Source organism: Lucilia sericata, unplaced genomic scaffold (assembly GCF_015586225.1).
Source record: "Lucilia sericata isolate MDLA Ls3-8-SP2 unplaced genomic scaffold, ASM1558622v1 Contig000252F_arrow, whole genome shotgun sequence".
Classification (NCBI taxonomy): Eukaryota; Metazoa; Arthropoda; class Insecta; order Diptera; family Calliphoridae; genus Lucilia; species Lucilia sericata.
Window position 1 is genome coordinate 273,670 of NW_023994278.1, and position 144,179 is coordinate 417,848.

The 144,179-nt window shown below is 30.7% G+C and overlaps 3 protein-coding genes across 5 annotated transcripts; all 3 read right to left on the minus strand.

Moving 5' to 3' along the window:
- Positions 1 to 30,899: 30,899 nt before the first annotated feature.
- LOC119602778 lies at positions 30,900 to 33,212 on the minus strand. Its single transcript, XM_037954478.1, has 3 exons — positions 32,955 to 33,212; positions 31,332 to 31,727; positions 30,900 to 31,081 (listed from the first exon to the last, which is right to left on the minus strand). The coding sequence occupies exons 1-3, from the start codon at positions 33,085 to 33,087 to the stop codon at positions 31,002 to 31,004; spliced, it is 609 nt and encodes a 202-aa protein (XP_037810406.1). The 5' UTR covers positions 33,088 to 33,212; the 3' UTR covers positions 30,900 to 31,001.
- A 20,005-nt stretch (positions 33,213 to 53,217) lies between these two features.
- Positions 53,218 to 94,328, minus strand: LOC119602773 (protein unc-13 homolog 4B). Of its 3 annotated transcripts, none has more exons than XR_005231366.1 (14): positions 93,909 to 94,328; positions 78,169 to 78,457; positions 66,966 to 67,306; positions 66,686 to 66,893; positions 65,806 to 66,623; positions 64,860 to 65,074; positions 57,109 to 57,389; positions 56,862 to 57,020; positions 56,317 to 56,682; positions 55,984 to 56,244; positions 55,723 to 55,892; positions 54,226 to 54,404; positions 53,721 to 53,989; positions 53,218 to 53,560 (listed from the first exon to the last, which is right to left on the minus strand). XR_005231366.1 is itself a non-coding variant. In XM_037954467.1 (14 exons), the coding sequence occupies exons 2-14, from the start codon at positions 93,989 to 93,991 to the stop codon at positions 53,898 to 53,900; spliced, it is 3,462 nt and encodes a 1,153-aa protein (XP_037810395.1). In that variant the 5' UTR covers positions 93,992 to 94,012; positions 94,101 to 94,327; the 3' UTR covers positions 53,218 to 53,897. The 3 variants fall into 3 exon arrangements, 2 of the variants coding, with proteins under 2 accessions (XP_037810395.1, XP_037810396.1); XM_037954467.1 differs by having other exon boundaries at positions 53,218 to 53,989; positions 93,909 to 94,012; positions 94,101 to 94,327; XM_037954468.1 differs by lacking the exons at positions 78,169 to 78,457; positions 93,909 to 94,328 and adding an exon at positions 74,586 to 75,370 and having other exon boundaries at positions 53,218 to 53,989.
- Positions 94,329 to 103,521: 9,193 nt separating this feature from the next.
- Positions 103,522 to 118,598, minus strand: LOC119602774 (YTH domain-containing family protein). Its single transcript, XM_037954469.1, has 10 exons — positions 118,393 to 118,598; positions 118,277 to 118,325; positions 118,102 to 118,123; positions 117,663 to 117,764; positions 117,428 to 117,562; positions 108,106 to 108,230; positions 107,862 to 108,038; positions 107,094 to 107,806; positions 106,061 to 107,021; positions 103,522 to 104,504 (listed from the first exon to the last, which is right to left on the minus strand). The coding sequence occupies exons 2-10, from the start codon at positions 118,298 to 118,300 to the stop codon at positions 104,457 to 104,459; spliced, it is 2,307 nt and encodes a 768-aa protein (XP_037810397.1). The 5' UTR covers positions 118,301 to 118,325; positions 118,393 to 118,598; the 3' UTR covers positions 103,522 to 104,456.
- Between the last annotated feature and the right edge of the window lie 25,581 nt (positions 118,599 to 144,179).

Here is a 144,179-nt window from a genome sequence, read left to right on the forward strand (position 1 = left end):
ATATATACGGCCATAGTAACATTTTTTGTAAAAAAAAAGTTTGTTGTTGTAGTACACACCCTAGAACGATGAAATCCGGAAAAAAATGTATGCCATCCGATTTCTACACTTCCAACTTAAAGTTCTATATAGGTTTTTATCGTGCACAAGATCGTCCGATAGCAGTTATATATCATTTTATATATACGGCCATAGTAACATTTTTTGTAAAAAAAAAGTTTGTTGTTGTAGTACACACCCTAGAACGATGAAATCCGGAAAAAAATGTATGCCATCCGATTTCTACACTTCCAACTTAAAGTTCTATATAGGTTTTTATCGTGCACAAGATCGTCCGATAGCAGTTATATATCATTTTATATATACGGCTATAGTAACATTTTTTGTAAAAAAAAAGTTTGTTGTTGTAGTACACACCCTAGAACGATGAAATCCGGAAAAAAATGTATGCCATCCGATTTCTACACTTCCAACTTAAAGTTCTATATAGGTTTTTATCGTGCACAAGATCGTCCGATAGCAGTTATATATCATTTTATATATACGGCTATAGTAACATTTTTTGTAAAAAAAAAGTTTGTTGTTGTAGTACACACCCTAGAACGATGAAATCCGGAAAAAAATGTATGCCATCCGATTTCTACACTTCCAACTTAAAGTTCTATATAGGTTTTTATCGTGCACAAGATCGTCCGATAGCAGTTATATATCATTTTATATATACGGCTATAGTAACATTTTTTGTAAAAAAAAAGTTTGTTGTTGTAGTACACACCCTAGAACGATGAAATCCGGAAAAAAATGTATGCCATCCGATTTCTACACTTCCAACTTAAAGTTCTATATAGGTTTTTATCGTGCACAAGATCGTCCGATAGCACTTATATATCATTTTATATATACTGACCATAGTAACATTTTTTGTAAAAAAAAGTTTGTTGTTGTAGTACACACCCTAGAACGATGAAATCCGGAAAAAAATGTATGCCATCCGATTTCTACACTTCCAACTTAAAGTTCTATATAGGTTTTTATCGTGCACAAGATCGTCCGATAGCAGTTATATATCATTTTATATATACGGCCATAGTTACATTTTTTGTAAAAAAAAAGTTTGTTGTTGTAGTACACACCCTAGAACGATGAAATCCGGAAAAAAATGTATGCCATCCGATTTCTACACTTCCAACTTAAAGTTCTATATAGGTTTTTATCGTGCACAAGATCGTCCGATAGCAGTTATATATCATTTTATATATACGGCTATAGTAACATTTTTTGTAAAAAAAAAGTTTGTTGTTGTAGTACACACCCTAGAACGATGAAATCCGGAAAAAAATGTATGCCATCCGATTTCTACACTTCCAACTTAAAGTTCTATATAGGTTTTTATCGTGCACAAGATCGTCCGATAGCAGTTATATATCATTTTATATATACGGCTATAGTAACATTTTTTGTAAAAAAAAAGTTTGTTGTTGTAGTACACACCCTAGAACGATGAAATCCGGAAAAAAATGTATGCCATCCGATTTCTACACTTCCAACTTAAAGTTCTATATAGGTTTTTATCGTGCACAAGATCGTCCGATAGCAGTTATATATCATTTTATATATACGGCTATAGTAACATTTTTTGTAAAAAAAAAGTTTGTTGTTGTAGTACACACCCTAGAACGATGAAATCCGGAAAAAAATGTATGTCATCCGATTTCTACACTTCCAACTTAAAGTTCTATATAGGTTTTTATCGTGCACAAGATCGTCCGATAGCAGTTATATATCATTTTATATATACGGCCATAGTACATTTTTTGTAAAAAAAAAGTTTGTTGTTGTAGTACACACCCTAGAACGATGAAATCCGGAAAAAAATGTATGCCATCCGATTTCTACACTTCCAACTTAAAGTTCTATATAGGTTTTTATCGTGCACAAGATCGTCCGATAGCAGTTATATATCATTTTATATATACGGCTATAGTAACATTTTTTGTAAAAAAAAAGTTTGTTGTTGTAGTACACACCCTAGAACGATGAAATCCGGAAAAAAATGTATGCCATCCGATTTCTACACTTCCAACTTAAAGTTCTATATAGGTTTTTATCGTGCACAAGATCGTCCGATAGCAGTTATATATCATTTTATATATACGGCTATAGTAACATTTTTTGTAAAAAAAAAGTTTGTTGTTGTAGTACACACCCTAGAACGATGAAATCCGGAAAAAAATGTATGCCATCCGATTTCTACACTTCCAACTTAAAGTTCTATATAGGTTTTTATCGTGCACAAGATCGTCCGATAGCACTTATATATCATTTTATATATACTGACCATAGTAACATTTTTTGTAAAAAAAAAGTTTGTTGTTGTAGTACACACCCTAGAACGATGAAATCCGGAAAAAAATGTATGCCATCCGATTTCTACACTTCCAACTTAAAGTTCTATATAGGTTTTTATCGTGCACAAGATCGTCCGATAGCAGTTATATATCATTTTATATATACGGCCATAGTTACATTTTTTGTAAAAAAAAAGTTTGTTGTTGTAGTACACACCCTAGAACGATGAAATCCGGAAAAAAATGTATGCCATCCGATTTCTACACTTCCAACTTAAAGTTCTATATAGGTTTTTATCGTGCACAAGATCGTCCGATAGCAGTTATATATCATTTTATATATACGGCTATAGTAACATTTTTTGTAAAAAAAAAGTTTGTTGTTGTAGTACACACCCTAGAACGATGAAATCCGGAAAAAAATGTATGTCATCCGATTTCTACACTTCCAACTTAAAGTTCTATATAGGTTTTTATCGTGCACAAGATCGTCCGATAGCAGTTATATATCATTTTATATATACGGCCATAGTTACATTTTTTGTAAAAAAAAAGTTTGTTGTTGTAGTACACACCCTAGAACGATGAAATCCGGAAAAAAATGTATGCCATCCGATTTCTACACTTCCAACTTAAAGTTCTATATAGGTTTTTATCGTGCACAAGATCGTCCGATAGCAGTTATATATCATTTTATATATACGGCTATAGTAACATTTTTTGTAAAAAAAAAGTTTGTTGTTGTAGTACACACCCTAGAACGATGAAATCCGGAAAAAAATGTATGCCATCCGATTTCTACACTTCCAACTTAAAGTTCTATATAGGTTTTTATCGTGCACAAGATCGTCCGATAGCAGTTATATATCATTTTATATATACGGCTATAGTAACTTTTTTGTAAAAAAAAAGTTTGTTGTTGTAGTACACACCCTAGAACGATGAAATCCGGAAAAAAATGTATGCCATCCGATTTCTACACTTCCAACTTAAAGTTCTATATAGGTTTTTATCGTGCACAAGATCGTCCGATAGCACTTATATATCATTTTATATATACTGACCATAGTAACATTTTTTGTAAAAAAAAAGTTTGTTGTTGTAGTACACACCCTAGAACGATGAAATCCGGAAAAAAATGTATGCCATCCGATTTCTACACCTCCAACTTAAAGTTCTATATAGGTTTTTATCGTGCACAAGATCGTCCGATAGCAGTTATATATCATTTTATATATACGGCCATAGTTACATTTTTTGTAAAAAAAAAGTTTGTTGTTGTAGTACACACCCTAGAACGATGAAATCCGGAAAAAAATGTATGCCATCCGATTTCTACACTTCCAACTTAAAGTTCTATATAGGTTTTTATCGTGCACAAGATCGTCCGATAGCAGTTATATATCATTTTATATATACGGCTATAGTAACATTTTTTGTAAAAAAAAAGTTTGTTGTTGTAGTACACACCCTAGAACGATGAAATCCGGAAAAAAATGTATGCCATCCGGTTTCTACACTTCCAACTTAAAGTTCTATATAGGTTTTTATCGTGCACAAGATCGTCCGATAGCAGTTATATATCATTTTATATATACGGCTATAGTAACATTTTTTGTAAAAAAAAAGTTTGTTGTTGTAGTACACACCCTAGAACGATGAAATCCGGAAAAAAATGTATGCCATCCGATTTCTACACTTCCAACTTAAAGTTCTATATAGGTTTTTATCGTGCACAAGATCGTCCGATAGCAGTTATATATCATTTTATATATACGGCTATAGTAACATTTTTTGTAAAAAAAAAGTTTGTTGTTGTAGTACACACCCTAGAACGATGAAATCCGGAAAAAAATGTATGCCATCCGATTTCTACACTTCCAACTTAAAGTTCTATATAGGTTTTTATCGTGCACAAGATCGTCCGATAGCACTTATATATCATTTTATATATATGACCATAGTAACATTTTTTGTAAAAAAAAAGTTTGTTGTTGTAGTACACACCCTAGAACGATGAAATCCGGAAAAAAATGTATGTCATCCGATTTCTACACTTCCAACTTAAAGTTCTATATAGGTTTTTATCGTGCACAAGATCGTCCGATAGCAGTTATATATCATTTTATATATACGGCCATAGTTACATTTTTTGTAAAAAAAAAGTTTGTTGTTGTAGTACACACCCTAGAACGATGAAATCCGGAAAAAAATGTATGCCATCCGATTTCTACACTTCCAACTTAAAGTTCTATATAGGTTTTTATCGTGCACAAGATCGTCCGATAGCAGTTATATATCATTTTATATATACGGCTATAGTAACATTTTTTGTAAAAAAAAGTTTGTTGTTGTAGTACACACCCTAGAACGATGAAATCCGGAAAAAAATGTATGCCATCCGATTTCTACACTTCCAACTTAAAGTTCTATATAGGTTTTTATCGTGCACAAGATCGTCCGATAGCAGTTATATATCATTTTATATATACGGCTATAGTAACATTTTTTGTAAAAAAAAAGTTTGTTGTTGTAGTACACACCCTAGAACGATGAAATCCGGAAAAAAATGTATGCCATCCGATTTCTACACTTCCAACTTAAAGTTCTATATAGGTTTTTATCGTGCACAAGATCGTCCGATAGCAGTTATATATCATTTTATATATACGGCTATAGTAACTTTTTTGTAAAAAAAAAGTTTGTTGTTGTAGTACACACCCTAGAACGATGAAATCCGGAAAAAAATGTATGCCATCCGATTTCTACACTTCCAACTTAAAGTTCTATATAGGTTTTTATCGTGCACAAGATCGTCCGATAGCAGTTATATATCATTTTATATATACGGCTATAGTAACTTTTTTGTAAAAAAAAAGTTTGTTGTTGTAGTACACACCCTAGAACGATGAAATCCGGAAAAAAATGTATGTCATCCGATTTCTACACTTCCAACTTAAAGTTCTATATAGGTTTTTATCGTGCACAAGATCGTCCGATAGCACTTATATATCATTTTATATATATGACCATAGTAACATTTTTTGAATGTTTTTTATTAAAAGGCATTCTGTAACGATATAATCCCAATTATATTTATATTTTATCAGATTTGTTCCTTTCCACATTTATACACATATTTTAATTGATCAAAAATATTTTTTTAATGTAAATCATGAAAATCAATTTTTTTGAATTTTTTCCACGTGCTTAAACACATATTGAAAATGTAAATAATGAAAACGAGTTTTTGCGTCTTTTCCACGTGCAGAAACACATATTTGTAAACAAAAATAACTCACCACACCAAAAAAAATGTTTATTTTGATAAAACAGCTGTTACGGTTTGTTTTATTTTTCGTCGGGTTGTTTTCTTTATGTGCGTGATTTTTCGACCTTTTTCATTTAATTAAAAGTCGACTTTTAGACTTTTCGACTTTAAGTATTTTATAAATAGTCGACTTTTTTTCGATTTTTTCCGACTTTTTGACTTTTTCCAACTTTTCGATTTTTTTCGACGTTTTGACTATTTTCGACTTTGGACTTTTTTTCGAGTTTTTACGACTATTTTAGAGTTTTTGACTTTTTTTCCACTTTTTTAAATTTTCGACTATTTTTAACTTTTTTCTACTATTTTCGAGTTTTTCGACTTTTTCCGACTTATTTCGACTTTTTACGACATTTCCACTTCTTTCGACTTTTCGACACATTTTACAAAGTCGACTTTTGACCTTTTTCACAGACGATAGTCGAGTTATCGACTTTTTTGGAACAAAATAGTCGACTTCGACAAAAGGTCGATTATTCGAAATTCGATTTAAAGAACCCTAACTCTCAGTTGATAACTTACAGAGCCATCCTTTATAAACAAGAGTCACAAGACTTTGGACATTCAAAAATCCTTATTATAATTTCATTAATACTTTTTGGTGCAGATATATACGGTTGTAAATAAATGTAACCAAAATATTGCTTTTTTTATTTTTTTAATAGTCCATGTGCCCGCATTATTCAAATTAAATTTTAGCTGTGGTATTTAATAGATGTAGTAATTTCACGCAATGTAAGGTATATCTTGTTGATGTCATAGGTCTAAGGCCTTTACAATCTTGCCAAGAATATGCTTAAATTTTTTAAAAATGTGAAATTTTTGAATGTGACATTTATAGCTATTTACGAATAAAGCACAGGGTATACAGAGGCGTCACGAGCAAAAAACTATTTCCCTCTCTTTCGCACAAAACGAATTCAATAATTTTTTTTAGCTGTATTTTATATACCTCTTCTCACCAAACAATTTCAAAATCAAACAAAAGCTGATTTTAGACTTTTTTAAATGTCAAAAGTGACACCTCTGTATACTTTGTGGAATAAAGTTGTAATACTACGTAAATTGAATCTCATTATAATTAATATCTCCGAGTCAAATGCGCATTAAAAATTTGTAAATGCGAACTTTTTATGATAATTTTAACATTTTTGCAAAATTTAAATTTCGTTTTCTTTGCATTTTTAACGTGATGCAAACATTTTGTAAATTTTATGCAGAAAATTATATTGATGAATTAAATAGATATTGCGAAAAAAAAATAAAATTTCTTCTTCTATAGCGGTCTTAGCAGCGTTTATCTGAAAAAACATTTTGCTTTCAGACAACTATAGTACCATATGATTTGCGTAAATATTAATGTCAAATAAAAGCTTTCTTTTTGTATTATGCCAAAATCCGCTGCGCATTAAAATATTTTAAGGATATACAATTTTACGACCTAAATACAGATTTCATAACCTCAAAAATAAATTACATTATTTAGCAAAATTTTTAGCAATTTAAACACATTCACTATGAATTCATACATAATAATGACATATAATTAAGAATATGTTTTCAAATGCGGCGAAAATTTTTTTTGCCAAAAAAAAAAAAAATATAATATTCTACTTTGACTCGATACAAAAATATACGAGAAAGCTACTTCAAATGCCCATATTTTTCAAACCGACTGAAATATTAACTCTTTTCATTTTCATTTCATTTTTCATTTTGCAATGCATTGAAAATCGTCTCTAATTTTAGGAAATTTTTTCGAATTTTTTTATATGCAAAATTTTGAGTTTGGAAAGAAATTAATAATTAAATAATTATCAGTGTATTTTCTAAAATATGAAATTTGCGATAACTATTTTAACATGCGCTGATAATCCTTATAAATGTTTACTAATGGGTACTTATTTTATTTGATGAACAATTTATATTCAAATATTGTACTTTAGTTTTAACAACTTTAATTTACAAATTTATTTTTAAACTTAGAATCATTTTTATAAAATGTCTGTAAAATGAAAAATAATTTTCATTACTTTGAAAAACTTAAATACAGTTGTACGATTTTATAAAACCACCGCGTGATTTATTTAATAACATTTCTAATAGGTTATGGGCCTGCGTTTACATGGTTTTTAATTCGTGGTAATTAATTTGTAATGTTTTAAAATAGTTATCGGTCGTTAAAACATAGTAAAAATGAGTGGTACTCAAATTACCATATTTGAAAATTTAATATGGAGTTGTTGTTGCCGGAAAGTTAACTATGGGATATTATCAGTGCGGTCACTCCAGAAGCCCCAGATGATAAATGGTATTTGCGTGATGGGAAGGCAAGAGCTACGATTGGTTTAGCTATTAAAGAATCTCAGAAGGCCCACATCAAGAAATTGAAAACTGCTAAGGATTATTGGAATGCCTTGAAACCATATTTGGAAATTTAATATGGAGTTGTTGTTGCCGGAAAGGGAACTATGGGATATTATCAGTGCGGCCACCCCAGAAGCCCCAGATGATAAATGGTGTGATGGGAAGGCAAGAGCTACGATTGATTTAGCTATTGAAGAATTTCAGAAGGTCCACATCAAGAAATTGAAAACTGCTATGGATTATTGGAATGGCTTGAAACAACATCATGAAAAATCTAATTTTACAAATAAAGTAAGTCTACTTCTACAATTATCTACAAAGAAAATGAGTCAACCTATGGAAAGACACATCACTGAATTTCTGAATATTGTGGATCGATTGCATGATTTGTGTGAGGAGATGGAAGAGCATAAAGTTATTGCTTTCTTACTTGGCGGTTTGCCTGAAGAATATAATACTTTGATTTCATCATTGGAAATGCGTCCCGAAGAAGATTTGACTATTGATCTGGTGAAAGAAAAATTTATGCAAGAATACCGAAATCTGGTAATGAGCAAGAGCCTAATGTTGCCTTGAAGATGCAAAAGAAAAAGAAATTTATTCCTAAATGTTATTCCTGCGGAAAGGCAGGACATATTAAAACAAATTACATGATAAAAATAGGAATGTTTGTTTTGGCGTAAGTTCAATAAAAACGAATAATGATTGGTACATCGATTCAGCTGCAACGTGCCATATGTGTAGTGATGAACAATATTTCATTAGTTTGAATAAACAGCAAAAAGATGTTTATTTAGCAGATGGTTCGGAATTAAATGCAAATGGTACTGGTAAATGTCAGTTGGTGTGTATGAATAAGACTATACATACGTATCCAAGATGTCTTGTATGTTCCGAAATTAGAAGGAAGTTTATTATCCGTACGTAAATGCAAAGAAAATTTCTAAAGGTAAAGCTGAATGCATTCATGTGTGGCATCGACGCCTTGGTCTGCAAAATATTGAAGCAATCCAGTCAGCTGTCAACAAAGGTTTAATACTTGGTGTAAATATTAGTAAATGTAGCTGTGATTTTAAATTTAACGTATGTTTAGAATCCAAATTAGCAATAAAGCCGTTTACTAAAGTTGCAACATCAAGGGCAGAAAGTGTTTTAGAATTGGTGCATGCAGACTTATGTGTCCCCATGCAGACTTATGTGTCCCCATGCAAAATAGAACTTCTAGTGGAAATCGGTACTTCTTAACCTTGATTGATGATTATAGTCGCTATTGTTATGTTAAAACAAAAGATGAAGCTTTGCGAAAATAAAAGATTATATTGAGTTAACAGAAAATCAATATGAAAAACGATTAAAAGTTATAAGAACTGATCGCGTGTGAATGGATAAATGGATAGATAAATACTTGAAAAGTAAAGGCATAATTCATCAACATACTGCCCCCTACGCACCTGAACAAAATAGGGTGGCAGAAAGGAAAAACCGAAGTTTAATGGAAATGGCAAGATCCATGTTGAATGATGCTGAAATCGACATCCAGTATTGAGCGGAAGCTGTAAACACTGCTAAATATATCCATAATCGAATGTTATCTTCTGCTACTAATTTTACTCCGTATGAATTGTACTTTAAGAAAACTCCAGTTTTAAAACATATTCGTGTTTTTGGGTCAATTGCATATGCGCATATCAATAAACAAAAGCGAAGGAAGTTAGATGACGTTGCGGTCAAATGCAGATTGGTTGGCTATTGTGATGAATCAAAAGCTTTTCGGTTAATCAATTTAAATTCCAACAATATTGTTATTAGTAGAGATGTGGAATTTATTGAATCGAATAAACCTGATGGTGATCTTATTAAAGTCAATAATGAAGAATACTCTGAAAACATGGTAAATGTATTGATGAAAAATCAGAATATTGAGAAAGAAAATCCTGAAATACCACAATATGAGAAATCCCTAGTATCTGACGACTGTTGTGTATCTGAAGAATGTTCTTCATCTACATCATCTGAAAGTAATGATTCCCCTTCTGTTATTGAAATACATAGTCATGAAGACCATGAGGTTGGTCGAAGAATTTCTTCAAGATGTAATAAGGGAATTCCACATAATATGCCATTTACACCAACCAAAAATTAGTAGTTTTTGGCTTTATTTGGTTTTTGTTTGAAAAACTACTAAAATTTCTTTGGTTTTTCCATACAAATTAAAAACCATGATTTAAAAATATAGAAAGTTGTTTCAATATGAATTTGTTGACAAAAAAGGAGATATTTCAAGTTTATGGTTTGTGTAAATAATCAAAGCGAGCGTTGCCACATAAAGGAAAAGTGGTTGTTAAATTTGAACCTTATTTGCAATGCGATGTTTAATGCCACTTTATAAATTATATAGGGGGTAAGGGTAAATATGGGCCTATCCTTATAAATTTTGGTAGAGGATTTTACATCTACATTAAAGTTATTTATGCAGAATTTCATCGTGTTATTAGTAGGGTGATCGATTATTCGACATTTTCCAAAAAACGGTTTTCAAATAGTTGACATTTAAAAAAAACCGGTTGATATTTTTCAAATTCAGAAAAAACCGGTTAACCGGTTTTTCATTACAATTAAAAAAAATACATTTTAATTTGAAAAACTTAATGTTTATGTTTAAATTTGATTAATAAAACATGGCCCGAAATGATTTTTAACAGTTTAAAAGATTATAACTTTAGATCTAGTCGTCTGATTTACATTATTTCTTTAATATAAAAAAATTAGGAAAAAAGTGGGACACTTCTGTTAAACATGTAATCCTAGCTTATTTTAAAAGCCCTGTTTAGGAAATTTGCATAGGCATTCCAACACTTCCATAAAATTTCAGCCGTAAATTAATTATTGTAATTGGAATATAATCTTAAGATTGCTAAATTTTATCAAACAGTTATCCATTTTACAAATAATTTTAATTAATTAGGAAAATCAAAAAAGTTTAACGAAAAGAGCTGTAGAAAAATATACGGGCTGTATTATTATTTACTTAAAAATTTCATTTAAATAATTTTTGAATACAAAGCAAATAAAAGTATTCGAAACCGGGTTTTAAAAAGTGAAAAAACCGGGTTATTCGATATTCGAAAAATCAACATTAAGAAAAAACCGACATTGGTAAAGCAGAAAAAACCGGTTTTAAAACCGGTTGAAAAATTGAGTCGATCACCCTAGTTATTAGTGTTTATAAGTGAATTTTGACCTTCAAGTCATTTCCTGAAGGAGAGTTTGGTAGAGGGACTTACGTCTACATTAATGTTATTCATGCAGATTCTCATCGCGATATTAGTGTTTATATGAGATATTTAAGCTCAAGTTATTTTCTGAAGGGGAGTTTGTATGAGGGCTAGGATCAAATGAGGACCGATCATTACGAAAATCGGCAGCACCATTTAGACTTTTATAAAACTAGAACATTTAACATAATTATGAGCTCAAAAGGCCTATTCGAAAGATAAGTTGTATGGGGGCTAGGAGAAATTGAGGACTGATTTTAACCATTTTCAATCGACTTTGTCCTTGGGTCAAAATAAGAGTATGTGCCAAATTTCATCAAATCATCTTGAAAATTTCGAACTGTAGCTTGCGCACAAAGTTTACATGGACACAGAGACAGACGAAGGGCACAATGACATAACTAAATGGAGTTAGAGTTAGCTTTATATTCAGGGCTGATTCTTATGTTTTTTAAATTTAAGGATTAATTTTCGTTATTCTCCAGGCAAATCGTCTTCTTTTTATTTATTTGAAGTTTGAAAATTTAAAAGCAAATGTGGGATTAATATTCAAGAATACGGTAGCTTTGTTTTATACATAAACTTCAAATCGCCTTTCTTGTCAGATGGTTAATCAGACTGACATTAAGACAAATTGAAACTACCTTCTAATATATTTATACCATGTTAAAAACTACTTTCAACTAGTTTTTGATAAAAATCTAAACAAAACCCAATAAAAATAAAAATCCAAACTTCCAGTTCTGACTGAGCTTTTAAAAAGCTTTTTTAAAAGAAAAATTAATATTTTAAAACATAGAATATTACCATAGAAGGTCAACTCTCTCCGAAAAAACCTAACTCAGCTGTCAAAAAAAACTTTGTTTGCTACTAAAAAATGCTACTCTGCACCTTCAATTTGAAATTAGAAAAACAAAAAATGAAATGTCAAATAATTAAAAAATTAAATTTTTTGGTTTGTGAAAATTAAAACGATTTTGCTAAAGAAATTATATTAAAATAATTGTAAAAAAATAAAAAATGTGTGTTTGTGTTATAAAATTTGTGTCCGTATTGTTTTTATGAGCGAATTTTGGAATTAAAATATTGAATATTTGTTGTTGTAGCTTTGTGTTGAATTTACACAGAACATGTAAGTGTGAAGAGAGAAAGCTCTTTTATTCATGGTAAAGCTTGAGTTGGCTATCTATGTCATCTATGTTCAGAAACTCAAGGTGTGAACGAATTGGTTTTTGAAATTTAGTTTTTCAAAACCAACTAGTTTTGGATTTGGTGTGAATGGCATATAAAAAGTATGGCTATAAAACTATTTCAAACGAAGACCCAATTACTTACAAAGCAGCTATATCAAGACCAGACAGCAAAAATTGGCTGAGAGCTATGGAAGATGAAATAAAATTTTTGAGAGAAAATTAAACATGGGAACTAGTCAAGATGCCCGAGGGTCGTAAGTTAGTTGGCTGTAAGTGGGTGTACAAAATTAAGAAAACGGTAGATGGCAACCAAAAATATAAAGCAAGATTGGTTGCAAAGGGATTTTCACAAAAATTTGGGGAGGATTACGATAAAGTTTTTGTGCCAGCAGTTAAACAGACAACTATAAGATCATTATTGGCTATAGCAAGTTTTGAAACATGAAGATTTGGGTACTGAAATTTATATACGTCAACCCGAAGGGTTTTGCGGAAAGAAGAGTATGTATGCAAATTAAAATGTAGCATAAATGGCTTAAAGCAGTCTGCTCGCTGTTGGAATCTAAAAATTAATGAAGTTTTAAGTAATTCCGTATTCAGAAGGGGAAAGGCAGACCCGTGTCTCACATCAAAACAATTAATGGTTTGAAGGCATACGTATTAATTTATGTGGATGACATTCTAATGGCATGCAAAGATGAAAGTGCAATCAAGAATGTCGTTTGCATATTAAACAGTCATTTTGAGATATCCGATCTATGCGAATTAAAATTATATTTAGGACTTGAGATAAATCGTGAAGAAGGAATTTTCTACTTATCTCAAGAAGAATATTCGTCTTTCTGACGCTAAATCTTTCCCAATTCCAATGGGTCCTGTACCTCGTTTCTGTAATTTTCTCGAATCGAGGAAAAACTTAAAATAAAATAGTCTTCCAGTTTTTAACAGTGTGACTCTGATTATTTTTAAACTGTACTCATTAAAATTTAATAAGAAATTTTTTAATTTCTTGTTTTACACAAGATGATCGAATTTTTCGACAGATTTTCTCGATGCGAGAATTACAGAAACGGGGCACTGGTTATTTAGAAGAATGTAATGAAAAATATCAATTAGAAGACAACAATTTGTATAGGAAGGCTATTAGTTTGCTGTATCAATACTAGCTAGAAAAGTAAGCGGCCCTAATCAAAGAGATTGGATTGAAGTAAAAAGGGTAATTAGATATCTCAAACATTTAAAACTTTGTTGGAACTAAAAACTCGTTGGACCTAAAGGGATATGCTAATGCTGATTGGGCTGGGGAAATATGTAGTAGAAAATCTACAAGTGGGTTCCTATTTAAACTTGGAGATGCAACAATTAGTTACACAAGTCGAAAACAAACTAATGTTACGTTATCATCCACTGAAGCAGAATTTGTGGCATCGCAAGAAATGCTATGGATTATAAAACTGCTAGGAAAATTCGAAATCGAAATATCAAAACCTGTCAAATATATAGATGTAAAATATTATTTTGTGAAAGGCTTGTTAAAGAAAAACATAATTAGTTATGAGTATTGTCCTACTGACCAAATGGTCGACCATGAAATACTATATACATATGTATATAGGGCTCAATTTTCAAGATAATTTTTTGATGAAATTGTCCAATTTCAATCGGTATTGAACGGTTGTATCGTAGTATGTCATATTTATTTTATTATAGGTTTGTTTTTGTTTCAAAAATTTTTATTTTAAAATTTTATATGACTTACAATGCTACAACGATACGACATCGATTGTGAATTGGACATATGTATTAGTAAGTACATTTGAGACTGCCAACCTTTCATGGTGTGAAAACGGCCAAAATAGGGCATTCTACATTCTTTTGTAAAAAAAATATTTATAGACTCAAAATTTTAAATATTATTGAAAAATTACTTAAAATAAATAAAAAAACGGGAAAATATTTGTATTTTTGGTACTTTTTGCACCTTTTGTGCATGTTCTAACGCCAGTACATGTTACAACCACACCAAGTTGGCAGATCTACACTAGGAAGCATCACTAGCAATATATATTTTTGTGTAACATGGCCCAGAAAGGGGAAAACGGGTAGAATTGCTCATAAATAATAATCAATAAATATATTTTTTCTAAAGTAAAATTTGTTGCTTTTGCTAATATTTTAGTTTTTTTTTTTAAGTAATGTTTTTAATTTTCATTGATGTTATATCGTGAAATAAAATACATATACATATTTTTTATATGGCACAGCTGAACGCCAAACATCGAAAATGTACTAATGCAACTTTTGCGAGTTCATGTACATACAAACCATCAAATCGTATGCCGTAAAAGAAATGATCCTCTGAATTAACAAAATATTAATTTTTAAAAACAAATATTTTTGTCCAAATTTTTAACTATGAACATAAATGGGAGGTAAAGTTAATTACGGACTGTTTGTCGTAAAATTTGGTTTAAAGATTTCGAGAAGTATAACACTTATTCGTTTCGAATTTCATTGCTGTTCTCGTATTTTCTGAAGGGGCCCTTATATGAGGGTAGGGATAATTAATAAAATTTGGTACATAGATTTGCTATGGTCAGCTATAGATCAATCCTCATAAAATTCGGAATGAAGAATTATTATAAAAAACTTTTTATGGCGAGTACAACGATGAAGTACTCGTAATTTTCTCACGGTGACTTTATATATAGGTAGGTTCAATTGTGGACCGATCCTCATAAAATTTTGTAATGCGATTTTCATTAATATAAAACTTGTTTATGTCAAAATGTATAGTTTTTTAAGCCAGTATTTAGCGCTAAAGTAAATTTATCAAGGGAACCTTATATGGGGGTAGGATCAATTATGGACCGATACTTACAAATTTGGTAGAGAGACATTGGCTTATATAAAACATATTTATATCGAGTTTCATTCTTATATTCGTATTTTTAAGCCAGTAATTGGATTAATTTTCTATAGGCGACCTTATATGGGGGATAGGTAGGAAGATTACGTTCTATAATAGTTGCTTATTTCGAATTTCCTCTCTATAGTCAATTTTTAAAGTTAGTAATGGGCGTTAAAATAATGGGTAGGTTCAATTAATAGGCTCAAAAAAAAAAATTGATAGAGACATTTATCTTGTATGAAACCTATTTTTTTGTCAAATTTCATCACTGTACTCATATTTTTAAGGGGACCTTAATAGGGGGTAGGGTGAGTTACCGACCCATTTCGCATTAAATACGGTAGGAAGATTACGTTTCTATAAAAGTTGCTTATGTCGAATTTCTCCGCTATACTCGTATTTTTAAGCCAGTAATGAACGTTTAAATCATTCTTTGATAGGCACTTATGTGGGGAGTAGGTTCAATTATGGACCGATTCACATAAAATTTGGTAGAGAAAACTTATTTATGTTGAATTTCATCGCTATACTCGTATTTTTAAAACAGTTATGATTGTTGAAGCTGTTTGTCGGGGGGCCACTTGTATGGGGGCTATGTGAAATCGTGGACCAATATTGCCCATTTGCAATACCAAACAAACATTACCTACAAGGAATATTTGTGGAAAATTTTAACTCTCTAGCTCTTTTCGTTCGAACCCTATAGTGCTTTCAACAGACAGACGGACGGACATGGCTAGATCGTCTTAGAATTTAATAAGGACCCAGAATATATATACTTTTTTTTTTTTTTTCAATTTCAAATTCTTTATTTCAATAACCTAGCCTATATAGGCCATAATCGGTTATAAATTTCTACTTTTGTGGATCTACGACTAATATTTCGATGTGTTACAAACGGAGTGACAAAATATACCCCCATCTGTTTTGATGGTGGGTACAAAAAAAAGACAAAAGGCAACCAGGTAAAAATTGAATTTAATTTTCTGTAATTAACACTACTTTCGGAGTACTATTATTTAGTTTTCCGTCACATTTCTTCACTTTTAAATACATTTGTTTACTATATGGACAATTATCTCTCATATTGAATCCAAACAAAGGCACAAAAGAATCAAAAAATTTTGAGTTTAGTCCTGTCCTCAGTATAATTTTTGAAAAATAACATATTTTTGCTCTAAAAAATTACGTAATTTTTAGCTGATTACGGAAAAATAATTTTAAAATTTACTTTTCTTTTCAAAAAAACTGTTTTTTTTTTATTTTTATCGTATTTAGTACATTGAATCGCATCTTTTTAGAGGTCCACGGGACACTCTTATGTACATATATTCTTTAAGGTATTGGATCTACTCGATCTCGTACAGGAGAGGACACAAATTGGCATGTATTTCTATTGATATTACAATGGAACGCGTTCCACTGTGGGAGAAATATACAATTTAGTGGCGAGAAAATAAAAAACAAGTCAGATTTCTATATTCGGCTGTGCCGAATCTTATATACCCTTTACCAAGTATGTTTTAAAAAACAGTTTTTATTTATTTTTAGAATTTAATTTAATTTTGTAAAATTTCAATTATTTTTGTATTTTATTATAATTTTACATTTTATATCTCCATCAAAGTAAGTAAAAACAACAATCTATATATATAAAAATGAATGTGTGTTTGTTTGTATATTTGAACGTTATAGACTACTAAACGGCTGAATCGATTCTCTTCAAATTTTCTCAGCGTATTCCTGTATGTCTGAAATAGGTAATAGGCTATTTTTTATTTTGAAATTAAAATGGGGGGGGGGGGGGGAGCCACGCCCATATTAAGAAAATATTAAATCCGTATATTTTAGATAATATAACAGTTAGAGTCCTCAAATTTTGTCGGAGCAACTTTAGTGTCAATATAATTATTTAGGACAAAAGGTAGGCGGACTAGCATTAGGGGGCGTGACACCTCCCATATAAATTAAATACACAAATACGTTTATCTTGGAAACTATTACAGTTAGAATCTTCAAATTTTGCACGAATAACTTTAACATCCATCTAAACATTTTGGGTAATAAATTGGATGACTACCCATGAGGGGAGCGGCACCTCCCATATTAATTAAAGACAAAAAATCGTTTATCTGGAAAACTAATGGAACTAAATTCTTCAAATTTGCACAAAGAACTTAAATATTCATCTGAACATTTTGGAGGAAAAAAAAGCGGACTTTCATCTGGGAGGTCTTGAAGCCCCCACATGTATCAAATAGAAAAATTCGTATATCTGAGAAACTATTAGAGCTAGAATCTTCAAATTTTACGTGAAGAACTTTGACAAAATTTCGTGCATCTTGGAAACTCTTATATTATTCAAATTTTTTATAGATAGATAGAAATTGGAGATAGATAGAAACTGGCGAACTTGCAATAATTTGCTTGACATCTCTCATATGTAACATATTATAAATCTGGAAAACTATTGTAGTTAGAATCTTTAAAATCGTTAAATGGGATTTTTATTTATACATATTCCTTTTAGGGTAGCAAAGCACACTGGGTATAGCTAGTAACAAATAAATACATCATTTGTAGCACAAGCCGCATTTTGAATCGACTTGTATCTCTGCACACATCTCATACATAACATACACACAAACAAATAAAAACTGTATTAGCGCGGAAAGAAATGTTAACCGTTGCACTGTACTACCACCATCAAACTGTATTACCACCATCAAACAAATATGAGCTGTATTACCAACATATTACTGCTTTATCTCCTTGTTGTTTTTATACCCACCATCAAAAAAGATGGGGCGTATATTGATTTTGTAATTCCGTTTGCAACACATCGAAATATTGGTTATAGACCCATAAAAGTATATATATTCTGGATCCTCATTAAATTCTAAGACGATCTAGCCATGTCCGTCCGTCTGTCTGTCTGTTGAAAGCACGATAGAGTCCCAATGGAAAGAGCTAAAGGGTTGAAATTTCACATAAATATTTCTTATAGGTAAGGTTTGTTTGGTATTGAAAATGGGCAATATCGGTCCACGTTTTCGGATAGCCCCCATACAAGTTACACCTCGAAAAGCGGATCGGTCCATGATTGACCCTACCCCCCATATAAGGTCCCCTTCAGAAAATCACTGCAACGCTCATTAATGGCTTAAAAATACGTGTAGCGATGAAATTCTATACAAATAAATTTAATACGAACCAAATTCTGTCTACCAAATTTTATGGGGATCGACCCATAATTGACCCTACCCCCCTATATAAGGTCCCCTTCAGAAAATTACTTTAAAGCTTATAACTGGCCTAAAAAATACGAGTATATAGATAAAATTCGACAAAAGTAAGTTTCATTCGAGTCAAACGAGGTTTGATGATGGGTATATAAGATTCGGCATAGCCGAATATAACACTCTTAGACCGGGTTTTTGAGTTGGCAATTAATGATTAGATTAGTTAATCTAAAAATAAATTTAATCCAATGTTAATACCATTTAATGTTTTTGAGTACAAGATTAAACTTCGCAGTGTTGCCATACAAAACAACAGAAAATGTCACTGTTTGTTATCAAAACAATGCATATTTTATAAAAAAGAAGAAGACAATTGTAAATTTACTATGAAAATTTATGAAAACTTGAATTAAAAACAAAAAATGTATTTTGAAGTGTCCATAATTTATACTTATCAATAAATAGAACATTTTAATGTTTATATTTATAATTGAGTACTCAAAAACATCTTTCGAGGATTAATTTTAATTTAATCGCTAATCTTTCACCTAAAGATTGGCTCTTACTTGTTTATGCTTTTATTTATAATTTGTTGAGGAAATTTTCAGAGGTAGTCTCAGATTTTTGCCCATATCACAGTTATTTATGGACCGATTTTGCTGACAGAATTATTGAAGATTTGGACCCCGAAGATATCTGGGGTCTTCAGAAAATTGATTTCAACGGACAGACAGACAGATAGACGGACATGGCTTAATCGACTCCGCATCTATAAGGATCCAGGATCTCACGAAAGTGAAGGGTATAGTAATCCTTCAGATTTTTAAAAAATTATAATGCGGTTTAAGTCTCAGGTTGTCAATGAGCTCAAATATATACAACATAATTAAATAGTATCTCCCATAACGGGTTAACACTAAGTTGAATGTGAACAATTTTGAATATTTAAAATTTCAGTATTTCGAAGTAGTTTTAATGTCATTGAATATTTATGTCATTTGTTAGTATATAGTGGATTTATTGTTTTCATATAATTTGGGAACTATTCGAGGCAAATTAATTAATTTTATGTTGTATTTGCTATTCTTAGCAGTACAGACGAACAAAATATTTGGTAATTACTTTTTTCATATAGTTCTTCTTTAAAAAGCTATTTGTTATCGGTGCAGTGAAAAGCAGTTTAGATATGTACTTGTGCTTTTAATATATACTGTATAGTAAAACTTGTGAAAAATTTAGCTGCGAAAAAGTGCGAACTAATTTTTTATTATTTTTTTTTAGAAAATATGTCGACTTTGGAATATTAATAATATCTAGTTTTAGTAAAATAAATTAAGTTTTTGCAAAATATAGGATCCTTTAGTTACATGTAATATTTCATTGAGAAGCGTCACTTAGTTACGAAGTAGAATAAATAAAAAAAATTGGACAATTCATCACAGTGGGACAAATATGTGAATTTGGCGGAAGAAAATTAAATCTTAAAAAAATCATAACAAATGCATAGCAAAATAAAAATAGTGTAGTTTTTTCTGAAAAATCTGAACAAATCATCCTCTACTAAACATTATATTAGTCCAATCTTAGCATATGGGCAATTCCATACGATTATATGAGACGTTCGTACGCCTTCAGAGTGGTATAGATTTGGTAAAAATGGGAGTACTTAGAAAAAAATATTGACATTCTGCTCCATTGTGAGAATACTATATTTGCAAAAGGAATCATCCCATTCGGAATCTTGTTTTCCAAAATATGGATTAAAATATGGCGATATCATACGTGCCGAAGAACGGAAGTGTTTTTGAAGTGAAGTACGAAAATCTGCGAATTCTGTGGGTGTATCTTTTTTGTTTTAATTTCTTACAGTATGGGACATATTTTTCATTCGTAATCCATAATTTTTAAATAAAAAAATTATATAATTTTATAATGAAAATTTTTGAATATCGTACGTGACACATCGTATGTGACAGATTTTTCTCCTGAATTTTTTTTAGGTTAAAAAATATATATTTAGGAAATATATGTACACACACACCTCAACAAATAAAAAGGAGGAGGAGGAAAGTGCAGTCGGACATGGCCGGCCTATATACATGTTTAAGTAATTTATAGATAAAATTAAAAAACAGAAGTTATATGGCGACTAGGGTCAAATATGGACCGATCCTCATAAAATTTTGGGATGGGATTTTTATTCATATAAAACTTATTTGTGACAAATTTTATTATAATACTAGTGCTTATAAGTGAGTTACGGACGTTTAAGTGTTTTTCTGAAATTAAACTTTGAATGGAACTAGAATGGGTCAAATGAGGTCCAATCGTTATGAAAATTGTCAAAATGGTTTAGACATATGTATATAAATTATAGATCTGCCGATTTTGGAAGAAATAGTATTATAATTAACAGAATTATGAGCTAAAAAGAGATATTTGGGGGTCCGTTTGTATGGGGGCGAGGTGTAAAAATAGATTGAAAATGGGCAATATCGGTCCACGTTTTCGGATAGCCCCCATACAAGTGGCCCGTCGTAAAGCAGCTTTAACAGCCATAACTTGTTTAAAAATACGAATATAGCGATGAAATTCGACAAAAGTAAGTTTCTTATGATCCAAAATCACCATGCAAAATTTTATGAGGATCAATCCATTAATGACTGCAACGCTCATTAATGGCTTAAAAATACGAGTGTAGCGATGAAATTCGACACAAATAAATTTAATACGACCCAAATTCTGTCTACCAAATTTTATGAGGATCGACCCATAATTGACCCTACCCCACTATATAAGTTCCCCTTCAGAAAATTACTTTAACGCTTATAACTGGCCTAAAAAATACGAGTATATAGATGAAATTCGACATAAGTAAGTTTCATTCGAGTCAAACGAGGTTTGATGGTGGGTATATAAGATTCGGCATGGCCGAATATAACACTCTTACTTGTTACACCTAGGATTATAACAACTTTTCGTCTGACTGTAGGGTAAAGTCAGTATCATAAAGATATTATTATTTCATATAATATCTTTCCATTTGTAGTCTATTAAAGAAATATTTTTGTAAAGAAAATTTAAACAAAATATGTATTAGTTAAAAGGGTAACGAAAAGAATTATTAGTTTTATATGTAATATTTATGTAGTTTTTTCAATAATAGATACTCAAGCAATTATTAATATTACTAAATTAGTATAAATTATAACCATAAATTCTTGAATGAAAAATATCTATTCTAATGATTAAATATTAACTATTTTATGATGATTATAGTATTTATTTCAATCTTATTTTACTTCTCATTATAAACAAATATATATAAATATTTAAAAATATTTTCGGTCTATGCTAACTGTGTATGTCCAAAATGACATAAATATATCTCACATAGTTCGAAATATACTGTAGTTTTCAAAAAAGTTATCAATATGAAAAGAATACACAATTATAAACATATTACCACTAATCTATATATATAAAATTCTAACGTTACTGACTGACTGACTGACTGACTGACTGACTGATTCACTGACTGATTCATCATCGCACAGCCTAAACGGTTGAAGCTAAAGAGCTGAAATTTGGACAGGAGGTTGGTCTCCCGCCAAATAGATCCACTAAGACGGGATTTTTGGAAATTCGAATGTTTAGGGGGTAAAAAAGGGTAAAAACGGGTAAATTCGGTAACCTTATATCTCCTAAACTAGAAAAGATACAAAAACAGTTTAAAGCTTATCGCCGTTCATTTAAAAAATAAACGGACAGGTGTCTGGTACTTTTTTAAAATTCGGCCCCTTTAGGGAATAAACGGGTAAAAACTGTATTTTGGTACTTTTTTCGCACCCCATGTATCTTTTAAACCAGTGCACATTCAAAAAATATTTTTGACTCCTTCATAACTTAACGAAAAAATAAAAATATGAATTTAGTACTTTTTGGATATTCGGACGTTTAAGGGGTTAAAATTGTACCTATTTTTGGTACTTTTTTCATAAAACATTGTTTTTGGTTTATTAACTTATACATATGAATACATAATAACAGGCTCCCACTACGATGTTGCAACTTTTTGGAATAGAATTTTTATTTCGTTAATGGGGAGGAAAAAAGTACCAAAAGGGGTTAAAACGGGAAATTTGATTTTATTCAACCACAATGATCCAATTTAGATAAAATTTTTAAATTTAGAAACACTAAATATCCTAATGGGGTGTTATTTGGAACCCCGGTATCAAGTGATATTTTTTGGTACTTTTCATTCTCCAACTGGTCCTTTTTGAGTTTTCTATGATATTGAAATAGAAACATGAAATTAATAATAAAGGGACTTTTCGCTACTTTTTCGTTCTACATAGGTACTTTTTTGAGTTTTCTTTAAAATTAAAGCTAGAAACATGAAATTAAGCATGTAGAGCTCGGAGTAAATGAGAATCTATAAAATGGGACTTTTTGGTACTTTTTCGTTCTTCAAAAGGTACTTTTTGAATTTTCTATAATATTGAACCTAGAAACATGAAATTAAACATGTAGAGACCGCAGTAAATGAGAATCTATAAAAGGGGACTTTTTGGTACTTTTTCGTCCTTCGACTGGTACTTTTTGAGTTTTCTATAAAATTTAACCTAGAAACATGAAATTAAGCATGTAGAGCCCGGAGTAAATGAGAATCTATATGGGGACTTTTTGGTACTTTTTCGTCCTTCGACTGGTACTTTTTGAGTTTTCTATAAAATTTAACCTAGAAACATGAAATTAAGCATGCGGAGGCCTTAGTTAATGAGAATCTATAAAAGCGGACTTTTTGGTACTTTTTCGTCCTTCGACTGGTACTTTTTGAGTTTTCTATAAAATTTAACCTAGAAACATAAAATTAAGCATGTAGAGCCCTTAGTAAATGAGAATCTATAAAAGGGGACTATTTGGTACTTTTTCGTCTTTCGACTGGTACTTTTTGAGTTTTCTATAAAATTTAACCTAGAAACATGAAATTAAGCATGTAGAGCCCTTAGTAAATGAGAATCTATAAAAGGGGACTTTTTGGTACTTTTTCGTCCTTCGACTGGTACTTTTTGAGTTTTCTATAAAATTTAACCTAGAAACATGAAATTAAGCATGTAGAGCCCTTAGTAAATGAGAATCTATAAAAGGGGACTTTTTGGTACTTTTTCGTCTTTCGACTGATACTTTTTGAGTTTTCTATAAAATTTAACCTAGAAACATGAAATTAAGCATGTAGAGCCCGGAGTAAATGAGAATCTATAAAAGGGGACTTTTTGGAACTTTTTCGTCTTTCGACTGGTACTTTTTGAGTTTTCTATAAAATTTAACCTAGAAACATGAATTTAAGCATGTAGAGCCCAGAGTAAATTAGAATCTATAATAGGGGACTTTTTGGTACTTTTTCGTCCTTCGACTGGTACTTTTTGAGTTTTCTATAAAATTTAACCTAGAAACATGAAATTAAGCATGTAGAGCCCAGAGTAAATGAGAATCTATAATAGGGGACTTTTTGGTACTTTTTCGTCCTTCGACTGGTACTTTTTGAGTTTTCTACAAAATTTAACCTAGAAACATGAAATTAAGCATGTAGAGCCCTTGGTAAATGAGAATCTATAAGAGGGGACTTTTTGGTACTTTTTCGTCTTTCGACTCGTACTTTTTGAGTTTTCTATAAAATTTAACCTAGAAACATGAAATTAAGCATGCGGAGGCCTTAGTTAATGAGAAACTATAAAAGGGGACTTTTTGATACTTTTTCGCCCTTCGACTGGTACTTTTTGAGTTTTCTATAAAATTTAACCTAGAAACATAAAATTAAGCATGTAGAGCCCTTATTAAATGAGAATCTATAAAAGGGGACTATTTGGTACTTTTTCGTCTTTCGATTGGTACTTTTTGAGTTTTCTATAAAATTTAACCTAGAAACATGAAATTAAGCATGTAGAGCCCTTAGTAAATGAGAATCTATAAAAGGGGACTTTTTGGTACTTTTTCGTCTTTCGACTGGTACTTTTTGAATTTTCTATAATATTGATCCTAGAAGCATGAAATTAAAAAAGGGGACTTTTTGGTACTTTTTCGTCCTTCGACTGGTACTTTTTGAGTTTTCTATTAAATTGAACCTAGAAACATGAAAATAAGCATTTAGAGCCCGTAGTAAATGAGAATCTATAAAAGGGGACTTTTTGGTAGTTTTTCGTTCTTCAAAAGGTACTTTATGAATTTTCTATAATATTGAAAATAGAAACATGAAAGTATGCATGTAGAGCCTGGATTAAGTGAGAAACTATAAAAGGGGACTTTTTGGTACTTTTTTGTTCTTCAAAAGGTACCTTTTGAATTTTCTATAATATTGAACCTAGAAACATGAAATTAAACATGTAGAGCCCGAATTAAGTGAGGACCTATAAAAGGGGACTTTTTGGTACTTTTTCGTTCTTCAAAAGGTACTTTTGGAACTTTCTATAATATTGATCCTAGAAGCATGAAATTAAGCATGTAGAGCCTGGAGTAAATGAGAATCTATAAAAGGGGACTTTTTGGTACTTTTTCGTTCTTCAAAAGGTACTTTTTGAATTTTCTATAATATTGATCCTAGAAGCATGAAATTAAGCATATAGAGCCTGGAGTAAATGAGAATCTATAAGAGGGGACTTTTTGGAACTTTTTCGTTCTTCAAAAGGTACTTTTTGAATTTTCTATAATATTGAACCTAGAAACATGAAATTAAGCAAGTACAGCCAAGATTAAGTGATAACCTATAAAAGGGGACTTTTCGGCACTTTTTCGTTCTTCAAAAGGTACTTTTTGAATTTTCTATAATATTGAACCTAGAAACATGAAATTAAGTACGTAGAGCCCGGAGTAAGCGAGAACATATAAAAGGGGACTTTTTGGTAATTTTTCGTACTTCAAAAGGTACTTTTTGTGTTTTTTATAACATGAAATTAACCATGTGGAGCCCGGAGTTAATGAGAATCTATAAAAGGGGACCCTTTGGTAATTTTTCGTTCTTCAACTGGTACTTTTTTAATTTTCTATAATATTGAACTTAGGAACATGAAATTAAATAAAAGAGGTCTTTTGTTACTTTTTCGTACTTCATTGGTACTTTTTGAGTTTTCTAAAATATTGAATATATAAACATAAATTTAAATAGGGGACTTTTTGATATTGCAGATATATATACATTTACAATAATATTTATTTTATTTCATTACGATGAGGGTAGCGAAGCACACTGGGTATAGCTAGTTAAAATATATTTACAAATGAGGTTGTCCAATATAACACGTTATAGCACACCCTGTATTAAAACAAGATATTCCAAAGTACACTTATTCGATAGACCACATCTTTGTCTAAAATACACTATACATCTCTAATGGATCAGATCACAAACAAAGAAGATATAAATTAAATTCTGCTAAATTGGGGTTTCCTCCCACTGTGCGATATATACATATTAAATGAAAGGTATTTCAAAGACCTTTCCAACGATATATAACATTATATACAAAAAAGGACCCATTATAGGTCAATTTTGGGAAGCATAATTTTTAACCGATATTTTTACCTAAAAAATCGGGAAAAATGCCTTTATGGGTAAGTATATAATTTATATTGTTTAAAAGCCAAGATATTGAACTTTTTATTAAGGTTTAATATGTTTATGTAAATATGTATTATAGTTCCTGAAATATTAATCACCCCTACACCAATCAACATTTCACGTGAAATATGTTCCTTTTTCACTTTTTTCGTTCACTAACTTTTTTGTCGTGAAAAAATTCCCCTGTTGTGAAATTTGTTGATGGAATTTTGTAAATATTGAACACCTGTTGCATACAAAATCAACTATTGTGAATGAATTGATCACAACAAGTTCACGATTGCAATTTTCCCTTCGAGGGGAATGAAAATTACAAGGGAACAAAAATTTCACATCTATTGGCGATAGGGGTGATTAATAATTAAATTATGGTTTTGTTATTAAAAAAACCGTATGTATACCAATCTTAAGATTGGTATAATTTTGTTTTCTTTTTTTAAAACAGAATTGTTTACACGCAATTAAATAAAATGTGCAAACAAAATGACAAAGCCGTTAATAAAGTACTTCTATATCAGATTATAAGAAAGTCATTACTAGAGTACTTCTAAGTAATGCAGACGATAAGTAGTTGTCATTGAAAAGTAAGTGGTTATGGAAGTAGAACCCATTACCTAGTTTTTGCTGGGTTTATTAAGCGATGCCGGTGTTGGACATACCATAGAGGAGAAAATTCTTACGCGGGATCTGACAACTGTGATCATACGTAAATTATTAGAGGTTTTTGAAATCAAATATCTCTTTTATTTGATTATAAAAACTTTATAGCTTAAATAAAAGCTTAATTCATTGGCTATTAACACATAGAAATTTAAAATAGAATTATATAGACATTTTTTTCCGATTTCTTTTAGATTAAAACAAATTTCGGGTTAAAATATACATTTTTAGGGAAAACCCCAAAGTCGGTCCATATTTTAGTATCATGTTATATATCATTGGAAAGGTATTTTTAATAATTTTAATTTGATGTATAGACATTATAAACAAACCAAAATGCTCAAAATGCTCTATACTGTTTTTTATACCCACCATCAAAAAAGATGGGGGGTATATTGATTTTGTCATTCCGTTTGTAACACATCGAAATATTGGTCATAGACCCACAAAAGTATATATATCCTCATTAAATTCTAAGACGATCTAGCCATGTCTGTCCGTCCGTCTGTCTGTCTGTCTGTTGAAAGCACGATAGAGTCCCAATGGAAAGAGCTAAAGGGTTGAAATTTCATATAAATATTTCTTATAGGTAAGGTTTGTTTGAAAATGGGCAATATCGGTCCACGTTTTCGGATAGCCCCCATACAAGTTACACCTCGAAAAGCAGCTTTAACAGCCATAACTTGTTTAAAAATACGAGTGTAGAGATGAAATTCGACAAAAGTAAGTTTCTTATGATCCAAAATCACTATGCAACATTTTATGAGGATCGGTCCATGATTGACCCTACCCCCCATATAAGGACCCCTTCAGAAAATGAATGTGACGCTCATTAATGGCTTAAAAATACGAGTGTAGCGATGAAATTCGACACAAAAAAAATTTGATACGAACCAAATTCTGTCTACCAAATTTTATGAGTATCGACCCATAATTGACCCTACCCCCCTATATAAGGTCCCCTTCAGAAAATTACTTTAACGCTTATAACTGGCCTAAAAAATACGAGTATATAGATGAAATTCGACATAAGTAAGTTTCATTCGAGTCAAACGAGGTTTGATGGTAGTTATATAAGATTCGGCATATCCGAATATAACACTCTTACTTGTTTAACTTAAGAAAAATGTACGTCTTTGTTGTATTTAGAGGAAAAATTTTCTGGATCGGTCCATAATTGGTCATAGCTCCCATACAAGGTCCTATCCAGAAAATCACTTAAACGCACATAACTCATTACTTAATTAAGATATCCATATACAATTTGGTACAAGTATTGTTCTTATATACAGAAATGTTACTGTGAACATTTTTTTTCGATCGGTCCATAATTGGTCATAGCTCCCATACAAGGCCTCCTTCAGAAAAACACTTAAAGGCACAAAACTCATTACCAAATAGTGATATCCATAAAAATTTTTGTCATAAATACTATTTTTGTACACAGAAATGTTATTTCAAAACTTTTTCACGATCGGTTCATATTTGGTCATAGCTCCCATACAAGGTTCCCTTCCGAAAATCACTTAAACGTACATAACTCATTACTAAATACTGATATCGGTCATAGCTCCCATACAAAGTCCCCTCCAGAAAATCACTTGAATGCACAATATTCTTTACCAAATAATGATATAGATACAGAATTTAACCAAAATTTTGTCTTTATATACATTAATTTGGAATTTTTTACGATCGGACCATAATTGGCAAGACCCTCTTATATTCAAATCCGTAAGTTTTTAATTCTGGAATAAATTGTCAATAATATTTTCGAAATTTATGTATTTTTTTAATTAAAAAAACGTGACAACAAAATGACTAAAAATTTGGTAAAAATAATAAGTAAGAGTGTTATATTCGGCTATGCCGAATCTTATATACATACTCGTTTGACTCGAATGAAACTTACTTATGTCGAATTTCATCTATATACTCGTATTTTTTAGGCCAGTTATAAGCGTTAAAGTAATTTTCTGAAGGGGACCTTATATAGGGGGGTAGGGTCAATTATGGGTCGATCCTCATAAAATTTGGTAGACAGAATTTGGTTCGTATTAAATTTATTTGTGTCTAATTTTATCGCTACACTCGTATTTTTAAGCCATTAATGAGCGTTGCAGTCATTTTCTCAAGGGGACCTTATATGGGGGGTAGGGTCAATCATGGACCGATCCTCATAAAATTTTGCATAGTGATTTTGGATCATAAGGAACTTACTTATGTATGTCGAATTTTATCGCTATATTCGTATTTTTAAACAAGTTATGGCTGTTAAAGCTGCTTTTCGAGGGGCCACTTGTATGGGGCTATCCGAAAACGTGGACCGATATTGCTCATTTTCAATACCAAACAAACCTTACCTATAAGAAATATTTATGTGAAATTTCAACCCTCTAGCTCTTTCCATTGGGACTCTATCGTGCTTTCAACAGACAGACAGACAGACGGACGGACAGACGGACAGACATTGCCAGAATTTAATGAGGATCCAGAATATATATACTTTTGTGGGTCTATGACCAATATTTCGATGTGTATTAAACGGAATGACAAAATCAATATACCCCCCACCTTTTTTGATGGTGGGTATAAAAAGAATAGAAAGAAGGATAAGAAAGTCCTAATTTTATATTATATATAATTTTGGCGTATAGGAAAAAAATAAAATTTGTTAATTAACCATCATACATAGCTTTTTCCAAACTTGTATGTCTCATTCCATGAACAAACAAAAAGTATTAATTTGTAAAATAGCGTTATTTACATATATTTAAAAATACTGAACGTATTTGTAAATATATATGAAATCTCTTGAACTATTTCTGTCACCCCGAATTTAAAAAAAGCATTGGGTTCCAGAAAAATATTTTAGAATGCAACATTTTAAAGTATTCACTTATATTGGCGAAAATATAAAGTTTTTAAAATAGTCCTTCGATAACTTCAAAAACCAAATTCCACTTTTATGTGAAATCGTAATTTTTATGTTTTTTGCTTTATTTTCAATAACAGTGTAAATTATTACATTTCTGATAATTCTCGTTGCTTGTGTTTGGGTAGACATTCAATTCTGATTTTTCCTGGTTAAACCTATTTCCAATATAAATCTTTTCTGGTCATCTGGGAACATTTATAGAACAAAATCTGAGTCCTGTTTTAGACCTGTTTCAGACTATGCCTTTTGAGTCAGGGACACCAGTCATGCCTTACGAGCTTGTAAGCAAAGGGGGAAAGAAGAAAAAAGTGTTGCAAAACAGGCACGAAACGCAATTTGAAGGTTTTTTCGACATTACATACGAACTTGAGGGCAAAGGGGGAAAGAAGAAAAAAATGTTGCAAAAAAGACACGAAGAGTAATTTGAAGGGTTTTTCGACATTGCTTTTGTCACACTTTCGTAATTTTGGTAGTTTCTTTATTTCTATTCTGCTCTCACAGCATAATGATCGTGTGCGTTTACTATTACACATGTTAAGTGTTGCCACATCCAATAATTTAATTTTTTTGTAAATCTTATTTTATTCGAAATTGATATTTTCAAATGTTAGCTTCTTAAAATAAAATAATTTATTTAATAAAACAAAAAAAAAAAGATCTAAAATTTACAGCTAATGGTAAACAATATGTAATTTAAAGTATTTTAGTAATGTTTTTTATAAGATAATAAAATAACTACTTAAAAAAATTAACGCAATCTAAAAGAGGACTTAGGTCAAAAATCTTGACCGATAGAGCTGTGTTTTTAGATTTGCAACAAGAAATCGATTTTACACCAAAAATAATAGGAACTTGTATATGAAAAACTGTAGAATAAAAGGAGAGAAATTATTCTCTCATTTTATTTTCTTTCTTCTTCTCTCACCCTCAAAATCATTAACTTGAAAGAAAATTGTTCAATGTAAACCGGGCCCTAGTATAGAGTGATCAATTATAAATAAAACTGTAAAATATAGCATTATAAAATTAAATATCTTTATTTTATTACAACTAATATCAATAAATACAACAATAAATAATTAGGAATTTAACTTAAATGTAATTTTCATATCGCATAACATTTATGCAGTATTTTCCTGGAACTTTTCAAAGGCTTTCATTGCAAAGTCATACACCTCTTCAATTCGTTTTTCCAATACATCTGCAAATATAATTTAAAATATTGTATATAATTGAATTAGTTTTCGTAAAGAATAAGCATATAATACAATATTTTATTTATTGACATCTTGATAGCTTTGATAAATTGATAATTTTGAATAAATTCAGAAATTAAATCGAAAATATTTAGATTTTTTTTAAATTATTACAATAATAATATAATTAGAAACTAAAGTCAAAACAAATACTACTGTGGAGATGCAGACATCAAAATAATTTTGGTATCTTACCTTGTTCTGTTTCGACCTGTTTGCTTTCCATACCATCTTCATCACTGGATGGTTCTTCTTTAAACATGTCCTTTAACTTGGGCAAAAATAGCAATAAACAAATCACACCGATGAATTTAACAATTTTCTTGAAGATCAAAAGTTTTAAAATAATCTTTCCGATAGTGAAAAGATTTATTTTGGTTTTCAGTTTATGAAGAAGTGATAAGTGGTCGCGAGGATGATATGGGTATGGCACTGGTTTATAATAAGTTGGCTGAGGAGGGCCATAAACTGGAGCAGGAGGTCCGTATACAGGTGCTGGTGGACCATAAACTGGTGCAGGTGTCGACGGTGGAAGGTATTGGTTATTTGGAGGAGGTGTATAGTTGTATCCACCAAAGTCACCATTGTAATCTGTAAGAATATAATAATTCGTTAGTAAAAAATACTGTAAAAGTACACATGAAGTTTATGGCTTTATTGGCATAACCATTTATATAAAATATTATGGGCTTTATTTTTCATAATTTAACCTAGATTTATAAAACTAAAGTCTTACAATGCTGTCATAGAAATGTTCAGAAAACGTCTAACAAACGTGTGAACTTACATTTTTTGTCTTCCAATGTTGTCAGAAAAAAAAACTGTCAGTACATTGTAAAACAATAATATTGTCAGACATCTGACAACCGTGTAAACAGAAAATTTTGTTTTGTCAGATAAAATGATTGTCTGACATTGAAATTGCAAGGCTTTCTTACAATCGTCTGAACCGATAATTTACCTCTTGGTTACAATTTTTCATTGTCAGTACATTGCCAAATCTGACAACATATGAAGCGTGTATATATAGCTTTATATTACATACAATTTTAAATAAATACTGCGAATATATTATATTTCAAAAACTAATATTTTATACTGACAAAATTTTAGATTTTTCTTTACAAATATGAAGGTATTTAACATAAGAAAGAGTAATTTAGTGATTTAAACTGAGTACTTAAGTTACCATTCTAAAGTCTTTCATAGTTTTATACATTTTTCTAAATGTCTATTATTTTCAGCCACAATTCACAATTTTGGCCAAAATAAAATACTAATTAGAAATCTCCTCAGTCAATTTACAATAAAATTTAAAACACATCACAATTTCATATTTCAAACTTCTCAGGACCTTCCAATTTACTGGCTTATCCTCCCGCAAAATCTTTTAATATGTTTTTGTTTCCAACTTTGTGAATGATTTACTAGTTTTCATTTTTTTAAATTTTCTATATAAAGATATATTCTGGGAAACCATTTCTTCAGTTATAACGTATTTATCGCGATATTAACTTGAATTTCATAGCAAGATTTCACTTTATTTCAACGTTCATGTACACATTTCACAACATTATTAAAAAAAATTGTGACAAATTTCAATATTTCTTATCCAACTATCATTGCATTAATCGTTAGTACTTGCACAATAATATATTAACTCAAAATAATTTGTATTCAATATGAATTTTAAAAATGTTTTCTTTTTTCGTATATACATACATATGTATGTCTGTACAAGCGAGCACTTCACACATATCCACCTGTTCGATATTAGTTAAATTCACTTTTTAAAATTTTTTTGAATATTTAACGCACCAGTATCGGTTTGATGTGAGTTTTGCAATGCATTTATGTAAGTATCCTCAGGAAATGAGGCATCGCCTTTGCCCAAACTGAAACATGCTGTGCAGCACAATACTGATAATAGAACTGTTGTAAACGCTGACATTTCGGAATGTTACCCGCTTTATCGTCGTCTTCTACGCGGTTCGAAAACAAAATCAACAATAAATGTTAACCAATATTGAACCCCTATATAAAAGTTTTCTTTGCTATTTTTTCAGTTTTTGGTTGTGAAGTTGAAAGTCAAATATATGTACATGCAGACATGTCTGTAACTGCAGGTAGTTAGGTACTTTTTTTTGTATTTTTACTAACTTACGCATAGCAGAATTCCAATTTCTTTAAAAGTAAAAATAGCGGGTCACGTAGGAATGAAATGTGACAATATGAACCACATATTTGTCTATAGCACAACCATACATGCAGTTCGATCAAAGCTTTTTATTTGAATATTTATGGTAAATAGATTTTTGATTCCAATATCTATTAACAATCTGTCGATAACGTTTCACTATTGGCAACTCTTGTGTTAAATAACGTTTTTGCTACTTCAAAACAAATGTATGTATTTATGAACATATTACAATTAATCATAGATCTTTATTATTTCCAAATGATTTTGCTACATGGGTAGTAGTGACTCGTATATCAAAATTTTAGTTATTTCAGTTTATTTACTATATACAAATACATACATATATTTGACGATATTCTTTCATCAGTAAGGAAATCACGTTCTTACTTTCGATGGTAACACAAATAACCAAATTCGGTTGATAAATAAGTTATTGACAAGTCATTTGTGTTCGTTTTATTGTTATTTTTTATATTAGTGTTTTTAATGAATTTTTGAGAATTTCTGGGAATGTAAGTCGATTATTGTTATTAAAACCATCGACGATTTTTAGATAAATCAAAGGGTCTTAAACCGTTACCACTGTATATGGGGAATTTCGTGTCAAGTGAACCGACTTTTAAAATCGATGTCTTTCGATTTGCACTTAGGTTAGTAATATGGGATAGTAGGCCAAAGACAAATTTTCAGCCCTATCGGCCAAGAACTGCCGGAGTTAGAGGGGGTCAAGGTTGGACATTTTGGTCTTACAGAGTTTTATGAAAATGACTGTAACTTTTCACCTATTGGTCCTAGCAAAAATTGTCCAAAGGAGTTCAGATAGCTATTTCTTCACCGTTTCCAATTTTTAATTATTATTTTTTTAATTTTTTTCAAACTGGGCCTTTTTTTGCTTAAATGAAAGCATACACAACTTCCTTTAAGAGCTTTATAGTCCCATAATGGGATGCGAGTGGGATATCTATCAAAAAAAAAAAAAAAAAAAAATATATTTTTTTACTCAAGAATAATTTTTTTTCAATATTAGGCACTTAATTTTCCCCTATTTTTTAAAATGTACGTTTTTGTTGTATTCTTTTTACTCAAATGAAAGCTTAGACAATTTCCTTTAAAAGCTTTGTGGTCACTTGATAACACTTGACATGAAATTACCCATATATGTACATATCCAGCAAGCACTTACCACGAAACATATAAGCACATTTAGAAAAAATTAATAAATAAATTCAAATAGGGCTCAAGTTTTTTATAAATCTATTTTATAATTTTCTTTTGCTTCATAATTCCTTCTTTTTGACATTTCATTTTATTTTGATAATTTCAAATAATAGGAACCATTTTCTTTTATAAATTTTATTGTGCAAAGTATTGAAATTAATTAAAACTTTATAAATATTATAAAATTGGGAACCATTTTAGTTACAACGGACCAAAGAATAAACATTTACTTGCTGCTAACTTCGCATATATTTACGAACACCAAAATAAAGCAAGTTTTCGAGTACTAAAAAACATAATATGTATTTCTTATCCACCCGTTTTACTCGCAATGCGAATAATGCAAATGTAAACATGTAAATAAAATCCCTGCCAGAAATTTGGTAGTCGATTTCGAAAATAACATTTACTAACTATTTTTAGATCAGGGATGTATTTTTATGTAAACACATAAAAAACTGTTTTAAAAAATTATCGGAAATTACAAAAAAAAAAAAAATGCTATTTTTACTGACGACGTCGACTTGGCGTCGAGAAAGACTTACATTATGGGGGTTTATATTTGTACATAATTCTGTTTACCAAACTTATTATTTGTATCATAAAAATCGCTGCCTCCGCTTGGTTGGATATCGTGGTAGTTCACAAAGCGCAATATTCTTAACTGAACAACAAAAACCGATTTGAATTTAGTTGAAAATGTTAAAACTAACTATTTTTTAATGTAACGTAAGTAAAACAAAAACCGCAAATTTTTCTTCAAATAATAATTTATCAATAAGAAATAAGCTTAACTTGAGAAAATGTTGAACGTTTTTGGCTTATTTATCATTTTAGACGGTTTTTTGCTTCTCCTGAAAAATTTGCTCAATGTAACTTAGGTCTTTTTGGATTTCAAGGTTAGTATTATGGGATAGTTTCAACTATATCGGTCAAGAACTGCCGGAGTCAGAGGAGGTTAAAGTTGGACATTTTGGTCATACAGGGTTTTATTCAAATGAGTGTAACTTTTTATCTATTGGTCCTAGCAAAAATTGTCCAAAGGAGTCCAGATATCTCTTTCTTCATTGTTTCCAAAACAATTTTTTTTTAATTTTTTAAACATTTTTTTTACTTTTTTTTTTAAATATCCCACTTAGTGGGATGAAGGGGCATATGTGAACAAAATTATATTTTAAATCAAAAACATTGCTTTTGGAGTAAAAATATGTTTTATATATATCCCACTCGCATCCCACTAAGTAATCACAAAGCTCTTAAAGGCAATGGCCTAAGCTTTCTTTTGACTAAAAAATTCAACAACAAGTGAGAGTGTTATATTCGACTGTGCCGAATCTCATATACCCACCATCAAACCGTATGTCGTATGGTGATATTATTCATAAAATTATTATTATTGACCTTTTTTTATAAAATTTTTCATAATTTTTTGGTTCATATAAAACATCATTACATCGAATATCACTTTCCGCCACTTTCCGCATGCAATTCGGTAGGAAGATTTACATTCCTATAAATGTATCAAATTTCTTAATTGTTCACATATTTTTAAGTCAGCAATGATCGTTACTGTAATTTTCTTATGGACTTATTGTCAATAAATTTGGTAGAAAGATTTGAACTCGTATAAAATATATGTGTGTCGAATTTCATCGCTTTTCTCGTATTTCTAAGCCAGTAATGAGCTTTAAAGTTATTTTCTGAAGGGGAGCTTATATGGGGGTCAATCATATGCAGAATCTCATAAAAGTCAGCAGAAACTTACTTCTGTCGAATTTCATCTCTATACTCGTATTTTTAAGCCACTAATGATCGTTAAATTAAGTTTTTGAAGGAGACCTTATATGAGGGGTAGGGTCAATTATGGACCGATCCTCATATAATTTGGATCATATATATACTCGTACTTTTAAAACAGTTATGCCCGTTAAAGCTGTTTTTCGGCGGTCCACTTGTATGGGGGCTATCCGAAAACGTGGACCGATATTGCCCATTTTCAATACCAAGCAAACCTTACCTATAGAGAATATTTGTGGAAAATTTCAATCCTCTAGCTCATTCCGTTCGGACTCTATCACGGTTTCAACAGATAGACAGACGGAAGGACGGACGGATAGTCATAGCTAGATCGTCTTAGAATTTAATAAGGACCCAGAATATATATACGTTTGTGGGTCTATAACTAAAATTTCGATGTAATTCCGTTTGTAGAATTACAAAACCAATATACCCCACATCTTTTTTGATGGCGGGTAAAAAAACGTGCGTTTTAAAAAAATAGGGAAAATTAAGAGCCAAATATTGAAAAAAAAAATTTTTTTTGAGTTAAAAAGTATTTTTTTGATAGAGATCCCACTCGCATCCCATTATGGGACAACAAAGCCCTTAAAGAAATTTGTCTAAGCTTTCTTTTTAGAAAAAACAAGTTAGAGTGCTATATTCGGCTGAGCCGAATCTTAAATACCCTCCACCAGCTACTTATACATATATTAATACTTTTCTAATTGATCAAATATTTGTTGAAATAAGTTTTCTCATGTCTTAAATAGAAAAAATACAAAGATTTAAACAGCTTAAATCTATTACAATTCCATGATTTATTGAACATTACAAACACCATTTTCTTTCTATTTTTATAGCGCTTAGCGATATTTAGTAATTTGCATGTGTGTAAAAGATTTAGGGATTTTCAAAATAAATATACATATATAATGTTGTTCTACACAAATTGATAATGCAACTAGTTAAATACGGTTAAAGCGCTTTTAGGGGCAGGACAGTATGGGAGATATGACCAATTATAGACCGCTCAGAGAAAAATTTCACAGTAATATTTTCGTGCATATGAGTAATACTTGTACCAAATTTTATGTGGATATCTTAATTTTGTAATGAGTTATGTGCGTTTAAGTGATTTTCGGGAAGGGACCTTGTATGGGAGCTATGACCAATTATGGACCGCTCGGAGAAAAATTTCACAGTAATATTTCTGTGCATATGAGTAATACTAGTACCAAATTTTATATGGATATCTTAACTTAGTAGTGAGTTATGCACGTTTAAGTGATTTTCGGGAGGGGACCTTGTATGGGAGCTATGACCAATTATGGACCGATCAGAAAAAACTTTCACAGTAAAATTTCTTTGCGTATGAGCAATACTTATACCAAATTTTATATGGATATCTTAATTTAGTAATGAGTTATGCGCGTTTAAGTGATTTTGGGGAGGGGACCTTGTATGGGAGCTAAGACCAATTATGGATCGATGGAACAAAAATTTCACAGTAATATATCTGTATGTGAGAGCAATACTTGTACCAAATTTTATATGGATATCTTAATTTAGTAATGAATTTATTGCGTTTAAGTTATTTTCGGGAGGGGACCTTGTATGGGAGCTATGTCCAATTATGGACCGATCCAGAAAATGTTTTATCTGAATGAATTCTATTCACATAAGATTTGAATTTGTAAAATTTTGTAAAGATTTCGACATTGTGACGGAAGTTATTAACAAAAAACCCATTTTCCGCGAATATGTACTTTTGTATGGGAGGTATATGAAATTGTTGACCGATTCTGGAAATTTTCAGCAGGAGTCAAGCTCTTGTGTAGAAACGAATGTATGGTGATTTTCATGGAATTATCTTGCATAGTTTTCGAGAAAATTACATCAGAATGTGTAAAAAATGCTTATTTTTTTCGAGGTTGTTTCAAATTTTGATTCAGAACTTTTCCCGGTGTAAACCGATTTTGCTTATTTTCAATACCAAACTGCCTGGGACAATAACAAATATTTTGGGTGAATTTCGTTAATTTTTGATGCTTCGTGTTACCATGAAAATGTTTTATACAGACAGACAGACGGAAATCGACTCAGAATTTCATAAGGTCCAAGAATATATATACTTTGTTGGGTCTCAGATGAATATTTCTTGGTGTTACACACGGAATGACAAAGTTATATATACCCTCTATCACCACTGATGGTGGTGGAGGGTATAAAAAACTTATAAATAAAAAGGGCCCATTGAAAAAAAAATTAAAACAAAAATATTAAAAAAAATAAAAAATAAAAAGAAAATATTTTGAAAAGAATGAAGAAATAGATATCTGAACTCCTTTGAAAAATTTTTGCTAGGACCAATAGGTGAAAAGTTACACTCATTTGAATAAGACTCATTTGAATAATGTCACTTGACATGAAATTCTTCATATATATTTTCAAAGGATCAACAGGAACAACATAAATATCATGAAAGAAAAAATGCAGCGTTCGACATGTCTCGTTCGAACATAATTAAAATTAAATTAAAAAAAAAGTATAAACATTTTAAAATATGACCTCAGGTTTCGCTGAAATCGACAATTGAATTGTTGCACAAAAAAACATCTTATATTTTTGTAGCGTTCGAACACCCTGGTTTTTTTTTCCAATTATCTTTGAAATTAAAAATAGGCCAAAATTAAACTAAGCACCAATTATAGGGCTAATTAAATGCTATAAGTAACGCCTATTGCCAAAATAAAAATTACTTTTATTTTGACATTTCTATCAACCGTAAAATTTACTAAAACATAATTTTTTTTACTTCATTTGGCTTTTCCTTGTTGAACAACTTTTATATTAAAATTTGTTATAATTTTTACCATAAAATGACATTTTAAATTGTTGAAGTTTCTGCTGTAAGGTACCACCTCTTTAGTAGCAACAAAATATTAATTAATAAATATTTTTATTTTTCTGTGTATCAGAAACTGAATTTTAAAGTTTTTGGAGATGTTGAATTTTTTACAAGGATTAAAACGTATGATAAGGCAAAACAAAACACTATAAAATAAGTTATGAATATTATTACACTCTCCTATCTCTATTTAAAAAGCCGTGATGTTGTTTTCATTTCTATTATTTTTCTATTTTTTATACCCTACACCACTTTAGTGGGGAGGGTATATTGGATTTGTGCTGATGTTTGTAACATACAAAAATATTCGTCCTAGACCCACCATAAAGTATACCAATCGGCTTAGAATCGTTTTCTGAGTCGATTAAGCTATGTCCGTCCGTCCGTCCGTCTGGCTGGCTGTCCATGTAAACCTTGTGCGCGAGGTACAGGTCGCAATTTTCAAGATAATTGGATGAAATTTGGCATGCGCGTTTTATTTGACCCAAGGACGAAGCCTATTGAAAATGGTTAAAATCGGTCCATTATTTCACCTAGCCCCCATAGAACAAAACCCCCCGAAAAGGGCTTCTGAGCTCATAATTATGTTAAATATACAGATATATCGATAAATTACGGCACAACTAAGTTTTATAGAAGTCTTGATGACCCTGCCAAATTTCATAAAGATTGGGCCCCATTTGACCCTAGCTCCCATACAAAGTCCCCTTCAGAAAATTACTTGAATGTCCCAAATTAACTTATAAACACGAATATCGCGATGAAATTCAGCACAATAAAATATTATGTAAATATAAATATATTCGCAAAATTTTATCGGGCTTGGTCCATATTTGCCCCTAGCCCCCATATAAAGCCTCTTTCAGAAAATTAGTTTTTCATCCATAAAATGCTTAAATGTATCGGAACAAGGGAATATTGAAGATAAATGTTTTATTATGAAAAATAAATCACATTTAATATTCATAACTGGTGTATACGACTATAATTTCTTACTTGTTTTAAATTATGAAATAAAATCGTCATAAATATAGACAAATTTACATTAATTTGTATTATTGCAACTGACGAAGTGGAGTATAAATTATCTAATTTGGCGAAAATTAATTAATTAATTAATTTTTCGGAATTTTTTTTGATTTATGATTCCATTGGATTACACCTAGCCACCAACTGTCCAGGTGACTAGCTATTTTAACATGTGCTTGTCCTACGAGGAAGTCAATCGTCACCCCGTAGGTTACGATGAGGCAGACAAGTGCTTTTTAAGTGTCCCCTCTCTCGCTTATAAAGGGGACACTAAAGTGACGATTATCTTCACCCTCGTTTACAAAGTGTACATCCGTGACGAAAGACGAATTAGAGCCAACCAGATGGTTAGAAGTTAGTGGAAATCACTGTATTTTTCGGATGCATTGACTCTTTGTTGAACTGCAGGGATATGTACGCTACCAATACATTGCAAAATAATATAAACAACAACATACAAACATTTATTTACAAAGCAAGCATAACAAATAAGTAGATGTTTAGGATAAATTACGTTAATATTTTAGTTTAACTGAAAAATTTGAATTATAATTGAATGAATCCATTAAGACCGGGTTTTTGAGTTGGCAATCAAATGGCAATTAATAATTAGATTAGTTAATCTAAAAATAAATTTAATCCAATGTTAATACCATTTGATGTTTTTGAGTACAAGATTAAACTTCGCAGTGTTGCCATTAGCGTTGCCACCCACAATTTATTTTTCTTACCAAAGTTCCGACAAAAAACTACCAAAACGTTCAAAAAACTACCAAATTTTTCCTTAGGGACAATTGCTTCTGTTTAGAGTTTCATTATTTTTAAAAATAATATGTAATATCACAGAATGATTTCTTCCAAAGAGACAATGGTTTACTTTTACGTAATTAGTTATGAAATACATAATTGCTGTTTTCGACAAAATTTGTACCAAATTCATTCCCGAGAAAATAGTAATTCATTCCCGGCTATGGAGAATCATATATGTATATCCACCATCAGCATCTATCGTATAAATTGAGGACTTTATGGATAAATCCTTCTATTATTTTACGGTTAACTAATTTGCTATTTCGACATAGATTTCGGTTCTTAAAAACTGTTTCAACAGACAGACGGGCGGACATGGCTATATCGTCTTAGAATCTAATAAGAACCTAGAAAAAAATGTACTTACGAACGGAATCACAAAATCAATATACCCTAATATTTTTATACCCATCAAAAAAGATTGGGGTATATTAATTTTGTGATTCCGTTTGTAAGGTAGTAGACCCAACAAATTATATATTCATTCATGAATCTGGCTTCTTAGAAAAAAAAAGAATTAGTGTGGCCTCCAGTAGGTTAGTGGTTTATGTTATATCTGAGGCATTGGTTAGGAAGTTCACAACGGGACCGATGCAGACCTAGAAGTATTCCTTCGGATTTTATGTAACATCCTCATTTCAAACTAACTAACTTACTAACATTCATGAATCAGAAATGTTGAAATACATAGAAACTTAATATTTTCTTAGAACAAACAATATAAACTTAACAAGGATAAACTTAAGATTGACGTATTTATTGAAATTCTTATTACTTTGCCATAAAAAGGTCAGAAATGTTTATAAATTCATATGCATGAGATCAAAATTATCTCATCCTACCAAATTTGGACCAAAATTTAAACCAACCAACCAAACTACCAAAAGTCATTGCAGAGATTTGAAACTACCAATTTTGGTCCAATTGGACCAAAGTGGCAACGCTGGTTGCCATACAAAACAACAGAAAATGTCACTGTTTGTTATCAAAACAATGCATATTTTATAAAAAAGAAGAAGACAATTGTAAATATAATATGAAAATTAATGAAAACTTAAATTAAAAACAAAAAAATGTATTTTGAAGTGTCCATAATTTATACTAATCAATAAATAGAACATTTTAGTGTTTATATTTATAAAAATTTTATTAATTTTTTTGCATCAGCTGTTTACACTTTTGTATTTCGTGCTTAAGATTAAACCACCTCCATTAGGCGCTTAAACTTGCAAACAAAATTAACTAATTGAGTACTCAAAAACATCTTTCGAGGATTAATTTTAATTTAATCGCTAATCTTTCACCTAAAGATTGGATCTAAGTGTTATATACCATTGTAAAGATATTGCGCGTATACTGATGTACATATTAAGTACGTTAGAATATAAATATCAGAATACCTAGGAGAAAATAGATTTTGAAATATTTAAATAAAATACAAAACATATCGAATTTCGAAAAACAGAAAAAACCGTTTCGGTAAAATAATATTAAGCTTATAATGTAATAATTTCAATTAATTACATCAAATAATTCTCTGTAAAAAATTTAAAAAATCTAAAAATTTTGCGAAAAATTACAACATTTGTAATAAATTTGGAGTCGTATACAAAATTGTGTTATGCCCTTGAAATCATCGAAGACCTTTTATATAATACCAAATTTGCATATGGTTTATTTCCCAGAAATATGAAAAAAGTCATAAAAACCTTTCATCCAGTTTGCTAAATATTGACGTCAGGACAAAAATTTTGAGAAATGGTATCTTAGAATGAAGTAAATTTTCATTTTCGTTAGGATCATCAGCAACTTTCATTTTGTAGCCAGCCTAATGTACATGTGTATTTTTAGTCGCACTTTTTTGTACAACTGTAAGTTAGTAAAATTGAGTTATCATCTGCAAATCATGAGCTGCATAAATATTAGCTATACATACATATATACTACATTTGTATGTATGTATTAGGGTGATCGACTCGATTTTTCAACCGGTTTTAAAACCGGTTTTTTCTGCTTTACCAGTGTCGGTTTTTTCTTAATGTTGATTTTTCGAATATCGAATAACCCGGTTTTTTCACTTTTTAAAAACCGGTTTCGAATACTTTTATTTGCTTTGTATTCAAAGATTATTTAAATGAAATTTTTAAGTAAATAATAATACAGCTAAATTAGAAAATTATTTGAGTCGAGGAACTAGCGTATATTTTTCTAAAGCTCCTTTGGTTAAACTTTTTTGATTTTCCTAATTAATTAAAAAAATTTATTTGTAAAATTGATAACTGTTTGATAAAATTTTATCAATCTTAAGATTATATTCAATTTACAATAATTAATTTACGGCTGAAATTTTATGGAAGTGTTGTCCTAAACAGGGCTTTTGAAATAAGCTAGGATTACATAGTACCTTATGTTTAACAGAAGTGTCCCACCTTTTTTCCTAATTTTTTTATATTAATGAAATAATGTAAATCAGACGACTAGATCTATAGTTATAATCTTTTAAACTGTTAAAAATCATTTCTGGCCATGTTTTATTAATCAAATTTAAACATAAACATTAAGTTTTTCAAATTAAAATATTTTTTTTTATTTATAATGAAAAACCGGTTAACCGATTTTTTCTGAATTTGAAAAATATCAACCGGTTTTTTTTAAATGTCAACTATTCGAACTATTCGAAAACCGGTTTTTGGAAAATGTCGAATAATCGATCACCCTAGTATGTATACATATATTGTTGGATTTTATTAGATTTGATTATTTGTTTATTTGCATGTGCTAAAATTATTGGATTATTTGATTAAAACTCTGACATAACAAATGGGAAATGTGTGATGATAAAATTTGCAATACTCCAAATAATTTAGCAATCGGTAAATTAGAAAATTTATGTACATTAGGGACGTACCCAAAGTCTTTAAATGCATATGAATGTATGTGTTATAACTTGGTTACAGTAGTTTGAATAAAAAATAAATGTTATTCAGGAATACACATTATAATTTATAACGGCATGCACACAACGCTTGTTGGAGGGCAAACTAAACTTGATCAGATCGGTGTTGTAAAGGTTGTAACACTAAAAGTTGTTTCTGTTTAACAAAACGTAACCAACAACCGAATATAAATGAAGGTGTGGGATATAAATAAATACTTCTATGAACAAATTTTAGCAACTAATTTCTTCTGGCAACACTGGTCCATATATGTACATATGTATATAAATTTGTACGTTAGTATGTTTGTATGGATATGCAGATAAACATTTCGTTTTATTTACCAATAATATATCGTCGCATCGTTAAATTAATGTATTCTGTAATGACTGGAAGCGATTCGAAATACTGTGTACATACATGTGTATGTATGTACGCTTGGCGCTAAACGTGATAAGAATATCAAATTTTGGACAAAATGAAATTGAAATTTCACTTCCATTCATTCGTACATTTTAAATAAAAAAAGTTTATTTGGGATTGTTTGTACGGACAAATATCTTATTGATTCGACGCATTATTAAGGTCAATATTTTTATAAATGGATATTTATGATCAAATTTCTGTATTCATGTAACACTTAACTGTAATACAATATTTATATATCGTCCCTGTGCGCCAAAATTGTTTTTTTTATTTAATCATTTGAATTTTCTTTATTACAGCAGTAATTAACAAAAATGTAATATGATTTTCGTTTGTTTTTGTTATCATAAAAACTTATTCAAAACTTATATTATTTGATATTATTGGACATTTTACGCTATTTATTAATTCGTTAATAAAATTCCAATTTCTTACATGATTTTAAACCTCATTAAATTCGATTCAAAGCATTATGATTTTAACAAGTAAGAGCGGGTTTTTGAGTTGACAATCAAATGCCAATTAATAATCTGATTAGTTAATCTAATCATAAATTTAATCTGATGTTAATCCCCTTTGATGTTTTTTAGTACAATATTAAACTTCGCAGTGTTGCCATACAAAACAACAGAAAATTTTACTGTTTGTTATCAAAACAATGCATGTTTAAAAAAAAAAGAAGACAATTGTAAATTTAATATGAAAATTAATGAAAACTTAAATTTAAAACCAAAAAAATGTATTTTGGGTGTGCATAATTTATACTAATCAATAAATAGAACATTTTAATGTTTATATTTATAAAAATTGTATTAATTTTTTTGCATCAGCTGTTTACACTTTCGTATTTCATGTTTAAGTTTAAACCAAGTCCATTGGGCGCTTAAACTTGAAAACAAAATTAACTAATAGAGTACTCAAAGACTACTTTCGAGGATTAATTTTAATTTAATCGCTAATCTTTCACCTAAAGATTGGCCCTAAGAGTTCTATATTCGGCTGCGCCGAATCCTACATATGTATATAGAAATGATACTGTGAAATATACCCTTCAGCATGATGTGTTAAAAAGGCCAAACGTTTTGTTGGTTCAATATTATAAAAAATTATAAAAAGTACAAAAATCCACTATTACATGTTCTCACTTACTCCGGGCCCTACATGCTAAATTTCATGTTTCTGGGCTCAATATTATAGAAAATTCAAGAAGTACCTTTTGAAGACTGAAAAATTACCAAGAAGTCCCCTTTTATGTGTTCTCACTGAATCCGGGCTCTACATGCTTAATTTCAAGTTTTTAGGTTCAATATTTTAGAAAATTTAAAAAGTACCTTTTGTAGAACGAAAAAGTACCAAAAAGTCCTCTTTTTGTGTTTTCTTAATCCGGGTTCTTCATATGTATGTACTTAATTTCATATTTCTAGGTTCAATATTATAGAAAATTCAAACAGTATCTTTTGTAGCACGAAAGAGTACCAAAAAGTCCCTTTTTAGGTTCTTAGTTAATCCGGGCTCTACAAACTTAATTTCATGTTTCTAGCCAATAACAACACAGTGCTTCATTCATAATTGTTGTTCTGGCTTTGCTTTTTTATAAAAAAGTATGTATGAAAGAATTATTTGGCTAAATCGACTCAGCTATCTATAAGGATCCAGAATATATATACCTTATATGGTCGGAAAATTATATTATAGAAATTTCAAATGGAATGACAAACTTACATATGTAATACATATATACCCTTCTTACGAAGGTATAAAAACACAATGATAAGTTCAATAAGATATGAATATTGGTTTTATAAATTCAGAACGGTCATTTTAATGACACCTTTGATATAAATGTTTTATACCTCATCGGATAGAAAATTTTCTCTAGAAGATAAGATTTGGTCGAAATGTTAAGAAAATATACATAATTTTAATTGCAAAATTTTTTAATTTATACATAATAATAACTGCGGACATACTTAAATAGATAATTTTTTATACCCTACAGCACTTTAGTGGGGAGGATATATTGGGTTTTTGGCTGATGTATCCAATCGGCTTAGAATCGTTTTCTGAGTCGATTAAGCTATGTCCGTACAGGTCGCAACTTTCAAGATAATTGGATAAAATTTCGCACACACGTTTTATTTTTTGGCCAAGGACGAAGCCTATTGAAAATGGTTAAAATCGATCCATTATTTCACATAGCCCCCATACGTAAAGATCGGGCCTCATTTGACCCTAGCTCCCATACAAAGTCCCCTTCAGAAAATTACTTGAATGCCCAAAATTAACTTATAAACACAAATATCGCTATGAAATTCAGCATAAACAAATATTATATAAATATAAATACATTCACAAAACTTTATCGGGCTTGGTCCATATTTGCCTCTAGCACCCCCTATAAAGCCTCTTTCAGAAAATTAGGGTTTTATCCTTAAATTGCTTAAATGTATCGGTACAAGGTAATATTGAAGATAAATGCTTTATTATGAAAAATAAATCATATTTAATATTCATAACTGGTGTAGGGTACCATATGGTCGGTCACGCCCAACTATACAAACTCAAATTGCCAGGTTATCCCACGTTGGTTCGGAGAGAGCCCCCCAATCGACCGATACCTTCATCCTTGTTTGGAGCCCCAAACAAATTGTAAATCCACCAGTTTAATTCTACATAACCCTAAATGAGGTAAGTAAAACGAAAGCGAAGTTAATATTAAATAAGGGAAGTATCACTCACACTTGAAAAAAATGTTTTGGATTATTAACTTATTTTTTTAATGTGTAAAGAACATTATTTTTGGTGGACATTCAAATAGGTCATTTTAGAAATGTGATTCAAATTATAATATGGCGATAACTTTATCCTTTAGTACTTAGTAAGACATCCTTTGTAGTGAAGTTTTTGGGAAAACCGACCACTGACCCGGAATGATGTTTGATTACCAGTTTTAGAAAATCTCTTTCAAATCATTTTTATTTAAAGTTTTTCGCAATTAGTGTTTATAAACCGGTTAACCAAAAAAGCCGGTTTTTATTGCATATTTCGGTTTTTCGCAAACCATTTTTTAACATTGGTTTTAGGTTAACCGGGTTATCCGATTTTTAAGTCTCGGTTAACCGGTTTCAAAAATCTAATTTTTAGTACAAAATTGTATGTTTTCTTTGATTTTTTATTGTGATTTCTAAAAATTTTGGATAGATAATTCTACACATTATTTTCCGTTCGCGCATATGAAAACAGACCTAAGATTGTTAAACAAATAATAGGAAATGTTAAACATATATTATGTATATAAAATGGAGATTTACAATTTCAGACAATCAGGAAATTAGTAAAGTTGGCATTTAAACCAATAAAAAATTAGTATATTATAGAGTATAATAAAAATCGAGAAGTTGTCAAACGTTCTCAAAACGGACTTTATTTATTTGTTTGTTGTTGCTGTCCGAGAATTTATGCTGCTGGAGTTTTTCACAAACTGTAATGGCGCTTAGGTTGATTGACAGGAAGTCAGAATGACACCAATCAATATTCCTAAGCATCATTCACATTCAAACTAAATAGACTTTTTATAATTCTCATAAATTATTCTATGAAGATTCAATAGAAATCTCGGCTGAACACCTCTCCATTACATATTTTTTCATTCACAGCCGCGAACATCTATTCAAATGTATTGGAGATATAATCAAAATTCCGGAAAAACTAGAAAATAAAGAACATGTCAACTCTTTGGTGCGAAAACTTTTTTTGACAGCAGGGAAAAAGTAAGATTGGGTTTCTAATTATTTAAGGCTTAATCAAATTGTCATAACTCTAATACATACATATGTATGTACAATGTACATATTTAGATATCGCTCATTTCCTACAAGACTTACATAATTCAAAATTTGGATTTTTTTATCTGACAAAATATGCACCATTTTTAATTCTCTCATTATGCTTTATGTATAAAAAGTCATAACATAAAAATGTGTTTTTCTTTTTAAATTTTTTCATTTTCAATTTTCAAAAAACTGCTGTGCATTGGGCCTAGGGATACCTAAAGACGGCCATGTGTAAATTCCTTCCACAATATACACCTTTATGTACGTACTATGTATATCTTTTATATTTTAGTAACTTAATTGCACTTTATATAAATGTTTCTGCATTAATTTTAACCAGTTTGGCGTCTGGTAATGGAAGAGCTCAATATTTATTTCAAATATACAATATTAGTATATGTATATATACCCTCACCACTAAAGTGGTTTAGGATATAAAAACAGGGATAAGAGAAAGGACTGGAACAAGACTGCTGCCTCTAGGTGTACAAAATTATTTGAGGCTTTTTTTGTATAGAATAGATGTCTCTGAATGCAAAGAAAATCGTTAAAAAATCTGTATTATCTATTTTCGAAGTTACAGTAGGTTCTAGATATATGAAACTAATAATTAAAAAACATGTTTTTTAACAAAGTTTCCATTGCTTTCATGTGGATTTGGTGTCTCTCAATCTAGCTATGCAGTTTAAAAATGTCTACATTTACCATATTTTTCCTGTTATAATAGGATTTAGTAATAAATTACCCCAAATTACATTTTATTAAAATTGAAAAAACCTATTTCGGCGGGTCTTGGCGGTTACAATTTTATTTCAGAGACATTCCTTCGAAGTTCCTTTAAGAGATAAATATAGTCACTGGACAGGCTTCGACGGTCTTTTTTTTTTAACAAGCTATATAACATTGTAAAAACAAAAAAAATATTTATATATTTGAGACCCAAATTTAAAGGACTTAAACGGGACAAGGGTGAGTCCAATGAATACAAAAATTAAATTAAGTAAAAACTGATTCCAATATTAATATAAGTTTCGAAACACTGATTTCTATATGGTAAAATGATAGAGATATAAAATATTTCGTTATGCGCTAATAAATTAAAAATAAATTAAACGAAAATATGACCTAACATTTGTTGAACTTCTCACGCTTCTATCGTAAAAATGAAATGTCCATTTGAAAATTTGCCTTGACTCGTAGAATGCTTAAAGCAGATCTACTTTCTACTTGTGTAAGCGTCATAAGCGGCGCACGAATATGTCAGCTGATTTTGACAATTTATATTCTATTTTAAATGTGTATTTATCAATTTTAATGAACTAAAACGAGTTGAATTGTGAAAATATAAATAAAAAACTTAAAAAACACGAAGTTCTTTGTAAATAAAGCAAAAAATTGACGCTTAAGAAGAGTAGCATGAAACTTGTCCGTTCATGAGGATTCTAGCTCTAATACTTTCTCAGATATACGAATTTTTGTACCACTATTTCCCGAAATATTGAGATTAATATTGTTCGTGTAAAATTTTTGGATTCTAAATCGAATATGTAGATTCTCAGATATACAAATGTTAGTATATAATTCTAATGGGAGTGTGAAACGCCCAAGGGTCATCAAGTGTTCATGTGGATGTGAAAGTTCCTTTCTCGCATTATACACTTCTGTTAAAAAGTAGAATCAATGTATTTGTATGCTGCAAGTTACAAGCACAAGAGCTTAGGATGCCTTGACACGTAGAATGCTTAAGCTTGAGGTCCACACGCGTTCTACGCTTCTTCCAAAAATATTGGTAATACACCAAAAGGCTTACAATCACTTTCTGAGTCGATTTAGCTATGTTCGTCTGTCCGTCCGTCCGCCTGTGTCTCCATGTAAAGCTTGTGCGCTCGCTATTGGTCGTAATTTTCAAGATAATTTGATGGTACATACTCTTTTTCCGATCCAAGGACGAAATTGAAAATGGTTGAAATTGGTCCATTAATTCGCCTAGCCCTCATACAACCGTACCCCCTGAACACAAAGTATACAGAGGTATCACTTTTGACATTTACAAAAGTCTAAAATCAGCTTTTCTGCGGCATTTGTAAACATTTGTAAAAGGAGGTATGAAATGCACACACACGCGTAGTGTGGACATCCAGCTTTAAATATGGATAATCGTAAAGTAGGTTTTTTAATATTGCTTTTTAAGGTAGCAAAGCACACTGGATATAGGTAGCTAATATTGTATAAATATGAAAAAGCTACTCGTCAGGAAACTGTTCAACGGTGAGCATAATAAAACTCTATTATTTTGAACTAAATACAAATCTTTTCATTATTTCAATTTGTCCCTTTGACTTAATCTAATCTAGTCTCCTCTAACCTACAGTTTACTCGAAGTCTAATCTCGAACAGTATTTTACTAACATTGATTTATAAAGAAATTAATTTCTTTATATTTGAGCAATAATATACATATTTTTTGCTACGGCTTAACTAAAAAGCTATAGGAACAAAATTTATATACCTGGTAAAGAATATGGACTCATTCAAGTCCAATAAAAAATTTTAAATTGTAATAGAAAAGATGAAATTTACTACTTTACATTAGTTTTTAGTTATTTTATTGGAAATTTTTAGGAATACATATGTGTTAATTTAATGTAAACATTTATATTTTTAAAGAGCCGATATTTTTTTATTACGTTTTTATTATGTTATTGAATATGCCTCTATTTTTATAGGCCTCACAATAAGTAATTATTTACATCTTTTAACTAAAATAATTGTTTTTTTTCTTAGTAGAGAATCACATGTGGCAAATTGTCCTTAAATTAAATTATGGAGGGCAGCAGGCATTTAATCTTATGTATTAGACCTCTATGCCAAACCCTGTCAAAAGCCTGTTCTGACTTTTTAAGAATGTTATAATTATTCTTGGAAAACTTTCTCAAATAGTTTTGACAGACAAGGTAATAAGCAGAGTCTGTTTCTGGTTGAACAGGTAACACCTCTAAGTTATTTGTGGGGTGATTCGGTTGGTTCAGCGAATACCATAACCTTATTTTTTGGACTTCGGCCCAAGTGCCATCAGATTTTCTTAACGGACTTTGACCCTCTACCGGCGGCTTAATAAGCTGCCTTCCAAAGGCAGAAATTTGTGTGCTTAATATTGGTTAAACTGTTAATATAGTTTCGATTCCTGCGATCCTCTTCCGAATGAAGGGACATTTTTAGTTTTTTACTTGCAGGGGATGGCCTCTGCTTAGCAGCAGGAGATCTGCTAAGCTACCAATCTTTTCTACATCTCCTCTTTTAGAGGAGAAGTATATCAATTTCTGCGTTAGAAATATATACATGGCCGAAAATATTTCCTCACACTGTAGGTTAAGATCAATGTGGATATGACTGCTTATATTTTTTGTATTTTAACCAATCAGTCTTGAAGAAAGCAGCTTCTGTACGAATCGATGGATATTGACGGTAATAGTTTATTATAATGGGAGAATGATCAAAAGATCATTCAGAAGTGTAACAGAATTTCTATTTAAATTTCTTCAAATGGCAAAATCTATTACATCAGGAATATTTCTAGAATCAGAAGGCAGAAGGTTGGCTGACCAGGAGATATAAAATCCAAGTGGTTTCTTCGATCAACTAGAGTCCTGTAAAGCTGTCTGCCTTTAATATTCAATAATCTGGAACCCCAGTAGGGTATAGTGTTTTATTCTATTTCTAATTAGAATGCCAGTACCACCATGTACCTTACCATCAGGATGATTAGTGAAGTGAAATTTGAAAGTTGTAATATAAAAATTATATCTGTTGGTTAAGTGAGTCTCCGAGATTAATAATACATATATACTGTTGACTTGGATAAAATAAGATACATATTTTCAAAAGAACTAATTTTTTGTCAAAAGTATTTGAATCATTTGATTATGTGCTCTCAAAAGCTCTTGTATGATATTTTACATGGATGTCATGAAGTTAGACATGTTTTGATTAAGAGAGGTTATATTTAGTGTAAGTATTTTTAGTAAATTTTCTATCCCTCCCGTTTTTTGGGGAATAATAGGTTGTTTGTTTTCAGACTTCAGTATGTTACCATATGAGACGGATTTAGACTACATCTTGGTTGATTTTTTTGTCATTCAAATATCTATAGAAGGTATATTTTTATTTCGAGTGGGAACGAATTCCTGCCAATTTCCACATTGTACGGGAGTATTGCGTTTTATAGATTTCTCAACAGTTTCCCTGCGATTCAACAAGTATGTATCGTAGAGAGTAAATAGGGTGAATTTCATTACCTTTTAGTTTTTTATTATCAGATTCCAGCTCAACTCGAAAAATCGGTTGGTGAACCTTATCTCTATTAAAGATATTGACTACATTTCGTGAACTATAGTCCTTTTCTTTTAGGGCATCCTTGATTTCGTTTGGCTCTACACTGGACTCTATACCTTTGATAACCACAATTAAGCCTTTACTACTTTTTAGCTTATAGGTGTAAAAGTTTATTTTCTTATCATTTAGATATTGAGAGATTATTCTGTAATTATCCTCAGTAAATTATTGCTACTTACAGATACTGCAGGGATACACTCTTATAAGCGCTCACCAGATTGTTTGTTGGTTTTATTTTAGGTATGGGCATTGTTGTTGTTTGAGGTGCAGTTTTACTTGTGTTTTCTTTTATTTTCTCTGAGCCTTGTCTCATTTTGAATTAACAACAATTGTTAAGACCTCCAGGGGAAACCGCATAACTAATAATAAAGGGACATTTTGAACTAAATTAGATCTAATATCGACTAATATCTTTAATATTCTTTTAAAAGCACAACACAAGGTGGATTTATTCTTCCAGTTACTGGCCCTAAACTAATATTCATCTATTAAGGCATGTACTACAAAGTATACTTTTTGACTTTTATAGATATAATTTTAAGTATAATAATTGACTCTGTTAAACAATATTGATTTATTTAAAACGTTTAGCGGATTGCTCCATTCTTACAACTCAATTTTACAAACAACATTTCGATTTATAGAATTTCCATCAATCTTAAGCATATACTTACATATATATGTATGTATTCTAATACATTTTAAAAACGATATTTTATATACATGTTAATGATATTTAACATTACTATGTTTTTATGTGCGCAAGTAGACTTCATATTTTTTTAATATTCTTTTGTATGTGGTTAATATGCACGAGTATATATAAATAAGTACATACATGTATGTACCTGTGCATTAGGGTGGTCCTAAAATGAAAGTTGCTGATGTTCCCACTAAAAATGATAATATGGAAATAATATGTAAATGGTAATACTTTAATTACATAAAATCGTAATTGGTAAAACTTCAATTATAATTAATTGCAAGTTATTTTAAAACTTCAATTACAATTATTTTTAATTAAATGTAATTGGTTGTGTTATGTTGATGTACCTGTTAAAATGCATACATGATTTTGCTCCTAATGTATGTATGTATGTATATTGTGCATATTATTTATTTACATTTTAGTATGTATCTATTTATATAATTGTATTATAATATGTATTGTTATTGTCCGTTTTGATTACGAGAAATGAGTACAACACGCTTAAGGTGTTTAATTAACTCTCATGAATACGATTTATTCTTGAGTTTTTTCAAAAAATCTTTTGCCTGCTTATCCCCCTGACGATACTCTAGGGCTCTGATGGTGTCGGAATCTGAAATAGAGGAATACATAAATTTAGTTCAATCATACTTATGAACATTAAATTAAAAAATATGCACGTTTTTTATGATGTATCCCCAAAATATTTTACTGTCGTAAGTTATTGCATACAAATAAAATACAAGTTAAATTTTTACTCTAGAAACTTATAGTAAATATACTATACTGGACTAAAATATTATGAAGAACATTTAACATTTTAATAATTTAGTATACGTTAATGCATACCTGTGTATTCAGGTCTCGACAGTTCCATATGAATTTGTTCGTTCTCATTGGCCATCAGATCGGCAAATGTTATATAACATTCTGCAATATATTGGTTGGTCATACCAAACAAATCCTTATCTTTAATGCTAAACAATATCAGACTATTTTGTTGTTTACGTTGATCTTCAGTTAATTTTCTGCAAGATAAATATTACATATTTATAATCATTAATTATATGGTAAAATATGTATATTATACTTTTATACATTTCATTGTAGATTTAGAAGTGAGATTAATCTATTCGGCTATGACAAATATTTATTACAATGGTCAATTTGTCTTTATGAGGTTTGGGTCAATTATTATTACTTTCATAAAAACGTATCAAATTAAAAATTTAAAAAACAGTGTTCTATCAACGTCGGTGTCAGGGATGAAAAATTTAGTTTCAGTATCAAAAAATATTTCTGAGGGTACTCTTTTGGATCTCAGAGTACTAAAATAATTTTTTTGCTGAGAGTTGGCAATATCTTAAATACATTTACTTATGTATATTTAGACATTTTTAAACAATCAACAACGGAAGTAGATATGATGAATCTATGATTGGCCATAACATGAGACGTTACATAGGATATTTCCTAGTATCACGTGATCGCGGAAATTCCCGCCTAAAAGAAATTTTAAGAATGTAGCTAGATACAAATAAAAAGGCAATATAAATTAAATAAAAAGAGGTTAGAGGACAACTCTTCTAATGTATTTTATGTACAGTCCCAAAATAGTTCCATCGGAATGGTTATTATTCCCTACACTATAGTGAGGACTGTATAATTAATTGTTATTGATAATAGTAATTAACAGAAATATTGTCCCTACACCCACCGCACAGTATACCGATCAACTCTGTCCGTCCGTCTATATAACACTTGAAATCAAACTACAGTGCCAATTTTGAAGATCATTTCATAAAATTCTGCAAATACTCCTATTTTACCCCAATGACTAACCCCATTGAAAATGGTTGATATATATCCATTATTTCACCTACACCAAAATAAATTTTTAATTTTAAAGAATAAAGATTTAAAATTTTAAAGATACTTTGAGAGTGTCAAATAAGACTTGGGAGTATCACGGTACTTTTGAACATCAAATAGTACCAAAAAAATACCATCGTACCAATTTTTCCATCCCTGGTCGGTGTAGTTCAAACAATAAAATGTCAATTATATCATATTTTAAAGTCACTATCTATACTATAGATATGGAAGTAATTACCATAGATTAATAATTCATATAAGGATAAAAGATCTGATAAGTAAGCATACCGAACAGTACTTGCAGTAGGCTAGTTGATTGGTATGGAGTTATAGTTGTTGTATATCTTTCGTGATCAGATATATTAATTTACAATATTAACATGTAGATATGTATTTATGTATGACATATATAAACATTTATGTATGACAATATATAAATAAGTAGCTTTTTTATTTTCTGTATGAACTTACATTGTAAATTGTTCATCGTAAAGTGGATAACGAGTTTTGTTATGAACTGCGGTCTTGACAGGCGCAACTCCCAGAAAACGATTTGTGGGAAGAAAGTGTGCTTTTACAAATGAATCACAAGATCCGTTTGAGTCCATTGGCACTAGATCTCTGGCGTTCATAATTTCCAACTGCAAAGTAATTAATCCAATAAAATTATAAAAAGTTTAATTAACTTTAAAAGATTATTTCATATATTATCTAATAGTTTTGGTTACATACCACTAATCCAGTTTCCGTAAAATTTGCCCTTATAGTCAATTTACCATATTCGGATTTGGCAACTTCTTTCTGGTGACCAAGTCTCTCCAAATAATACTGATGAATTAAGTCGGCCGTTTCAAATGCATGCAAGTCCAAAATTCGCTCTATTTCGGTTAAAACTTCAACATCTGATGTAACGATATGTCCTGTTTTGAAACAAGATATCATCACACCTAAAGTGTGACGTAAATTTTGAAAGAATGCTGGCGGACGTCGTTTCTAAAATGAAATGCCTATTAGTACAAGTAGAGAACCAAAAATAATAAACATAATAGACAACGAGATACTTACATCAAGATTTGATTGAATAAGATCGTACATAATTATCGAAAGTTCTGCCCATATTGCATCTAAAACACGTGCAAAATTAACTTCATTTAGAGTTTCATAGAGTGTGCCCAAAGATGTCTCCAAATACATCATTAGACGCTCCATTGAGTTTGAATCTTCATGTAGAACCTCAGCACCCTCGGCTAAGAACCGACGAATGGGAGGAGACATTTTCCTTGCGACAATTTCAATTAGCTCTAAAATTTGATTCCTCTCAGTGTCCAGTGCATTATCGATGACATTTTTAAGTGTGACCTCACATCGTTCTGCTTCTAATTGAGATCGATATTCACCCAGACGCTTAATGACATCATCTGTACCTAACTCCTATATTTGAGGAAAAATAAAACAGTGTAGTGTAAGAGTATGCATCAATTACTAAATAAATCCGAGCTTTAATACCTTGCAAGGAAATTATATCAAATAATTTCAATTCTTACAACTATTATTACCATTTTCTCAACGTCTGGTTAATTTTCTACAATAATAATTAATCCGATAATTACCTTAATAAATGACGGTAAGCTTTGACGTATATAGTCTATATTATTTATAGCCAAACACCATTCTGGTGATACATGGAAAAATTCACTATTGTCTCTGGTTAGTGATTCTACACGACGTGACATTCTTTGGGCGTAAAATACGCAACATCTGCAAATATCCTAAATAAAGACATAATTTATTGTTACAATCATAAATCTCATTGAATTATTGTTTTAATGCATATACATTATAAATATTTTTACTTACATCGACAATTTTAGCCACAAATGTATAGGAGCCCTCTGCTTCTGGCCAATCTAACTGTTGCCAGAAAATTTTAATTTGATAGAATATGGCAAGAGTATCAACAGCAGAAGAGCTATATTTAACGGTTTCATCAACTGCTTTCAATTCATCTAGTTCAATAGCTTTTTCAATTCTCTTGAGAGCTTTGATAACAGATATAGCCAACCAATGTGTCACGCCAGGCATGAACCAACCGTGAAAATGTTCAACGCCCAATTCATCATTTGGACAAAGAGATTTACCTATAGAATGCAAAGATTAAGAAAATTAAAGATAATTATATACATACATAAAGTGAGCTACGATAAAGCTTTTTTTTTACAAAATTACAAATTATCACTACATTTGAACAACTTTATAAAATATGATCTAAAAATAAAAAAGTGTTCCTGATTTTTTATACCCTTCACCTTCGTGAGAAGGCCCTATCTACAAAAACATTTAAATATTAAAGGTAAAATGTCCAATTTATCCATTTTTATATACGGCATTGTAAACTATCATAACAACTAATAGGTTTCACTATTAAAAAATTTGTTTATTTGCTACAAATAAATCGCGTTGATAAAAACAAACTTTTCAATTTCAATAGTTTTTTTGCTTCTCTGCCTGTATGTCTGTCCGTCTGTGTGTTTGTTGAAATCAGCTTTTAGAGGACCCCAGACATGCTTTCGAGAAGATCGCTATTTAAAATCAGCAAAATCGGTCCATAAATACCGGAGATATGAGCTAAATTCCGAGACAACCTCTGAAAATTTCATAAAAAATTTAGATTTTTTATTCATGCTCAGACAGAAACTATAAACTACAATAACAAGACACATAATCATAATATACATTTTTTATTGTACTTGTTTATAAAAACAACTAGCTATACCCAGTGTGCTTTGCTACCCTAAAAGCAATATAAATAAAAAATCTTCTTAATAATTTTGAAGATTCTAACTGTAATGTTTTCCAGAGATGCATTTTTTCGGAACGTTAATTAAGATTTTAATGTAATCGATGACAAATTAAAAAAAATGTAATATTTTCCCAGATATACGAAATTTTGTATTTAATTCATATAGGGGGTGTCAAGACCCCATTGAAAGTCCGCCCGTTATTCTCTAAATGTTCACATTAATGTCAAAGATCTTCTTTGAATCTTTGAAGATTCTAGCTCTAATAGTTTCTCAGATATACGAATTTTTTTATTTAAATCATATGGGAACTCACAGCCCCCAGATGAAAGTCCGCCCTTTTTTTCTCCAAAATGTTCATATGTATAATAAAGTTCTTCTTGCAATATTTGAAGAATCTTGTTCTATTAGTTTCTCATATAAGCGAAATTTTGTATTTAATTCATATGTGAGGTGCCAAGCCCCCCATTGAAATTTAGTTCTATTAGTTTCCCAGATAAACCAATTTTTGTATTTTATTAATATGGGAGGTGCTGCTCCCCTCATGGGTAGTCCGCAAATTTATTTTCCAAAATGTTTACATGGATGTAAAAATTACTCGTGCAATTTTTTAATATTCTAACTATAATAGTTTCCAAGATAAACGAATTTTTGTATTTAATTTATATGGGAGGTGCCACGCCCCCTAATGCTAATCCGCCCACTTTTTGTCTTAAATAATTATATTGATACTAAAGTTGCTCCGACAAAATTTGAAGACTCTAACTATTATATTATCTCAGATATACTAATTTAATATTTTCTTAATATGGGCGTGGCACGTCGCCCACATGAAATTTCAACATAAAAAGTAGCCTATAGTTCCTTCCAGACATACAGGAAGAAACTGTGAAATTTCAGGAAAATCGGTCCAGCCGTTTAGCAATCTATAAAGCACAAAAAAACAAACATACATACAAACACACTTTCATTTTTATATATATAGATGATTTCCCAGATATATTACCACGCCCCCTTTTCTTAGCCAGCCCATTTTTGTCTAAAATATTCATATTGACACTTTAGTGGATTCGACAAAATTTTGGGACTCTAACTTTTATATTTTGTTATACCCCATTTACACATACACGAAATCTAGTACTTATGAGATTTCGAGCCAAATCTAGTTGTTTTTAACTAGATTTCCCATACAAAACAAAATCTACTTCGTGACTAGATTTCGTTAAAATCTACTCGAAATCTAATAGTTTTTAGTGATGCAACTCTGTTTTTTCCTAAATAATACTAAAAAATACGACGCTTCACAGGAAAAACGAGAAAAATAAAACAAACAAAAAAAATTAAATGTCAACAAAATTTTAATAAATTGAAAAACATGAATGAAAAGTTTATTTAAAATAGAAGTAATGTTATTTTTAAATATCTAATTTTTTATTATAAATAAAATGTTAATAAATATCCCAATTTTTTATATTATTTTCCATATCAGACACAATTTCAAAAAATATTAGAAAAAATGAAATCTTCCTAAATGCCAAAAATGGTAAGTGTAAACGGTCTAAATTTTTAAAAAGATTTTAAATGAAATCTACTAGATTTCGTGTATGTGTAAATGGGGTATTAGACATATTTATTTAATATTTTTATGGAAGGTGACACGCCCATTGCAGCAAGTCTGCCCATTTTTTCATATAGATGTCAAAGTGTTCCATACACAATTTGAGGAATTTACCTGTTGCAGTTTATTAGATATGCGACATTAAATACTACTTGAAATTTTAAAATAAAAAGTAGCCTATAGTTCCTTCCAGACATACAGGAAAGTACTGTAAAAATTTCAAGAAAATCCGTCCGGCCATTTTTTAATATATAGATTCATATGGGAGTTGTCACGCCCCCTATCGCTAGTCAGTCCATTTTTGTCTAAAATATTCATATTTATACTAAAGTGGCTTCGACAAAATTTTAGGGGTCTAACTGTTATATATTCTTAGATATTTAATGTTAATGCAAATTTAATGCATTAAATGTACCCATGTTAATGTTAATGCAATAAACTTTCATTAACATTAATTTTTTTTAATGTTGAAAAAATTGTTAATGCATTAACATATTTAATGCACTTATCCCAGGTCTGTCTAATAGTTTGTATTGCTAGTCCGCCAATTTATTACCCAAATATTCACATTTATGCCAAAGTTATTAGTGCAAAATTTGAGTATTTCAGCTCTAATAGTTTCTGAGATATACAAATTTTTGCATTTAATTCATATGGGAGGTACCAAGCCCCCCTAGAGAATGTCCTCCCGTTTTTCCCCCACATGTTCACATGGATTTTAAAGTTCTTCCTGCAAAATTTGAAAATTTTAGCTCTAATTGTTTCTCAGATAAACTAATTTTTTTATTTAATTCATATGGGAGGTGCCTCGCCCCCTATTGCTAGTCCGCCTATTTTTTGTCCTAAATATTCATGTTGTTAATAAAGTAGCTCCGAAAAATTTGAGAACTATAACTGTTATATTTTCTCAGATATACTAATTTAAGATTTTATTATATGGGAGGTGTCACGCCCACTATAGATAGGCCGCCCATTTTTTCCACATATGTTCATATGGATGTCAAAGTTGTCCATACAAAATCTGAGGACTCTAGCTGTTGCAGTTTCTGAGATATGCAACTTTTAATTATTATTTTGGATGTAGGCGTGGCACCTCGCCCACTTAAAATTTCTAAATAAAAAGTAGCCTATAGTTCCTTCTAGACATACAGGAAGGCACTGTGAAAATTTCAAGAAAATCGGTCCAGCAGTTTAGCCGTCTATAAACTTCAAACAAACAAACCCACAAACAAATAAACACACATTAATTTTTATATATATAGATGCTGAGCATGACGTCACGTTACAAACGAATCAGTATGTTGTTATTGGCTAGAAACATGAAATTTAGTATGCAGGGCCTTGATTAGGTGAGAACTTATAAAGGGGGACTTTTTGGTACTTTTTCGATCTCCAAAAGGTACTTTTTGAATTTTCTATAATATTGAACCAAGAAACATGGAATTATGTATTTATAGTAGGAACATGTAAAGTGAGATTTTTTGGTACTTTTAAGTTAATACAAATCTGGAGGAAACGATTTTTTCAACTTTTGTGTGTTCTATGAATGATACATTCTTTAATTTTTATGCAGTTATGCAACACCCTGATTGATCAAAAATCTATAAAAGGGGACTTTCTGATATTTTATTTTTTTTTATTTTTTGTAATAATTTTTTGTACTGGCTATTCTATTTAACTCATCATGGTGAAGGGTATATGAGATTCGGCACAGCCGAATATAGGACACTTACTTGATTTATATTGAAAAACTCAAAAGGGCTGAATTTATATATCATACTAGGAAGCTGCGTATCCAATTTTATGTTTTTAGGTTCAATATTATAGAAAATTCGAAAAGTATTAGTAAAATAACAAAAAAGGACCAGAAATTCTCCTTAAATTTTCGTTCAATTTTTTACTTGCTTGTTAATAAGTTCTATATTATACAAAATTCAAAAAGTACCAGTTAAAGAACGAAAAAGTAACTAAAAATACTCCATTTTAAATTTTCATGAAATCAAGTCCTTGGCTGCTTAGTTTTATGTGTCTAGGATCATTAAAATAGAAAACTCAAAAAGTACCAGTTGAAGAACGAAAAAATACCAAAAAATCTCCTTTTATATGTTCTCACTTACTCCTCCACATGATTGATTTCATGTTTCTAGGATCAATATTATAAAAAACACAAAAAGTACCTTTTGAAGAACGAAAAAGTACCAAAAAGCCCCCTTTTAAGGGTTCTCACTTAATCCGGGCTCTACATGCTTAACTTCAGGTTTCTAGGTTTAATATTATAGAAAATTCAAAAAGTTCCTTTTGAAGAACAAAAAAGTACCAAAAAGTCCCCTTTTATAGATTCTCATTTACTCCGGGCTCCACGTGCTTAATTACATGTTTCTAGGTTCAATTTAATAGAAAACTCAAAAAAGTACCAGTCGAAGTACGATAAAGTACCAATAAATCCCCTTTTATAGATTCTCAGTTACTCCGGGCTCTACGTGCCTAATTACATGTTTTTAGGTTCAATTTAATAGAAAACTCAAAAAAGTACCAGTCGAAGTACGATAAAGTACCAATAAGTCCCCTTTTATAGATTCTCATTTACTCCGGGCTTTACGTGCTTAATTTCATGTTTCTAGGTTTAATTTTAAAGAAAATTCAAAAAAGCATCTGTGTAGAACGAAAAAGTACCGAAAAATCCCTTTATTATTAATTTCATGTTTCGATTTCAATATCATAGAAAACTCAACCAGTAAGAGTGTTATATTCGGCTATGCCGAATCTTATATACCCACCATCAAACCTCATTTGACTCGAATGAAACTTACTTATTGCGAATTTCATCTATATACTCGTATTTTTTAGGCCAGTTATAAGCGTTAATGTAATTTTCTGAAGGGGACCTTATATAGGGGGGTAGGGTCAATAATGGGTCGATCCTCATAAAATTTGGTAGACAGAATTTGGTTCGTATTAAATTTATTTGTGTCGAATTTCATCGCTACACTCGTATTTTTAAGCCATTAATAAGCGTTGCAGTCATTTTCTGAAGGGGACCTTATGACCAATATTTCGATGTGTTACAAACGGAATGAAAAAATCAATATACCCCCATCTTTTTTGATGGTGGGTATAACAAGTACCAGTTGGAGAATGAAAAAGTTCCAAAAAATATCACTTGGTACCGGTGTTCCAAATAACACTCTATTAGCATATTTAGTGTTTCTAAATCTAAAAATTGTATATAAATTGGATCATTGTATTTGAATAAAATCAAATTTCCCGCTTTTACCCCTTTTGGTACTTCTCCCCATTAACGAAATAAAAATTCTATTCCAAAAAGTTGCAACATCGTATTGGGAGCCCGTTATTATGTATTCATATGTATAAGTTAATAAACCAAAAACAATGTTCTATGAAAAAAGTACCAAAAATAAGTACAATTTTCACCCCTTAAACGTCGGAATATCCAAAAAGTACTAAATTCATATTTTTATTTTTTCGTCAAGTTATAAAGGAGTAAAAAATATTTTTTGAATGTTCCCTGGTTTAAAAGATACATGGGGTGCAAAAAAGTACCAAAATACATTTTTTACCCGTTTATTCCCTTAAGGGGCTGAATTCGAAAAAAGTACCAGGCACCTGTCCGCTTATTTTTTAAATGAACTACGATAAGCTTTAAACTGTTTTTGTATCTTTTATAGTTTAGGAGATATGAGCCGACGGATTTTTAAAAACAAAATTTGCGTTTTTCTCATGATTATACATGGGTTTCTAATCAATTAATAAATAGTACGGTTCCTATATAAAATACTTTCAAAAAACATATCCAAACTTGGACAACGGTGCAAAACTACAATAAAAAATATGTTTGCTGATGAAATTCACACATATCTCTCCAGGTTACTTAAACGTTATATATGTCATTATAAAGGCCTCAGCTTCTGCTTTCTAAATCCTTGGAGAAACTTAAAATCGGTTCAGATTTAACTATATTTCAGGTATTTAAATTTTCGTTTATTTTGTCTCACTGTGTTATCATTTAATTATCAATTATAATTGATTGCTCTCACTGTTTAAAGAACTAAAATTTTAAGTTAATATAAATTTTAATGCGATAAGCAACCATTACCTTTTCAGCACTATTAACGTTACCTCTAAAATACTGATACCAAATTAAGGGCGGGTTTTTCTAATAAAGATAATCTTCTTTCTTTCTTTAAACCTAGTTTTATCCTTATTTTGTGTTTTTCAGTAATCAGTTACGTTACTTATTATCTTAGTTTAACTGAGTGTTATTGGCCAATTAAACCAAAGTTATAAGTGAGAGAACACAATCAACAAAAACAATAAAATAATCAATTGGAATAATGATAATAATAATAATAATAATAATAATAATAATAATAATAATAATAATAATAATAATAATAATAATAATAATAATAATAATAATAATAATAATAATAATAATAATAATAATAATAATAATAATAATAATAATAATAATAATAATTTTTTAAGTAAATAGTAATTCTGATTTGTTTTATCAATATTATTATTGTTTTAAATGTTCATTTTAATGTTTATTTTTTTCTAAAATTTTTCAATTTACAAAAGTAATACATATTTGCAAAAAAAAGCTGTTCATTGTTTATGTTTTTGAGTGAAAAGTTGTCAATACTAACAAAGTTAACTCTTAAATCCATAACTTAAAAACACAATCATCGGTTAAAGTCCGCCTAAATTTGTTTCGAGTTTAACCTAATAGCAATTTAAGCCAATTAAACCCGCCTAAGTCTAAATACCATTATCGCTAAAATACCGATATCGAAATTATTTCAAATACCGAAAACATTAAGATACCGTTACCGAAATAAACAAAAATACCGATACCGTTTAAATACCGTTAACATCATTATATTTGTTGGCACAACAACGGAGTGGTGTAGATCAAAAAAAGAGGGAAATAATTCTTTAACTTCTGTTGCACTGCACTAACGAACATATTTTTCATTATTTTACTCATACCGAAATTGCCGAAAAAATCACCTTTCTAGCATACCACCCTTACCGTTAAGATACTGTAACTGAAATAATCCAAAATTCCGAAGTAATCCAAAATACCTGTACTGTTATCTTTCCACCTTTTCGAAACGGTTACCTATCTTGCTAAAACTTTATAAATAATAATTTCAATTGATACATACCTAATGCCAGGAAACGTTTTAATACCAAATACAATTCAAACAATGTTGTGCCCATATTAATATCTTCAATGTCAGGCAGCTCTTCAAAATGATCTTCTGGTACATCTAGTCTCTTAATATTAGCACACACTTCGGTGACAATTGATTTAGCTATTTCAGAAACTTTTTCATCATAGAATTTAAAAAGCTCTGTGGAGAAATTTAGTCGTATTTTGCTGTAAAATTTAAAAGCACATTGTAATAAGTAGAAATTAGAATATTTAAATTGGGTATTCAATTTTTCGCAAATAATTATTTGAGTTTATAGCGTAATCGGTTAATAATCGTATAGATTTGTTATACATTGGTAAATTTAAATTCGATAAAATTAAATTAGTTCAATTTAATTTTATCGAAATAGAAAAATGCATTAAAACTTTCATATTAATTTACCGAAAGTATTGAACATTATAAAAAGTCAGTACATAGCTAGATTCGTGTATCCTTTCTAAAATATCTTTTAACAGAAAATAGTGGGGTTTGCATGAAAAAATAGTAAGGACCTGTTCCACTAATTGCGAATGAATATTTCTTTCTTATTTTATATTAAAAACAACAAAAATTTACGAATTTATTTGTTGTTGTTGAACAGGTTTTCTAAATGTTTGTATGTTGATTGCGCCAATAATAGTTTGTCAAATTTTTCCCAAAATTGGTCCCAGTCGTAACAATATCAAACAAAAACCGTTGAAAAAAAACTAGTTCCAGAATTGTTTTGTGTATTAATGGTGAAAAATAAAGAAAAATCATTGGTCTCAACGCCAAAATACAATATTAACCTCGTATTTGTTTTATAAGTTCATAATTTACCAAAGTCATATATGTTCAGATATTTACATATTTGCTCTCCCTTAAACCGGTAAAAATCTGAAACTAATATTTTAGATAAATTTAATCATATACTTACTGGTAAAAATGCTTATCAAAGTATTCCATTCCTCGCTGCAGATCCGAACGAACCATTTGTATTAGCTTTATTAGGTATTGCAGATTGTCTTCGTCGGACTGTTCGTCACTATTTTGACGATTACCTTCAATGATGTGTTCAAGCCACTCCTTGGTACCGCAGTGTATGGCGTCAACAATGACGTCATTAATGCTACAGTCCGAATCATCTTTTCTAGATATCCAACCATAAACGTTATGAGGAAATAGTTCTATGCTTTTGGGTCTTTCGAGAGTATTTATTTTTGATAGTATGTCAAGAACCTCACAGAGTGTTTTGACAATTTGCTTATCACTAACATTTTTGGCACGCAATTTTCGTAGAATTGAAAAACATGAAGGCAACAAACGTCTTACTCCATCCCAAAACGTTTTAATGTCCTCTGATTCATTGAGGTGACACTTGAGAATCGGTATAACAACGTCTAGTATAGAATTGAATAAACCAAAACTCAATGGATGATCTTCGTGGATTGTAGTGTATACAGCCCATTGGCTAAGAGCACATTCGAAACTTGAAAGTCCAGATTGAACGGAGTGTTGTAAGCGTATTGCTTCTGCATTTCCACTAAATTTTCCAGCCCACCAATAGTTTGCTACCTGCGATGACTCTAACTCATGCATTAGTAACAATTTCAAAAGATGTCGGTGCTCTTGAACAGCAACACGTTTATCTTTTTCAGCGCTAAGTGCTAAATTCACCAGTACCGATCCTCGACTTTTAGTTTTATTACCCTTTTCTAGGTTATACCAAACAGTAGTACCTGATACAGGTATTGACTAGAAAATGTGATATGATTTAGACATAATTTAGATTATAATTAATCGAATAAAATACATACTTTTAGCGTAATAGCTGTTCTTCCAATCAATTCATTGTCATGCTTTCCAGTTGATGCAGTCATGGCAATTTCTTTCATTAACTTTCGCAAACCCTTAATTCCCTTAACGTCCATTAATTTATTAACCTTATCTTTAACAGTCTCAGCCGCATCAAAGTCCCATACCTCAATTATTAGCACTTCATTTCTAGGATTTTCTGTAATTGGCCTAAACCGAATGAAGGTGGACGCAGGGGAGTATTTTAGAATTTAAAATATGAGAAAATTAACAATTACTTACAGTGAGAAGTGTTCCTCCCATATGGGATTGAGAGTTTCAGTTTTAACTGATGAATTATAACGATGAGAACCATTCGATTCCAGATAGAGTGTAACGAACGGATCTGAAAATCCATTCGCATCCTTTGGTAAAAGATTTTCAGCCTTAATGATTTCAACATTTAGTCGAATATTTGGAGGTTCTTTTTGTTGTGCTATTTCGAGTATTTCTTCATGTTTGGCATTCGACATTTTAAATGCTTCCTGAGCAAATTCGATGAGAGATTCCTTGCAAATATCGTTCGCCTCGCACCCAATGTTGTTCGTAATTTCAAAAAGAACTTCCTCATAAAGATCTTCAATCTAAGAAGTAGTTAAGGAGAATAATTATTTAAACATGTTGTTGAAATTTTTAATACATTTCATTATTGATAAACTTTTTAAAATGAAATCATTGCAATTTTTAATAATTTGTATAAAGACGTTTGGGTAAACGTCTTTAACTTTTAAGCAAAACGTGGATTCGAATTTTTAATATTTCCATGCAATATCTCGCTTTAACTCTGACCCTACACCACTGGTAGTCTGGAGGGTATAAAACACTTTTCTTAAAAAGTTTTTGAAAAACAAACATAATTTCTATTCATAAAAACTCCCTCACAATTTCCATGGATTTTGATTTCCCATTCGGGGGAAATCCCTAATTGGCGCGTGAACTATATTAAACATGTACATATCCATACATACATTCAGATATGTATATATTAACTTGTTTATGTTTATTTATCTAGTATTATAGTTCATTGAATGAATGTAAACATTGATCTGATGAATGATATAATTATTCTGAGCAATACATACAGGAATGTTTGTATTAGGGATATAACCAAAATTCAACTATTCAGTCAGCAATTGGAAATTGGTCGTTGTCTTATTACTAAGTTCAGTCTTCTTAGATAACTTTTGATCACCAAGAGCTGTATTTTGATGGGTGCGTCCTTGAAATGAATCGTATTTTAAAAAGTGACTTATTGAAAAACAATCACAAATAATAGTAAATAACATACGAAAATTAATGCAAAATTTAATTGTAAGTATTTGAAAATGACACAGAAAAACGCCGATATACCTTAACTAATTTTTTTTCTAATGGCGTACTGCGTTTTAATAAGTTAGGTAAAAGAGAAGGGACTCAGATATAAAACCTGCAAATGACCTGTATATCCATTTTCGAATTCAGTTTCGACAAATGAACAACAAAATAAAATTTTGAATCTTGAGTGCATATGTCATTTATTCCCATTTGTTCATCATAAAAGAGAACATTAAAAGACTCAAATTTGATGAATGATAATGATCTGCAATATAGAATCAGAAAGTGAATCCTGAGGTAAAAACTCTTTGGGCAGGGTAAGAAATATTCACGCCAAATCACACGTGAGATATCAGTATATTTGATATAATTAGGAGTTAAAATAACCTAACCTACACACCAAGGTTAGGTTATTTGGGTGTAGGTGAAATAATAGATCCATTGGATCCGTATTTAGTTTTTTAGGTAAAAGAGGAGTTTTTGCAAAATTTCATCAAATGAAATTTTGTAGTTTGACTGCAAGGTTTACATATCTAGACCAACGGTTCCCAAAAGGGGGTCCGCGGACCCCTAGTGGTCCGTAGCAAAATCCTAGGGGGTCCGCGAAGACGAACGAAAAAAATCATGAATAAAAAATATTATCTATATGTTAGAAAATATTAAAAATATCTCCAAATTTGTCATAAATACTAAAATACACAATTTTTATTCAATAATCCCAGATTTGTTGGTGACTCTTTGAATTTTATTGTTTCGGTCGTTTATCAGGATGAAGCTAGGCCTTACAAATTTATTGTTTCACTTTTATAAAGTAAAGTATTACGTGATTTGTAATTTTTATAAATGTATATGTATCGAAATAAATGTTTTTATAGCAGACGGATAATGATTTGCCTTAGAATTAAATACTGATACTGGTATCCCAGGTTAGGTCACATTTCATAATATTTTTTTAAATTGTAAGCAAAAGTGTTAATCTAGTTAATTTTAAATATAAATATTCCATTCCGACGTGATACACAGATTTTAACTTCATTTTGTTGTCCAATATTATTAAATCAACATCAGAAAATTCATAGCGTTTTGCGTAAATAGTCAAAACCACGCAGTAAAATAATTCGTAGGTATTTTAAAATTCAAAATTAAGATCCAAATTCACAGTACATTCGCAAAGAGTTCAGGTCATATTTTATGTGGGTAACGCATTCCGCAACAACATCGAAGAAGTCTAACTTTCACATATTTTCTCGAAAACTTAGCTTACATACTCAGCTCACTCCTATGCAATCGCAAAAAAATTTAGAAACATGACTCTTTAAGCACATGTCGACAATACTTGATAAAGAAACCTTTTCTATACCTTGACGAGAAATGAACATGAAAGCTCTCACGATCATAAAATTAAACATCATGTTAGAAGTCATTCTATATTTAAAACCATGCAATTGAAAACATCTCCGATCTCAATGTACGGGAATATTTTATAGGGTTTATGGACCAGGACTAAGACAATTTTCGGACGAACAATTACACAGTGATACAGCAAAAAAATGCAGGGGTTCTCATATACCAATTCCATTTCGTTATAGTCCATAGAGTAGGAATATATTTTTAATTTTTCCCGATCACTTCGTTTAGTTCCTTTTTAAGAGCAAAAGATGTGAAAAAGAGCTATTTTTGAAGTTTTAACTTTAAAAAAATATATTTATGGTAGTTTGCAACCGATTTTCAAATTGGATATTTTGTTTTAAAGATACAAGTGTTGTCTTTCAACCCAAAAAAATAAATCCAAAATTTATGATTAATGTCTTGGTTACGGCCTTTTAAGTAAAAAAACTCACATTTTTTTCACAATTTTTAATTTTCATACTGCTCTACGTTGGCCATGAAGCAGTAACTTTAGCTTTTATTACATTTGAAAAAAGGCACATTAAGTTGGGTTTCCAATGATGGTCAATTTATGATAATCGATGAAAAAGGTTATGAGTTGTGCTAAGTTTTATAAAAATATAGCATATTTCTTCCATACAAAAACGTTCATGTTTCTGGTTTTCTTTGTAACAAGTTTAAAAAATGTTTATAAACATTTTTATACAAAAATTAATTTGTATGGAGAAAACCAAAAATTCGAGGAACATGCTATTAGAAAAATTGGCATAAATCATCCAGTTTTTCATAGATTTTTATGAAATAACAAGTTTTAGAAACCTTCCTTTATGTGATTCTTCAGGAAAGTAATAAAAGATGAACTCACTGCCTCAAGGTCAAAGTAGAGCATGATGAAAATGAAATTTTTTTAAAAAAGTGTGAGTTTCTTTACTTAAACGGCAACACTTGTATCATTAAAAAAAATATCGGATTTGAAAATCGGATGAAAACTACTACTAAACTTATGATTTTTCAAATTTAAAACTTCAAAAATGGCTCTTTTTCGCATCTTTTGCTCTTAAAAAGTAAGTTAACGAAGTGATAGGGGAAAACTAAAAATATATTCGTACTCTATGGACTATAACGAAATAGAATTGGTATATGAGAACGCCTGCATTTTATTTTTCTTCACTTTTGTATCACAGTGTTATTTATAACAATAAGATATCAAAATATGTATGGGGGTCCGTGAAATTAAATAAATTCCTCAAGGGGTCCGCGAAGTAAAAAACGGTGGGAACCGCTGATCTAGACGGACAAACAAACAGATTAGTGTACCTTACGGTGGGTGTAGGGACAATATTTATATTAATTAAAAATATCCGTTTCCGGGGAAATAAAATAGTACAGGAAAAGAAAAACACTAGTTATATATGATTTTATCCGTTTGTGATTCTAAAGGAGATCCATATAATATGCAATGGGTCAAAATTTGCGAAATAGTCAAGCTGTTTTCCCCTCCTTGTTTTATCTTGCCGCACATTTTGGTGTTGTAATAACACTTGTTTACAAACTTCATATCAATAAATTTAGTTTAGAGTGGATATATACTTATAAATATATGTATATGTATTATATTCAGTATGGATTACACTGTTTTTATATTTAAAATTAAAAACAAAATAAAAAAGTTATGCCCATAATGTGCAAATGTACGCAATAGAACATTGTATATATTAAATTTATTTTGTATACAATTCTTTATGTTTGTACACTCTGAATAATTTAAATAGTGACCAAAAGTAGGAATTGAAAAATAAAAATAATATAAAAAATCTATAATTTTTGAGCAAATATTTCGAATTAAAAAATAAAATTTTTAAGATTTCAATTAAGCTTTTGAACAAATGCATATCTTAGTAATTCGCAGCTATATCTTATGAATAATCTTAGTATACAGAAAACTAATTTTAGTTTAAATAGAAAACTCATCTGAAATTGATAAAATCTTCGAAATTAAACGTAATGTTCAGTAAATTAGTTTTCAATATTAAATACAATTTGGTATGGATTATAACTGTCTCAGTGGGCTTAAATATTGTGCTTTCAAAGGATGGTGACTCTAACCAAATTAATGTCAGTGTACAATATAAGGTGTATGATCGTTGATCATGTACGAAAAGTAAATTTAGATAAAAGAAACATAATTTCAATTTCACCTTATATTTTATATTTTAAGTTTATATAGTATATTAAATCGTCTTACTTTATATAAAGTAAATCGAGAGGAATAATAAAATATTTTTTGTGAGTCAGTCTAATGTTGATATAGTAATTTAAATATTAAAGGGAATATTTACTTTAGACAATTACGCACGTTAATTTCAAACAAATTTTTTGCTACCTTTAAGGCCAACAATGTTGAAACAAACAAATTTTAATTTTTATATTTAGATAGAATGTAGTAAAATTAATTAGATGTATAAAATTTAAAAAATAGCGAGAGCACTATTACAAAATATTACTTTTTTAAATAAACCATTAAGTTTTATCCCTTCATAAAAACACAATATAATTTCAATTATACTAATCATACTCGTTATTTACTTGTACAATTAGTGTGCGATGACGTTCAAAATTGTTTCGCAAAATATATGTATATTATTTATATATACCCTACACCACTATAGTGGGGAGGGTATTATGCGTTTGAGCTGATGTTTGCAACGCACAAAAAATTGGTCATACACCCACTTTAAAGTATACCGATCGACTCAAAATCACTTTCTGAGTCGATTAAGACATATCCGTCTGTCTGTCCGGCTGACTGTCCATGTAAACCTTGTGCGCAAGGTACAGACCGCAATTTGCAAGATATTTTTATAAAATTTGGATCAAACGTGTTTTCGGCATATGGTCGAAGTCTATTGAAATTATTTCACCTTGCCCCCATACAACCGGACTTCCCGATTTGGACTTTTTATGCCTACGTCAAATATATTACTATCTCTCCAGAAATCGGCACAACTAAGTTTTATATTGTATGATCGGCCCTTATTTAACCCTAGCCCCCATACAAACCCCCTTTAAAAATGTCTTAAACGACCAAAATTGACTTATAAACATTAGTATCGCAATGAAATTCATCATAACTAACTTCTATATAAAAATATATCCCTTTTCCAAATTTTATGCAGATCGTCCCACGTTTGCCAATATCTCCCATGTAAAGCGTCTTTAGTTTTAAAAATTAGTTTTTCATCAACAAATTGCTAAAATATTCAATTTTTTTTTTCAACGTTTTTTTTATAAAAAATATATATTTTTTTAAATATACTCATGGTGTAGGGTACGATATTGTCTGCTATGCCCGACTATACTTTTCTACTTGGTTTTTATATGCAGAACTGCTAATAACTTTATATTTACCAGGCCGACAAGTTTGACTAGACTATAGACTAGACTAGACTATAGACTAGACTATTGACTAGACTATAGACTAGACTATAGACTAGACTATAGACTAGACTATAGACTAGACTATTGACTAGACTAGACTATTGACTAGACTATTGACTAGACTATAGACTAGACTATAGACTAGACTATAGACTAGACTATAGACTAGACTATAGACTAGACTAGACTATAGACTAGACTATAGACTAGACTATAGACTAGACTATAGACTAGACTATAGACTAGACTAGACTATAGACTAGACTATAGACTAGACTATAGACTAGACTATAGACTAGACTATAGACTAGACTATAGACTAGACTATAGACTAGACTATAGACTAGACTATAGACTAGACTATAGACTAGACTAGACTATAGACTAGACTATAGACTAGACTAGACTAGACTAGACTGTAGACTAGACTGTAGACTAGACTGTACTAGACTAGACTATAGACTAGACTATAGACTAGACTATAGACTAGACTATAGAATAGACTATAGACTAGACTATAGACTAGACTATACTATAGACTAGACTATACTATAGACTAGACTATACAATAGACTAGACTATACTATAGACTAGACTATACTATAGACTAGAATATACTATAGACTAGACTATACCATAGACTAGACTATACTATAGACTAGACTATACTATAGACTAGACTATACTATAGACTAGACTATACTATAGACTAGACTATAGACTAGACTACAGAATAGACTAGAGTACAGACTAGACTATAGACTACCCTATAGACTATACTATCTGCTAGACTATAGACTAGACTACTATATACTAGATTATAGACTAGACCATAGAATAGACTATAAACTAGACTAGATTATAGACCAGACTATAGACTAGACTGGTAACATATAGTACTCGTCAAAAGTTTATATGTTAAAAAAAGTACCGAATATCAAAATAGTACTAAAGTACTGAATTTTCTATACCTATTTTGAGTTATTAATAGTGTGCTTATAATGTGATAGAAATCAATTATCTGGCGTCATTTTAGTCTGAGATTCAAACTTTAATATCGAAAAATGTTTGTCATCTTGACATTATTAGTTTTGTTTTAACTTTTATACATATGTATTTCATTTGTTGCATCATTCAAATTAGAATCCGATTTAAATATTATTTCTGTTAATTATAATTAAGCAAAAAGTATTTATTTAATGAATTTACTATGATAGAACTTCTGAATTGTTTATACGAAAGTTTCGTACCCAACTTTTAATAATTATGGGTATATTCGATAACAAGAGATGTAAGGCTGCTCTTAGTCTAAGCTCGCCTATTTTCTTATAACGGTAAAAAAAATTATCCCTACAAAATCAACAATTATGGAAGATTCTATAGATATTTTGAGATTTTTAACGTTGGTTGGTGAAGTAAATATTTTCAATCTGATAATAGGAGGATATGGTTGTATGAAATATCATATCTAAAGACTTATGTGACATTAATTCTAAAAGAACAATTACCTAATCTAAGTTAATTTGTAATCAATAACCTTGGAAAATTTTCAATTATTATTGGAAATTTTAAACATACATACATATGATTAAAATTACGTGTTCCCTTTGCAAAGACACTTTAAAACGTATACATGTGTATATGTATATTCATTCTTAAGAAGGAGTGATATAATTTCTATAAAAAAAACAAATCGTACGGAAAGGTTTCTAGAGTACTTACGGTCATTGTGTGACATACAGTTTCAGCATGTTGTTCTAATTGATGTTTGTGTACTCCACGAAAATAGTTGGAAGAAATACTGCCATTTCTATTTAAAATCCCTCTGCGAGGTGGTACTTGAAGTGATAATGTAGAGCCTCCACTATATAAATTTGGTTTTCTACTTGTTCGTCTATTGTTTAAACTCAAATATTTGACATTTTGATCTACGGAAGTATTGGAATTTCGAAGACTCTCACTTGCAAATTTACGTGGAAGCGAAAGAAAACTCATTTTCACACAATAACAAAAATATTGTTATAAAGCTATATTCCACGGTATTTTATTTATATTTCTTTTATTTATTTATTTATTTTTTATTTCAATTCTTTTCGATTTCAGTTTCAGTTTTTCTTTTGCTTTTTTTTAGATAAACCGTTACGTGAATCTATAAATGCATCGAATATACTATAGTTATTAACAAAATGTATTCGTTTTCAAATAGAATACTCTCAAGCAAATATGTAAGTAGATGGTATTTGCTCGAAATATTTTTTTTACTTATATATCAAATTTGAATACATATAATATTGAATTCACTTTTACTGGATTTGTTTGTGTGGTGTGCTTTCCGCGTTGAAATTATATTGATACACAATTGAAGAATGCGTTAAACTAAAACATTGACCGAAGGACGCTCACTGACCACCACGATACACACTTTACGTAGGGCATTTATTGTTTTTTTTTTTATTCCGCCGATCGCTAAGTGTTGACGTTGACCGTGAGCCGATTTTAATGATTTTGAATGAAAATTTTTTTTCAATTTTGTTTTCATTTAAATGTGAGTGCACGCTCATATGTTCGCTCATTTCTTGGATGGCTAGCTGGCAAATACCGCTAAGAGAGTTTATTCTTCGAGCAAATTTGTTTGCTGAATATATTCTAATAATAGCGAAGAAAAGAACTCAAACTTTTAGTGAACAATTTTTTTATTTCTATTTATTAGTATTGTTGTCTTTTGAAATGGCAAACAAAAAAATTAAAAATTAATAAAATTAAATGGACATGCAGAATTAACTATTACCTACACAAGTAATAACTATAAAATATTCTTTAGAGATAAAAAATTCATTCATTCACATCTTTTACACCGCCATGTTAAAGGTAATAGCATACTGATGTCGCACAGTGTTAAAGAAAAATAAAATTGCAAACCGTCATAAATCGGTTTTGTAGTAAAAAAATGTCTAAAAGGCGAAGTGTTTTTCAAATATCTCTTTTCGATAAGGATACACTTACAAAATTGAACATCAAAATAGTATGACTAATAAGTTATGTATGGTCTTACCACAGAGTAAGATGTTTTTTACCAAACATAGCTCAAATTCCAGTTCGACTACTTTTTTTAATGAAAATTGTAAAAGTAACAACCCTACAATTGGTATATGAATCCACCTAGAGGCAGAAATTTAGTTTATTGCCTTTCTCAGAAATTTAGTTTATTGCAAAAAATCGTGCGAAAAAATCTTATGTTAACAGATATAGTGATAAAATGCGATAAATAGTACATTATTTTCATAATAACATAAATTATGTCGTAAAATTTTATATGTATTGTTTGAATGTAGGACGGACATAGACCATATATTATGTTAATTTCGTGATACAATTCGACATAAATATAATATGCAAAAGTTAAAGCAAAATGTTTGGCAACTCTAAAATCAGTCCTAATAAAGAAAAGTAAAATTTATTAAAGAACGAAACAAGCTTTTACACCATACATACATTCTACGTATGTACATATACATATGTATGTACATACATAATTATTGTTAAGGTCATTATCAGACCATATATATATTGAGATATATATTTTTGGGCTCTCGAATTTGTTTGAATATGCCCCTTTGCTAAAGGAGCATAAAAGTGCTGTAAATATATTTGAATTGTGCTCAAGCATCGAGCATCGTTTATACAGTGACAAGCAAAACAAAAAATACACAATATTGTAATTGATCAACCCGTTTGGTAGCAAATTGTTTAATATTGTTTCCTTTTATCTTTGTAACAACAAAATGTACATGATTCTAATTATTACTTGTTTTCAGTATAAAATAGGGAATGACAAAATCAATGTACACTCCATATTTGTTTGCTGCTGTAAATTAATCTTTGAATTGTTATCAGTGTGTAAATATTAAAAGAATTAATTTAAAATTAAGATAAAATCTCTTATGAATACGCGTGTGCTAATGTTCGCTCTGAATTTGTTTAAAATTCTAAACTTTGTTCATTAGGGTGCTTCATGTAAGTTTGTAGCCAAATAAAGGCGAAATGTGATAAATAATTCAGCTTTTGTCAATTAAAGTCTTTTTTAGATTGAGATACCTCAAAGGATAAAGGACAGTGATATTTCATAAGCTAAACCTTTATTATTAAGTCGACAAAATTTTCAAATGTAGATCTTAAACACTTTTATTAGTGTCAATGGACTCTGTGACACTTTTAAAACATAAATGTATTGAACAATTTGTTTAGGAGTTAAGAAAGTAGAGAAAAGGTTTTAAACTCCGGTATATTTCGAATTCCGGCTTTGGTATATAAAGCCTTTCCATGCTAAATGGACTATTTGTATTCCATGGACTTTATCTCACTCTTCTCATGAACGTCCATGGACACTATGACACTGTTTGGTGTGTCATAACGACACGTTACCACAATTTGTAGACCAAAAAAGGAACTTTCTGAAAAAGGCGTTATATGGGGATAAGGGTTAGAAAGGGCCTATCCTTATGCAGAAATTCATCGTGGCACCAGTGTTTATAAAGGCATTATTGACTTTCAAGTAATTTTGTGAAGGGGACTTGGGTCAAATAAGAACCGATCATAACTAAAATCAGCACTATTTAAACTTAAATAAATCTAAGTTGTGTCGATTTTTGTAGAGAAGCTAGAATATTTAACAGAATTATAAGCTACAAAATACTATTCGGGGATACGGCTGTATGGGTTTTTTATATTTCAAGGAATAGCACGTGCCAAATTTCATCACATTATCATAAAATTTGCGCACGAGGTTTGCATGGACACACAGACCCTATTTCTTAACTCAGGAAGCCAAAATGGCATTTTTGGTTTGGTAATTAAAGAAATCACGCCTTTTGAAAAATTATGGTTGATTTCAAAGTGGAACTTTTGCTTATATAGGAATTATTTGTGCCTAGTTTAAAAATAACTATATTTTTCCGTCGTATTTGAGGGCTAAGCGAAAGCATGGATCAATTTTATTAAATTCTGGACATACATACATCATCAATATGTCTTAGTAAGTATGAATGAACAAAGTCCGGAAAATAAGAAACCGCAGTTATAAATTGATAAATTAAAATTTGGAATTTTTCGAATTTAAAGATTGTATGCGATAAGAACAGACAAAGGTTCAATCAGAATATTGATGGATGACAATATGTTATCGAATGATATTCGGCGCCTAAACCGTGTTAAAACCCCAACTATGTACTTTGTATGCTATATTACTTAATAATAACGAATTTTGCAATTTACATTGATGTTATTGATGCTTTATAAAAAAACTTACATTCATTCCCGCTGATTTCTCAAAGATTTTTTCTTTTCTTTCCTTGACTTCAGTCAAATCAAAATCAGGTTCCAGATCTAAATTTTCAATAGGCGAACAATCGATCTCTTCACTACTTTCATTTTCAATATTTTCAACATTTTCTTCACATTCTTCAATTTCCTCTTCCACACAGGTATCTTCTTTAAATGGTGCTAACGACGTTTTAAGATCATTCTCCTCTAGCTGAGATTGTTGCCGTAATAAAGAGCCAAATTTTTCAAAAAATCCTCCATCAGCATCTTGTAACCTGTAAAATAATAAATAATGAGAAAATTTAAAATTTTATTGATAAATGCAAAATCCTTAAAGGACTTTAATTAATACAACACAGGGATAGAAAATGTGATTTTTTTCAGTACCAAAAAAGTTTCAATTTTCATTTTCTTGGCTAAAAATTAATACTCTACGAACATGATAGTCCTTCTTTTAGTATGGGGCCTGTCACAGAATTCTATTCCGATCGAAAGTAATAATTCCACTTTCGATTTGTGATAGGCCTGTATATTTACATATATTTCGACTTTTATACAGTCCACCACGGAAGTAGTAAAGACATTAAGAGTTGATATAATGAATCTTTGTGCGTTCCTCAATGTTAACCTTTTAAAGATAATTTGATGAAATTTGCTACATAATAAAGAAACGGGTACATGGTTTCTCATAGTTACCATAAAAATATTACCCCGATATTTTACTTATATTAAATTTAAAGCTGTCATGATACAATTTGTTTTATTTCAATATTTCGGATCCTAACCATATGGTTTGATGAAAATCAGGCCACATTTGACCCTACCCCTATGCATGGATCAATTTAGACATTCACCTCAACGTTAATAATTGAGCTAAAAGTATTAGTATCTATGAAAAGTTTGTTTATTGGCAAAGAATAGCTTTAAGATGTACATATTGTCATATGAAATCCAAAAAGCCCTAAGTTACAGAAAAATCAAAATCAACTTTATGATTGATTATGTTGCACCATATCAAAATACATGTTCCTGCAAAATTTTACACTTCTACAATTAAAATCAACGTCCATATAAAGGCCAGCACAAGACAACAATTTGTTAAAAAATGTCGTGTGCGTCATCATAACATAACAGAGCATCAAATTTTGGTCCAAGGCATTTTTTAACAAATTATTGTCTTGTGCAGGCCTTTAATCCCTATCAACAAAATTCTAAAATATGTTCTAAAACTACTTCAAAATTCAAGAAAATTTTAAAATTTGTTTGAATTTTTAACTTTGAAATTGTAAAATGTTGTAAGTTGGCATCAAATAAAACAAAAGTGACACTTTTAGCGAATCCTAGTGATTTAGAGCTTATTTTAACAGCTTTAGAATTTGTTCAAAGAAAAATTCAATTTTTCGAAAATCTTTATGAAAACAAAGAAGCCCTTTTTTGCCTTCCATGTTTCGGCCTATTGGACCACCAAAAACCGGTTTGATTTTTAATGTAACATAGGCCCTTTTGGGTTTCAGAAAAAACAAATTCTCAAGGGCGTAAGTTTCATATCTCCGTAAGTAAAACAAAAACAGCACATTTATTTTCAAATATTAATTTCTTAATAAAAAATAAGTTTAACTTGAGAAAATTTTGAAAATGTTTGAGTTTATTTATCATTTAAGACGTTTTTTTTTTGCTTCTCCTGTAAAATTTGTTTATTGTAACTTTTATATAACGATATGTATTTAATTAAAATCCGACGTAGGTGTTCATTTATTAATTATCAATTGTTCTACTAAATGCTATACATTCCATGACATGAGACCTTATATAGGATATACATATGTATGTATGTATACTAATTTGAGTCATTCGAGTTTCTATCATTTGGATATCATTTATTTTTAAGTTAAATATTTTTTCCAAAATTTAAATTTGTGATAATTTTCCCTAAAAATATTTAGATTAATATTCATATGATATCTATCAAATAAAAATAGGTACAACTTCGTATTTCATTTCGAAAAAAGCTGCATTCGGAATTTGCAAAACATACTTCTAAAAAAGCCATTTTTAAATATAGATCTTTATAATTCTGGTAATATTGAAGAGAATTACATTACTCTATATTTTATTACAATAGAAAGAAATAGATAGATAGAAAATATCATTACTACCGGTTTCTCTAAATATTAAAGAACATTTTCATCTTACAAATATATTGAAAACAACAAAAAAATTTAAATGTTGTTTTTGTTTTCAAAATATTTAAAAGAAATATAATTTTACTTCAATATTGTAAAGCAGGCAGTGAAAATATTAAATAATCTTTGTACAGATTACTTTGGGCATCTAAAAATTCTTTCCCGAATAAGTCTAACAGGAAATGAAAGAAGACTAAAATAACCAAAGGGGTTTAAAAGGTTAGCTCATATCTTTAATTAATAGGCATTTAAATTTTTATACATATTTACATTAGAGTGTCCCGAGGAACAGCCTTTTTAAAATGTGTCTCAGAATTACGAGAAAATAATTTTTGAGTATTTTTGGTTCAAAAATTATTTTAAGAAATAGGTGTCAAAATTGTCGTAATTTTTAGCTTATACAGAAAATATAAAAAAAAAATAGTTTTGCATTTGGTTTGGTGCATTTCAGATTTTTTTTTTGAATTTATGTGCCCCTTATAATGCACTAAAAGTTGTGTTTTGGATCAAAAATTGTCTAAGAAAAATTTTAATTATTATTCCCGCGATAAGCTCAAAATTTCGAAAAGATTGAAGAATTTTTTCACAGAGCAGAATCTGAGGAATTGATAGGAAATCATGCTTTAATAATTGATTTTATAGAAAAAAAAAATAGTAAGAATGAGCTCAATTTCACACTTCCAAAGATGCACTTTTTTCCAAAAATATTTCAAATTTTGTTTCTTTGCGCATGAGAAAAATGGTGCTTTTTGCTGAGAAAAATGGTGCAAAAACAAAAATTTTATCATTACCCACTTAGATGTGATGATACTTCAAATTTTCAGATTTTAAAGTTTAGAACGCTATATTACGAAAATCACGAAAGTTGTTAACAACAAAATTTTGTCATTATACATGTTATAATATATGGAACATTTATTTGGTGGAGTTTTAATAAATTCGGAGGTGATATAAAAAAACCGTTATTAGATTGGAAATTATTTACCCACAAGTTAACACAGGCCAACGAAACATTTTTGAAACCAATTCGATTATTTTCAATGTATATTTAACTGCTGAAACCGAATCTGATATCTGTTTTTTTCTATCACCCACCATTTGTAATATATTTTGTTCATATATTACGGACATTTTATATAATTATAAAAATATATTTACTTTTAAGTGTTAATGTAAATTTTTTTTTGATGTCATCATTAATACGTGTCTTCATTAGATACTTTTCCTAAGTTTCATTTAAATCGGTTAAAAAAATAATATTTCACTATGGTTTCAAGAAAATTTCCCAATATTACATAGCTTGAGTCTGACCTTCACAGTTTATAGGTTAACATTTTTCAATTTTACTTAAACTTCAGATATATGTTTCTTATTATCGTTAATTGTATATTCTGAAAGAGTTTTGTATAAAATGAATAACATTAAAGAATAAAGACTGTTTTTCAAAAATTTTAACAAAAAATTGTTTTCTCCGTAATCCTTAAAATTCAAATTGCAGGTACCGCTAATATGTGAGAGGTATCGACATAATTTCTATACCATTTCATTCCCTTCTTTATTGTCCATAAGTCACATGGGGATCTTCTTTGAAGCTAAAAGTTTGAAAATGGAGTTTTGAAACTGCCGTCTGAAGGGTTTAGCATTTATGATTATACCCCAAATACGGTTTACGCTATCTAATGAGAATAAAAACCCACATTTAGGTTAACACTTTTAAATACTTCTCATTTAAGTGTTTTGTGACACTAAATGATCGATTTTTGTGTTTTATATCTTATTGGAACGATAATTGCATACATATTCTAATTATTTACTGTTAAAATCCAAAAAGATAAATTTAGTGCCAAAATTTTTGCAAAAAGTACAGTTTTCGCCTTCAGAACCACGGTGCCACTAGTTAACGTGGCCCTACAGCTATAAATTTTTCCACAATGTGTTTCTATAACTTAAAGTATAAGTCTAGATGCAGAGACGGTCACTATTCGCAATTTCTGTAAAATTACAGAATTTTATATTTGGGACTCAAGTATACAGTCAAAAGAAATAAAAGATGAAAATGTGGAAAATTGGAGGGTGATACGACTTTTTTATTTACATATTTGGAACCAGCATACCAAACAACACTGGGATTAGTGAAAATTATTTAAAAAGTTTTTTCGTCGTTAGCATGTGTTATTAACATCATAACTCCTAAACGGATTACAATAAATTAAAAATTTTAACACTATTTTTAAGAGCATTGAATATTATATTTACGAAAGATAAAATCAAGTTTTGAAAATTTTTTAGAAAAAATAGAATTTTTCTTTTGCTTTTATGCATTTATATTGCATCCAAATTCTGACAAATTAAGTTTATATATCTTAAACTTGACTGTAGAATTGTATACTAAATTCAGATTTGATCAGTTTTCGATCTATTAAAATACATATATCGGTGTTTTGGCCACAGATATGCAGATGAAGGAGTTGAAATTTTAACAAAAGATATAACATCACAATTTCAAAAATATCGCGTGAAACCTAGTATTACTTACTTACTTATTCATTACCATTTTAACTCATTATTTTTACACGGTGATGACATTGGAGGCAAGTATTACCACACTCGCTTACAAATAACTAGTTACAAATAGGAAGTTAAAAACTTGTTTTGAACTTATGTGAGGGATAGGGCCAATTATGGGCCGTTCCTCATAGAACTTAGTAGAGGGAAATTTCGTTGCTATACCAGTATAAGTCAGTTATGAACGTTTAAACCATTTTCTGAAGGGAACCTTACGTGGAGGTTAGGTTCAATTATAAACCGATCGTCGTAAAATTTGGTAGAGAGATTTCGGTTAATAAAAATTTGTTTGTGTAAAATTTCATCAATATACTGACATTTTTAATCCAGCTATGAGCTTTAAAGTCATTTTCTGAAGTGGGCATTTTATGGGGACAGGGTATATTATGTGGATATGTTACAAACGGAATAACAAAAACATTATACCGCCCTATTTTTTGATATAAAAAATATCCGGTAACACAAGTTTGTAAAATAATAGTTTTCTTTTTTCCATTTAAAATAAAATCTTGCTAATGTCAAAAAAATTTAAGTGTAAACGATCTAGATATTGAACAAGCTGAATGCTGTATTGTAAACGGGGAATTAATAGGTATAATATTATTTTGATATTTACCAAAATTTAATCTCAGTTTAAAAATAGATTTAAAGGTGGTGCTGTTATTTTGACACCAGATTGCCAATGCACAAAAAAACTAAATGTTTCAACGACTTTGCTTTGTATAATGTCGACTTGGTAGAAATAAAATGGCTTAATGTGCTGCATACAAATCGGCAATTGAAACTGTAATAAACTAAATTATATGAAATATAAAGCATAGTTCAAGGGGTAAAATACATAAAAACGAAGTATGTATTCCCATAGCACTACCAACAACATTATAGTCATTTTTCCATTCATACAACTATGTAAGTTTTTCAAATCAGTTTTAGACATAGTTTTATAGAACAAATTTTGTATGAAAAATTATAAAACTTTGATAAATTGTTATGAATAAGTCCTAATATTTTTAAGAAATTTTCAAAATTATTACATTGAAGGTGTCCAAAAAATAGCAATTTTGTTTGGATATATCTTATTTTATTTATAATTACTTGTGTAAAATTATAGCCAATTTAGTCAGTTTTCTAATTTTGAACAAAATTAGACCCATCCAAGCCAAATTCATATTTTTTCTTTGCTCTACTGTACATATATTATTTTATAATCAACCAGGCGAAATAGCTTAAAAGTGGAAATTAACAAATACAGGTTGGTGGTGTCTTCAATGACTTCAAAAACAGTGCATTTCTAACAAAATTATGGTTGAGTGCGTTTGATGAGGACAGACATTGCCGGACATTGTTTAAAATAATGTAAATATATAAAGATAAAAATAAGGGAGTATATTTGGGAATACGTATATCTATTATTCTACTTAATACACAAAAACATATCGTTACATAAAATGCAACTACCAAAATCTAATAAAATTAATGATGTTCACCTTTAATTTTCCATCCAAGTTTAACCTAGATTCTTTAAAATAGCAAATTAAAAATTTTATAAAAAATATAACTTCCGAATTTTGTTCTTAAATGCAACGACAAAAAAAAACTCAAGGTAACATTCCAAAATAAGGTCGAAAAAAGTTTGATTTTTATTAGTTACAATGATTTCACGATATACATATGTCACCTAAAATCATAAAAATTAAAACATTTACAGGCATTATATCGAAAATGAAGTTTGATCTTAAATCTACGTTCACAATGGCAGAGTACTCCACTCTGGAGTGAATTAAAACGAGATAGTCAAATTTAAAATATTGTTGATAAAAAGAAACAGAAATACAATTTGCTGGAGTACTCTATCATTGTAAACGTAGCTTAATGCAAAAATTAGGTATTTTGGCATAATTTGATAGCGGTATTTTAGCGATAACGGTATTTAAACTTATTTCGGTATTGATGTTAGTATTGATGAAGAGCTAGTTTAGCGGTATCGGTTGACAACCTTGCATATTACTATTTTTTAAATAACTTTCAAACATATCGCCATATTTGAAAACTAAACCCTGATAAGTAAAATAGGTATTAATATGTTTCTCATCTGAATTTAAACAAAATATACATGAAAGCTTGCGGTGTAATTTTGATAATATAAATTTTTGAAATTAGACTGGACATAGGACACATATTTTCTAGTACACAGTTCCAAAGCCGAACTTTGGATAATGCTACTCTTGTAGAATAATAATACCTATATTATACAAAAACACTCGTTTTCGTTTAAGATAACGATATGATAGTACTAATGTCAGTGTGTATAGTATACATTTAAACAAGTGAATCAAGTCGGTGCTCTAATAAGTATGTATGTATTTATATGGAGAAATATAATAAAGAGCGGAAACATAAAAACTCTAACCGATAAATACCGAAAAAATCACACAGAAAGGTTTTTCATTTGTATAATAATAAAGTATGTATTATACATTTTCATCACATAGGTTTTTGACTCTAGAGTCTAGACTTAGATTTTTGACAGCGGTGTTTACTCTCCAGGACTAACCTCGTACATTCATTACGGATTAATAAAGTTATAATAAAATAAATATAAGCCATTAATAACTTTATGAATGCCTTAGTAAATAATATATTATGTATTATGCATGTATGTATGTATTTACCAACATATCACAAAACTTTTTTATTGAAAATGTTTTGTATATTTACTGACTTTTTTGTCCTTTTTAATATTGTTTTTATTTTATTATGATGTAAGCTTTTATTTAGATAAAGTAAAAATTTGTCATGCTAACAACAAATTATAAAACTTTTAAACAAATTATAGAATATTTACACATACCGACAATAAGTAGCTATAGAAGTGGATAAATGTACCTTTTATGTCCACATATAGTAATACTTTGAGCACAAACGTGTCTTAACTCCTTAAAACGTTGTTTTAATTTCATTTCGACTTTTTTTAAATCTTTTTTTATTTTATTAATAATTTTTAATTTCTTTTAAAAATTATCTTGTATGCTTACTAAGTTATTGGATATGTCATTTTAGTTTATTGATTTTTTAAATAAACAAATTACAAATATGTAAAAAAATGGAAAAATTGGTAAAATCAAAACAAACACTACCTTTGCCACTATTAAACTAGTTCAACATGAACTTCAGTAAAAGCTCAAGACCCAACGAACGATGCCACTGACAACAACGCCACCGCTGAACGCCAACTTTACAGTTCGATGGTTACAACCCGTACGCTCTTTTTCTTCCATTCTCTTCAATTTAGTAACTAGATAGTTTGTACATTACATTAGGGTGGCATTGATTATTTAGAGAAAACTCAACTAAAATTTATCTTTATTTTTCAGTAACATTTCTAGAAAGAAATTGTACAAAACATTGCACTTTTTATGATATCGATTGTACCAAATCAATTTTTTTGCAAACGTAATTCTTATAACAGTTCATACCCTGTAAAAATTGAGACTACTCCGCAAACGCGTGTAAAGAGTCTCCTCAAAGGACTAGAACTGGTCCAAAACTAATCCAAATAAAAACTATCCAAATATTTAACATTGTGATGGCCTAAGTGAGGACCACATCGCAGTAATCCAAAACTAGTCCCTTGGTGAAGTTATGGGAGTACATGACCCGCAACATGGTACTATGTTGTTTTCAAAAATAATAAACATGATCTATTACTGCATTACATAGGACTACTAAACGGATCATGTACTCCAATAATGTTTACAGGCGAGTAGTTTTTGGATTACCTAAATGGATTATGTACTTCAATAATTTTTGCAGGGTATATATAGCATAAGTCATTAGACTTGATAGTCTATTGTACACCTGTAGTCTAATTATATACTAGACAATAGATTAGTCTATGGACTGGACAATAAACTACTCTATAGACTAGACTTGTCTGTTGACTAGACAATTGACTAGTCTATATATTAGATTACTTAGTGTATTAATGAGTCTATGAAATAGTCCGTATACTAGTCCAAAGACTAATTTATAAAGTAGTCTAGAAACTAGATATCAAACCATTGACAATAGACTATTCTAAAGTCGAGCCAATAGACTAATAGAAGAGTTCGTATACATATGTTACCGAAATAATCTATATCGTTACCCTTATTTTTCAGTGCTTCGAAAATATTTCCAACCCTGATTTTATATATACGTATTTCAAGAGTTTTTTTGTTAAAAAATTCAATAAAACATCGCGGAAACGCTTTTTTATTTTTTTTTTTTATTTTATCTGGAATTACCGTCAGGAATTTGGAAAATGAAATTTGTACTATGAAAGAATATAAACAAGAATTGTATTTTTGCTCTTCAGAAGTTTAGCAACAGTTTGACCTACGTCAGTAATCCTTTTAACTTTTTCTCAGAAATTCGACTCACAATAGTAAAAATTAAAGAACATATCGAGGGACTATATTCAATAGTCTCTATCTAAAATAATACAAGTTTTCAGGAGAGCAAAAAAACAATTTATTTCGCTAGTTCGTGAAGATTTTAGAATTTTTTCTTCTACAATATATTTTTACGATCCCATTTTAAATCCTTATATAAAAAGAATTTAAAATTTTGCATTATTTGCTAAATTATTCACAAATTTATATGAGATAGAACTTTTTTTCTATGAAAATGTTCATACAACCTTCAGATAGAGTTTTTCATGGAAATACATATAATTTTTTTAATTTAATACCAATAAATATTATATTTTATGCAATTTAATGAAGTAAACCAAATTGTTGAATAAGCAAAATATTGCTTTTAGCAAATTAGTATCGTAATTAGCGATATCTCGAAAACTATTAAACCGATTTGTGTTCAGCATGTCCAAATTAGTAAAATGAAACTTGTTTTGCAACAGAAAATTGTCCAAAATAACACAGTTTGAAGCAATTTTTGGATTCAGAAATTTTCTTTTTTTAAGATAGAGAAATTTAAAAATTGTTATAAAATTGGCAAAAAAAAAAAATTTTTTTTCTTTGAAATTTATATCACTGATGCGAAATTGTTTACTGGATATTTTGCCATCAAAATCTTATTTTCATAAAAATGACAGATAGAGACTATTGAATATAGACCCTCGATATCGCGCATTTACTACAATATTGGGTTAACAGTATCCGAAAAATACACTTATGCCAATATGACAAAGAAAATGTTCCAGCGTTTCACTGTCCTCTCAGCTTTATATTTGTCATTATTTCAAGTGGTCATATGGATTTCACTCGCCTTGATTTTAATTCAGTCCTCGATGCGTTGACAGGTTTGCATTCGTCATTTTAACTTCCTTAAGTTCCCTTCCCTTTATAGCAAGCATAGTTGCGATGTTTTTGAGCTATGACAGTATTGTAAATAAATGAGCGATATGTAATTGAAAACTACGAAAACTTTTTTCGAACCACCTTAATATGAAGTATATTTTTATATACGTATTTAATACATGTACTCATGTCTGACTAAAAAATTTGTAAGTAGTTCTACATTGTATAGTATAGTATTGCATTTACATTTAATGTTTTACTGTTATTTTGGGGTTTATTTACTTTTTTGTTTCTTTTTCAACTTTATTTCGAAATAGTTTATTTAGCAAATGAGTAATACCTATAAGTATGTTTTAGGGTTGTATTAATTTGTTTCTTTAAACTGTTTTTACGCAAATTTTAAAAGAAATTATTCTTTTGGTCGTATTTTATGATAGTGTTAATAGAGAATAAACATAACGCTTAAATTTTATTATCTGGAACAATAAGATAACAACACCAGTTTGACTTACATTTAGATTTTTTGCATAAATAAGAAAGACTAAAAAGATAATTTGAATTTTCTCCTCAGAGAAGTTGTATAGAACATACATACATATGTAATTTATATATTTTTATTTTGATCCTAAATTTATAGCAGACGTGCAAAACGAATTGAGGAATAATTTGTTCTTAGATTGAGTTAGCACTTTTTGATTATACCAATATCCCGATATAATTAAATTATTTCATCAGGTAATTAATTGAACTACATACCCTGCAGTCAGACTGGGTCCATATATCTTTTTGTCAACAGTACTAGTTCAAATGTCTCCAATCTTTCATTTCTGTGTCAATATAAAAAATACAGAGACCAAAGATGTGGTGTATATCTAGTGGCATTGTCAACAAACATGTCAATATTCCTTAAGAAAATGTCTGAATTAAAACTGAATGGACTCGCGATATAGAAATGTACTAGTAAATTCCTGGTTCTAATGTCACCATATGGATCCATGAGAAGTACTTAGTCAATACCGAGTCAATAGTCATAATGTTACTAGAGGATTTTCAATGACACGCACATGTTAAATGTCAATAGCACTAAGCCTTGTATAGGGTATAATTCGACACTAGTACTACTGACAAAGTCAATAGCGATTAAGCACATTTTTAACATTGACATTTCCTACAGGGTATTTACATGAAAATGCTTTACATGCCCCTAAAGTACAATCGTTGGTCATAATAAATAGTTCTGGTAAACATACTGACTTATAATGGTAGTTAATTAAATGAACCGAGTATCTATTACACACTCATGTTTTGAATTTGAACTAAGAATTCGGTTTCAATTGATTGCAACTAATAACACGATCTTGACTTATTTTAACATAATGTGTGAGTTTACATTAGGCGTGCTCTTAAAAAATAAGTAGCTAACAAAGTGTGTTACGTCTTATTATTTTTCATCATTCTGTAATAAAAAATTGAAATTACCTTTCGTATTTAAAAAAAGGACTTAAGCTTACTATATGTAAAATCAGGAAGAATGCTCTTAATTTTACAATTTAACAATGACCCAAAAAATGCTATCGGATTATAGACATCCTTTTTTTAATTAAAAAATAAATATTTTTCATAACGCATAATTAAAATACGCTATTCGCAGAGACATTTATTGTATTATTTACCCATTAGAGTCGTAGAGTTTTATATGTACAGATGTACGTGAACAGCTAACATGTACATACATTAACATAATTTATTGAATTAAATAATAATCGTGATTATGTACACCCAAAAAAAAAAAAAAAATTAAAGTTCATTCATTTAATGCTAGTTCTTTAAAATTCTTTTATTTTGAAGTAGTACTCGATATTTTTCATTTCAACTGTGCCGCTTCATATAAAACACGTAACATGTTATTTTTGGTAATTTTGTAAAAATGTAGTTAATTTTATATTGTCTATTATAATGAAACGTCAAACTTGTTGCATTTAGAGCCAGATTTCAGGTCAACGATTTACGATTAAAATTAATCTTCAAAAGTTGTTTATCGTGTACTCGATTAGTTTTGTTTGGTGTTTTTTAGGCAAATGAGGTTTAAATTTGGGCAAAAAATGCCAAAATGTTAACAAGCTCATGCCAAAACTTAAATTAAAATTTTTATAAAAATAAATATTAAATTGCGTTATTTTTTGATAAGTGTGAATAATGGACACTTTGAATTTATTAAACATCCTTAATTAATTAAAAAAAATTCCAGAACGCATAACCGTTTCTCATTTTAATATTTAATTTTTATTGTTAATTTGAACTTTATGGAAAATTATATTTTTGATCTTGATTTCCTTTCCTATTATTATGAGGGACAAAGGGCCACAACTAATTAGCTGCATTCAGATCCTGTAGAATAGCTTGATCTTTCACTTATGATCTTGTTCACAGCGCTCAGTATTGTTATTCCTCACCAGTTATGGCATTCCGTTAGGTTTCCTTTTTTGGGTATGTTGACCTCCTTGGGTTGAGATTCGAGTTCACCAGTATCCCAGAATTTTTCGATTAGCAACAGAGGTTTGAACATCATCAGAACCGAGTTTTGTATAAAAGCGTCTTCTATCACCGCTTTATAGTTACGGTTTTGTAGGTTTTTCACATCGTATTGTCTTGCCGCTACGCTTTACCATCTTGTCATAACCAGCATAGGTCCCTCTTAGCGCTGCTTTCTCCAATCGAGTTTTTGGCTGTATTGAGCCTGATTTCTTAAAAGAATCAGATGCCATGTTCTTGTTTCGGAATGTTCTATAACCTAGATGCTCTCTAGCAGCGTTCTCAAGTGAGAAGGAATGATTCTCCATCAGGTTCCATATTCAATCCCGCTTTAAACTCCTCGGTATAGTTACGGTTCTGTGGGTTTTTCACATCGTATTTTCTTGCGGCTGATTCAGGTATACCTATTTCGGAAACTTTGAGACGGAGAGATGTGATTACAAGATGGAGGTCCCAGATACAATCAACTTCTCTTTTTACTCGAACGTCAAAGTTTGCTAATGGTGATAGGATTTCTATCACCCCATCAGTTAATATCCAGGTAGCCTTGCATACGATGTTGTGGGGAATAAAGTAGAAGATTCAATTCAGTAAACAACATTCCGTTTCCTGTTAATCTACCGGTACCATGCGTACCCATTAGGGTGATCGACTCGATTTTTCAACCGGTTTTAAAACCGGTTTTTTCTGCTTTACCAGTGTCGGTTTTTTCTTAATGTTGATTTTTCGAATATCGAATAACCCGGTTTTTTCACTTTTTAAAACCCGGTTTCGAATACTTTTATTTGCTTTGTAGTCAAAGATTATTTAAATGAAATTTTTAAGTAAATAATAATACAGCCCGTCTAAATTTTAAAAATATTCGAGTCGAGGAACTAGAGTATATTTTTCTACAGCTCTTTTGGTTAAACTTTTTTGATTTTCCTAATTAATTAAAAATTATTTGTAAAATGGATAACTGTTTGATAAAATTTAGCAATCTTAAGATTATATTCCAATTACAATAATTAATTTACGGCTAAAATTTTATGGAAGTGTTGGAATGCCTATGCAAATTTCCTAAACAGGGCTTTTAAAATAAGCTAGGATTACATGTTTAACAGAAGTGTCCCACTTTTTTCCTAATTTTTTTATATCAAAGAAATAATGTAAATCAGACGACTAGATCTAAATTTATCTTTAATCTTTTAAACTGTTAAAAATCATTTCGGACCATGTTTTATTAATCAAATTTAAACATAAACATTAAGTTTTTCAAATTAAAATATTTTTTTTTAATTGTAATGAAAAACCGGTTAACTGGTTTTTTCTAATTTGAAAAATACTAAAACTATTCGAAAACCGGTTTTTGGAAAATGTCGAATAATCGATCACCCTAGTACCCATATGAATAAAGAATTTTGTTCAACAAACCAATGAATAATGCAGCGAATACCCCTATTAACTGTTTGAAACATCACGACCTGTCTAGAGTAATTATGTCAGATTTGTAGACAAAACATTTGTTTATTTTTCATTTCTTTTTTATTTGGCTTTTCTTTGCAAGTAGATAATACATACATACATATTTGTGTACATAGAGAGTTTTTTGATCACTTTGTATTTCTTAAATGTGTAATAGAAAAATCCAACAAAAAAAAGTACATATACGATTATGTTTAATAGAATATAAGAGTATAAAGAAAGAGAGAGAGAGAACCGGATTTATGAATAGAATTTATTGTTTACTCATGCCGCTGACTAACAACAAATAACATGAAACAAATATAGATTCATACATTTATGTACATAGGTTAATGTGAGAAAAAATATCGGCAAGGATGATAAATATAATACACTATACAATTGGCAAATATAAATAAATTTATAACGAAATTTCTTAGAAAAACCTTATTTAAAGCACCTTCAGACTTTTGTACAAAGTGAAACGACATGCAAAAAAAATTCAAATACATAATACCTATGAAAAACTATAACCCAATAAATATTGATTTCCAGTTTTGTTAACAAGAATTTCATAGCAAAACTATAAATTTGTTTTCTCTTACACACACTTTTATATTATAAAAAAGTGGTCCAAAAATGAAACGAAGTCGACTCATCTAGTGAGTATAAAATAGGCTGTCTAGTTTTTTCTTAAACATTATGTCATATGTGATAAAAAATTTCTACAATAAAACATTAACTTCTTTATTAAGCATTTATATGCAAAAAAAATTAATTTAATTCTTTAGAAGTAAAATGTATCCTGTTCTTGTATTATTGCCTAATCCAATTATGCCTAAGCCCAAATACGATGCAGTTACAAAAAATATAAAAAACTTATAATACTCCCACTAACATATAGAGTATTATTTGTATTACAGAGACGGAAAACTTAATTTTATTGTAATATCTAATAATAACGCAATACATATGTATTAACACCTTCAATGGGTTAAATGTGTTTTTTATTTGCTATAACTGATCGCTCCTCTATTAATAGCAGTACTGGTATTTTGGAATAATGGTTTTACTTAAAACGGAATGTCAAGCTTAAGAATAAAAAAATTAATTTAGGTTACATATAAAGTAAACAAATTCGGATTTTTCTGTTGCGTGTTATTGGTAAAAACAGCTGTTTACATCTTACTTTGTTATTGTTTTATACTAATCGTGTCAACGCAAAAAATATATGTAAATCATAGTTCTTTTATTCTCTATTTTGTCATACGGATTTGGAATTTCATTTTACTTTTTCACTACGTACGTAAAGTGTGCTCGTGTGAAGTAGGCTTTAGATTTAATGAAATATTGAGGAAAAATAGCATGCAAATCTATACAATTTGCTCCAAATAAAAGATTCATTATGATTCAAAAATGTTAATGTCCCACCCCTGATTTTATAAAAGAGAAATTGTATTTTTGTTGCTTTCTTTTTAACACCTTCTATTTAATATGAGTCAGGTTTCATTTATAAGGTAGTATCACGAGCTCAGCTGATTATTGTTTATAAATAGTTGCTGACATTCTTAATGTAAAATGAAAAAAACCCTAATGGTATCACCTTGCAAATTCGCCTTAATATGAGTAATATGATATTGAATTTTTGACAAAGTGTCAAGAAATTAAAATTTCTCTTAATATAGGTCTTTTTATGTACTTACTTGCACTCATGCTCAGTTTGAGGATTCATTTTTCCTTCCTGTAACTTCTCGTAGAAATTCTTCCACATTTTTTCTTCATTCATGTTGATGATTTCACTTTTATCCTTTAAGGATTTAAAATATGTAGTTATTAAGTAAATAAGTATTTAATCGATTTGTTAAATGTATGTTTGTAAGTTTACAAGTACGTACTTATGTACTAAATAAGTTTTTGACGGACGTTAGAGTTTTATATTTGTTTATTCTTAAAAGTCTAAAATTTTCAGTGGTTTTATATTAAGTGTGACGTAGTTATTTATAGACATAGCACTTTTTAATTTTTATAAAATCTATGTAAGTTTTTAGCGTACACCTCTCACAAAACGATAAAAATAAACACGTAACCAGCGTATCCACAATATAAAGAGAACTAAAGTTAAGACAACACCGAGTTTCTCCAAAGACTTAAAATTGCTCGTACTGAACAGCAGCCGCCGCCGACACAAAAACGACGCGAATTTTACTATTTATACATCCATACAAACATACTAATGTATAAATATATGTATTAGGGGCATAACTTTTAAAAATATGAATACAGATAATGCATTGTATAAAAATGTATTTATATGTTTAATATAAAAATTTTATCTGTACGCGTTTATTATTTTTTAAAAAACGATCTAAAAGTTAATCTCTAATAAAAATAACGTCTTTCTACAAATATTGTTTAAGGCGCACACTTTTGCAACAGCAACAAAAATTAAGTCGAATAAAATTTTTTTTTTGAAAAACTTTTAAAAATATGGAGAGAAAACTGCGTGCATAGATACATACATACATACATACATACATACATACATACATACATACATACATACATACATACATACATACATACATACATACATACATACATACATACATACATACATACATACATACATACATACATACATACATACATACATACATACATACATACATACATACATACATACATACATACATACATACATACATACATACATACATACATACATACATACATACATACATACATACATACATACATACATATATACATACATACATATTTAGTATGTAGAAAACTTATTAAGAACAACCAAACGTGTGATCTCTTATTATGTTAAAGCTTTAAAAAACGAAACATGCTATTTAGTAGAATCTATGCACAATATTATATTGGATATATAATATGGATATTTTCAAAAATCGTATAAAAGTCATACCCCCTAATGTGCATATGTATGTACTATATACTAACTTATATCGAATAATTAGCATTAAAGTGAGGATGATAAAGTTTATTATTGCTCTTATATGTATATTATTAGGGTATACCGATTTTAGGTCCTAGCATTCATATCTCCTACTATTCGAAAAAATAAAATTCCATATTTGAGTCACTGTATGTATAATGTATTTTAAAAAATTTCATGTTTGAATACCACTTAATCAATGCTTATTACTGCACTGAACATGATAAAAATATTTTTTTTGGAACGGTCCTTAGTTGAAGATTAGCGATTGAAAATCCTGACCTCAGTATAATTTGTGAAAAATATAAAATCTCCATTTTTTTTTTTTTTTTTTTTTTTTTTTTGAAGTGGACGTCAAAAATTACAGAATTTTGAGTTGATTACGGGAAAAATAATTTAAAACTTGTTTTAAATCTAGTGCATTGAGTAGATTTGACGTTTGTTTAGCATTACGAACGAATGAGTGACATCTCCAATGTTTGTTTTCATTTGTTGGAAGCAAATAAAAGTACAGCACAAAACAAAAAGTCCAACAAACAACAAAACAATCAATGAAAAACATGGCAGTCAAATGTCAAATCGAATTAGGAATGTGTTGTTGATATAAGCCAAGTTATATTAGGTTGGATTGAAAAGAGGATGTATTATACATCAGATCCGAAGAAATAGATGACGTATCGACGTGTAAACTAAAAAAACTCGACATCGTTTTTTCCATCTGTGCTTGTATTTTGTATTTTTGGAATCGACAAAAAAATATTAAAATATAATAGTATTTCACTTTTTAATAGTGTGCCTTATTTGTTTTTTCAATATCTAATGTTTTTCATATAAAAATACTATTCTTTTCTGTTTGTGCAAAAAAACAGTTGCTGAATACCATTTTTCAACACTGATCTTGCTGAATTGTATAAAAAATTAAACAGTTACGTTTACTCAATGTGCTCATTTTTGTTTTAACGTTAGCGTTAGCAAATGAAATCGTGTTTTTAAGTAAATTTAAATAAAAACAGTAGTTATTAGTGTTGCAGCGGTCAGAACATAGAACCAGCAACTGTAAGGGTATAGGTTCAAACCCATTTTGCTGTATCTGCCAAAATTCATTCATTTATCTGCAGTCGTTTTTGTAAAAAATAGAAAAAAAGGTTGAATAAGCAAGATTTTTTTAGAGTTAGTCTGAAATTTTTACTCATATCTCTGAACCTATTGAACCGACTTTGCTGGTTTTCATTAGCAAACTGTACCGGATAATGATGAAAGTTTTGGGTGAATTTCGTGAATTTCCATTGTTTCGTTTTAACGTCAGCGTGTTTACACAGAATTTCATAGGGATCAAGAATATATGTATACTTTATTGGATCTTAGATGAATATTTCTTAGTGTTACACACACTAATGGTGGAGAGTTTTGCTCATATCTCCGTTATTTACGGACGCATTTTGCCGGTTTTAAATAAGAAACTTAGTATCTTAAAAGAAATCGCAAAGCTTAATATTATAAAAGTGTAAATTACACTGGAGATTTTCGTTTTGATCGGACCTAAGTTGACCCTAGCCCAAATACAAACTCCACTTCAGAAAATGACTTGAAGCTCAAAATTCACTTATAAAAACTAATAACACAATGAACTTTAATGTAAACCTAAATTCTTTTACCAAAATTTATAAGGATAGTCCTACCCAGTAAAAACTTTGTAATAGGTTGTACTTACATAACCACTTATTTTTCAATGACTACTAATGCATTACATAGAAGTACTCCAGTAATTATTTTCTTATAATCTGATATAGAAGTACTTTATTTTCTGCTTTGTCATTTTGTGTTCACATTTTATTTAATTGCGTGTTAAGAATTGTGTTTTACAGAAAAGAAAACAAATTTAAATTTACATACATATATGTGAAAACCATTATTTGACGCGCAAAAAAAAAAATAGCTAAGCAGTAGTGCAGTGAGTAGAACATTTGAATAACAAACCGAAGTCATGGTTCGTATTATCGCTGGCTCTTTTTATTATTAACAAATAAAACAAGTTTCTAAACAACTTCTTTGGAAGAGAAATTGCAAGTACTTCTTGAACTCTCTATTTGTAAGCGAGCGTAGAAGTACTTGCCCCCAATAACATCATCGTGTTACTACTTCTTCATGACTGCTAATGAAAAAGTAGTGAAAAGAGGTTTTATGAGCTTTTAAACGCATTACTTTTCAATGTAAGTTCTTCCTGGGTATATTTACCCTTACCCCTTAACCCTCTTGTAGAAAATTTATTTTTTTTTTGTCAACAAATTGTGAGAGTATGGGTTTCTCTTAGAATAATGAAACCGTGGGTAGAACTACAAACGACAGTAGGACGAGAAGCCTCCTCAAAATTAACATGTCTGAGGTTAGTATAATGGTACGTATTCTGAGTGGACATATAGGATTACGGCCACACCTTTACAAAATTGTACATGCGGATTCAGACGAATGTGGAGCATGTAGACATTGAAACTCTGGAGCACTTTCTTTGCCATTGTCAGGCTGTCACCGAAATTAGATCCAAATATCTCGGGAGTGATACTATTCCAAATATAACATCCCTCACGAACACTGATGGGAAAATTCTTAGGAATTACGTTCAGGAAACTTAATTTCTGAACATCGGAACATATATTTATTGAATACAACATAAGAATTTTATTTTTACCAACAAACATTTTCCATGAAAAGGAGCGCTAAACAGGTCCGATAGTGGCCTTGGTGTATTTCTTCGGATTTGGTGTATGTAGATACATCATTTTATCAACCTAACCATCCGCATTTAAAATCTTTGATTTTTTAGTTTGTTTTGTCAAATTTGGGGATTTTGAATTTGAAAAAGCTTTTTTGAGGATGGTGCATACAAATTTTTCTGCCAACATGTTCAAACTGTAGAGTTTCCTAAAAGTAGGCAATATATCTTACATATTACTAAAAGGTATAGTTTATATTTGCCAATAGATGGCGCTTAATTGGAGTCAATCAATATTTAACGGCTACCCAAACAGTCTAAAAGTAGGCAACTCATTTATGAATTAAATATGTGGCCGGTTTCGAAACACCACAAAAAATGTTTTTAATTTACATATAACGCCAAATAAATGTAATATTGCCTAAAACTATACTATATATTGTTTAATTTTAAATTAAAATACTTTTATTTTATATTTGTCACCAGATGGCACAAAATATTGTTGAAATTAACTTTCATACTATTAGCTATTTGTTATTTTTTAATCAAGCATGGTACATATATATAAGGGCATAACGATGATATATCTTTGAGTTTTCAGAATGTCATATCATATATGAAAAAAATTTGACATTTATTGAAACCACATACAGTACTTTTCGCTTATAGTCACAACCCTTAATTGTACACAAATTGAGGACTATATCCACAAAGTATAAAAGATATAAATAGTTTTTTGTTCGTGACGCCTCTGTATACCCTGTGCTATATCGCTAAAGTGATTATAAACACAATTTGTTATATATGCCACAATGTGATTATAAAGAAATTCATCTATAATTATTTTTTGTGAATATAAAAAATTAAAAATTCATGTTTATTAAAGAAATAAGTATTGTTCTCATAAATTCATTACATTAAAAAATATTGTTTATATCACCGTACGACAAAAAGAGAAAAATTCGTTAGACACGAAATGGATGTTATACGTCTGAAACTATAAATTGAATAGAGGAAAACTGCGTTTTTAGTTTTTTATTTCGTGATCCTGTGCCCTTTTTAAAGGACTTCAAAATTTTAAAAATTACATTTTTCAAAAAATAATTAAAAATACTTCTACTGATCAAACAATGTCATAAATATTTTGAAAGACATTTTTTAATCTTTAAATAAAATAAAAATAACACAAAATATTAAATTTAGCATTGTTTGATCAGTAGAAGTACATATTTTAAAATATTTTTTGAAAAATATACTTTTTAAAACATTGAAGTCCTTTAAAAAGGACACAGGATCACGAATGAAAAACTAAAAACGCAGTTTTTCTCCATTAAATTTATAGTTTCAGACGCATATCATCCGGTTCGTGTCTAATTTTGAGTGTCGGACGGTGTATTATTTAAAGAAATCAATAATTTTAGACTGTTCTAGCTTTTTTTAAATAAAAATAAACAAATATGTCGCAAAATATGTACTGCATTTAAAATTTCTTTAATCTTCTTCAAAAAAAAACTTCTTCATTTGGATCGTTACTAGTTAATTTACGATAATTTTTTTGTCGTAGTAGTGATTTGCGACTTTGAAAACTAATTTTTTTGATAAAAATTTCGTGCGTGACAATATCGTGAAGTTTTTTCATATAACATGAATTTTAATAGCCACGGGAAGATGTACTATAAAGTAATCTTTTTATATGAAATTGTTTGACAGAGACATTTAATTCTAATAAAATTGACAATATAACTAATGTGGTGTGTGTAGAAATATTTTCACAAATTGTCACTCACCTCATCATTCAAGTTGATATGAGAATTACTGCGAATAAGCAAGTACTCCTATTTTTACAAAATCTATACCACACTGAAGGCGTACATACGTCACATACAATCGTATGGAATTGCCCATATGTTACCATTTATACTAACGAAAAACTACCCTTCAAACATTTAAATGACAAAACTGTTGCTGATCACCTCAGTTCTGGACGATTGTCAGACGAGAATATGCATTTTACAAAAATAATATGAACTGATTTCATCTTCTTGAAATACATTTTACGAAATTTTTTCATTTAAATTAAAATTATTCTTAACTACTGGGGGAATTAAAGGGGTGACCCTGATGAGAGCAAGTCGAGAAATCCTTTCAAAATGAGCAAATCCGAGGTTAGTATGATGGTACGTATTCTGAGTGGACACACAGGATTACGAACACATCTATACAAAATTGGACGTGCGGATTCAGACGAATGTAGAGCATGCGTCCTCTCCGCAAAGTGAAATTCTGGAGCACTTTCTTTACCACTGTCAGGCATTTGTCGAAGTTAGATCCAAGTTTCTTGGAAGTGATATTATTCCGGAAATAACATTCCTGACTAACACCGATTGGAAAATTCTTAGGAATTACGTCCAGGAAACTGAGTTTCTGAATATTGAAAAATAATACATTCAGTGAATTTTTTTTTCATAAAAAGGAGCGCACAACAGAAAACTTCTTAGCCATAGAAGAAAAAGTTCTAGAAGTGTCTGAGGTTATTAACAGCAGAGTAGATCATATTGACAAAAAGTTGTCTGGCTTAGAAACAAAGGTGAACAATCTTAAATGCCAAGAAAGATCGGTACGAAATATTCCAGAAACCTCTAATAAAATAAAGGCCCTTTGTTTTGATGGCATTACACCATTTAATGTTGAGACAGTTGCTACAAGAAACATGTGAAACAATGAAAAAACAGCTATTTTGGTCTTAAAAGGAAATGCTGCGGTAGTTCTTGAGAAGTACCAGCAAGCAACGGAAATAATTATGACGTCATAATGGAGGCACTACAACGCAAGTACGGTAGCGATAATAAAAAGGAAATATACCGAGTGTAATTACGTGGTAGAGCCTAATGAGACACTACAAAACTTTGCATTGGGAATCGAGCGCTTGCTACATTCCCGATTCTGAAATAAAACATGCGGTTTGTGCTACACCATAGTCATCAGTCGCTGAAAGTGTCACATTTGCGTTGGCACAAGAAACGGCTAAAATAATTTCAAAGCCGCAAATATGCAATGTCGAGGTTGTGGCTGAAAACGAGGAAAATGATGTCACCGAGCTAAGGGAATTAAAACAGGCATTGATGTTGGATATGAGAGCAAGGCCCTAAATTGCTGTTCAACATCGAAAATTGCCTCCATATCCAAAGTTTTGGTGTGGGCACGTCTGGAGGGAGATTGTGAGGACAACAGTTTGTGGGTAGTAGAACGAGCAGAAATAAAAATCTTATAACAGTTAAAGCCCTCGTCAAACCCAGTAAAAACAAAATAGTTCCCGTTAGGAACTCTTTGTCCAGCTATGAAAAAGTCATCAAGCCAAATTCCGAACTAGGTAAATGTTCTTCAGCAGAAAAGCCTGCAAATAAATCCATCAAAGAGCACGAGTTACTAGTGGGGAAATGTATACAAGAACTAGCACCGTCAGACAAAAATACGGCCAAACAACTTCTGAAGAGACATGCATCCGTATTTGCTTTAAAAAGTCTAAACCAAGTAACCATCTTCTAGTCCTTAGAACTCGACCGTGGTTTTAGAACAAGAAGGATGGCAGGACAAGATTCTGTGTCGATTACAGAAAGCTGAATGATGACTGTCACCAAGAAAGACTCTGGACACGATAGCTGGAACAAAATTATTCTTCACATTAGACTTGCAAAGTGGATATTGGAAATTGCAGACAAAGAAAAGAAAGCATTTAGTGCTAGTGATGGTATATGACAGTTTAATGTAATGCCCTTTGGACTCTGCAATGCGCCAGCTACATTCGAGGACTTCATGAGAAGACATGCTTGGTATACCTCGACGACATAACTGTAATGGGAAAGACTTCTGATGAACACCGGAAAAACCTTGAAGAAGTCTTTAAAAGAATATCAGCGGCTGGACTACTTAAAACTTAGTGTAAAGAAGTGTGCACTGTTTTAGAAGGAAGTTAAATATATGAACGAATATAAAATAATCACCCCTATTCTACATTTCAATTACGTTTCCGCATTCATTTACGCTACGATCGAAAATTGGTATTCCAACAAGAAACGGAATCGTAAGAAAAATAAGGAGTATTTCCATTTTATTTCAATGCTTTACGATTGTTTGTATTCTGCATTACAATCGTAACTACATTTTTGTAAGTTGTTATTTTAATGACGGGCTTCGAATCGAAATGCAGAATAGGGGTGAATATCTGTAAAAGAATGGTCGTGTCCCACAAATGTCCACGAATTGCAGAGTTTCCTTGGTACTTATCAAGAAGATACGTCAATGTTTCAGATGGCACACAATATTTTATAAAGTTGTCTTGTCGCTCTTATAACGTCTCAAAAAGCTACAAAAATAGGATTTTTTTTCAAATTTCAGAAACGTCTAACTTGGTCTCGGGGTTTCGTCTTTTTTGTTTTAATCTTAAATAATGTGGATTCAATGGATCCGTGTCATTAAATGAGATTGTTCCAGACTTAAGTTATTGTTATGAAACTTAAGTGACTGACAAGAATTTTTAACACTCTCTTAACGCCAATCCAAACTATTACATGACTAGGAGACAAAATTATGTTTTATAGAACGCAATATCTACCACAGCCGAGGCTGAAGCATCACTAATTGAGTGGTTGGTTTGTAATTTTCATCGCTGGTTGTAAGCCAAAATAAAAGGATTTATTGTGGAAAAATTCTAGTGAATGCATATCTGTACACTTTACTTCTGAATTTATTTCATAAATTTTTCAAAAATTCAACCTTAATCTACATTTTCTATATATTGTTTATTATTTGTTTACATTTTTTAGTTGCTGATCTACCAAAATAACTATGTAATAACAGAATACATATCGATAACTTTCTGGCACCTAACATAGTTGCTGTATGTTCATAATACCAATTTTAATGTTTGGTTGCTATCCACAATCGACCCATTATTTTAATTAGTGTCTAAAACTAACAAGTGTACAGTTTTAGCGGATATATGGAAGCCACGACTAAAATCGTTTGAATTTTAAATAGCAATATTTTTAAAGCAATCTAAAAAAAATGTCCTATTATTTACCCAATTTTACACTTTTAATCGATTTCCGATATGAGTGCCCTAAATTTTAACATCATTTACTTTTGATACTAACGAACAAAATAAGACCCGTCCAAAGGAAAATCGATATTCTTTACACAGCTCTAGTGTATATATTTTGTATCTATAATATATATATAAAAATTAATTCTATGATAACATGATATCGGATTCGATTCAAAAGTTCATAATAAATCATTCAAGCTGATTGATAACGAATACATTTGGGCGAAAAACGGAAAAACTATTTAAAAATTGGCAAATGTTTGTTCATCTAATGCAGCTGAATGATGAGTTTTCGAGTGTAATTGTTCTTTATTTGATCTGCTGATAAGGCCTTAGCAATAATGCAAGTTAAGAAATGAAATATACAAATTATATATTGTTTTTTTTTTTTTTTTTTTTTTGTTTTAATTTTCTTATTTTTTAGGTATATAAGATGAAAATTTACTTCATGTAGTAATATACATAATTAAACTTGTACATACAATAATATGATGCAAATAATTTCTTAATGTTGATTCTTTATTAAACTGAGTGTGGTTTTGTTACTTTTTATCTTTTTGTATGTTCTTTTTTATTTATTACAGTGCAACTACAAGGAATGACTTTAGCAAACCTTTGAAAATTTATCAATAATTAAATTATTATTTTCTTGTTTTCTCTCTTATATTTTCAATTAATAATTAATTAATCAATCGATCAAAATTAGAATAATCATTATATACTAATAAATAATTACGTAAAAATATTATCGTTAGTTTTGTTTCTCTCTTTTTTGTTTTTGTTTATGTTTGTTTATTTTTTCTCTTAATGTTTGTTTATCATAATCATCGTTATTATAATTAATCATTAATTAATTAGTTTATTTATTTATTTATAATATTTATATTTATATATATTTTTATTTTTTGTTTTTTATTAACGTAAATTGATTTTTGATGCTTTACTAATTGCAACGGTATGGAGTAAAAATCGGCATTTAAAATACATTTAATAGATCCCTAGAAAGATGCATATTTGAATTATTCATGTTTTTGTTTCTCTTTTTCGTTTTTATTTTTTTATTTTTGAATTGTAATCATAATAAAATTCTTTAGCAGTTGCTTATTTTATGTATATTGTTTGTTATTGGTGTTTATACTTGATGCTTCTTGCTGTTGGTTTCAGGCATATAATGCTGCAAATTGATTTCCGTTTATTATTATTTTATAAGTGGTGATTAATAATTATTAGAAAATAATGAAATAAAAGTTATAGCGACAACACAAATCCATTGCGCATTCAACAATTTATTATCCTCTGAACTGCTTTTCGATTATGTTGGGCATGCAATACATACTGGTTCGTACCCATTAACATCTTATGTCCATGTACTTAAAAATACATCGGTGTGTTGAATGCATGTGTATCTGTTTATTTGTATTAGTTTGTCTTCTATGGTTATCAATAAAATTTAGCTGATCTTTTTATACTGATCAGTAGTCAGTGCCCCGAATGCGGTCCGAGTTGGGATATTCGTTGTCCTGGAATATAAAATATATTTAAATATTAATAATATACACAATGGTAAGATACAATAATCTACACTGAAAATAATCCATGCTTAACTTTACGAAAAAAAATTTCGTAACTACTTTTTTCGTAATATATACGAAAATTTCGTGTATAATACGAAATATTGTTTAATCAACCCCTTTTCTAATTTTACGAAAGTACGAAAACCTGTCGTAATATCTTTTTTCGTATATATTAAGAAACTTTGTTTTCTTTTACAAAAATAATTTCGTTAAGGCATGTAATATATAACGAAAGTAACGAATTTTTTTCGTAACAAGATTATTTAGTAATATATGTACAAGAATTATTTTTGATTTCACAAAAAAATTATTTTGTTACGATTTTTTTTTTTTTTGTTATTTTCGTAATTTTAAGGGAGTTAAATTAAACGTAATTTTTAATTTATAGGAAATTAGCTGCCTAATTTCCTGTAAAATTTTTAATTTTTTTTTTTTTTTAATTCGCAATCTTTTTCTAAATTTACAATAATTATTTTAAAAGAACTAAAATATTTATGTCTTTAAAAAATCGTAAAATGAACAAATTTTTTTCTAAAATTATATAAAATTATTTTGCATTTTACTAAAATATTTCGCACAATTTCGTATATATTACGAAAGAATTTCGTGGTGCGAAACCACGAAGCATTTCGTACAATGTACAACATTTTTCGTGTATATTAGGCATGGATTATTTTCAGTGTATGTAAACATTTTCATCAACATATAGGTCTTATTCATAATAAAAAAACTAACTACTAACCAACGAGCTGGCTATCTTTCGCAAGGTAGTTAGCAGCTCGTTTTTCATGATGAATATCGCTGATACATATCGAGGGACTACATTCAATATATATATATATATATATTTGTATAATATGGCGACATCTCGGAGATCATAATGCCGATGTATACATATTTTGATGGATTTGTATTCAGCATGTCCAAATTAATAAGAAAACTTGTTTTGCAACAGAAAATCACACAAAATAATAGAGATTAATGCAATTTTTATAAAAGATATAATTTTGCATTAAACATTTTTTCTTTTTATACCCTTCACCTTCGTGAGAAGGGTATACATATATAAGTTTGTCATTCCCTTTGTAATTTCCAAAATATAATTTTCCGACCCTATAAAGTACATATATTCTGAATCCTTATAGATAGCGGAGTCGATTAAGCCATGTCCGTCTGTCTGTCTGTCCGTCTGTCTGTTGAAATCAGTTTTCTGTAGACCCCAGATATCTTCGGGATCCAAATCTTAAATAATTCTATCAGACATGCAAAATAACCGAATATAACACTCTTACTTGTTTAAGATAAAAATGCTGAAAATATTTCTAATAAAAAATATTTATATCACGGATTTGCTAAATGTTTTGCGACTATTGAATATTTATTGTCCCCCACTTCTTCACGTCTATACATTCCCAAAAATACTATTGAACAGAGTTTGCACTCTACTGTATAAACATTTATGTACTTGGTAAGTTAAAAATAATTGTTTAAATTTTACTAACTTTTTGAGTTTCTCTTGGTCCAGAGCGAATACGTGACGACTCGCTTTTAATGTGCTGTTCATCCGGAAAGTCCCGCTCCCGATTATTGTGTTTTGGCAGCGCTCGCTCGTCTCCACCTCGCCCACGATTATAATCGTATTTCGACATGTGTCGGCTTAAATTATTGTATTGTTCATTGTTCTCTCGATCGGCATCTGTGTCTCTAAAATCTCCACGATCACCACTTCGGTGACTATCGAAACGACGGTGATCATTATATGTATTATAACCACCGCGATAGGAGTTATTTCTCTCACTTCGAAATGAAGAACTATCCCCGAAATATTTTTGAACACCTCCGCCACCACCAAGACCACGACCATCTCGGTCACGGTCACGTTCCCGATCACGATCGCGATCTCTATCGTCGTTTTGGCGCATGTTGAAATTACGACCAATAGTTGTAGGGGGGCCGCCATCATAGCCACCAGGGGGTTTCTTTGAAGACATTTCCTCTTCTTGCTTCTTTTCGTAGTGGTAGAAGTCGTCAAATATGGAGGTCTTATGTTTAAACGTATGTAGAATTTGTAACACCTCAATGCCCTTTGCATGGGGAACTTCCTGCGTGTCGCGAGAATTTGTTACAGGCTTGTTTTCGTTATTTTCGAGAGTTATGTGGCGCAGCTCTTTGTTGGGCACATCTTTTACATATATCCACTTAACTTTAAACTTGCCTCTCCATTTGTCTTGCGACCAAACGCTTGACGTTGAGTTGTAATCCACCGATGTCATCATTTGAGCCATACCGCAAAAATGGCCTGAGCCATTCACAGAAAAAAAGAGCAGAATGTTGCCTCCATCCTTGCTGCGTTCTTTAAAGGCATCATCAAGTCTCTTGTTTCCGTGATCAGTTGAGCACCAGATTTCATACTTTATACTGCGATGAACATCAACTTCCGAGTACGACTTAATAACAAAGAACCTGCATTTAAGTAATTTTCAATTTAATAAAAAAATAGGAAATATTTTCTTATTATATAACGTTATATTTTACCTGGCTGAAGTGGCTCGATCTAAATCAATTTCAGCCGGATTATAATTGTTTTTATCTCGAAGTTCCTCTAAGACAGCTTGTGGTGATTCAACGGCTGCAGCTCTGTCATTTGCCTCTACACTTCTAGTACTGCTTTCTTCGCGGTAGTCAAAAGATCCACTGTCGTGTTCATGCCTGGAAGATGCGTAATTGTTCCTACGATCCCCATAGCGACCGGCGCTTGAGACGTTACCACCACCACTACCTCCACCGCCGCCGCTTATTCCACTCTCTCCTACGCTAGAGGGAGCCTCACCACGACGTATGGGTCCAGAAGAAGATCCACCGCTTGGCTGTCGTCCACCCTGATACAAGGGATGTTGGGTTGACCAATTTTTGCGCGAATGACCATTTGGTGAGCTTCGTACACGCCCAAAATTACTGTTGTAATTTTGCTTATTGTTTTCATCTCGAAGTACGTCTTGGCCTTTATTATGACCACTGTTATTATCAGGACGACTTCCCAAATCAAAATCAGAGCCTATTCCTGGTGAAAAATCGGAATTGATTTCGTTTGACCCCAAATCAATAGGAGGTGGAGGCGACGGCACAGGAGGCGGATTATTGTTTGGCAAATCCCAAGTATTCACGTCCAAATTGTGTTTTCCTGGTACCATTGGTGGAGGTGGCATGCCCGGACCCTTCTTTTTGTGGCTGGAAGTTGTAAGTGTAGTCTAAAAAATTAAAATTAGATGACCACTCATCAAAAATTAAATAAAATACACTCACTCTTGATGTGAGCTTAGCAGGTTGTGAAGCAATAGAAGCCCAAGTAGTCTTTTTAGGTGCTGCAGCAGCTGGTGCTGTGCTTGTTTTCTTCTCATCTGGCGCATTGTTTGCGCTAGGTCTATTGTCCAATTTCTCCGAATTGTAGTTATCGTATCGACCACTTTCCTCATGTCTCGCCTAGATAATAAAAATATAGAAATTTGTTTTAGCCACTTTCTTAAAAATTATATATTATTTCCAATACCCGGTTATAATTTCCTGATACATTATCGGATCTACGGGAATTATTAGTACCCCAAGCATTGGGTTGATAATCATCTCTTTTTGAGTTGTTATAAAAAGCAGGCTTATTATATTTCTTATTGTTGTCTAAAAAGAAAAAGATAAATATGTCTTTGAAATGAGATATAAAAAACGCAGTGATATAAATTAATCATCAAAAATCATTTAGAAAAGTATATACACCCAAGGCTTATACACCCAAGAAAAAATAATTGATGTTACAAATTACAAACGACATCTTAAACTCATCTAAAAATGCCATTATATATTTTTAGCTTTTATAAACCAAATATTTCCTTAAAAAAGATCGTAGTAAAACACAATAAAAGATTTTTACTTTTTTCTTTTTACTGAATAATGCAAGGCATGTATTAGTTTCAACACAAATATGTATGTATTTAATTAAAGTTTAGTGTAAAAAAAAATGTGGTCGAAAATATGTTATTTGTATAAAAAATATTTTCGATAGTCAGACATTTAGTGTAACTTTCAAAATAGATTCCCACAGATTCCCGTATTATGTTTTATTGTGTATTTATTTGTATACTATAATCAGTGTTGCCACTTTGGTTATTATTAACCAAAATTGGTTATTTTTATTTTGCATGTGTATATGTGAATTATTTTTTCATTTTGGTTATTTTTTGCAAAGAATTGAACTAAATGCTGTTTGCTTTTATTCTAAAAATAAAATTAAAAAAAAAACTTCTTTTATCTCTACTTTTAAATCAACTATGTAAATATACATATCGTCCTGTTTTGAATTTTGGTAATATGTGGAATTTTCTTTTTACTATTCGAAATTTTTTTATTACTGCAATTTGTACATCTACTGGTTATACTTATGTACACAAAGCTATTTTTCGATATCTTAATTGGTTAGGATTTAGCAAAAGTACCTATGAACTTTCCACATATTAAATGAGTTGATTTAAATCATAACAACACCGTAATATTATTTTATTTACACTAGTCAATCTAATACCTTGAATAATGAATCCTCTCTCTCCTTTTGGTGCATCCATGAACTTAAAATCACTTTTTAGGTCGATTCGAACTCGTCCGTCATTCCGTTAATATTTCTATTAGAACTTTTTATGTAAAGAACTCGAGATACTTATATGAAAAAACGAAGTAGGCTGTATTTCGCATTTCGATTTTTATGAAATTTGGTGGGAATAGTCTACGTACTTAGTAGATTATGTCCTCCAAATTAAATTAAAAATTTAAAGATACTGTGCTAATTTGCCGATATTCTAAGATAAATGATTTAATAAGAATTAATAAAGTATTTTCCGCTAATTGATGCAAGAATAGTATCACAATATCTTTAAAGTGTTAATCAACTGATATTTTTAAGTAACACAGCTAAGGAAAATGAAATTGTATTGTATACAAAAGTTGTAATAACATCTAAACTCGTACGACGAACAATAATCGCGGTATATGCAAAGATTTGATACTCATGATATTTAACTTCTACTATCTCACCATGACTTTTAGTTCTTTATTTACATTTTCTAGATGATGTATACTAGTTTTTATTTTACTGTCTTAAATTCTAAATTTTGGTCAATTTGTCGGATAATTTGGATAGATTACGTTTACAAATATTGCTATGAATGTAATGCTAACATGTAATGCATCCGCTACATGGTATTATAATTTACACCGAAATTTCGAACGAAATCTCCAAATCTGTACATAAAATGGGAAGAATTTTATAATTTAAAATTGTTTTCCAAAAAGTCATATGTGGAGTATTTTTGAATTGCGCTAAAACGCGTTAAAAACTCAGTTATTTTTTAAAATAAATATAAATTACACTTATTAACGAATCCGCGAAGAGACATATATTTATTGTTGAAAACACGATAGAGTCGAAAGGAAACAAGATAGAAAACTGAAATATTTTGCCAAAATATTTTTAATTGACCCAGTTTGATTGGTATTGAAAATGCGAAATATCGGTCAACGATTTCACCTAGCCCCCATATTATGCCCTATTCAGAAAATTACTATATTGCTTAAAAAACATTTATAGCGATGAAATTCAATATAAAAAAGTTTTATTGGAAATGTATTTGTCAAAGTTTATGAGTATCGGTATATAATTGACTCTATCCCTCATAAAAAGTCTCCTCAGAAAATGACTTTAAAGATCATAATGTACTGCAATATAGCAACAAAATTCAACATAATCAAGGAACTAAAATATCACTGTCAGATTTTATGAGAATTGGTCCATAATTGACCATACGTCTCATATAAGATCCCGTACAGAAAATTACATTAACGCTCATAACTGTCTTCATACTACCAGTTTAGCGACGAAATTTAACATAGTTCCACTTCAGAAAATGAATTTGTTATTTTAATGTCCAAATGTAAACATGAAACAAATAAAAATAATTTTGTTTACTTTTTTCTTAATTTGGTTATTTTTTATTCGAATTTTGGTTAGAAAAAAAATTTTGTTGTGGCAACACTGACTATAATGTCCACTTTAGAAAGAAAAAATAGACCCCAAAAATGGTCAAAATAGGTTCAAGGGATGTGTAAATCCGTCAAAATTTCATAATTTCCCAGTAAAAAATAATTGATGTCATACTTTACAAACGACATCTTAATCACACCTAAAAATCCCACACCTGAAAATGCGATTACATATTTTTCGCTTTTATAAACCAAATATTTCCTTACAAATGAAAACCCAGTTAAAATGAGGAAAGAGATTGTCAAAAGTCACTACAAATAACATATCCGAAGTACATCATTGGTGAAAAGCCAATGAAATTCATTGAAAGAATGTTGTTTATTTTTAACATCGAAATACCTCCAATGACACGCTAATGTAAAATTCATAGTTTTTTCACCAATATTGGAAGTATGTTAAACTTCTTTTTCCTCACTTTTTTACATTTTCAATTTTGTGTTAAGGTAACTAAATCCCAGCAAAAAATAGTTGTCATACTTTACAAACGGCATCTTAATCACATCAAAAAATGCGATTACATATTATTCGCTTTCATAAACCAAGTATAATTCCTTACAAATGAAATCCCAGTTAAAAGTGAAAAAAGAGATGGGGAATAGTCACTAAAATAACATCCCAGCAAAAATAAAACGAACTACTTCTAAAAGAATAACATTTATCACAACTTCCAAAGTAGCACTAAGTGATTTGTTTACATCCAAAAAAAAAGAGCAAAAAAATACTTCTTGAGAATGACTTAGAAGTAGTAAATTTCGAATCAAATAAAAAGGACATCCCTCCTTTGATAAACCTGTGTTAAAATCATCACTTCTTCAGGTTTTTTTTCAGTACTTCCATGGAATACTTTTTTTTTCGCAATTATTTCAATATCATTTTGTGCAATTAGAAGCTAGACGGTGGAAAAGGAAAAGGATAAGTGCCGCTATCTTACGCTAAAGCTGCCAGAAGAAAACAACTGGGCGATCTCTGCTATGCATTTTAAGACGACGGTAATCCGACAGGCAAAATTACAATAGACCAGCAGAGTAATTTAAAATATCTAGTCAACAATAAGATATAGTGCACCACGCAATCGCTTCAAAGGTCGAAAAACCAATAGAGGTCAAAAACCAATAGACCACTTAGCGCCGTCCCAGGGAGGATGGGAGTGGCAAAGAAGATTCCGGTTCTTTAAAAGTCAACTGTATACAGGGCTTATTTCACCTCTAAAACTTTCGTATTGAAAATTGGAAAGGCGCCGATTGGATGGGCTGTTACAAAAAGCCACGAAATAGACACACGGTGCTTGCACCATCATTGGCCGCTGCTGGTAACGTTGAGGAGTCAAACCCTAAAAGCGAAAAAGTACAGCTGCGCTTTCCAAAATTGCGAAGGCGCTCCCACAAGGACACTAAAATTCCTAATTTAAAAGACTGCTATTTCTAGGCCTAATAAGGTCACTGAAGTGCCATCAATAACACTCACTGCATCAATAGCCACTCCAGGCTACCCGGAGGAATTAAGTCCAAAGAGCGAGAAGGTGATCACCAACTCGCTGGAAGACAGTAACCATGATTGAAGTTATCCAAATAATCCTCCATCGGAGCGAGACGGCTACCAACGCTCTGATGGCTAAAATAAACATAGGTAAGATACATATAGCTTAAATCCAGGAACCTTGGACGATTTGCAACAAGGTTTCTGGAATAAATCATGTAAATTTCCAAGTTTTCTACGCTGATACAGAGTCTCTCCCGAGAACATGTTTCTTATGTGATAAGAACTTATGTTTTCTATTCTCAACAGGGTTATCAACATCGGATGCAACATTGCTGAAGGAAGGACGTGGGAATATATACCTTGCATCTGTTTACCTGTCCTTCAATTCTCCGACATTACCGCCAACGTCGGATTTGATAAAACTGGTTCAAGAGACATAATGACATGCTTATGTAAATTTTATTGGGTTTTCACCAAAGATGTACTTCGAATATGTTATTTGTAGTGACTTTTTTACATCTCTGTCCTCACTTTTAACTGGATTTTCATTTGAAAGGAAATGTTTGGTTAATAAAAGCGAAAAATATGTAATCGTATATGGCAGCAATTATTTTTTGCTGGGGTAGCTTGGAGTAGCACAAACACAAATCGCAGGGGACAATCCCTCATGGATTCTTAATTACTAAGGTAATAATTCTAAAATATAAAAATAAGTGCACCTGGAAATTATAACCGCCAAAAGCCGACAGTACGGGAAACTATATATATTCCACACTAATGAAGACTTTATTTTGTTGTGCACTTCAGTTCCATACATGCCCAATATTCAACAAATATGGAAAAATACTTCTTTTGAATTAGACGAATAAGCTAAACAACTTCTAGAAAATTAAAACCATTTATTTAGAAAAAATATTTACTAAAATTGTTTGATTGATTATAATTTTTAAGTACACTAAGCTTCTATCTAAATGCAAATTAGTTTTTAATAAAAAAAATGTATGTTATATTATTTATTTTGCAATAAAGATTGATAGAAACTATTAAGAAAAAAATAAAATATTATATAACACAAACACACAACTTTTTCATTACAACTCTCGAAATTACCTTTATCGTTAAAATTCCTTTATCGAACCGTTACTTTTACGTTTAGAAACCATTGCCAACCTTTTAAATTTAATTTTAAATCGTCATTTAAAAAAAAACAACCTTGGGCTCTTGTGAATATTAGAACAAAAAAGTTTTAGGGGACCCAAAGTTTGGAATTTTCTGACAAGATTAAAGTTAAAAAATTATTTTCTAATATTAGTTTTAAACAAAAATCTAGAAATACATTACATCAGAAACAAAAATATAACATGTTATAACACTTCACTTTATACTAAAACTAACTATACCCAGGGTGCATTGCTACCCTAAAAACAATATAAATAAAACCCCCACTTTACTATTTCTAAAGATTCTATCTTTAATGGTTTTCATACACATCTTATGTGTTTAATTCATATGGGAGATGCCTCGCCAACTATTGCAAGTTCCCCAATTTCTTTTCAAACGTCAAATTGGATTTTTATTTAATATACATATGAAAAATTTTAATATTCTAATAGTTTCCAAAATATACGAATTTGTGTATTTAATACATGTAGAAGGTGGCAAGCCCCCATTGAAAGTCCACTATTTTTCTTCATATGTTCAAATGAATGTCGAAGTTTTTCGTGTAAAATTTTAAGATTCTAGCTTTAATAGTTTCCCATATATCCTCACATGAAATGCAAAACGACATAACAACCAAAAAATTTAAAATCTAGTTATTGATTGAAAATGGTCCACTGCATCAAAATGCATGTTGTCTTAATTTTTTTAAATTCTATTGTCAAAAACACACAAATTAGTCATTTTCACAAATCAGAAAGTCCAAAAAAAGCAAATAATATGCAATGTCTGGCGGCAAATTTATATTCAACCATATTTATCGGTTTTGGGATGTAATATATGTAAGATAACAATAGTTTTCATTTTATTTAATTTTTTGTCTCTCCTGTAAAATTTTCAAAAGCGATGTTACGCCCTTTTGCATTTAAGGTGACGATATACGAATTTTTTTAATTTAATTCATATGGCAGGTACCCGGACATCTAAAGCTAGTCCGCAAATTCATTTGTATTTAATGCATATAAGAGGTTAAAGTCCTTCGTTCAAAATTTGAAGATTCTAGCTCTACTATTTTCGAAATTTGTGTTTAATTCATATGGGAGGTGCCAAGTTCCCTATTGCTAGTCCGCCAATTTATTACCCAAATATTCACATTTATGCAAAGATATTTGAGCAAAATAGTTATACGACGTTTTGTATTTTATTCATGTGAGAGGATCCAGGACTCCTTGATGAATGAAAGTCCGCTTATATTTCTCAAAATGATCCATGGACGTTAAAGTTTTTAGTGTGTTCGATTTAGAAATTTATTTGAAACCATATTTTCTATTCCCTTTATACTACGTGTAGAGATAAATTCTAACTAGCAAAACCGCTAACGGTATAACTAAATTCGCAACTAGTTGCATAGTCTTTGTTTTTAAAAACACTTGTTAAGTGAGCGCCATTGTGACCACATTGTTAAGTGCACAACTCCTATTGAGAATCTTTTAGATAAATATAATTTTAATAAATAAACTTTTTATAGAAAAAACTCTTTCTTGTCTTTTTATTTCTTTTTTTTTTTGCACACGCAAACATAGTGCAAAGTTTGGACAAACGAATTATTCTGTTTAATTCATATGGGAGATGCCATGCCGCCATTTCTAGTCCGCCAATTTATTCACATGGATACAAAAGTTGTTCGTGCAAAATTATAGGATTTTAACTCTAATAGTTTCTCAAATATACGAATTTTGCATTTAATTCATATGGGAGATGCTAAGACCCCTAATGAAAGTCCGTCCGTTTTTCCCCCACATGTTCACATGGATGGTAAAGTTCTTCGTGCATATTTGAAAATTGTAGCTCTAATTGCTTCCCAGAAAACCGATTTTTTATTTATTTCATATTTTTGCCTTACACATTCATGTCGGTACTAAAGTAGCTCAGATATACTAATTTAAGATTTTCTTATATGGGAGGTGCCACACCCACTATAGCTAGACCGCCCATGCCATGGATGTCAAAGTTATCCATACAAAATTTGAGGATTCTAGCTGTTGTAGTTTCTGATATATATAACATTTAATTCTTATTCTGAATGTGGGGGTGGCACCTCGCCTACTTAAAATTTCGAAATAAAAAGTAGCCTATAGTTCCTTTCAGACTCACAGGAATGCTCTGTGAAAATTTTAAGAAAATCGGTCCATCAGTTTAGGCGTCTATAGACTTCAAACAAACCCACAAAGAAATAAACACATGTTAACTTTAACCCCCCATAACTTTTTTCTAGTAGATCGACTTTTTATGGCAACAATTGAAGCCCAAAGTCTTACCTACCTCGTAGAATGGTCCACTGTGCGTCGCAACGGGACTAAATTCCAAATTTGGGTGAGAGAATCCCATAAAGCCTAATGGAATAATGAAACAGTGGGTAGAACCACAAATATCCAATGGGGTGACCCTAATGAGAGCAAGAGTAGAAATCTCCTCAAAATGAGCAAGTCTGAGTATGATTTTACGTATTCTGAGTGATCACACAGGATTACGGGCACAGCTATACAAAATTTGACGTGCAGATTCAGACGAATGTAGTGCATGTTGGGAGGAACGTGAAACTCTGGAGCATTTTCTATGCCACTATCAGGCATTCGTCGAAGTTGGGTCCAAATATCTTGGGTGCGATATTATTCTGGATATAATATTGCCCACGAACACAGATTGGAAAATTATTAAGAATTACGTACAGGAAACTGAGTTTCTGAACATTAAAGATAATACATTCAGTTAACACAACTTTTTTACCAACAATGAGGGAAATTATTTTCCCTATTTAACTACCCAGCGAACAGTGTCGAAAAATATGTAGTATTGTCATCACAACTTGTAACCCGAAGTGCTTTAAATTCGGATGAAAAACCACTGAAATTTACATTAGAGTATCATTGGAGGGATGTTGTAAATTTTTGACAACTTTGAACTACATCTAATCTTATTTTTAGAAGCGTAAAAATCAGATATTTGGATGTCAAAAATAAAGCATATTTTTTCAATGACAAAAATTTTAACAAAATTCGTCATCGAGGTCAATTTCAGATCAAGAACTCCATGAGACTTTTTAGTATGACCTGAATCCTGCGCTGATCCAAAATAAAAGTTCCATTCCCAATACAACTCATCTAAATTCGTATAAAATACCAATTCCATTAAAACCCGAAAGACCGCCAACAAAAAAATCAATATTGATACTGAATTTGCAATTCTCAAAATGAATGAAACTTATACAGAACAATTTAAATCTATGCTCGCGGAAAAGAAACTAAATTATTCAAATAAAATATTTTTTTATATTGACGGCCTATATCCCAATAATATTAAAATTGTTAAATTTTATAAACAGAACATCACCAAAATATTAACTAGGGAGTTGCGAATGCCAGTTTAGCGAATGAAAATGCGAAAGCGAATAATTGATTTTAATTTATAATTGAATAGAAATTATAAAAATGCATACATTTTTCGATGAAAAATCTAGTTGTAACGTCATTTACACATTACATTATATACAACTAAAACAAAAATACAGCGCAGAAAATTTTAATTTTCATTCGCTAAATGTGTTTACATTTAAATTATCTTAAAATTTTCTAAGAAATAGTATTCGCTAAGATTTAGCGTATGCAAATGCGAATGTAAAAAATTAAGCGAATAATTCGTATATTCGAATGTGAGCATTCGTCACTTCCCTAATATTTATAAACTAATATAAGCGCATTATTTTTATTTATTTGTAAAATATGTTGTAAATAAAAAAATACTTCAATAAGTGCCAAACATATATGTTATAACGATGGTATGTATCATGCCCCTTTTAATAAGGTACAAGCCTCCGAGAAAACTGATACGAATGTAAAATTTTTTGTAGGGAATTTGATATTCGTACGTTTCATGCCGAAATGTGGTAAATATGTAGACATTTACAATATTATGTTCGAAAACACAAATTTATATTTGAACATAAAGCTAATAAAATAATATGCAGATGATAAGGATTCTAACAATTTTTTAGAAAACTCAAATTATTAGAAGATTCAAAGATTAAATAAAAATTTCTTTAAATTTAAATATCTTTGTAGTAAAATATAGAGATAACAATTGTTGTTCTTACCATAATTAGATGTTGAAGATTGAGTGCTTGATTTGCGAGATTTATAATTGCCCCATGGTGCAGAGTTGCTTTGATTCTCTTTTGCATTGAATGGTGGATATTGAAACTGCATAGAAGAGGAGCTTTGATTGGCAGCTGAAAATAACGAATAAAAAACGAAAAAAAGATTATTAAAAAAAAGAGTAAATAATAATTGAAATATTTGTTAAATGTATTAAATAAATGATAAACTTACCAGAGGAATTTTCTTCGTTGATCGGAGAAGCTAAATTTTCATAAGAAGCAGCTTCATCCACTTGCTGGCTCCATGGTATATTGCGCTCCTCAACATTTTTTGCTAAATAAAGAAAAAAGAAATTTAAGAAGAAATGAAGAATACATACAAAAACTTGAATGTAAAACAAAAAATTCCTACGATAAAGTATCTTACATTACAACAAAACCATAAAATTATTTTGTATATTATTAATTACTATTGGACATTTTTTTATGAAAAAAAAAAAATTAAATATCGCGAGTTTTTTTATAAATTATAAAAATAAAATTATTCGCAATTTGTTTCATTTTGCACAGGTCAAATATATTTCTCACACTCTGAACTGGCACAGTTCAATCAACAAAAAAATTACAATTACGTCGACAGTGGTATCGAAGGAGATTTGCGGCTACATTACCTGTATTTCCGGGTACTTTCATCTAAAAAAAATTAAAAAAACAATATAATATCGTAAAATTTATAAAAATTTGCAACTAAAATGATTTAAAGACTTTTTTTATTCTTTTTTTATATATTTGTGAGTTTGATGGCCTCTTCGGCACCACTAAATACACAAATTCAATGGCAATTACCTGATCTGACACGCCTGATGACATTTGCTGTAGAATTCAGCGAACTTTGCTGCAAATTGAAAATCGAACTTTATAGCCGCTTTGTCAATTTATACTTAATGTTTTATTATGATTACCTCTTAAAAATTATATCTAAAAACACAAACGGTTGTAAACACAAATAAAATATCTATTAAAATTTTTATCAATAATTGCTAGACTGGACTGTGGTGTATTTTCAATTCTTTCTTTTTATATTATATTTCTCCTCCTCCTTCAGAATAAAGAACAACCATTTTGCTTTTTGTTGCACACATCAAGAGTTGCCAGACTAGTAGTACTGGTCGAGAAATTTGAATGTGATTTACAATACAATTAAAATTTAATGTGTGAAAATATGAAGTATGATACATTTTTATTTCTATAATATCTAATAAAGTCCATGATACCTGTACAGGGTTTTTTCTGTATTAATTTATAAGTTTTTATGGAATATTTTAAACTAATGATCTGGCAACTGTGAATTTACACACACATACACATGTGTATACATATCGAGGTCTGTTTAATAGAAATGTCAACGGCCGCATTTCAGAGTTGATATATTTGTACTATTTTTATTGATGTAACTGCTCCAAAAGTAGTAAATGTCCAAAGTAGCACACAGAGAAAAAATTCAAAATATTATTTTGTGCAAACAACATTATCTTAACCAAGGTATATTAATTTTATAAGGTAGTGACATCGGCGAATTCAGAATACCAAGCGAATTGGTTGTATTTTGTTTATATGTAGTTTGACATTGTGCCTGCACTTGAAGGCGAATTGGCTGTAAGAGAAAAATTTCAAGCAGCTGACAAATAAATCAAAAAATATGTATTCCAATAGTTAAGATGGTATTAGACGACATGTATTTTACATATGTACTGTCAAAATTTCCATCTGTAAAAGATGTACATATCGTCTGATATTTTCGTATGACAAACATAAACAAAACAGCTGTTTTGCAAAATTTGTGAAGATAATATACCCTAAGTGGAATAATGTTTGTTCCAAATGAAAAGTTCTACTCCGGCAGATTAATTTTGCAAAACTTAAGTTTGTGCCCAAAATTATGTAAAATTAATATTTTTGGGAGAAATAAACATAAAAATGTAAAAATTTATGGAAAAATTATATACCGAATGAAAGAATATTTGTTGTAAGTGGAAAATTCTACTCTGGCGGAGTAATTTTTATGATTTACACGTTGTAGTCAGCCGCCGCCGGACGGTTCCTGAACAGAATTTTGTTAGTTAATCACAAATATAAAAATTTTACAAAATATTTTCATTAAATAAATTCGCCGTAATTATTGTTTTTGACATCAGTGCGTACCCAAGGCGAATTCATATAAGGTGGTGTTATTCAATCAGCTGATAATTTTTTTCTTAATTCGCCTGGTTTACGTAGCTGTCCGTCAAGGCGAATTCAGATAAGGTGGTGGCCAAGGCGAAACTAATAAGATGAAGTCATTTCAACAGCTGATTGTTTTTTTGTTCATGGAAATTTAGCCCGACGCTGTCAAACTCCATATAAAAAAAATCTCTCTCAAAACCGACGCTGTCAAACTCCATATATAAAAAATTTAATGAATTCGCCGCAAAATAAAATGACTTCACCTTTTAATCTATTCGCCTTGGTGGTGGCAGTTCTGCAACAACAACATTTTACATGTATTTTGTTTTTGAATTTGGTTTACGTAGATGTCAAAAACCATAAGTACGGCGAATTCATTTGATGAAAAATGTTTGTAAAATATTAACATTTGTGAGAAAAATATATTCTGAATTGAATAATGTTTGTTTCAAACGAAAAATTCTATTCCGGCAGATTAATTTGCAAAATTGAAGTGAGTGCCTGAAGTTAAAAAAACAAAAAAAGTACATATTCATGAAAATATTATATGACGAATGAATGAATACTTGTTGCGAATGGATAATTCTACTCCGGCGGTCTTGTCGAATATATTCGACATTACAATAGACTCTGTTTTGAAGCATTTTTTGGGTATAATATTTAACTTTAGTTTTAATTTGTTTCTTTTAGATAAAAATTAAGACTTTATTATATTTATAATTGAGATTTTGAAAGATCTTCCGTATTTTAAAAGTATTTAAAAATCAGATTTTAAGAAATTGTCACTTATGACTACTTTTTAAAAAGTGCTTTTTAGCAACGTTTAAAAAACAGCTTCATTTAATGGCCAAAAAAATTTTATTTTAGGAGATCGGACTATGCAGATTTAAATTGTATTGTATTGAAAGAAGTTTAAGAAGACATTTTCCAAAAAAAAAAATTCATAAAAAATATTGGTGGTACTTTTTGGAGACTGCTTTTCGAATGTCGAATATATTCGACGTTTAACTTTGACCTTCTATAACTCACTAGGGAAAACTCAAACTCAAAAAATATTATTTTTCCCGGATTCAGCATACTCAAATTATCTTAAATATAAGTTTTCAAGTTTATTTCTAGACATAAAATATTTTTGAACCTGAAAGGGTTAACATTTAATAGAAAAAAATTTTTTTCTTAAATAACATATTTGTATACATACCAATTATACCATTATTTAAATAAAATGATATTTGTTTACAAGATGCTTGGTATTTTCAGATTTTTTACATAAATAATTAAAAATATTAACGAAGCTTTTCTCCGTTTAAGGGACATTTTTAAATATAAAAATGTAAACAATAACAAACTTTGACAGCTACGTAAACCAGGCGAATTAGGAAAAAATTATCAGCTGATTGAATAACATCACCCTATATGAATTCGCCTTGGTCATCATCTTATTAAAGTGCTTTTATGCCCCATTTACACATACACGAAATCTAGTAAATTTCATTTAAAATCTTTTTACTATTTTTGGCATTTAGGAAGATTTCATTTCTTCTAATATTTCTTGAAATTGTGTCTGATATGGAATATAAGAAGGAAAAATGGGATATTTATTACCATTTTATTTATAATAAAAAATTATATATTTAAAAATAACATTACATTCTATTTTTAATAAACTTTTCCTTCATGTTTTTTAATTTATTAAAATTTTGTTGACATTTTAATTTTTTTTTGTTTGTTTCGTTTTTCTTGTGTAGCGTCGTATTTTTTAGTATTATTTAGGAAAAAACAGAGTTGCATCACTTAAAACTATTAGATTTCGAGTAGATTTTAACGAAATCTAGTTACGAAGTAGATTTTGTTTTGTATTGGAAATCTAGTTAAAATCAACTAGATTTGGCTCGAAATCTCATAAGTATTAGATTTCGTGTATGTGTAAATGGGGTATTAGACTATGAGACTTTACGTACGGCTTTACGTATGGAATATCAAATGGAATTTCATCCGTATTTAAAAAAATAGAATACAAGTCGACTTATTTATACTTTTTGCGCTTACACTATTGGTATAAGGCAATAACAAAGTAGAATGGAAGACCCGAAGAAGAAACTTCTATTTGATTACGTCCGTCTGTCCGCATGGCTGGCTGTCCATGTAAACCTTGTGCGCAAGCTACAGGCCACAATTTTAAAGATATTTTGATAAAATAAATGACCCTAGCCCACATACAAACCCCCCTTTAAAAAATATCTTAAACGTCCAAAAATTTACTTATAACTATTAGTATCGCGACGAAATTTAGCATAACTAACCTTTATATAAAATTATATCCCTCTTCCCAATTTGTTGAGTATAGGCCCATATTTGACCCTAACTCCCATATAAAGCCTCTTTTAGAAATTTAGTTTTTCATCAATAAATTGCATAAATACATAGGAATTAAGTTAAAATTCAACATAAACGTTTCTTTATGTTGAACATAAAATATACCCATGGTGTAGGATATCATATAGTCGGCCGGGTCCGAATATACTTTCCAACTTGTTTCCTATTCTAAAAGATGAGTTTTCTCATCTTCTATTTGTATACTGACCAACATAAAATTAAAACCAATAAATCTAAATAAATTTTATAAATAAATTTTATAGTTTTTCAAGAAATCTGTATTAATTTTCAAATTCTATATTTTGTAGTTCCTCATAAATTTTATAATCAATCCATCAAATTATAAGAGTTGTATTTTAGAACACATTATCCTTAAACGAAATGAACAAATATATATGGTTGGCGATATTGTGGTTGATCAAGGCGAATTCGTATAAGGTGGTGTTATTCAATCAGCTGATAATTTGTTTCTTAATTCGCCTGGTTTACGTAGCTGTCAAAGTTTGTTATTGTTTACATTTTTATATTTAAAAATGTCCGTTAAACGGAGAAAAACTTCGTTAATATTTTGAAATATTTATGTAAAACATCTGAAAATACCAAGCATCTCGTAAACAAATATAATTTTATATAAATAATGGCATAAATTGGTATGTATACAAATATGTTATTTAAGAAAAATATGTTTTTTCTATTAAATGTTAACATATTACACAATATTGTTTTATATTTTATATTAAAATTGTGTAGATAACGTGATTAACTAAAAAATCTCTTCCGGAACACTTAATATTAAGAAACGCATATGAAGTATTTACCCGGCTGGCGGCAGCTGACTTCTACGTTATGGCTTAATTTTGAAATCTATTAAATGTTAACAAATTAAACAATATTGTTTTATATATACACTATGTAGATAAAGAGATTAACTAAAAAAAGTCTGTTCCGGAACGCTTTATATAACAAAATCCATGCGAGGTATTTACCTGTCCAGCGGCTGCTACATTATGGCCAAATATTGAAAATTACTCCGCCGGAGTAGAATTATCCATTCGCAACAAATATTCATTCATTCGTAATATAATATTTTCATGAATATGTACTTTTTTATGTTTATTTTTCACAAAAAATTAAGTTTAACTTAACTTCAGGCACTCACTTAAATTTTGCAAATTATGCTGCCGGAATAGAATTTTTCGTTTGAAACAAACATTATTCAATTCAGAATATATTTTCCTCACAAATTTTAATATCTTTATTTTTTAATATAATATAAACATTTTACAAAAATTTTTCATCAAATGATTTCGCCGTACTTATGGTTTTTGACATCTACGTAAACCAAATGCATAAACAAAATACATGTTGCAGAACTACCACCGCCTTATTTGAATTCGCCTTGGATTCTATTCTACTTTTCAGGGATGGCAAATTTGTACGATGGTACTTTTTTTGATACTATTTGATGTTCAAAAGTACCGTGATACTCCCGAGTCTTATTTGATACTCTCAGGGCCAATATCTCAACCTCCGGTTATCGTTTAACAGGTGGATATACTGCCGGTTAAAATTATTTTTGTATGTAAAATGTCAATTTATCGTTATGATAAAACATAATCAGACAATGAGAAAATGGGGGTCAAAGTATCTTTAAAAGTTCAAATTTGAAATTCTAAGAATGTTTTGAAATCTAGTTTTAAAAGCTACTTTTTAGAAGTATGTTTTGCAAATAACCAATGCAGCTCATTTCGAATTTTTATCTTGATGGACATTATATGAATATTAATCTAATTAAATTCTATTGTTAATATTATATGAGAAAATTACCAAAAATTTCAATTTTGAAAAACTATTTGACTTTAAAACTAATTATTTCCAAATGATAGAATGACTCAATTTCTATTTAATAAAAACGATATGTTTTGAAATTAAGAATTCAACCATAGATTCTAAGAGAAATTTTTGGTGAAAATTATTTGGACTTTAAAGCAAATTATTGTTTCATGTCATGGGTGGTCTTATGTATGGTCTCATGTGTAGAATTTGATATGACTATTGATTTTTTAACAAATGAACACCTATGTACATCGAATTTTAATTTAAAAACACATATGTATATTAGGGTGGCCCCAAAATGGAAATTGCTGATGTTCCCACCGAAAATGAAAATTTAGTTCATTCTAAGATTCCATTTCTCAAAATTTTTGTCCTGACGTCAATATTTGGTGAGCTGGATCAAAGGATAAAAAGGTCATTTTTAGGGTTTTTATGTTATTTTTTCACATTTTGGACAAATAAACCATATCCAAATTTAGTATCATATGAAAGGTCCTTGGGAGACGATTTCAATGACATACACAAATTTGTATACAACACCAAAATGATTACAAATGTCGTAATTTTTCGGAAAAATTTTAAGTTTTTCATACTTTTACATAGAAATATATAATGTAATTAATTGAAATTATTATATTACAAACCTCACCTCACCTAAATTTCACCGAAATGGTTTTTTCTGTTTTTCGAAATTCTTTATGTTTTGTATTTTATCTTAATATTTTAAACTCTATTTTGTCCCAGGTATTCTGTTAGCTATATTTATCTAACATACTTAATATGTACATCAGCATATGCATAATTTCATTAGCTTTACAATGGTATATAACACTTTATGGTTTCATTCTATTATCAATCAAATTTTTCAGTTTAACTATTTACCAGTGTCGGTTTTTTCTAAATGTTGATTTTTCGAATATCGAACAACCCGGTTTTTTAACTTTTTAAAGCCGGTTTCGAATACTTTTATTTGCTTTGTATTCAAAGATTACTTCAATTAAATTTTGAAATAAATAATAATACAGCCTGTCTAAATTTAAAAATATTCGAGTCAAGAAACTAGAGTATATTTTTCTAAAGCACCTTTGGTTAAACTTTTTTGATTTTCCTAATTAATTAAAAAAATTTATTTGTAAAATTGATTGGAATAACTGTTGGATAAAATTTTATCAATCTTAAGATTATATTCCAATTACAATAATTAATTTGTCGCTGAAATATTATAGCAGTGTTGGAATACCTATGAAAATTTACTAAACAGGGACTTTAGAATAAACTAGGATTATGATTCTTCCCAATTTTTTACATTAAAGAAATAATGTTTATTTTAAAAAATCAGTTCGGGTCATAATTTTTTTTCAAATTAAACTAGATGTTTTTATGTATAATAAAAAACAGTTTTCTCTGAATTTGAAAAATATCAACCGGTTTTTTTCAAATGTCAACTATTCGAACTACTCGAAAACCGGTTTTTGTTGTTAATTATTTAAAAATGTCTAAATATGTGAAGGTGTATTTAAAAAATTAACAACTTTCAGCAAAAAAAAATATTTTAGTACTCTAAGATCCAAAAAAGTACCCTCTGAAATATTTTTTGATACTGAAACAAAATCTCATTTTCCATCCCTGCTGAAACAGTTAAATTATTTATTGTATTTTGGCAATAATAAGAAGCAACATTTTTTATTGAATCTATAAAAATTTTGTTAAAAATATATACTAAATTTTAACAAAAATTTTACTAAAAAATTTAAAACTAAAATTTGTAAAAAAATTACATATATACTTACAACATTTTTAAGTAAACGTTTCCAATTCTAAAAACTATTATTTTGTACTGTGAAAACTGAAACAATTATACATTAAATGTTATAAACCAAATAAGAATTATATCAATTCATTTTAGAACATTCCAAAACTGATTTTATTGTTGTATTCCATATGCTGATTTAAAAATGAAACTCAAATAAAAACATTTATTGAATCAGTAAAAATATTTACTGAAAATTAAATTTATTTCAATAAAGTGTTTATGATGAAACAGAACACGACTGTAACTTCAAGCAAAAACGTTGTCAAAACGACATAAGCCCATAATTAAAGCTACGGCAGTAACTACAAATTCTCTCATATTTCTATTTATTTTCTTTTATTTTTATTTTTCGTTGCCTATTTACATGGTTTTGTTTATAAAATGTATGAAAATATTTTGAAAGTATGGTAACGCTGTTGAGAGAATGAGTAGCTAAAAATGTGAGCATAAAAATAAACGCTCTCAAAATAAAATAAAATCTATTTTTTCAAGCGCATTCTACGACTTCAAAAAATGCCAATTTGTATGGAAAAAAGCGCTATGCCCCAGTTCTGTTTCATCATTTTGTTAGAAAATATTTTCCTTCTGTGTGAAGATCAAACAAATTCGTTATAAACCCAAATAAAAATATTTATAAAAATCTAAATTAAATTTAACCAAACGATTGTTAAGAAAAAAAAAAAAAAATGTGCATATTTTTTTCTGTGTATAGTACATGAGTATGCAATAAATCGAATTATTGGTGATGATCTTGAAAAACCTTTTAATATACAAGAGATTAAACTAATGCTTGGTAAAGTTAAGAAAAATAAGGCTCCAGGAGAAGATAGAATACCAATTTTTTATAAACGCAGGAGGTGACTTTTTAAGATCATTGACTGATGTTTATACAAAATTATTAAATGGAAATGGCTCAATAGAAAAATTTTAAAAAGTATTATTTTACCTTTATACAAAAAAGGGGATATCAGTCTTCCTAATAACTATAGAGGCATTTCATTCATGAATTGTATAGCCAAAATGATGATGGGAGCAATACACGAACGTCTGTCGGAGTGGATAAATAATTACCAAATACTTAATGAGTTTGAAGCTGGGTTTCGCAAAAGATATTCAACAATTGATAATATTTATAATCTAACTGCTATAGTAAATATCAAATTCCCTGAGAAGAAGAAGGTTTACGCTTTCTTTGTCGATTTTAGAGCTGACTTCGATTGTGTCCCAAAAAAATCCTTAATAATATAAACTCCATCAATTAGGAATTGCTACAAAAATAGTAAATTTTATTGGAAAAAGTGGTCGGTTGGCATCAAATGAAAAATGGAAATTTTATAATGAGGAAGTCAAAATGGTAAATGAATACAAATATTTGGGTTTCCTGTTAACACCAACAATGGTATTCACAAAACACATACATATGTTCTAGAATTGACGCAGCTAAATTTTGTATTAATATTACATGGAAAGAATTTATTGGTAAGAGGGATGTGTCACTAAAAGCAAAATGAAATTTATTTCTATCAGTTGTGAGGGCAATCGAATCCTATGGATCTCAAATTTGGGGTTATACAGGTTTTGAAAATATGAACAAAATTCAGATTCTTTACGAAAAGGATATTAAAGCTACCTGAAAATACACCAAATTACGTGATAGCATTGGAAACAGGACAAGAAGAAGCGCATATTTATACATATAGCCTACATTTAAAATATATTTCTAAACAATATTCGATATGGAAAGACACAGACTACCACATATACTTTCCAAGATTATTATTAACAGAAGTATTTATTGGCATAAGGACTTATCTGAACGGGCCTCTAGTTACGAGCTAAATTTCAGAAATATTGATAATTGTAAATATGTCTGGAATAATACATGTATTCAACTGATACAAAAAATGAAAACACAAATTACATATGATTATCATATTTCTGCTCTACAAAGTCTGAGAAGAACATATGTATATTTAGATAATTTTAAAGGAAACTCGGATATTAGATATATGTCATTTTCTTGTTCAAGATTGGAAGATTGTGAAATGTTTGAAATTTTGAATGGTGGGGAAAATGAAAATGGTACCCATTATATAATTATATAGTAAAGGCCTTAAATTACAGAAAAATACTAATAAATGAATATAATTTTTAAATTGTTTTGTTTTTAAGAACTCTTTTCATAAATTTATACTTTTTCAAGAAAAATCTAATTTATTATTCTAAGAGGAAACTTCCGGCAGACGGTTATAAACCATGCCGTAATATCTTTATTATTTTGTGTATTACATATAAGCACTATTGTATAAAAATGTAAAACTAAAGAAAAAATTAATTAAGAATCTAATCTAATCATGTAGGTCCCGGACTAGGTGAGAACCTATAAAAGGGGACTTTTTGGTACTTTTTCGTTTTACGAAACTCCTTAACGACTCTAAACGGCTGCAAATTTTTTAATTTTTTTCCATTGATAGTACTTTTAATACGAAATCTAACGATACTATATTTTTTGTTTTTCTCTCTTATACTTATGGAGTTATAGACGTTCAAAAACTTTATACATAAAGTTAAAAATCTCGGGAATGGCTTGCTCGATTTTAAAACAAATAACACGATATGAAAGGCTGTGGAAAGCCCTTTCAGATGATGTACAATATTATATGAGTGCCAAAAGCTAAAAAAAGGGTTTTGAAACATGATTTTTTTTGTAAAAGTCCCCAAAATTCTAAAAGTGGTCGACATAAGCACATATACATTTCACAAGTATTATTAGCTTTCATTTGGTGTCTATATGTGATAAAAAAGATCAGTTTTTAACGTTAGTATGTATTTATTAAATGATAATAACTTTTAAGTGATTTAAGACAGTAAAAAAACAATTTTAAAGTTTTTCATTTTTCTATCTTGATATTTTTTCTTTTCAAGTGAAAAGTAAAGACCGGGAGTTTCATAAATACATATAATTCTGAAGTGTAGACTTACAAAAAACGTGATGCACTAATGGGTTAAAAAGCGTCGCAGATGGAAAAAGGATGCGATTTTGTGAAATAAGTTAAAAGTTTTATGAACATTTTGTTGTATTTTCTGGAAAAGCGCAGTAGGCGAAAAATAATTTGAAGAAATCGCGCGATATTTTCAAATAATTCTCCACTTTTTTTTAATATTTACTTTTATTTTATCCTACATAGAAAAATTCATAACAAAAAGGCAATTATGTATTTAAAAATTAATGATGAAACAGAACACGTCTGTAACTTCAAGCAAAAACGTTGTCAAAACGACTAGGCCCATAATTAAAGCTCTTGCAGTAATTACAAATTCTCTCATATTTCTATTTATTTTTCGTTGCCTATTTTACATGGTTTTGTTTATAAAATGTATGAAAATATTTTGAAAGTATGGTAATGCTTTTGAGAGAATGTGAGAATAAATAAGCACTAATAAAATAAAATCTATTTTTACAAGTGCATTCTTCAAAAAATGCCAATTTGTATGGAAAAAGCGCTATGCCTTCTGTTTCATCATTTATATTTTAATAATAAATATTTTAACTGGTTGGGGTGCCATAATATAAATATATCGAATGAAAAAGTATGATTTTGTTAAAAATTGGTTTAAGCAAATCATATTTTTCAATTTAAATATGAATATCCTTTTTGGTACTTTTTCGTTCTACGAAAGGTATTTTTATTCTATATATATTCTTTAATATTGAACCTAGAAACATCAAATTTAGCATGTTTAGCCTGGATAAAGTGAGAACACGTAAAAGGGACTTGTTGGAAAATTGTATTATGGTGTATGTGTTTGGACCTTTAATTACAAAGTTTTCCGCTATAGCCTTCCATTCTTCTTTTGAAGTCGGAAACTATAAAAAATAAAATTTTTTATTTTATTGGTTTTCTCTTAAAGTGGAAGTACGCAACATGCGTTGAGGCGGCAACGCGTATTCCGCTTTTCAAACTTTTCGGGCTTTACAAGCTGCAAGTTACACACCACGCGTCATTTTGATCTTTCTTTTAATGTTTTTTTAAGACTATTACTGTTTTAAAAATCAAAATTTTAAGAGTTTTTTATTTATAAATATTTTTCTTTTATTGTTGGTGAATTTTATTTCATTTTAGTTTATTCTTATTCTACACAAAAGAAAAAACAACTCTGATCAGCTGCCGACGCGTCAAAAGTTGAATGTTGCTGAACTTTTCGCGGCAGACGCGTTACAAACTACAGTGTGTAACTTGTTAAATGAATATACACTATTTCAACTTTTTTTGATAGAAGCCTATAACGCGTTGCCGCGGACAACGCGTGTTATGTACTTCCACCTTTACTCCGGGCTCTACATGCTTAATTTCGTGTTTCTAGGTTCAATATTAATGAAAATTCAAAAAGTACCTTTTAAAGACCGAAAAAGTACCAAAAGTACATTTATAAGTTCTCACTTACTCCGGTCACTACATGCTTATTGTTTCAGGGTCAATATTATAGAAAATTCAAACCAAAAAGTCTCTTTTTATATCTTCTAATTTACTCGGGACTTACATACTTAATTTCATATATATACACCTAAATGTATTAAAAATACACTAAATTGTAAAATTAAAAAAAAAAAAATTAGTCGATTTTTAATTAAACAAAATACTTCATACTTCATAAATAAAAATAAACATTATAAATTAAATTTTTTATATTTCGAAAGTTTTGGTGCTAATAATAATACATTTTGATAAACTCCTTTTAAACAAAAGCTCATAAATTTGTTCTTTAAAAAGTGCAGCTTAATATTAAAGTAAAGCTAATATCCAGTATATCCACCTTTGTTTTGCACAACTTTCTCTACTCTTCTGGGCATACTTAACGTGACCAGATGGTTATTGAATAAAATCTGGAAAAAGAGATTTAAAAGCGGGATTTGGAAGAAAATATTTTGAAAAATCGGGATTTTGAACTTTGCCATTTATTAAATCGGGATTTAATAAAACTTAATATCAAAACAATTAAAAGTGTTATATTCGACTAAGACGAATCTTATATACCCACAATCAAAACCTTGTCATAAATACATATGTAAATATGTATATCGATATTAATATGAGCATCTGGGTGATTTTCCGAAGATGAAGAAAAAATGTTATGTTTAGAGTTTTCGTTATTTTTTATATAAACTTTTTTATTGGTATACAATGGTTTTCTTATCACAAACATATTGAAAATTCTGTTGAAATATTCATAATAAATCTTGATTATTATAAAAATTATTAATAAAATGGCAATAATTTGTTTGAATTTTTTTTTTTAAATTCTACAAATCTGGTAAAACAAAAAGAACTATTAAAAAGTCGGTAAAGAAAATCCTAAATTTTATATTTTTTTTCTGAGTTGATTGTAAGGTTCAAAAACAAGGTGCAAGCACCTCAAAATCAATTTTCATTTTAAAATATTTTACAAGCACTACTGAATTAAAAATCTCAAAATTTTGACGTATAGGAAAAAATAAAAAATGGTAATAAACCATAAACAACCAACCATAGCACATTGGTTTAAATTCATTTTTTTTGCCAAAATTATTTTTTTTATGAAAATAGTAATTTTATTGTTTACTTGTTCATAAGTTATATGCGTTCAAAATAATATATATATATATATATATATATATATATATATATACATCATCAAATCCGAAGAAATACACCTAGGCCACTATCGGGCCTGTTGTGCGCTCCAATCCATGAAAAGAAAAAAATTGTTCACTGAATGTATTATTTTTCCATGTTCAGAAACTCAGTTTCTTGGACGTAATTCCTAAGAATCTTCCAATCGGTGTTGGTTAAGAATGTTAATATATTAAATATAAATATATTAAGCCCTGTGGGCGCCATATTTATTCTAATCCAATTTACACATTCCGTCATTGCTCGTACTTCCGCCTGGAAGCTTGTGTTATGATTAGGTAAACGGTGGTATATTTCTGTTTCTGGGTCTTCAATATAGAACCCCAGGCCCACTTTGTCCCCAATTTAGAGCCATCCGTGTAGCAACGGATTCCTACTGGTATTTGCTCCAATGTTCCGCTTGACCAAGACATTCTATCTGGGATTAGCGTTTCAAAGTTTCCGACATATTCTGTGTCTGGTATGCGATCAGACACGTCCGATGAATGTGTATAACCTTCCAATGTGTCCAGTATACATTGATGACGTCTGCTATAACCGTTTTTGGCCAGTTCGCCTAAAGTAAAGAGCCGTTCGGCTGTAAGCGCCGCCTCATATCTTATATATGTTTCAATGGGTGGAATATCTAGCAACGTTTCCAGAGCCTTGGTTGAAGTAGTACACATGGCACCACTCATACCCAAGCAGCATGTACGCTGAACTCCCTGTAGTTTGATATTGCACTTTTGTCCAGATTATTGAAGCATAAGCTAGAATTGGTCGAATTACACTTTTATAAAGCCAATTTGTCATAGTAGGACTAAGACCCCATTTCATGCCTATGGTTCTCCTACATATCGCCCAGCACCGATGTGCCTTGTTGATCCTATCCTCTATGTGGTGTCTATTGGCATCTATATCTTCTTTATTTCGACATTGAAAAGTGTCCTGACCTAAACGGTTCTTTAGTAAGGTCCCGAACATTGTCCAATTAGTTTTAGACTTATTCCGAAACTTTATCGGCTTTGGTGGTGGCCTTAGTATTTTGAATCTTATGTACCGATGATCAGAAAAGGAGTGCTCGTCCGAAACTCTCCAATCCTGAATTTCGTTTATAAGCTCTTCTGAACATATAGTTATATCTAATACTTCTTCTCTGATTCTATTGACGAAGGTAGCTTTATTACCTAAGTTCAATGTTATCAAGTCTTTAGTATTAAGGAAATCCATGAGGGCTTGTCCCCTGCGATTGGTGTTTGTACTACCCCAAGCTACATGGTGGGAGTTGGCATCACAACCTATTACAATTTTCTTATTTTTTCTTTGTGCCTCTTCAACCAGTTTCATCAGATCCGACGTTGGTGGTAGTGTCGGAGAATCGAAAGGCAGGTAAACAGATGCAAGGAATATGTTGCCACGACCTTGCTTCAGCACCGTTGCATCCGATGTTGATAATCCTATTGAGAGGAGAAACATAAGTTCTTGTGACATAAGATACATGTTCTCGGGCGAGATCCTGTATCAGCGTAGAAAAGTTGGAAATTTACGTGATTTAATCCTGAAACCTTGTTGCGAATCGTCCAAGGTTCCTGGATTAAAGCTATATGTATTTTACCTGTGTTAATTTTAGCCATCAGAGCGTTGGTAGCTGTCTCGCTCCGATGGAGGTTTATTTGGATAACCTCAATCATGGTCATCCATTAAACTGTCTTCCAGCGAGTTGGTGGTCACCTCCTCGCACTTTGGATTTGACTCCTCCGGATAGCCTGAAGTGGCTATTAATGCAGTGGGTACTGTTGATGGCTCTGCGGTGTCCTTATCAGGCATAGGAATAGCAGTATTTTTAATAGACACATTCCCAATTCTGGAGAGCACTGCTGCTCTGTCTTCTGGCGGGTGAGTGATTTCCTCCTCGATTTTAGGATTTGACTCCTCAACATTGCCAGTACTTGCTAATGATGCTTTGGGTACTGTCTTAGGTGTTTTAGTGTCCTTGTCGGGGCCGGTTTTGACAGCCCTTTCAATCGGCGCCTTCCCAATTTTGGAAAGGGAAACTACACTTTCTTCTGGCGAGTTAATGGTAAATTCCTCGATTTTAGGATTTGACTCCTCAACGTTATCAGTAGTGGATACTGATGCTGTGGTCTTAGGTTTTTTAGTGTCGACCCGGTGCCTACTTCTGGCAACTTTGGCGTAAGATGGCGGCTCTTTTCCTTTTCCTCCGTCTAGCTTCTCCTTCCTCGTTTTTCGGGGCTTCTTTTGAGATTCCCTTACCTTCGAGGTTGATTTCGCCGACGTGTTCGTCTTCGGAATGTCTGGCTTGGCGTTGTCACCCTTACTCGCAGGATTCTCACTTGAGATTTCTTTGAGTGAAGTATGGCTTGGCTTCGACTGTGTATTAGAAGACGGGGAGCTCTTTTTCTTCTTAGGTTTATTCTCAGTTGTCAACTGCTCGGGAGACCCGATCCTTTTTGCCTCAGATCTTGTGAGAGAGTCCGATTTTTCCTTTGGAGTGTCGTGGGATTGACTAACTATGATTTCCTGAAGCATCTTTTTCAACTTCCTCTTCTGTGCTCCAGAAAGTCTTTTCTTAGTAATAGGTAGTTTAGCTATGCTATCACTCACCTCTTTCACCATTTGCTCTACTTCATCCTTTTTGGGATTTGCTATAATGGTATTATTATTATCATCTGAGGATTCAGAGTCGGAACCCTCACCTATATTTAAAGGCTGAGGTAGCTTAGAGATCTCTCCGAGTACATCCTTCTCTTTCACCCCTATATTTTTGCCAGTGGCATGCTGTACACTTGACGCATTGTCCGCCACGGTACCCACCTTCGTAGTAGTATTTTGCTCACGATTGCAGGATGACGACGACACGTGACTCGCGAGTAGATCAACACTTGCCGGCGGTACTGGGTTATTTAGGCCCTGCACCGTAACTATTATCTTTTTATTTTTATTTTCCATATTTGTTTTTTCCAGTTTTTTGGTCCGCGGGGAATATAATATTTCCAGGTTGTGGACAATCTGCCCTCCCTCAGCTTAAGTGAAATTAAAGCTGGGAGAGGACAGATGGTCCATCACCACCCCCTATCCGCCACCCGGGGACGCGCTCGGTAGGAAAAAACTGGAAAACTCCCCCGAGTTTTGCAGTTTTATTTATTGCAACTTTAAAATATTTAAAAAATAATGTAAATTTTGATTTTGAATGCTTTTATTAAGAACAAAATCTTAAAAAAATACACTTTTTAAAATTTTGATCAAAAATAAAATTATTTCGTAGTACAATTTGAATAATAAATATATAATATATTTATATTTTCAAATATTGCAAGTTTAGGTAGGTTTAGGTAAGAAGGGCAGCCATTCAATCAAGGATGAGTGGCTCACATGGGTCCACCTAATTGCGGTCCCGTTGTGTTACCCTAGTGGTCATAGGGGTACGCTTGTCTATTACTCTCTACTTCCAGATTTAAACCAACCGGTTTGATTCACAAAGTTTAGGATATTCTTCAGGCATATCCCAGATAGCTCATCCAGACAAGATAAAGCAGCGAGGCCAAAACATTGTTCTCTGCTTTCATTGAAAGATGGGCAATAGCAGAGAAGGTGAGGTATTGTTTCCTCTTCTTCCTCATTATTACAACTCCTACAGTAGTCGTTATATTCGAGACCCATTCTTCTGGCATGATTACCAATAGTACAGTGTCCCGTTATGACTGATATCAGCATTCTAATCTGTTCCCTGCGAAAGCTTAATAGCAAGCTTGACCTGGGAGCGTCATATAGAGGCCAAATTGACCTCGAATTGAGACAGGTGGTTTCACTGAACCATCTGATTTGAGCCATTTCATATAGTTCGTTCTGAACCAGTAACTTACAGTTAGTAAGAGAGATACCAGTAAATGCGTCGATTTCATCTTCCCCTCTCATCGCACCATTTCTGGCAAGTTCGTCAGCTATACAGTTTCCCTGACAATTACTATGTCCAGGGACCCATATTAGCGTTATCCTAGAATGTCTCGCTATCTCGTTCAAAGATACCCGGCATTCTTCGGTTAACCTAGATGTCGTAAAGACACCCGCTATATTTTTAATCGCAGCTTTGCTGTCCGTATATATACATATATCACCCGATATTTGATAATACCTCAGCCAGTTTGCGACTCGCTTTATAGCAGAAATCTCTGCCTGTAAAATACTGCAATAATTAGGTAGCCTAAAAGAGGATTTGATTCCAAATCTTTCAATGTAAAAGCCACCACCCACTCTTCCACTCCTCTTGGAGCCGTCAGTGAAAACATTCGTTACACCATCCGTTGAGTGTGACTCGTGTGCTGAATTCCTATTTGGAATTCGGATGTGAAAGCGTCTGTCGAAGTGAGGTTTCGCAACGCAATAGTCTACATTAAGATGCAAAGATTCGAAGTGTTTAATTATTCGTGAGTGCCCTATACCTCTACTACCGGACCACGAACCACACGCGTTTAGTCTGATTGCAGAATTAAGGGCTAGTTGAATCGCCATCAGGTCAGCTGGTAACCAATTCATTATGGTTAGCAGGGCCATCGTTGGCGTCGTCCTTATTGCTCCCGTGATTAGGATTGCAATATTTCGTAAGGTACGTTCGATGGCGGCACAATGAGAAGCGATTTCCAATGCCTGCCGCCAAACAATAACACCATAAAATAATATGGGCTTAACAACAGCTTTGATACCTTTAGGGTTGACACCCCAGTTTGAACCAACTGCCCTCTTGCAGGTATAAATAGCTATATTAGCCTTATTTATCCTGTTTTGGATATTCATATTCCAGGATAGTTTACTGTCAAGGATTACTCCAAGGTATTTCGCATGATCAGTGAGATTGAGCATTATTCCATTTAACTTCGGAGGCATGAAATTTTCAATCTTATACTTCCTTGTAAAAAGAACCAGTTCAGTTTTCAGTGGATTTACACTGAGGCCACAGGAAACACTCCACTTGCTAAGCAAGTTAAGAGCAGATTCCATGCAATTTGATATAGTATCCAGGAATTTACCAGTTACCACACCGCGACATCATCAGCATAAGCGACAGTCTTAATTCTCCTTTTATCTAGTTCAATTAGTAAGGAGTTCATAGCCACATTCCAGAGTAGGGGAGATAGGACTCCCCCCTGTGGTGTGCCACGACTGGCAAGTCTTGAGACATTGACTCCGCCCATCATTGCACTTATGACCCTATTACTCAGAAGTTTTACTATAAGCTGCTGAGTTTGCTGATCAACCCCTAGTCCATCAAGTGCGTCTATAATGGCATAGGGTTCGACATTGTTAAAGGCACCTTCAATGTCCAGGAAGGCAACAAGGGAGTACTCTTTGTGCGCTAGTGAACGTTCTACATGTCCCACTAGCGAGTGTAGAGCCGTTTCAACAGACTTGCCTTTGGTATAGGCATGTTGTGATTTGGAGATCAATTCCGTAGGGATAGTTAATCTCAGGTGTACATCAATGACTCTCTCAAGAGTCTTGAGAAGAAAAGACGCGAGACTGATTGGTCTGTAGTCTGTTTCGTATGTGATGTCTTTCCCCCTTTAGGAATAAAGACTACATTATATCTCATCCACATATAAGGGATGTATAGTAACCTAAGGCACGCCTTATAGATAGATAGCAGCCATGGAATGACGAGATCTTCGTTCTTTTGAAGATCCGCAGGTATAATACCATCAGGACCCGGAGATTTGTATGGGTCAAAACTGTTAAGCGCCCATTGGATTCTCTCTCTATTAATGACTATAGAGCAAGTATCAGACGTTAAATGAACCGGGGTTGCAGTCTCTTCATTAAGAGGTTGACAGCCCGGAAAGTGAGTGTCCAGCAGAACTTCCAAGGATTCTCTGGAGGACATAGTCCAGTTACCACAGGGCTTTTGAATATAGCTCGGGACAACATGTGAAGTAGACAGAATTTTGCGAAGTCGATTGGTCTCGGAAGAACCTTCAACATTCGTGCAGAAGTCCCTCCACGCCTTCCGCTTCGCATTTCTAGTCAAGTTTTTGAAATGATTCACTGAGGTCTTATAGGGTATCCAGTTATTGGTCTTTTTTGCCTCATTGAACAGTTTACGACATACTTTTCTAGCGTTTGCTATTTCAGTGTTCCACCATGAGGGTTTGGATTTTCCTCTCTTGATGGAAGGTTTACAGGCAGTTGTAGTCGCCATACTGAAAGCATCCGTTAGGGTGTGAACTGCTGCGTTAATGTCCTCAGTACTTTCTAGAGTAGGGAGAGAAATTAGAGACGAGGAAAGTAGGTTATGTTGAACTTCCCAGTTCGTCTTCCTTCTATTTAGAATACTATTCATATTCCCTTTTATATTACCAATCATAAAGTCTATATATCGGACCTTACTTTACCTGAACTTTTAACATACAGGATTTTATAGTCCTTATGTTGTAGTCCGCAAACCCGATCCTGGTGGATCCATGGTTCTTGGACCATTATAAGCTCCTCCCCTCTCTGCGCCACTCGGAGGAGCAATGCAGCTGATGCTGCTTTAGAGTGGTGTAGATTGATTTGAGTCAACCTCACCATCTCCTGGGGTAACAACATCGGCGTTGGCGATCTCCTGGGATAGACCCAGAAGGTCGTCATCGTCGACCTCCTCATCCTTCCGAAGCCGTAATAGACCTTCCCCTTTGTTTTTCGCAGCGGTTCCAAGGATTCCTTATTCAGGACTACGATCACATGTCTTGAAGGTCCATCAGCCTCTGAAACCCTTACAACTTTCGAATCATTTGTTGGAAGCTGAGGGTTACAGCACTTTAGGATCTCCAAGATCTCTTCGGGAGTGGAGGGCTCAGACGGTATTTTGGCGATGGATCGAGGCCTGCGCGGAATCTCCTCAGGAGTCACCACATCAAGCTTAGATCCATCCCATACCTCACCCAATAGTGAAATGGCAGACTTGAGCAGCAACGCTGAGCGTTCGTCTGAACATGTCATTAGTTTAATGTGACCCTGGAACCATCCAGCGTCATCGCATTGAGGAGGAGTGCCTGGGTTCTCTTTGAGAACTTGCCAGAACACTCCCATGAGTTTTTGCTTCACCACATCCCAGTTAGACTGGGATATGGATCCGTCAACATCGCTTCGGTCGATGACGGCTCGAATAAGGCTGTCTTTGGCAACCTCACTGAAGGAGCGCGTCATTGACTTCTGCACCTGTTTTGGACGTTTCGTCCCTAACTGCTAGCTTACGGAAGCTGCTTCCTCCTCTGAACGTTGCCGTTTAGGCGCCGCTTCCGTTTTCACTTCGGCGGGAGGAGAAGCATTGTCGTTGCCAGCGATCTGGGCTTTGGCCCATTGGAGGGAAGCTGATTGCTCCGTAGTGAGTTCCCCGGGTGGTTTGGACCCGCGTAGCTCAATAATCCTAAAGGCGGAACGCCTTGTAGTTGCCGCCCGCTTGGAGGGTTTTTTGTGCCGAGTCGATTGTTGATTGCCGGGCTTGGCAGGGGGTGGTACATCCCCAGGACAGGAGGATACCTGAGCCTGGAGGTACAATTGGCACTTGGGAAGCTGATGTAAGAGACGACTTAGCCGACCCCTTATCATCAGTACCCGAAGCAGGGTTTTTAACCGCCTTAGCGGTTTGGGCTGCAGCAGCTTTAGAGGTACTTGATGAGAAGTCCAGAGGTACCTCGCCACCTGATGAGCAACTACGAAAAGTTTTAAATTTATTACATTCAGCCAGCCTGGGTGTACCAAGCTGGCCTCCTGCGACGCCGGTAACTCGCAAACTAGCCTGACCCGGTGTGGCCGCCTGACTAGTCTGGGTAACAGTCGCATTCGACTTTCCACAGTCCATTACCGTCGCTGTGGAAGTAGGGTCCCCGGAGATTATGAAGCCCCTGACCGGGTACGCGGGGCATGCTTCCTTCTTCTCTTCCATGGTTTGTCCTTGTGACAAGTGTATTTTTAACCTACTGCTAGGTTAAACTGCCTACCCCACAGGGGAAACATACGCAGACCACCAGCCGCCCAATATGGGAACAGACGCTGGTGGATTCAGACGGACGTTACACATTCAAGTGTAAGGTTCATAGAACCAGCCGGACTTGCTTTCCACGACCACCCCTCTCAGTGAGGGGAGAATAGCCCTGGAAAGCGTTTGATTAGCCGTCCCATAGGGAAACAGACGCTACCAGACAGGGGGAGGGGTAGTTCTTAGTTTCGCGCTCAGCCAACTTGTGATGGCCATTCCCTCCAGCATGGCTTTACAGATCATCGCGCTTAAGCATCTGCATCACGTCAAGATGCCTACCCATCGCAGATGCAAGTTACTTCAGAAAAAAATAACACATTCTGATTCAACAGACTACGTTTTATTTATTTGATTTTTTTCGCTGGACAAATTTGGACATTTTTTTAAAAGTTCAAATTTATCTATCTATATATATAAAAATGAATGTGTGTTTGTTTGTATGTTCGTATGTTTGAACTATATAGACTACTAAACGGCTGAACCGATTTTCTTGAAATTTTCACAGCGTATTCCTGCATGTCTGGAATAGGTAATAGGCTACTTTTTATTTCGAAATTTCAAGTCGGCGATGAGTCACGCCCACATTAAGAAAATATAAAATCCGTATACTTGAGATAATATAACAGTTAGAGTCCTCAAATTCCTAAATTCTTAAAACTTTGCACGAAGAACTTTAATATTCATCTGAACATTTTTAAGAAAAAAAGAGCGGACCTTCATCTGGGGGGCTTAGAGCCCCCATATGAATAAAATAGAAAAATTCGTATATCTGAGAAACTATTAGAGCTAGAATCTTTAAATTTTACTTGAAGAACTTTGACATTCTTCTGAACATTTAGAGTATAACGGGCGGACTTCCAATGGGGTACTTGGTACCTCCCATATGCATTAAATACAAAATTTCGTTTAACTGGGAAACTAATAGAACTAGATTCTTCAAATTTTGCACAAATTATTTTAATATTCATCTGAATATTTTGGAGGAAAAAGGGCGGACTTTCATCCAGGGAGGATGAAGCCCGCACATGAATTAAATTCGTATATCTGAGAAACTATTAGAGCTGGAATATTCAAATTTTACATGAAGAACTTTGACATTCATGTGAACATTTAGAGAATAACATATATGAATTAAATACAAATTTTTCATAGATAGATAGAAATTGGCGAACTTGCAATAATTTGCTTGGCATCTCTTGAAATTGAAATTTCAAATGAGCGAGGTCCCACGTATAGAGTCCCCAAATTTTGTTCAAGTAACTTTTGTTTAAATACAAATATTTTGGACAAAAATAGGGAGTTCAGCAAAAGCGGGCGTGGCACCTCCCATATGAAGTAAATACTAAAATCTAATTATTAAAATATGTATATCTAGAAAACTATAACAGCTAGAGTCCCCAATTTTGGTACCTCTCACGTGAAGTAATTACAAAAAATTGTATATTCTTATCTATATATATAAAAACTAGCTGGGTTTCTTCGAAAATTAAAAAGAATATTTTTCTATCTGTAATGACTATACTTTTTTTAAATAGATGTCAAAATTTAGCTTATAACGATAAAATAGTTATTATATTTTTTCGCATTTTGTTTAATACTTAAAGTCAGTTTCTGGACCAAAAAGTCCTTTAAAAATTTACAAATTGATAATGAGCTTAAATTAGGAAATTTTTACTAATTTGTAGACAAATCTAAGAAACTTTTTTCGAGAAATTATACTGAAATCAGCATTTTCAATCACTGGCAGGGAACTAAGGACACTTTCAAAAATTTTTCCACGTGCAGTAGATTTTAAGAACTGTTCAGTTTAAATTTGGTCACACTTTACTTTGAATTGTAGTGCCCCTGGTGTAAAGTGGCAAAAGGCTTCGGGGCATTTTATTAACTACAAAAATACGTACCATTAACCATACAAAATTTCAAGCGATTTTCTTGCTATTTGAAAAATTACATGCAATTGAAGAAACTCTGAAACGATTATGCAAAATTCTGGACAAAATCATGAAAAATTTGGGCTCGTTGCAAGATTTTAAAATTCTTAAAAAAAAACAAAATTACTGTCCTAGGAAAATATGAAGAGTCCTTGAATTTTGACAGAGAAAACAAAACAACTTTTAATTTGACAAACAATTTTGAGTTGTTCATTAAAGAGTAAAACCACCGTTTTTGTCTCATCATTGTTTCTCAAATACATCCATTTATACAAAAGTATGTTTAAAAATATTATTGTTATTCATTAGCTTTTATGCATCCACACTTAAGTTTTGGCTGGATTTAGACACCACTTATTAAATCCGATGAAATAAAGGTTTAAAGGTCAAATATCGTTAGATATACAAAAAACATACCCAAATAATTTTACTTATTAAAATATTCAAATCTTCCTCCAATTAAAAAAATTTCGGAATTTGTTAATGGTAAATGGAAAATGTGTGCTGGAGTTATTCAAAATCATTATTTAATTTGAAAAGCTTGCAATAAATACGGCGCTACATACAGAAAAAGTTGTGCAGAATTTTTGGTGGATAAGTTTCTAAAAGTATAAAAAGATATCGAATGATAAATTCATCCAAATTTTATATGAACAATGCTTTATATGCATCATTTGAGAGGTCTACCTATTTATATAAGATTTGCAAAAGTGCTGTCTTTCGGGACACTCTAATGAGTAGTCAAATACATATCTTCATGGTTTTTTAGATTTGAGCTGCATTTAAAAAATGGCAACCGTATGTTTAACTGATCACAGATTTTTATTGTTATCTCGATTTAAATATTAGTGATTACGCATCTTTATTGTTTTCTCGAATTGAGAGTTATTTAAAGTAAATTTTTAAATAGTTATATAAATATAAATTTTAAGGGGAGATAAGAATGATTTTCTAGATAGATTTAAGTGTTATATAAGGAACCACAGCCGATTTAAATTCGAATTTTTGTGAAAATGTAATATGAATATATCATTTACCCTATTTTAGGATCGTAGGAAACTACATCCGATTCTGATTTAAAATAGTTATTTTCTGATACACAGCAGATTACAGGTTTTGAAATAAAAATAGTTTTCCGGTGGAAAATATAAGTGATGGGAGTCTTATATATGGATCTACAACAATATAATTTTGATAAAAAATGTTCATATGCTATTTTCTCGATCGTAGTAAACTACATCCGATTCTGTTTTCAAATAGTTATTTTTTGAGGATATACAGCCGATTACAGGTTTTGAAATAAGAATAGTTTTCCGGTGGAAAATATAAGTGATGGGAGTATTATATACGGATCTACAACCGATTTTACGCTTTAGATGAAAATCGATTTTTGATAATAAATTAAATTGATTACAGATTTTTATTTTACGTAATCGTAAAGTTAGTTAAACATTATAGAGTTTTCAAATAAAAATACATTTTTGATTAAAAATTTAACAAAATAATTCTTATATAATATAAGATGTATATATCATGATCTTTAGCATTATAAATGTAACAAAAAGTAGACGGAAAAAAGTCATTGCATTTCATTAAGATCACAACATTCCTGAAATTAGTGGTATATTTGTATTTTTTTGGATTTTATGTATTAAATATTCTCTTCCTCAAACTAACCTAACCTTCCACGAACTATTATCATGCTGAATTTCATGAAGCATAAAATCCAGATCAAAAAGTTGATTCCAAAAATACACTGTATGTTGCCAAATTTCTTGAAAATCGGTTCATATTTTTTATATAGCCTAGATGCGTAGCATCCAATCAATATAATATAGTCTTTTTTAACTTCTGAGGTTATACCTATTAATATGCCGAATTTTATGTAAACCGGTTTAGTAGTTATGTAGTGAAAGAGTAAAAAGAGTGTCATATATATTTATTATTAAATACATATTATACCTTTTGAAGATGTAATGTTTCGTAATGTTCATTCCACAACATTCATTATAATAGTTTTTATTAAAATCGGATCAGAAGATTTTTGTATGCCTGAACGTAAATATGGTTTAATAATTTGGTTTAATAATTGTCCAATCCAGATCCTGAGGTTAGCCCTATTGGTATACCAAATTTCATGTAAATCGGTGCAGTAGTTTTCTGTAAGTCTCGAATGGAAATTTTGCATGACAATTATATAGAAAAAAGTGGGAATAAGAAGAATCGTGACGTCAAATCATCACTTTAGAATAGAACTATTAGTGTTCTAAATTTCATGTAAATCGGTTCAGTAGTTTGTCCGTGAAAGCGTAACAAACAGACATTCTCTTTCATATAATTATAGGATAATAATTAGGTAAGGATAATTTTATAAAAAGTGAGCGTAGAAAGGGGCGTGGCATCGGATCACTATCTTATATATAGCCTATAGTTTTTTCAGACTTATAACTATCGGTATGCAAAATTTCAAGTAAATCGGTTTAAATTTTATAAAAAGTGGGCGTAGAAAGGGGCGTGGCATCGGATCACTATCTTATATATAGCCTATAGTTTTTTCAGACTTATAACTATCGGTATGCAAAATTTCAGGTAAATCGGTTTAGTAGTTTTTGCATATTGTGATTGTAAATTTGGTGTAATAATAGTTTTACAAAAAGTGGGCGTAAAAAGGGGCGTGGCATCCGATCAAGATCTTATATAGCCTATTGTTCCTTTTGGGGCTAGACCTATTAGCGGTCCAAATTACATGTAAATCGGTTCAGAAGTTTTGCCGTGAAAGCGTAACAAACAAACACACAAACAAACAAACAGTCTGTTTTATATATATATAGGATGAATGTATGTTTGTTTGTATGTTTGAACGTTAGAGTCCTCAAATTTTGTCGGA

Bases quoted from the DNA above. Each gene is read 5' to 3' on its own strand.
- LOC119602778 (XM_037954478.1), bottom strand. From the start codon at position 33,087: ATGTCAGCGTTTACAACAGTTCTATTATCAGTATTGTGCTGCACAGCA. The intron at 31,728-32,954 runs GTGCGTTAAATA...ATATTCTTACAG, and splicing joins CTCACATCAAACCGATACTG to ATTACAATGGTGACTTTGGT. The intron at 31,082-31,331 runs GTAAGATACCAA...TTATATTTGCAG, and splicing joins ACAGGTCGAAACAGAACAAG to ATGTATTGGAAAAACGAATT.
- LOC119602773 (XM_037954467.1), bottom strand. From the start codon at position 93,991: ATGAATGAAGAAAAAATGTGGAAGAATTTCTACGAGAAGTTACAGGAA. The intron at 66,894-66,965 runs GTAAGTAATTGT...CATTCGGTTTAG, and splicing joins TGGGAGGAACACTTCTCACT to GCCAATTACAGAAAATCCTA. The intron at 56,245-56,316 runs GTAAGTATCTCG...ATTTCATTTTAG, and splicing joins TTATTCAATCAAATCTTGAT to AAACGACGTCCGCCAGCATT.
- LOC119602774 (XM_037954469.1), bottom strand. From the start codon at position 118,300: ATGTCATCAGGCGTGTCAGATCAG. The intron at 117,765-118,101 runs GTAATGTAGCCG...TTCTTTATTTAG, and splicing joins GAAAGTACCCGGAAATACAG to CAAAAAATGTTGAGGAGCGC. The intron at 107,022-107,093 runs GTAAAATATAAC...ACTTAAATGCAG, and splicing joins GATCGAGCCACTTCAGCCAG to GTTCTTTGTTATTAAGTCGT.